The following is a 117,228-nucleotide window of genomic DNA, read 5'->3' on the forward strand; positions in this document are numbered from 1 at the left end:
GCATTTCTATCGCGAGACTATGTATTTTGGTCACTTTTTTGTCTGCCATTTGATTCGAAAATTGGATACTGAACTACGGTTGTATCACAAGACAATATTGTAACATTCCCCGTTTCCCAGTACTGATAAGACATTTACAGCCAGCTATGTCGACGCTGTTAAATACTAAACTCCCCGAGATAGCCAGATGATGGATCTTTTCACCTAGGTGGTCTCACATCTGTTCATTAGCGACTACAATGAGAGAGAGTGGAATTCCTCGTCAAAAAGGTATTGATGGTACCGTCAAAGAGAAAGGGGTGCTCAAACATCTGGATGCTAGATGTTTCTCTTTGTGAAAGGACCTTCCCACGGCGCCGACTTACCCACTGGCGCCGTTGAGAGAGCATATTGCTGAACCCCGATTGGCCGAAAAAGAGCTCAAATGACCAATGTAAATTAGGAGGCGGAAATTGTCGCCGAAATAAAGTGCGGAGATTTTTTTTTTTTTTTTAGCAGGAGAGAAGAAACGAATTGCAGGAGGCGTTTGGACTACGCCCACGAGTTCGGAGTCTGAGAAACTACCCCTGGAGTGGTCGTGTTGACGTGATGGACAACTGAGTTTCAAGAGAGCCTTCGACTTTGACTGTTGTATCTCCTACTAAAGGTGTAAATAATTATTTATTTAACCAAGATCAGAACAAATTGTTCTTTGTAAATATAGGGCTGTAAAATAAAGAATTGTCTAGAAATTCTGCTTCGTTATTTGATCAGTCTAGATCAAGACATTACAATACATCGAATTTCAATGATTTACAACATTGCGTGTAAATATTATTGAGTTTAGATGCATACGAAAATATAGATCAACAGATGATCAACTATTTAAAAGATAATGTCAAAATTTGTAAAGAATCTATATTTTAGATGCAAAATATCTGTACCAAATTTTATCTCACTGGCTGTTTGTGTTTTGTTATTAAGTTCACCTGTACTCGAACACTAAATACTCTTCCCATTAATAAATTTCTTTTAAACGTTCATAGACATTTACAAATTTGATCGTAATTTCATATACCGAATTTCAGCCTTCTAGCTGAAAGAGATTCTGAGTTGTCATATTCACAAACAGACATAATCTCAAAAATGAGTTTTTCGAACTCAGGTATGCCTCGAATGTGGATATTCATCAAAATCTCGAGTTCGAATTTTTTTTTGACGATTACAATACTTAAAAAGTAAAAATTCTAAATTTTTGATGAAACTAGTAAAAATATGAAAGGTACAATTATGTGTACTTGTTTCGTTAGTCGTAACATGTATCACTTAAACTATGCCATTAAAAAAACTGTGGTAAATTTCACCTAACGTTATTTGAATTGTTTGAGTTATTTAATTGCAAATGTGGCTGAAAAATATTTTTGTCTTATTGTCAACGCCAGCTTACTTACCATGCACTTTTGATTTACATTTTTGGCACTAAATCATAACAGTCTTCACTACGAAAAATAAAATATCAGTAGTCTTTACTTTTTTCTATTTTCTTTTCCGTAACTTCTGGTTGCCTTTCAACTGCTTCCCGAAATTTCGGTTTGATTCCGAACTCAGCTTTATGCGGAAAAGCTCATCGCTATCAATGAGCATGTACCTTCATGGAAATTTTGACCAGCAACTATCAAACATGAAAAAGGTTATAAATATTTTAAGTCCTTTCTTTTTTTTATTTTGTATGACTCAACGTTGAAATTGATGCAAAAGATTCTGGTTGAAAAGTGTCAATCAGAGATACATCATTTGCCATCGTTTCTTCTGCAGACATTCGCCCAGGAGGAATTCTGTCAGCTGAAGAACCTGTTGATAATGTCTCAGCTTGAATTCATTCGCCGTATGATTAGTTTTCATCGGTTATGTTGGAAAACGGAAAGTTTTTCCTTTTGAAGTATGTGTTATTTGCACAATTATATACACGTAGATCTGAAAATGGTTTTGGGGTATGCAATACCCTGTAGTTCCAAAATGATAATGTGTTTAATAACATTGTCCAGATTTTTTAATATCCAAATAAATAATGCTTCATTGTTGTAAGTTGTTTTTTTTAAAGATTTTTCCAAAGTTTGAGGAAGACGGATGGTATGAGCAAAATTCCTAAATCATACTAGCTTTGATTTAGAGATCTGATGATACGTCTTAAAGTACTGCATCAGTTGCATTTCAGACGAACACAAGCAATCCAGAAATGAGGCATAAAGACGCTGTTTTAATCAAATAACTTCGTATTAACTACAGAATATTCGAAATATTATTTAAAACGAATGTTAAAATTTAAAATTATTAGGGTTTGGCCAGCTAGATGAGTATGCAAACGCACAATGTCTTTTACATTACCTAACTTAGGTGAACTTTAAAATCATGTTTCACTATTCTCTGGTTAAATTCCATAGCTCTATTTATATTCACCTGATTTTATTATGATTTATTGAAAGAAATATTTATATCAGTGATACCTCAAGCATGGAGATGATAAGCTTCTGGTATGGTGTTTTTTTTGGGAGGGGGGGGGTGTTTTGTTTTGTTTTCTCAGTGGGTGCATAAAGGCTGTGATGTCGACTAACCTCCACTTCTATGATGAGATTTATATCCATGGTTGGACTGTACCGAAGCCAGAAATGGTCATTAAGACTCAAGAGTGCCTATCACCATGCTATTGTGACAGCGATCTTTCAATAACTCCAGACAACAAACCTGGACTCTCCATGTGCAATTACTAAATAAAATAAATAGTGAGCAATAATTTAATATAAATATTTAACAATAAGAATTACATAATAAAAGACAATAATTATTATATACAACTATAAACATATTATTCGTTCTAGCATCCTGTTTGAATTTTAGACTGCCCAATGCAGATGAACTAAAACTTCGTTATAAATATAGATGAAAAAAACTATTTAAATAATTCTTTAATTAAACTCCATTTTTTTAATCTTGACTTTGCTGAGACATACTAAATGGAATAAAACTGCAAACAAGGTATTTCAAAATCCCACTTTAGACATCTACAATCCGCAATCACAGTTATTCGTGTTCTATTGGGCTTTTAAAAAAGAATAGCTCGAATCGGGATTTGATTTTTTTTTCTGTAAGTTCATATGAAAATGAACAAACATTGCAGATGATACCAGAATTTAAATGTCGACGAACTCGTCGAGAAACGAAGCAATTTATTTATAAATAAATAATCATTACATACAGATTATAACTGGAAGGGATTATTTCTGCATTTCTTGTTTCTCTGTAAAGTCCACAGTGCAATAATCTCCCTTAAAAGCAGTTTCAACATTTTAAAAAAATTATTTTATTATTTTACTTATGCAGCTGTTTTATATACAAAATTGATTGAAAGCAATCTTAAAAGTTGTAAAGACATGAAACTAGCCATGAAAGAAGATATTAAAAGCATTGTTTTGTTTAATTTACTTAAAAATAGAATCAGCCTTCTTAGAAAGCAGTTACATAATTCAATTTTATTTACTTACTAGCCGCCTTTGGTGACCATCTAATTAGCAGGAAATTTTTGTGTTTAATTTCAATTGAAAGTCTCTTAGACAAAACTGCTATCATCGATTCCATCAACAATCTGTTTTTAACTATCCAATTGTCACACTTTAAAATCATCTAATTTTAATAGTTTCACATATATTTTCTCTATTACGTACAGGAACCTTTCTAATTAAAATCAGTTTCATGACACCATAGCGCTATTAAAAGCATAAAAGTGCTGATTATCTACTTCCCAATCTTTGTAATACTGCATCTTCACTTTTTTTTTTTTATTTTCTTGTAAACTAAACATATTAAACAGAATCCTTTATCCTTAGCTTTCAATAATGGCAAAAAATCACTCAATTAAATATTTGATGAAATAAAAAAAATAATTTTGAATTTAAGAGCATCAATACAACTTATTGCTGGAAACTAAACGCAAAATAATTTTTTTTTAAAAACCGCAAATATTCAAAAAGAAATTTACACACTAAAAAATCGTATCATTAAAAGGACAATTTTAAAATTTTAAAGTAATGTGAAAATCAATTTCATATTGAAATAATTTTGGAATTTAGAGCAAAACACTTCAAAATTTTGCTTAATTAATTAAAATTCTAATGAAAAATACACACACACACACACACACACACACACACACACACACACACACATATATATATATATATATATATATATATATATATATATAATGATATTTTAACTCTAATTTCAATTTAATTAATTTTCAAGATTTTATCTTAATTTAGACCACAGTAACTTCATTCTAAAATATTCTCTTATTTCGTGATCCAATTCCGCTGTCTCTACTTCATTAATTCAAGAGAAGCTTTGTTAAATTGCTGAATCAGCTAAAAGTCTAACTTTCCCATATTCCGCGTGAAGAGGCAAAATACCGCTGATGAGACAAATTCTTTTTTAAAATCTCCCTGTGTTTCCCTTACCTTCTCCGCGCGTGTAACGAAAATCCCTATCGAAATCTCATTATATATTAGCACTGTAAAGAAATATTTTCCCTGTCAAAATCTGAGGTTATATAAGACCAGGGATAAAATGTCCAAGAGTTTTTTCCTCATTCCTTTTCTGTGTCGTTCTGTATGCTCATCGCTTTTACATATGCCTGCTTCTTCAAAATGAAATAAAACGCCGTCACGAAATTAAAAGTATCTTCACTGTCTTCAAACTGCATTGCAAACCGCCAAATTGTCAACATTAAAACCGTGTTTTTTTAATTACTTATGTTCTGTCTTACATATGCTCTGTTCAGCATGCTCATGAACTTTACAAACGGGAACCAATCCTATTGCATCAAAGGCTATAAAAAATATTAATGTCCAGTTCATCTATTGTTTAACATTCAAGGAATTGTAACTTCACTTTTTTTCACATCTTATAAAGAACATAGGCATAAAACGAAATTCTTCTCCATTAGTTTCCTATAAATGGAAGAAAACCAGATGAGTATATATTTCATGAAACACTGAAAACAGTTTGAATTTCAGGGCCATCTTGCAATATACTCTTGAAAATTAGCCAAAATAAAAAATCGCCAACATTCTAGAAAAAATTGCATTTTTTTTGTATAATTAAAAAGATAATCTCTTCAACTTTTAAACTTATAAAATTCAGTATTTTAACTCATAAAATTTAGTATTATCTTTTGCAGTAATATTTTTGGAAGTTATTATTTAAAAAGAACGCCAAAATACACCCAAATTCAGCTTAATTTGTACTTAATTAAATTTTTAATTAAAATTTCAGAGGAATTTCATTCATATCCTGCAAAGTATATACACTGGAAGGCCAATTTATTGTGATCTCTTAACATTTTAATGAAAATTAGCTATTGCGTCTCAGTGTTGCCGCTATTGGACAAAATAACTACAAAAAAGGGAATGCAGGCCAAGTGAACTATCAATTGCATTGGGTTGTTTGCAAAGATATGTACAAAATACGTAATTTAATTTTGAACCCGGGATGATTGTAGACGCTTGGAGCATCGGGAACAGTATCATCGAAATGGCTGCTCTTGCGAAGTGTCCGAGAACAGCAGTTATTAATGTTTAGCGAGTGTGGACAACCAAGAGAAAACTAGCTCTCAACGTCAGGCTTGTGGTCATCACAGGTTACTGAATGCTCCAGCTGAAAAGGCATTTTCCAGAGTTGTTCATTCCAATAGAAGAGCAACAGTATGTCAAATAGTGGAGAACCCTAATCGAGGCATGGCTGCGAATGTCTCTGAGCGAACTGTTCACCACACATTACACAGTATAGGCAATGGAAGTCGATGACCTGTTCGAAAGCTTTTACTGTTTGTCTTAAACAAGAGAAGATGTATTCAGTTCTCAAAAGAGTACAAAGATTGGACAGTGGATGACTGGAAAAGGATCAAGTGGTTCGATGAATCGCGGAATTAAAACCATGCAGATGGAGAAAACAGCACGAAAGCATGAATTTCATCTACATTGTCATATAACTTCTTGCAGGGGGGAGGCAATATTATGGATTTAGGAGATAGTTTGTTAACATAGTATGGGTCTATTGAGTCCAGTGAAACAACGTTTAAATGCTTACGTGTATTTAAGTGTTATTATAGATCAAATGTATCCTATTATGTTGATGGTTTACCTAGCCTGGGATGAATATTTCCAGCAAGACAATGTTTCTTGTCATAAAGTTGGCATTGTCGTTAGATGATTGGAAAAGCATGACATAGCATTTGCCGCTCTTCGTTGGCCCACACAATCACTAGATTCCAATCTAATTGAGAATTTGTCGATGAGATCGAATGGCACAGCAGGCAGCTGGATCCTGTACCACCAAATCTTTCGGAATTGGAAAGTGCAGTTCATTGGATATGATCTCAAATTCTTCCTACCACCTACAAACATCTCATAGAATCCATGTCAAGAAATGCAATATTAAGGACAAAAGTTGGTCCAACATTGTATTGAGGGGATGGTCATGAGAATTTGACCGCTCAGTGTATGTGCCAAATTTGATAGCTGTTGGTCAAACGGTCTGTCCTGTAGAGTGCTGATACACACATGCACTGAGATACATACACATTTACATTTATTATTTGTAGTAAAGATAATCTTATTTACTTTAATATATGAAAACTCGAAATTCTCTGGAATGAAATCGAAATACAGCCTTTTTTAAATGATTTGAACCACCAGGTTCGAACTATTAAATAGGCAACGTAGGCAATAACCTATGGATCCTTTTAAGGGACTCAAGCCTCACAATTTTCTGCTGTACTTTCAGGGAAATGTAAATTTTTACTTCCATGTGATTTAAAAGTTCCATGTACTCAATCAGTTTCAAATTAAAATTTAACATCTTCTAAATGTTATAATACAATTCTAAAATTTTTCTTTATTTTTATCTGGTTATTTAAAATATGTTAACAATATTTATGAACTTTTTTATCATAAAACATAAAATTACGTTTAATGCTAAATTTTATTTTTTTATTTAATGAAATCAACGCTCTTAAAGACAACTCTGAAATAAATTTTTGTTATTTCGTAAGATTAAGGTAAAATTTCTTACTTAAAAAACTGCTCATACAGAAATTAAATTAAAATGAAAGTAATAACTGGTTTTGAAAGATTAGAAGGGAAAAATTTTGCCTGGGAAGTGTAAAATGAAATCAAAAAATTGCATTGCCTAAGGTGTAAAGAACGTAATATTCTATCCTAAAAACTTTTTTTAGAGCATCTTTATTATTATAACCTACTGTTACAATTTTTACATTTTCTTCGCGGATTTCTGACGAACGTAATATTTCTTAGTTTAAAACTTTTCATTACAAATGGATTTTCTATTTTAATACAACAAACAAACGACAAATTATTCTTTATCGATTCAGTATTACAACATAACAGAATGAATCCTTAAAAAAATGTTTTTCTTACAAATCTTAGGAAAAAGGTTGTTCAATTAAATTCATTATAGTACTTTTTTTATTTTGTCTATATATATGAATCCTCTTAAGCTTGCATTGCTATCCGTTGAAATTTTAGGAGGAAAATAATAAATTAATTATTATCTATCCTTATTTATAAACTGACCATCTTCAGCAACCAGCTGTTGCGCCAAAAATATTGGCTGTTTTCAATTTTAATTAAATTTCTTATGCATTATTCTATCTTCATGATTCTCTCAGCGAAATATTTTTGTAACATAAAAATCTAATATACATTAAAGAAGCGTTATTTTCAAAGTTTTGCATTAGTTCTCTTATAAACCTTCTGTATGGAATCGAGTCCCATGACATCACAGTGCCAATAAAAATTTAAATTTCCGGGCAATTTATTTCAAACTTAAAGTTATCTTTCGTGGTAATGCTACCTCACCTTCTTATTTCTCATATAAATTACGCTGGAAATTTACAAAATCTGTCTTCCTTAGCTTTTAACAATGGAACAAAAATATGCAATGAAATATTTGATGAAGCTGTGAAAACAGTTAGAACTGCAATTCAACAATGAAATCTATTAATGAAACGTAAAAACTATATTAAAAAAATTACCAAAATTTAGAAAAAAACATGCATTAAAGCTAATTCCATGTCATTGAAAGAGAATTTTGAATTTTAAAGTGGTTTAATAATCACTTTTCTGCAATAATATTTTTCGAGTTGAGTTAGACAACAAAATTAGAATCATGATTGAATGAATTAATTAAAGTTACAATTGAAAATCCTTTAAAAAATGTCCATTCTCCAAAATATATCTGCTCCAAATTTGCTTTCTATACGTCAAACGGTCTGTCCTTTTGAGTACGAACACACACTTTACTCTATTTTACTTGATGAAATGAGTACACACATTCCATAAATTCCATACAATTCTAAAAAACATTTAATTATCACAGAATTTTAGCTTTAATCAAAATTCTGAATAATTTTTGCAAAAATGCAAGTGCGAATTTGCAGACGTCATCTTAATCTTCCCATATGATAAAAAAAATTAACTGTTGAAAAGATAAAGAATATAAGATTATAATAAAATAATATTTGGCATATAAAATGAAATTTCAAATTTAATGCCCACTTTTTCTAATAAAGTTTTAGTTCTAATTACCTCTCTCCCACCCTCACGACGCTGCAGAAATCCGAAGAAAAAATAAAGACTCACCCCATATGCCAAGAGCAACTGGACACGATGACGCACTTCAGTTTGCGTCATTGCTGGTCAAATCTGCTACAAAAACTTAAAACATCTTTCAAACGCAGCAGCAGCCCTTGCAATTCGCAAAAAGGGATTAAGTTCACAATTTTTAATCCCTGGCGCTGAAAAAACGGGACCGTTGTTTAATCTTGTCTGATAGGGGGAAAATCCCTTGGGGCGTCAGATGGTGAGGCTCGCCTAAACATTGGAAGTTGTTATGTTTGGTGACATTTAGCTCGAACTTTTGGTCCTGGCTTGTATAAAAGCCCGCGCACAGAGATCAGAGACATTCCAGAACTACAACAGGAGCTGACGTCCTCAACAAAAATGATGATGAAAGTAAGTTCTGCACCTCGTTTCTCACTTGATTGCTTTTAAGAATAGGTTGATCTGCATATACGAATAAGGTGATTTGCATATATGAATAGGGTAATTTGCATATATTAATAGGGTAATTTGCATATATAAACAAGATGATACAACAGGCCAATAATTCTAAATTATTCTTATACGAATTAATTAAATTAATTAAATACGAATTAATTAAAATGTTTTAGTTAACATAGCAAAATATCTTTTTTATATATGTTGAAGGCGAAGCATCCAAACTTTTGCTAAATTATTCTATCTGTAATTATATATGCAGCTTGATTCGAATTAATTAAATTAATTAAATACGAATTAATTATAATGTTTTAGTTAACATAGCAAAATATCTTTTTTATATATGTTGAAGGCGAAGCATCCAAACTTTTGCTAAATTATTCTATCTGTAATTATATATGCAGCTTGATTCGAATTAATTAAATTAATTAAATACGAATTAATTATAATGTTTTAGTTAACATAGCAAAATATCTTTTTTATATATGTTGAAGGCGAAGCATCCAAACTTTTGCTAAATTATTCTATCTGTAATTATATATGCAGCTTGATTTGAGTTTGGGTTGAAACGTTACACTAAATTAAAAATTCATTCAATTTTGTAAACTTATATATATCTTCTATATTGTGTTAAAATTTCATATTGCGGTAAAAATCTATGTAGATTGATCAATTAAAGTATAGTACCTCTTTAAATTATGGGCATCTTCTTATATTTTAAGTGCATTAGGCATAAAATCCATATAAATTGGTCAAGTAAACAATTTTACTCTAAATTAAGCATATGTTTTATAAAATTCTGCATTGCGCTTAAAATTCATTTAGATTGATCATGTAAAATTCAACTCTTCCCGTTAAATTTTACAGATCGTTTTTATTTTTAAAAATTTGGAAATTACCATAGATATCAACATTATATTTTATGTGAAAATTTAGATGCGTCATAAATTAATTTCATCTCGTAAAATCTTGAAATCTTGAAAAGAACTCCAGATGCATCGTTTAAAAAATAATGCAATCTTTTCTAATTTTTTTCTACTGCATTATTTACATGAAGATCAGTTCCACTAAAATATTTTTTGATCCTTTATGAAATCAGTAAGCAAAGTATCAAAAATTTTCCTCTACTTGATGTCACTTCCTAAAGTAGTTTTTAAAATTGACTTTCAGTCTTCTGAAAGTAAAATTTAGAAATAGCATCCATTCCTGTATCCTTATCCTCAATAATGACAATGATAATTTTTTTATATTGTATTAAGAGCCAACTATGTATCATTTATTAAAAGAATTAATACAGATTTATTGAATGAAAGTTCATAAGTTTATAATAAATCTGACTTTAAATTAAATAAAATATGATTTAAATTTTTTATGACAGGTTATAATAGATATTTTATATTTTTTTTAAATTTATAATTATATGAGCTCGATATTAAAATCATTGAAATTCTTAAATTAGCTAAATGTCTGACTGAAGTTAACCAAAGTAATTTATATCTAAGAAACTGAAAGTTAAATCAAACTAAAAAATTATTCCTAAATAATATATCTCCCTAAATATCTATTTATATTCCTAATATCTTCCTAAATAAGAGCTACTTTAACTTTCTTTTTATACTCATAAAACTAAGTAATTATCTGTATTTATTTTATATATTCTGAGTTATATAAGGTAAATAATATTTTAAAATATTTTTTAAAGCTTTTATCACTAGCATTAAAAAAATCAAAAAGATAAAAAAAATGGTTGTTTTCAATCGTTTTTGATTTAAAAATTGGCATTTTACCATTATTATCCACGCTATCTTTCGTATTGAATTTAATTTTGATTTTTGGCTTTTTAATATCTATTATGCATTTGAAATAAAACAAAAAATATTATTTAAATTGGCATAAATGCATTTGCTCCTTCCTAGTAGATTGTTGAAAATAATTTTTCCATTTACGTAATTCAATTTTATAACAAAATCTGATTTAGAACATAGCTTCAAACTTAACTTAGCTTTTTCAAAAACTATACGAATATGGATGCAAATCATGCGATTGAATATTTGATAAAACGATAAAAGCGTGTGAATTGGATCATCTTTATTATTAGTAGAAATATTGTTATTCAAATATCTATTGTTCAAATTTTACCAACAAATGCTTGGAAAATTTAGTTTACTAATCTTTCTGACGATAATTATCCAATAGTACTTTATAGTCTACCACAACTTAGTTTGACCATTCGAAAAGTATGTGCCATTACACCTTGTTGAATATTCTTCGATGTATTGTTACTACTTTTAAATTTAATTGATATATTTCGAAAAAATTTAAAGCACCAATAGTAGGTATTTTCCATGTGGAAATTCTCTATTTTAATTTAAGAATCCTATTTAATTTAATTTGGATTTTTCTATAAATCTTAAATTTATAGATGCACATATTGCGTTCATTCACTGGTAATATGGTAGTTCTTAGCTTTCTACGCATTGTGGAATTTAGTTGTTACTAATTATTGAGAATCTTTAATTAGTGAAAGATGTGTCAGTCCGAAAGGGGCCCTATTCTGTTAAGAATATCTCATATATAATTGTCATTGATTAACTAACGAAATCTGTTCTAGAAAATCTCTTGCACAAGGGCAAAATTTATTTGTGATGCGTTTTAGAAACAAATATACAATAGCATTAAAAGTTCAGATTCCTTACAGCGATATCTTCTCTATCTGTGATTTTCAACAATACTCAAATAAAAAAATAATTGTTAATATAGGTTTAAAGCAAATAGCAACCCACTAACAGAAACAAACTTGGAAATAGAAATGGTGAATTTCATAAAATAATTAATTCTCCAAAACATAAATACTGTGATGTAGAATAAATATGATTAAATAAGCAATTAAATGAATAAATTTATTCAAAAACTGCTTGAAGTATTAAAAATATTATAGAATTACTACATAAAAGAGAATTAATAGATCCTCAGAATGATAAAATTCAATTCTGAAAATGTTGAAATCTGCGTTTCCATGGAAATGCAATGCCAAGTACAAATTAAAAACAAAGTGGAAAGAAAATATCAAAGAGTACTTACAAATGAAAAGTGAGAATTTTATGAATCAGTAGACCTCAGCTTATTAATATTTGTTACAATCCATAAAAAAAAATATAAATAAAAGGTGAAGTCTGTGATCCCATAACTATGTAATGTTCTTAAATACTCAAATTAAAACATCATTAAAAATGGATTGAAATAAATGGTGATTAACGATCAGGAAAAAAAAAAAAGAATTGCCAAGTACCAAATTGGGCAATGCTAAAAAATGCTGATTAGAACAAAATAGAAAGAAAAGAACTCAATGCTATCAATATGCGCATTCATAAAATCTTACAGGTTTTGTTAGAGGTAAAATGCAAGCTTAAATATTAAAAATCAGCTATTATTCAGGCTAGTTTATTATTCGCACACATAAAGAAAAACAGATACCGAAACAAAAATTGACCAGACGCCTAAACAACGTGCGCTGGGAATTTACATATATTTATAACCACGGCCTATGCTTAGTTTTCAGTAATAATTTCAGTAGCATTCCGTCATAACCGCTTATATTTTATACAGATGTTCCGATCATCCAGGTCCAATTATCGCCAGTAATCTAATTCTCCCCTAAGACGCAGGAGAAAATTGGATTACTAGAGAAACCATCAACGGGTTTCGTTTGATGTAGTAACTGTACACAGTTGGGGTTCAGATGCAATCAGCGACGAAAGATCTTCGAAATATGTAGATATGGGATTTCCAGTTAAGTATTAGCACAAATGTTTATTTTTGAGAACTGAATCAATTTTCGATATATCTAGTGAGACATTTGGGCTTCGAGATCTTTTCTTTTACATAAACTGTATTTTTATTTTGTCAGAAACTGGCTTAGATGCTCTGATAACGCGTCTTGGGTTTTTTTATGCACTTTTCTAAATATTCATTTCATTAAAACAAGCGATGAAGATTTCGTATTTTATCAAAATGGCTTCCGTTTGTGAATCCCCATTTAGAGATATGTAACACAAGAAGTATTCTCTTCTTTTCTTTTTCTGATTTACTCTCCATCCTATAGCTCACGCGAGAAAAGGAAAAATTTTAAATCTATTGTTTCTTTCTCCTAAGAGACCTGAGGAGTATAATTTGCATTTTTTAAACAGGGTCATCTAAAAATTCGATTATTTTCTGATTATAATTTCAGATATAAAAAAAATTGTATTGTAACTCTATCCAGAATATTTAGCTCATAAGCATTTATAACAATGACGACGAAATAAATTTTTGAGTGGCAGATAAATTGCCATCATGATAATACACATTGAATCATGTTTATTTTTTAAAATTCATTCAATTACTTGATTGTTAGCGTTATTTATTTATTTTCATCAATTTCCTTCATCTTCCTTAAATAAAGCAATTTATATAAGTTGTTCGTGTGATTTAATGATAAATATAATTTTTGTGGCTTGTTCCACACATACTGCCGGATCAGAAAGCAAACAGAAAGAGATTCAAATTTTTAATCTGGAACATCGCAACATAATGCTTCCATTTTTTGAAGCTTTAATTTTTCAATTTGTTGATAATATCCATTGTAAATCGCTGGAATAAGTCCATTCCATGCTATTCTATGTTGCCAACTTTTAAATAAATGTTTGTTTTTTAATTCGTATGGCAATGTATGTAGTATTATATTCTCAATTATTCCGTGCTTAATTATATAATATGCTATGGGAATCTCACCTAAAAGAGTAAAATAAGAGTTGATGATGATTCTATCATTTTGCTGAATAACGCGAAATCTCCGTAATCTTATAAACGCCAAATGCCTTAGCACGAGTCACAGGAGTTGTGAAAATGATGAAAATGTTATTAAGAGATTGGATAGCAACGGAAGTGGTGTTTTTAAAAAAAGATAGAACGATAGATGTTTATAATTGATGTCGTGTATTCGTGAATATAAAGTAATTTTAATTTGTTAAAAAAATAATTGTTTATCCTGAATCCTATAGTTTAACAGTTAAAATGGAATGAAAGACAAATTTATGAAAGGATGCCTTCAGATTACAATTTTCTCTTAGGGAATGGATCATACTTTGAATTTCAGCAAAATTGTCATGAAAGAATTAAAACTGAATTTTCTTCATTATTTTTAATAGAAATGAAATGAAATTTTACCTAATGTTTATTGCAATTGAAATTAAATAATTATTAAAATTACCATTAAATTCTTCGTTTTTAGTAGTAGAATTAAAATTAAATTTACTTTGTGCCTTTAGTTGTAATGTCATACTATGTCCAGTTTTTAAAAAAATGCAGTTTTTCTGCCTGCTGACATAAAAATTTCAAATTTGCTATGCTACGTATTATTTAAGAATTTTCTGAATTTTTAGCTCAATCATTCAGCACTGGTAGGAATTATTAATATCAAATATAAGTAAAAATAAAAGATGAAACACTTTTTAAGAGTTAAATGCCATATGTTAATTAATTAATATCATATATTAAGATTTAAAAAGAGAGAGAGAAGTAATATAACCATACAAATTAATAGTCTAATTTTGCTTAATAAAAGAGAAAATGAAAAAGTATTAAAATTAATCTTTAAAAATGAAGCAGGTTTCCTTTTTAAAAAACGTAGTAAAATACGCTCAAAGCATCACATGAAAATTTTTGTACATAAAAATTACTTTAATAGGATTCATCACTTTCTTTATAAAACTATGGATCTCATTTGGCTGTTCTTAAGTTCACTTCTATCGCTATTTAAAAGAGAAGTTATTTGCACTTTAACCACCATATTAGAACTGTATAAAGAAACGTAAATAACTTATTTAGGTATTGATAGATTAATAAAAAATTAATAACAACATTCACTAACTAAAATTGTTATATTGACAGCTTGATAGAGTGAAATCATAGATAACATACTGCAATTTCCTTCAGAATCGATTTCAGTAGAAACGATTTATAGGTTATTCAAACTATATTCCGTATATCATTCTACATTTGCCTTCTATAATTTAATGTAGGTCAGTCATTTATTCCTTGTTAGAAATACCTTCGCATATCTTGCACTAATTCTTTCTGGAAGAATTACTTTAATCCTAATGACTAATTAAAATCTAAGATTCATTCATTAAAAGCTTTTGTTTTATAATAAATAGAATTTTAAGAACATTTGCATTTCCTCTCCTTTTATTTTCTTGGTTCCTTTTCCTTTTAAAACATCTTGTGGTGTACTTAAATTCTTTTCCCATAAAAATCAAAAATAGTTCCATCCAAAAGATTCAAAGAATCTCGATATACTGTGTTTGAAACCTGATAACACCGCAAAACTGTTGCGTACAATCCAGTACATATTAAACAAAGCTTAAGAATTAGGTTCTTTTTCTGTCTTTAAAAAGCAGTTTCCAAGTAATCAGTAAACACAGAAAATCCAGTAAATTACTATTTAAATTCAAATTTGAAATTCTGCCTCTACCGTTGCCTCGGAGACAGTATTTCAGCCTCAGAATTGTCGGATTAATTGTTCAAAACCAGTGAGATCGGAACTAGTTGAACTATAAGTCCATTTTTTTTCTCAAAAATCTAACATTCTGTTGCTGATATGAAGTGACAACTTTGTGAAATTGTACCGACTCAAATGAATTTTTCAACCAGTCTCGATTAGAATGGCGGAGTCAATTTAAATAGTACCCATAAAGCTAAAAAATGAGATGATTTGTTAGCTAAGCTGATGGAATTCTTTTCTTTTTCTTCACAGGTAGCCATCGTTTTTCTGCTGTTGGTGAGTTTAGGTGATTGCATCGAAAAGAGGGGAACTGTGCGAGCTTGTGGTAGATCCCTCTCAGAATTACTCAGTTTCGTCTGTCAGGGGCGTTATAACGAGCCAAAGAACAACAAAAGAAGTTCCTTTCCGCCCATGGAAAATAGTGACTTATGCTTATAAATAATATAAGATACGAGTTGCTCATGGCGACCAGATTGTTTGATTGCAATATTTGATATCTGATCCAACTAAACAACTAATAAGGAATGCATTTATTTAAAAATGCAATGTTATTAGATTAAATTGAAAAATCTGAATTTAATGAACTCAATCTGCAACAAATTTCTAAGCAAGCAAATTATAAATTATATGTATAATCCAAAAATTTATGAACAAAATAAATTGTACAATCCAAAGGAATCCAATTAACATCCAAAGAAATTTATTTTTATCGTTGTTTTAACTTTGGTGTAAGCACATATTGAAATGATTTGATGAAACAATGAAATTAATTTGAAATTTATCATAACAATAGAAGTAGCATTATTACAAAATGGTTATTAAATTAAATTTTAAAAAAATTGTTAAAACTGAGGAATATCATTGGAAATAGGTATTTACAAGGATAATCTTTAAAATTTTAAGATACTATAAAGATCAGCTTTTTTTTAGAAAATATTTAAGGAAGATGTAGCTTAAAAATATCTTTTTAAAATTTTTTAATTGACCTATATTTTAATTTTTTAATTTTGAAAAATTGACATAGACCCTTCTTTAGTAACTTGTAAGAAAAAGCCGTTGATATATCAATGGTTCCTTGAATATTTTGCTGTTTTTATGCGCTCTTGTCTGTTGAGAAAATTAATTTGTAGCAATCAAATGTTTAAAACTGAAGGTATTGATTTATATTCCATATTTCAGTACATTTGAAGTTAACTCCGTCTCTTTTATTGTTGCATATTGTTTCAATGTCTATTTATTTTATTTTTCTGAAATATTTAGTGCTCTTTGCATAACCTCTCTTCATATTTTAAACAACTGTGTATACAACTTTTAATTCTATTTTCTATAATGCATTGCAGATGAAGGCCTGTTCGATGATGACGTTTTCAAAATGGAGGAAGATTTTTTCTACCGACAAATGAGAGTGCAGAGGGGCGTGGCAGATGAATGTTGCCATCGTCCATGCAGCTTCTCCACACTGAGGTCCTACTGCGGAACAGGGAACCGCTAAACTCCTCTTCATTTGGTGCTTTCTTTCTTTTGTTTTGTGGGCAAGACCACGCTCAAGTCGATATCGCACATTGTATATATTCTATACGTTTACATAGTTGCGTTGTGATTTTTTGTACTTTTTTACAATTCTACTGGTAAAAACTCAAACCGGTGAATAAAAATATATGAATATAAAAACTAGTCCTTTATTTTTTTTTCAGATAAAAATTTCTGGTAAATGCTGTAAGACTGAAATGAAAAACTGTGTGACTAAAATATGCTGCTAAAACGCCCAATCATATTCTCTTCAAATGCACAAGCATATGATCCCAAATTCATGGCAATTTTAAAAAACCAATGTCTTTGACACTTTTGTTTGATTTGGAGGAAGGAGAATTCAAATAATTGCTTCGAGGAGAGTAGCATTCATAATTAAATTACATTAGCAGGAGGGTTATAAGTTTATTTGTTTTAATACGACTCGATAGAGAAATTAAACATATTTTAAGGAAAAGTACAAAATCAATTAAAGATATAAAGTCAACCAGAGGGCAGAGAAACTCTCTAATAATAAGAATACAAAATACCCAGCGTTTTCATAGGCCCAACTTGAATTTTCAAAAAAAAAAGTTCTGTTTATTAAAAAAAATTATTATTTTAATCCGAATACTATCACATATCATGTCAACCAATCCAGGACAAGTCTCGCTGTACTTGTAGATAGCTAACACCGGTTACTTAGCTCTAGTCATATTCGAGAGTGCAATTGCTGCTTTTATTCCAGGTTTATTATCAACTGAGACTTCATATGAGATCTTTTTTATACTATTTGTAGAAAAGCAATCACAAACTAATTGAACTCTCAAATGTGACTTTGTAAGATTTACACCTTTTATGCTCTGATCCAGCTACTATTTGTAACATATGCAATTACATTTTAAGAGTTAAGCATATTTTGTATTCATTCAAATATTTTTTTATTCAAAGATATACCCACTTTGGCGCATATATCGTTGACATCATTGAGGCCAATCCTAATTTCAATGTTTTTTCTTTCCTTAGTGAAATTCAATTTTTTCAAACGAACTAATTTGAATAGTATCATTTTTTTTAAAATTTTATTATGATCTAACAAATAACGGACGTTTGGCGCACTATGGCCAAATTGGCCGTTGTTCCATTAAACCGAACCAAACTACTGATTTATTTAGTGAAATCAAAAATTTTCTTAGAGTTCCTTATTTCAGTATCACTATAATGCATATTGTATAAACATACATCGTAAAAATGCTCATTTTAATTAATATTATAATATTTGCTACTTTTGGCGACAAACTGTTTCGTCAAGATCAAGAGTTTCAAAAATTCCTATTGAATATTTTGGGTAGCTATGTTTAAACGCTTTCTTAGCAAAATATTTTCAAACTTTAAATTTTAATAGACGTGTAGCACGTATAATTTTAGAAGCCAACTATTTTTGGACAAAGTATTTCCCTAATTTTTGATTGCCTCATCTGCAATTTGAATTTGAATTTCAAATATGGATGTGATAAACTTCAATTAATACCAAAGAAAAAAAATTGCCGAAATTAACAGTTTTTTAAAGTTTTTTTTTATTATTATTAGAGCATAATTTACAAGAATTTCCCTGATTCAATAAAAACAATTCAGTCCACTACAATAAAAAAAAGCAATTTTCAAGTGATATAAATGATAATATAATTTTATATATTTAATTATATTACGATATCCATTTTAATGTATTTAAAATGGATAAACATTAAAAAATTTTCATTATTGCTCATTTGTGAAATGAAAACTTTAAATGCAAGCATAATAAATTTCAAAAAATATTTTAAAAGTATACTTTAAATTGAAACCTATTTATTATAGAAAAATATACCGTATTTTCATCATTAACAGTAGAAGAAAAACCCATGTTAAAATATTTGTAACAATAAATGAAAACAACTCAAGTTTCTCTACAATACTTATATATTATAGTTAAATTAATTTTAAAAATATTTTCATTAGTTTAAAACAGATTTTTAAAAACTTAGAAATTTTATTTAGAATTTTCAGAAATTTTAGTACTATAATATTTTCGGAAATTATTGTAATAAACTGCCGAGATTTAAGTTAATTTTTCATTAATTACAATTCTAAATGAAATTTTAAAAATATAAATTCCAAGTGTACATCTTCACTTTCTAAAGTGTATTTGTGACAAATTTAGCAGCTTTTGGGAAAAATGTTTGGCCTTTAGAGAGGCAATGCATGCCGAGGCACAGATGCACACGTTCATTTGTATTATTAAGAGAGATTCATTTGAATTGAACATACATTTCTTTATTGTATTGAAAATTATATTAGCTTAACGAATTAGTGCAACATTTGAAAAAAAGATCCTTCTCAAAATCGAAAATAATAATAAAAAAAATTGTTTTAATCAAGAAAGATTTATTTCCTTAGACATTTTATATGCCAGATCCGAATTATCAATAAAATAAAACCTCCTAAATTGTGATGATTATTTATTAACAGAGGATACATGATATTTGATTTATTAACTATTATTTGTGTGTTCAAATGCTTACATTACAAAAAATTTTATTGTCTATTATTTTCATCAAATGTTTTTAAAACAAAACATAATTTAAATATAATTATAATCTTACACAATGCCTTGAGCATATATATAACTGATCCAGAAAATTTTTTAAAAAAATGGCAGTTAATAAGTTAGGAATGCATAATTGCATGAAATTCAAGTAAAAGAATTTTTGATCGCAGATTAAAAGTGGTTTCTTAATATAAAAGTATATCACAAAGTAAAGAGATACAACACTTCCGATTTGTATATTTCTTTTACATTTTCAATATATCTGCTATTTCTAGAGAATTTTTCAATTTTTCCAAGAGAAATTCCATTTTGATTGATATGGATGCCAAATTTAAATCAAGCTTTAAGTCTGAAAGATCTTTTAATATGAGCAGTGAGAAGCAGAAATTCCTTAACAAGATACTCTCTGATATTTACAACGAAAATATTTATTAACCCCTCCTAGCCGATAAGGATGACGTAACGCAGAAACTTTGTGCAGGACAAGATAAGATATAACTGAATCTTTGGTCAAGAACAGGCTGATTTTTTATAGATCGAGATTTTAAAAAGACAGCTTGTTTGCTTTTTATCAAGAGAAATTTTTTTTATTTTTATTTAGCTTACTGTTTCTCTATCGTAAAAAATAAATGAATGTGCAATTAAGATTGCAAATAATAAGGGATACGATCCTGCATTAAACAAGTATGAAAATCTGAACTTCCGAACATCATTTCATAGTTAAAAATAAAGAATTAAGTGGAAAATAATAATTTAAGATTAGAGGAAACATTTTTAATACTTGTTATTTATATGCCGAAAGAAATTCCGTAATTTCATTTTGTTGAGAAAAAGCAGTACTGAAGTTATTAATTTTCATTAAAAAAATTTTATTTGCTACTAGTAATTTCTACAAATAATAAGGGAAAGTGTGGATATGACACACTACAGCTCAGCACTATTTTAAATAGAACTATCAATTTCTGATAAATATATACTTTAGACAGTGGGATTATATATCTTGGAGCAATTTTTAAGAAATTTTAATCAATTGAAAATTAAGCGTGATTTTGACGCTTTAATGCGATAATTTCCAAAAATATTATAGCACAAGAGAAGTTTTACTACGTCTTACGAGTCAGAAAAGTATCTCTTTATTGGTAACAATTTAAATATAACGCAATTTTTTGTAGAATTGTGAAAAAATGTTATAAATATTTTCTTACAACATTGTCAACAATGGATTTCATTGTTGCAATAAAATTTGAATCATTTTCAATTTTTCATTAAAAAAATTAAATGCCTATTTTCCTCTATTGTTAAATTTAAAGAAGAATATTGTTTCTTTTTATTATTTGCATAGCTTACAAAAAAAAAAAAATCAGGAAGTTGATAATGTCATGGGACTTAACTGCATTCGAATTATTTATATGCGCGATGAACTGAAGAGATGTAAAACTTTTAAAATAACACGGTTTTAACATGCCTGTCACAATTTGATGGTTAAAAATACTTTGTTATGGGAATCAGGATCACCAACTTAACAAGATATTTAATTGAAATTAAAAATAAACAATATTTCTAGGGGTAAAAAAAGCTGGTCGCTGATTATAATTGAAATATAAAAGGGCTGATATATTAATATGACACTTAAGTTATTTAAATTAAATCTTTAATTTGGATAGAAATATAGATATTTATTTTTAATTTGGTTAAAAATATTTATTCCTCATAAAATATTTCAAAAATTATTCCATATCAATTATAATTAAAAATCATTGTAGAGTGATTATAATATCGCTGTTACAATCAATCATTTCAATAAAATAAAAAAAAAATATTACATTCACTGTTTTTAACAATTTGAACAGAATGTGTTACAAAGCCAGTTTTCGGCATTATCATATCAGAATATAAGCAAAAATACAAAAAATATTTCTGGAGGGTTTTAAAGTTTTCAATAGTTATATTTAAATACATGATTACAATATTAAAGTAATGAAATTTTATCGAGGATCATTAAATTTTAAACCCATATGTTTAGATATGACTTTTAAAGAAATATCATCGCAAATATATAATTTCACATAAAGCCAAGATAATTAATTTTACTTTGCGTTTTAATTTTGAGACTTCGTTTCATACGAAATCAATTTTTGCATGTAGCTTATATAGAAATTGATATCTTTGTCTTTTTTATTAAGTGTTTTAAAATGTTTCTTTGTTTTACCAAATAATTTTTCCTTGTCGAAAAACATTGATATTAAAGACAAATCGCGGAAGCGTTACGTAACAAGAAGTATTCTCTACTCAACTTTCTCATAATACATACTTTCAACAATATATTTTAATAACCTTATTTTGTATGTAGCTTCGTTTTACAATGCAGAGAATCTGGCATATATTTTGGAAAACTAAATCTTTCCGTTGACTAATTTGGTTCAGAATATGACAGTAACAAGACTATATTAATCATTCATTTATTTAGCTTGCTTATTACATTTTAAATTTATCGGATTCATTCAGACACGAATAAACAAACCGTAAACTTGTAAAGCGGTCATGGATTCTATTCAAAATTATATACTAAAAATATTATTCACTGACTGATGATTGATTGATCAATGTGATATTAGTTCTCTCTGATTAATATACGTAGGAAAGAATACAATAGAATTCGCCAAGAACGAAACATGCAATTTCCCTTAATATGCACTCGATCCTGTATGTAATTTTACTTGATATGTCTGTATGACTTGATATATTTGCGATGTATAGCTATCCCCAGATTATTATGGTGTATTGTTGTAGAGAGTATGCAAATTCATCAACACACATATAATGGATGATGATTAGTAAGATTAAATCCACTTGCCTTTGCAGTAAAGTATCACTGATGAGACTCAGTTCATATTATTGTTTCCAAATTCTAGATTAAAAGAAGAGGTTCAGCACATCAAAAAGAAGTTCAAACAATAAGAAAAGAAGAGTTTGTGTAGAAAGTCTATAGAGGCCGCAACAAAACGAAATCGATGAAAATAAATAAAAAAAAAAAAATTTAAAAAAAGCACAGAAATATTTTGTTGCTAGAAAAGAAACTTGGAGATGGATGGTTTTATTGAGGTTCGAAATAATGTCTTAAATAATATCTTCTGGCGAGTCTATTCGATATAATGAGTACTTTTTGTAATTTCTTTGGTCAAACGATCCATTATTTCGTTCCAAATTATATTCGAGTATCCAAGTGCTGACAGAAAATTTATTCTTTGGTTTAGTTTTGACATTGTATACACTTTGAGGTTTACGTTGAATGATTTTTGAAAAATTATTAGATTGTAGTAAGGATATTTTCCAAGAATGTAAGCTCAGAATAGCTATTTATAAGAATATGTCAATTCTTTTGAAGAGACAATGAAAGCATGTAAAGCTTCAGAAATGGTTAAGCTTTCTGCAGTAAAAATGGAATTGACTGAGTAGGTTGTAAAACTGAATTTTTGAACCGAAAAGAACGCAGCAATTGAAGCATGCTAAAATGTATTTGATGCTTCGTAGTGAAAGTGACCAGGAAAGAAATTCAAAGTACATTCTTTAAAACAATTGTTTATCTCTAACACAGAAAGATTTTTATGCCGAAATTTCGAATTCTTAAGAAATATTTCGAATGGACTCTATTTTACTTGATTGATTGAAAATGTGGTGGGAATGAGATTTTTGGCAACAAATAAACATGGAGATCTAAAATTCTAAATTTCTTAAAGCTGTAATATAACATAAAAAATTATTTTTTACAATCATCAAACAGTTACTAAAAAGCATAGATCTTGAAACTATAACTCTCATGCATTGAGTATATGTTCTTAGATCTTTTCTAGAAAATCACTTTCGGGTCATTTTCTTTTGTTTATTTCATCAATCTGCAACACATTCCCCCCTCCCAAAGGACAATTTTAGATGGTATAAAAATAAATAATAACTATAATAACATATTCTCCTCTTCTATATAGTTAAATGGACATTACATCATACTGTGAGCTCTTCCAGAACAACGTGTTAAAGATCGTATAAAAGGTTTAGATTCATATTTAAATTATTATATTTTATACACAATTTATTTTTTATCATTTACTTACTAAACATTATTGAACTGTTCTTCGAAATTCGTATTAATAGCTTATTTAAAAAACGAAATCAAAACTAACAAGAGTTTATTCGAATTTTCTCAAAATTGAAAAGAAACTATAATAAAATATGAATTTCCTTTGTTCAGAAAAGGAAAGTCGGAGTTGTAAATTTAAATTGAAGGTTGAAGAAATGTATAGGTAAAAATAAAACAAAACTTTGTTCTTTCAAAACAATAGCTTGAATTTCGAAAGTAAATTACGATTTGCGTCTGCAAGCATGCGCAGTCATGAAATGAAATGAATACTGGTCAGGCCTGTGATGTTTATGTGGATTGTAAACTTTATCTTATGATGTTACCGAAGAGGTGTTAGGATGTCTGAGATAGACGATGAAGTTTTTTCCCTTGTAAGTAATTCATATTTAATTAATTTTCTATGAGATATTATGTACCTAACTTTAAATTTTTCGTAGTTTTTATTATAATAATTTCAACCGTTTTTTTTTTCCATAAATTTTTACTGTAATGAGAAAAAAAATTGAACAATTATTTTTCCTTTTTTAATAAATTTAAATTATTTAAAAATGACCGATTCTTTTTCAGATATATACATATAAAATTCTTCTTTAATTATATTATAAATTATTTTGATTACCATCCGATTAAATTAATTTAAAAAATTAGAATGAGTTGCTTAAATTTTTTTACCTTCCTTTATAAATGAAAAAAACTTCTGAATTTGTTCATTCTGAAACTTATAAATATTGTATATTTTCAATTTCTTTTTTCAGTGTTTATTGTTGTTTTTATTCCATGTATTATTAAATTGTTATTATTAGAGTTTATTAATATTTGAAAAGCATATAATTCCAGTGAGAATTCCTTGATTGTTTAAATTGAATTTCTGTAATTTTATTTTTCTCTTTCTTTAATTGTTGCTTTGTTTTCATTTTTAATGAAGATTTCAGCACTCTATTTTTGACTAATTTCTTTTATTCTATTTCTTTTTTATTGTATTTTATATAATATTTTGTGCATCTTCAAATAAACATGGTTACATTTTATGTAGTGAAAAATTTATTAGTAACTATTAAATAAAATATCAATTTTATTTCATCTGTTTAAATTATTGTATTTTTACAAAATTTAATTTGTATTTAGCATCAAGAATTTGATTGGCTTTTACAAGAAGAAGTAACTGTGATTTTGGAGCAACTGCATGATATTGTCCTGGTAACCATTTATTTTTAATTTAATTATTTTCTATTTGATCATTTTCTATTATCATTTGTCATAAATTAGCAAATTTTGTAAGCTCAAAATAGAAATTTTCTAATAAGACAATTTTTTTTTATTATTCCAGCTGAGAATTTCCCATTAATTTTACATTTTGAAGAGATATTTATTATTTTTAAACTGTTAAAAATAAATGAATTTAAAACAACAACAACAACAGAAAAAAAAATCTCAATGTTGCTTTTATATCTAAGCATGTGAATTATTACTGACCTAGATCTACAGCAATTCTCATTGTTGCAAATCAGTTGAAATTTGCATTTATTTCTTTACCTTTGAATTGTTTTTAATTTTCTTTGAAAGTTATCAGAAGTTTTATAATGTATAATAGGCAATGAACTTTAAACTATTCAGACTTTGTAAAAAGAAATTAAATAAATAAATAGAAATGTTTATGTGTTTTCAACATAATAACGGTGCCCAATTATGACAGGTGCTGGTTGACTGTCAGGTGCACTAAGTATCTCAGCATGAGGCAAGTGATTTGAAGTGTTTTCCAGCTGGAATCTTTTGTATTTCATTACTTCCTATCAGTTTCTTTTATGTAATTTTTTTCATGATTTTCTTCATAAAATTTTTTATTGAACTTCTCAATCTGAAATAAGATTTCTATTTTTCAAGAAGTTTTTATAAGTCTTTTACTTGACAGGAATGTGCAAGGAGATTTCCTGATTCTGAAGAGCTATATGGTGTTGAGTCTCTTGTAAAAACTGAAAAGTTTCTACTTGTAAATACAAGGTATTTTAACTTTTTTCTTGATTTTTTTTTAATGGCATGCCAAAATTATACAACTTTAAATGCCAGGTCTGAAACTTTACTTCATTAATATAAAATCACAATTTAAGTAAGGTGCATTTCATTAAGATAACATGATAAAAATCAGTTTAACAACAGTTTTCATCAAGAATAAATTCAGGGGTAAAGTTTGCATTCTCTTAATTTAAAACTACATATAGATACAAAGAATTATGTATGTATATAGACAAAATAGTATATGAGTAGAAAAGGGTAAATAAAAAATAACAGAAGAGAAATTGGAGTAAGGGAAAAAATGTGTTTAAAACATATAAAAAGCAGGGAGGGATCTGCATTTGTAGAAACAGTTATTACAAAAAATGTCGATGCAAATCATTTATTTTCTTATCCATTATCCTTCTGATTTTTTTTAAAAAAATATTTGTCAATTTTGTATCAGATTATAGAAATGCATTTTACAGAAATCCAAATCAATGTTTAAATAGTGTAAGGAAATTCAAACTATTTATCTTTTTCTTAATTGAAGGAGGGGATTTTAAAATCACAACTGGAGAAATAAACATTTAAGCATTTCATTGTGTAAAAATGTAAATAAATTAAATAAAATGTATGCTTAATAGTGAAAGAAAGGAATATATATATATATATATATATATATATATATATATATATATATATATATATATATATATATATAATATGTGCTCCTATATTATTTTTCATATAAGAATAATAAAATTACAATAAGAATTGTTTTCTCATTTCAGTTAGTCATTCTGGCTGTGTCTATAATATAAAACATATATTTTACAAGATATTTTTTGAATTTAAAAACAAAATTAATGCCATTCAAGTATTAGCCTGTTTGACACTGTTTTAATCTCATTGGTATTAAAGGATCTGAAGAAAGAAAAAGTAATATTTTGCATTATAATTCTTTACACATTTTACAATCTGAACATTTGTGAAATACATTGTACATGCTTATTTTATCATTCAAAATTTATCTATTAATGGTCTTAAAATGTTTTTTCTTGCTAAGTTTTAAAAGAATTTGACTAATTAAAAGGCAGATTTAGCTCTTCTTTTATTTGTTTACTTGCCTATTTATATACTTTTCTGAATTCCAGCTCTACAGGTGGATCAACAACAGATACTATCCAAGCAGTTGTGACACTCGAAGGAGATAACATTTGTTATGCTGTAAGTTGCATATTTTCTTGTACACTAATGATAAAGACATACACTTATATTGCTTTTTTTTGTTTACAAAGTCAAAAATTATTACTGTTATTTCACTTAAAATGTATTTCCTTTTTAATAATGCTATATAATATTTATTATTAATAATTTGGTGAAAATTATTTGAAATTGTTATATGATACAATTTGATATAATCAAAAAAAAAAAAAAAAACACCTTTTTTTTCCCTTTTTTAGGAACTTTTTTATAATGATATTAGGTTTCTTGAATGAAACAATAATATTGTGATGTGGTTTTTTTTTTTTATTAGAATCATAATATTCTGTAAAAGACAATTGATATGAATTATTGTACACACTTTTTTTTATAATGAAAAGCAACTAATGGCTTTTTACAAAATGAAATGAATAATTTTAAATATAATATTAAAATGACTTAATATTTTGCATTTAATTAATATTTATTAGAATCACAAATAACTAATATTTAGTACAGATCTTGATTCTTGTCTATTTTTAGACAAATTTTACTGTTGATTTTTTTCAACTAGCCAAATGTTTATCTTAAATGCTATTATTTATAATTTCGAATAATCTTTGGTCTTTTTTTTTAATTAAAAAAAAAGAATAAATAATTGAAAGTAAATAAATTCTTAGAGAAAATAAAATGATAGCATTTGATGAAAGTGTAATTATTAAACAAAACAAATGTAAGAGATTAAAAAAGGTGGAGAGTTTTTTTTTTTTTTGAAACAGTATATGGATTTACATTTTTTAATTCATTATTTTTCATTAAATTTAAATTGCTGGTTAGCTATTTGAAACTCCATAACTATTTTGAAGTTCCATATTCCAAGTCAGAATATTATTATTTCAATGTTTTTAAGTTTGAGGTAAGTTACAGTAAAATTTTATTGCTATGAAGTAGAGTCCCCCCCCCCCTTATTCCCAAGATGTTTCTAAATACATAGAATCATTGTTTCTTCAACTATTTCCGTTTTTCTTAGAATAACCTAACTTTTCTTTGAAATATACTACTTTAGAGTCTAAATAATTTAGTGTGTGATTTAAATCTTTCAAAAGAAAGTGCTTAACTTTTAATCATGTTATTAAGCTAGTAAGATTACTATATAAAAGCCATGTTTCTGAGTAAGTGATCTAAAAATAAAGAATGTAAAAAAAATCTAAGGAAATATTTTAAAAATTTGAATCCAAGGAACATTTTTGAAGGACTTTTTAGATAAAATACGTTTTCTTATCCTTGCACCTAAATTTAAGGTAGTTGAAAAAAATTTGTGAAAGTTTTCGATAAACATAGCAATTGTTTTTATTATCCCCCTTCCTAATTTTTTGGGAGATAATATCAAAGAAAGTGTATTTATTGGTCCCAAAAAAGAATGTAGTTAATATTATAGGAAATTTGAGGAAGAAAAATGAAATCATTTCAGAAAAATCCATGGATTATTTTCAAATACATAATTCAATAATTAAAAAAAAATTACCAAGTTCTTAGCTATACAGTGATGCTGTGGAGAAGAAATGTTGCTAAGTAGAAAAAAAAAATTAATGTGACATAAAATTTAAAATCTAGTTTTTTTTAAATGCTATTCTTAGAATCTTCATGAAATTCTTGTTGATTTGATTGAGGAACAAGTCTTTTATTTCACCCAGATATTAAATTTATCTAAATATCATAAACTATATTAAGGACATTAGAATGTGGAATTGATAACAGATTATTGCTAGATACCAAAGAAGCAGCATTGAACCCATTTCAAAGTTTAAAAGACACAAATATTTCTTTGAAAGAAAAGTAAAACAATTAAGTTTAATTTTTATAATATTATTATTGTTCATAAACATCTTACTTCATTATTTTGTTCAAGTAATTTTTTTGTAAATAATTCTTGAAATAATGGATTTTGTTAATTCTATATACAAATATTTTTTTAAATTGTCTCCAATTCAAACTTTTTAGTTTCCAAATAATTAAAAAACATTGATATAATATACTAAAATATGAGAAATCAACATAACAAATATCATGCAATTTATTTAAATTTGTATAAACTGTAGAAAAAAAGTTACATTTTTAGTCTTCTATTATTATGTTTATGTGAAATGTCATTAAGTTTTGTATATTGAATATATCTTTAAGTTTCTTGTATGCCATATACAATTATTTTCACTTATATTAAATAATTTAGGTTTAATCATCTAATTTTTATATAAAAATAATTTATATTTATGATACTCTTAGAATTACTTTGTAATATTATGTAAAATATTTTTTATATATGTATTTTTATCTTGCTTTCTTTTCTCTACAGGATATTTCTCTGAAACTCCATAAGCATTCCGTTCCTTCTCATCGTACCATTGTTCAAAATGACTGCCAGTGGAAGCTTCAACAAGTAGAAATTCTTTATATTAATGCTTATTTAATTATTTTTGTTTATTCAGAAGCTTAATATAATTTACTGAACTTGCAATCTTTTGAAATTCTTAAACTTTTTCTAAGTTTAAGTATTTCTAAGTTAAGTTTGTTTAAGTATTTCAGTTATAATTTTATTTTGTTATTAATTCAGCATCGAGCATAATAAAATTTTATGCATGAGAATTTTATTATGAAATGCATTTCAATTTATTTTTTTATATTTTTAATATTGTTAAATTATAAATAAAAAATAAAGAAGCTCTCTTTTTATAAATCTTGGATATATTGCACCAATTTCTTTGTCTAAGATAGAAATTACTGAAGTTTTTAGTTAAAATTTTTAAACAAAAGGAACATAATTTCTGTTAGTGTATTTTAAATAACATACATATTTTACCTTTTATTAATTTGTTAAAATTCATTTTCTGTTATCTCTAACTTTGTTTAAAAATACATTTTTAAATAATGTTTTTTTAAACATTGTTTGTTGTGATCTACTTTTAAAAGAAAGACAAAATAACATTCTAACATACTCAAAAAATATATGGTAAAGGATAATATATTTTATTCTTATTTATTTAAGCTTATACTTGCCCATATTGCTCTGAAAGTTATCACAAATTGTGTAAATAAATTTAATAAATAGAACTTGATGCCTATTTTCTTTTATGAAGATCCAGGATGCCGGCAAACATCTATCCAAAGCTCTGCAAGTTTTTGCCTCTCTACCTGATACCAATGAGAAAGGAAAAATTGATTTTCATTCAGCTGAGGAAGTGATTCATGTAAGAGGTTTATTTATTCTGCTCAATAATTACTTCTTTATTTGTGATATTATATATTTTAATTGTAAGACTATTCAGTTTAAGGATGGTTTAAAGTTTTTTTTAATGTGTTTACTAAAAAGTGTGATGAAACATTTTTAATTTGAAATATATAAATTAAAATATGTGTAGGGAGAAAATTAATTTGTTGTATAGTTTAATTTTATATATGAAAATGAGCTTTGACAAATGATCTCCAGAAACATGATTGACTTAGAGTTGTAATGTGATTAAATATCACTTTTTATTCTTATGAGGAAATTGGATTTTTATATGATTCATTGTGTAATTAAAACTGTAATACCATAATATTATATCTACTTTGAATACATTCAGTCTTTCAGAACTAAATTTTGGCTACTTCCATTGCTTCTTTAATGTGGGAAACCTTCCATTGCTATAATTTATATTGCTTAAAATAATTTAAAAAATTTTTAGGAAATTTACAAAGAAATCTATTAATATTACTTATTATAATTAGAAAATAAACTTATAAATTTTTCACTCAGGACTATTCTTTAAAACTAATAATATCCATTGAATTTTTTTACTTCTACTTTTTGTTGGATAATAACAATTATCAAACCATCATACATCATATCAGATGATATGACAATTCATACCATCTTCTTAAGTTTTGTTAATTTTATTTATTCTAAATTAAGAATAAAGAAGTTTTGATATGAGCTTATTATTGTCTTATGTTACAATTATTGCCCCTTTGTTGTCGCCTTCATGTAAATATTTGGAATAATGTTGTCAGGGTAATGATTAGCAGTTCTTCCAACAAGATAACTCATGTCTAGGGATTGCAATACCGGTATACCGGGATACCGAATACCGGTATTTTGAGCCATTTGTACAATTTTGTAATACCGGTATTCACAAGTTTAAATACCGGTTTTTCGGTATTTACTAGAAATTTTTAAAATTGTCTCCACTATATGTTCAGGGATCGCCAACATAGCAAAATAGTATACGTTTTTGTTTTTATGTCTCCCTAACGGGCGAAATTAATGAACAAATTAATGGCTTAATTAATTGCTTAAATCTAAATGAGCGAAACATGGATTATCTCTGAAAGAAGAAATCATATCCATAATGATTGATGGAGCAACAGTTATGAAAAAAAAAGTTGGAAAGTTGATTGGTGCAAATCAGCAATTGCGCTATTCTCATGGAATTCAGTTAGGAATAATAGATGTATTATACCAAAAAATAAAGAACAGAAGAATCCAAATACTGTGGATATAGAAACTTCGGATTCCAACTTTGAAGAGAGTAAGAGTGAGAGTGATATTGACAATGAAGATAATAACAATACATACTAACTGAAAATAAAACAGAATATATGTTAATATTAGATTTTAAAACACGTTGGCACCGTTTACTCCTAACAGCATACATCACACTAGAAAGCACACATCACTATCTGAAGATTATATATTACATTGAAAAATCGCACAGAAGAAAGGTATATCGAAATAGAAAATGTCTTATGGTATTTACATAATTATAATGATTTTAAAAATGAAGAAGAAGAAAAGAAAATAACCAATTCAAATCTGATTAAGTTTACAGTAAATTTTCTTAACATTTTTTACTCACAAACCTATCCACATTCAAAAGAATTCTGTTCAGTTATCGAAGATTATGATGACACTAATGTCGATAATGAAAAGGAATTGTCTCTTGAACAAAAATTAGAATTAGTGATAAATAAGAAAATTTCAACGAACCAAAATACAATACAGAAATCAGCTATATCCAAAACCATCCGATAAGAAATCGATTTATTTGAAGGTGAGGGATTTAGAGGTAAATACTTGGAAAAAGTATATCGCGCATTGCTAACAATACCACCAACTAGTGTTAGATACAGAAAGAGCGTTTTTGACAGCTGGTAATTTTTGAACAAAATTACTTTTCAGGCTTAATAACAGTACAATGGATGCATTATGTTTTTTAAGATCACATTTCAAAAATTTGTAATAGTACCACAGACTGAATAGTGATAATTACACTTTTTTTGTGATTTAAATAAATAAGATGTTTCTTTACTTTTTTGTGATTATATACTGTTATAATTTATAAGTTACAAATTATTTTTTGTGATATTTACCTTTTCTAATAAAACCGGCAAATAAAACAAAGAAACACCTGTGTTTTCTTTCTTTTTCTAAAATTTCTAATACCGGTATCCCGGTATTGAGATCTAAAAAATACCGAATACCGGTATTGTAATTTTGGTCCGGTATTGCAATCCCTACTCATGTCACTTATATTTGTAGAATATGAAGTTAATTTTTTTGTATAAAAGAAGTGAAGTAATATCATTTATTAATACCATGTTTCATTCTACTTTATAAGCTTTAATTCCTTTAAACCCAATTTTTTTACTTTAGAAAAGTTTTTTTTTTTTTTTTTTGAAATATAATATGTTTTGTCAATTCTTGAGTATTTAAGAATATTTCAGTGCAATATACAAAATATAGATTTCATTTTCATATCCCTTATTAGATTATTTTCAATTGATTTTACTTTTCAGTTTAAGTAGTTAAGTTTATATTTTTCTGATTGAAATATATGATAAATGAAAATGTAAGAAATAAAGCTTAAATTTTCTGCATTATTTCCTATTTCTATGTTTGGAAAAATTGATATACCAAAAACAAAACCTAATATTTAATTTTTTCTAGAATCATCATTCTTTTTAACGTTTATTTCAGTAATCTTTAATTACAACTAGCTATCATTTTGGCTCTGTAAACATGTTACAAAAAATAAATTATAAAGTAGCCTTTTGAATATGCTTATGCAATCAGATAATGCTTTCCTTTAATATTTATTTACATACAATAGCAGATTATTTTGAAGAAATGTAAAAACATTTAGTATATGTTAAATCTTCCAATGGACATTGAGAGTTGTTATTTCATTGAAAAGTATTAGTATAAAACAAAGCAATGTTAAGAATATTGAAATAAATTTTTGATGGTCAGACAAAACATTCTGAAAACGCACGGAATTCTTGAAAAAAAAAAAAAAAAAGGGATTTAGTAAAAATAAGTTGTCTGATAAGCTAGTTTTTTTTTTTTTTTTTGTAATTATGGTTTTCTGTTTTAGATAAAAATTAGCTTATTATAAAAATGTCTTAATAATGAAATTTCAATTATTAGATGACTTATGCACAGACCCATTACATTTTCAAATATTAATTTTCATGGAATTAGAAATCACTCTTTATCTGCAGTTTAACCTGTTTTTATAACAATTCCTATTATAATGCATTTATTGATTTTTCCCCTTTGCTGCTTGCCAATCATTACTTTTGCTAATCGCTTTGGTGCTAATTTTTTTTTTAAATTTTATTTTGCGATTATTCATTTCAGTGATATAAAGTATTTTCATTTGCTTCTCCTATTTGAAATCTACTTTTCATGATGATTGTATTTATAAAAGTAATATAATGTAGAGTTCACCATAAATATAGCAATTCAAACTATCAAGTAAAATAGATTATTAATAATCATTTTACTTTTTGAATTGACAACTTAGAGGTTGACAAATTGCTTACCGATTATCAAAAGTAGAATTCCTTCTTTCATTTTTCTGTTTTTAGAATGAATTAATGCTTATTTTAATATTTGAAATTACTGTATACATTTCCAGAAATCGATTGACACAATTTTATTGCAGCATGTTTTATAATCAGATGCTGCATTATAGTTAACAGCTTATGTTGAAATTTAACAGGTGACTTTTTGGCAGTTATAATAAATAGGAATCTATGTGGGTGTGCATTAGCACTCTACACACTAGACTATTTGACCTAGAGCTGCCAAATTTGGCACTGATATACATTGGAGATTAAAACTATGCAACTCAAAGTGATTTTTTTAAAAATTTGAATTAAAATTTAATCTAGATTTTATTATTTTTCCATGATAATCTCTGAAACTATTCCCATTAAAAAATAATTTCCAAAAAATTATCTTTTCAATGATGCTTATTTCATTGCTGTAAAATTTTTTAGTCCAGATTTAATTAACTTTTAAATATATTTCTCAGCAATATTGTTATTTGTTTGAATGAAAAACCAAATCATTTTAATTATTTCATCAAATATTTAATTGTGTGACTTTCTTTCATTGTTGAAAGATAAGGAAAAACTTTAATATCTATGTTATTTATAGGACAGATAAAAAAAATAGTATAAGTTTATAATACCACAAAATTTTGAAGAGAGATGAATCAGATGTTTACACTTTTAAAAATGTTATGATGTCATGGAACTGGTCTCCATATGAAAAGTCCATATATGCATTAAACAGACCTTATGTTAGACCATTAAAAAAAATATGGTTTTTATGTCTGGCCATTTAATGAAATCATGGACAAGAAATTGCATCTAAATAATGTAACTGAAGTTAAATATAACAAATAGCTTGGACAGCTGATTGCCAAAGATGACTAGTTTTTGTAATTATATAAATAACATTTTACTTGATTTTTTTTTTTTTTCTTCTTTGCACTTTTTATGTTGAAAGTGATCTAGAATCTCTGACTGAATTATTAATCAGGTTTTTTTAAATTTATATTTAAAGATTGTTAAAATGATGATATCTGAATAAAACTTATACTTCCAAACTAAGCTTTGAATTTGTATTATACAGCTATGTATGTTCAGTTAATGATTTTTTTTGTGTTCATACAGGTGGTAAATTCCTTAATGGGTTGCCTGCAGAGAGGCCGTTCTGCACTCCTAATTCCAAAAAAGCGTACTATCAATGAGCTGCAACGCAGTCGCAATGTGGTATATTAATCTTTTTCCCATTCATACTTTTTTATCTTGATATAGATAATGTTTACTTTATTTTCATATATAGCTTGTCAGTTTGTTCTAATAATTTTTTTATTAATGCATTTAATTTTCAATTCATATTTCCAAATAAATTGAAATATTTCATTCCTTTTTCATAAAACTTTACATGTATTTAATTTTATATGAAATATATATACACACATCTATATAATTTCATAGTTAAAAGTTGTTTGCTTTTTTTGACTGTAGAATGTTTAAGGTACTTTTTCCTCTTAAATGTGCCAACTTTTTTTTTTTTTTTTGTTGTTGTTGTTATAACTGTTCAATATATTTTAAAATATCAGAAAAATCTCAGTGTTTTATAAAATATAATTTGTATTGTTTTAAAAATAAGTATTTCATAAAACTACCATTTTAGTTTTGTTCATTTGCATGAAAATAATCAAAATTGAATTGTTTGCATAGTGATATAAGAATAAGACATTTTTATATTACCAACGTTATAAAACATATTTAAGCATTTAATGACTATCACAAATCTTCATCTTGATGATACCTTTATTACTACTATAATAAACCTATGATATGAAAATCTTAACAATTTTTGTGTTATTTGGGAATTTTGTGTAACTCCTAATATACACCATCTTAATATATATAAATTACGTGTCACGTTGTATGTCCGCGATGGACTCCTAAACTACTTAACCGATTTTAATCAAATTTGCACACCGTGTGCAGTTTGATCTAACTCAAAAGATAGGATAGTCCTTTTTTTGAATTTTTAATTAGAATTTTAATTATTAATTAAAAACTAACTTTCCCGCCAAAAAGATCTTTTCATTTTCCCCACCGACAAATGAGTTAGTTTCCAACTAACTCATTTGGCGGTTTTTTCCCAACAGTCATGAGGCTAGGCTTAAGATTTTTCGGCTGATTATTTGAAACGATTCTATTTATTTTCTTAATGTTTGTTGCATTTCAAATTAAACATTGTTAATTAATCGATCTTTCGGATTCATTCTTAAGTACTTTTGAATTAAAATAAAACAGAATAAAGGAAATTAAAAATGTCTAATCTGCATAGCGTTACCCCAACTGGCGTAGAAAAACTCACGCATTTGCGTTCCGTAACTGGCGTTGAAAATTCACGCGTGTGCATTGTGTTCTGATTGTTGACATGACAACCATTATCAACGGATGATTTAAATTATTTTTAGGTTAGTTGCATGTTTTTGTAATTAAATTGTATTTATGTTAGTTATATATTTTTTGTATATGCTTTTAGTTTTAAGTACATCGTTTTTTAAGTAGTTTTTTTTAACCTGTTTTCAACCGATTATTTTAAACGATTCGTTTTATTTCCTTAGTGTTTGATGCATTTAAAATTAAACATTGTTAATTAATCGTTCTGGTCATGATGAATCTGAGAATATTTTGTTGACAAATTCTTGAAATATTACATAAATTAGGAAAGATATTCTTTAGTTCCCATAAAGTTTAAACGCTCAGTGACTGTTTTCAGTAATCATATTCCAAAAAAATACTTTGTTTCAGTAAAAAATATTATTATATTAATTGCAGATTAATCCTTTCCACTTTAATTTGAAGTATAAATTCTACGGGAACTAACAGAAAATTAGAGAGATACATATTACGTTATGACTGAAGGCGTTTATAATATTATGAGTGAATTATATATCAAAATTTGAAGTTTTGAAATATTTTGATGAAGAAGCTATTAAAGTAGGAATTGCATAAAATATTTAATTATTAAAATTTAAACGAACATTAAGATTGGCGAACCGGCTGGTCGCCAAAGGCGGCTAGTTTAAGTATAAAATATTCTTATTAGTGATGGATTCTATAGAAATCTTCTATTGAAAAAATTCTATAGAAATCCTTCAGACCTTTGCTAATAATTATTTTATTGAGATAATATTAATATATATTATTTACATAAACTTCTGATATTTCATATATATTATTTTTTATTTATTGCAAAAGTATTGAGCAGAGTTTAATAGTAATAAGAATTTTATTAGAAGAACCCGTAAAGACATTATTAGGCATTCTATATTTTATTCTAAATAATGCAGGATAATGTAACAAAATATTATGTGTGGAGTATAAGATAGTACAAAACTATCTTCCATTGAAATTATATGTGACTAATGTTAATTTTTACTGGCTAATTATAATTTGTTATGTTTTAACATTATAATAAAAAAAATATTTTAATCCATTGAAAGAATATTTTACTATGTTTTAAATTTTCCTAGAATTAATATTTAAACATTCTTGCTCTAACCTCTTTTAATCAAATCTGAATTTTGTTTGCAATAAGTGTTGCAGAGCTTTCTAATGCTCTTCTCAATTCTCTTTCTATGTTAATTATTAGCAGGAAACCTAGTTCCCTATCAAAAAAAAAATATTTACTTAAAAGCAGGAAGTAAGCAAAAATTCTACATTCCCTGAAGTAATAGTTTATTGTATGACTACTTATATTTACTTACAGAAAAAAAATTATGTTTATTATTGTATAGTTTTTAGCAAGGCAAATTTATATGTTAAGAGGAAAATGTTACAATATGTAATAAAAAAAACTTCCCCATTTAAATAATGTGTGACCAAAATCATAAATACTTATGACAAATAAATATATAAGGTTCAATTACATATAATAGGATTCAATTATATTTATATAATTATACAAATGTTGTAATAAAATAACTATATAATATGTATTATATTAATGATGTAAATAAAATAATTATATAAATTTTGTTTGTTATGTTGTACAAATTTTATATGTGAGAGAGGGAAAAATACATTAGCGCTCAACAGGATACCTATGCACACATGAAAATGCATTTTGAAACACAATTATATAATATATTTAATATGAATAATTTCATATTGTTGTTGTTGTTATTGCTAATCTCCATGGTCTGACTTAGTCAGACCAAATCCAAAAATCCGTTAACAAGAAGAAAGTCAAAAATGAGGAAGGGAGGAGAATAAATTTCTACCCAATGAAATCCTAAACAGTCCAGAATATGTTCAGCAGAGGCCTGATGCTGGCAGCATTTCGGGCAAAGAGGGTAAAATTTTTTACCCTGAGAAAAAAAAAGACATTTAAGGTGGCCACTGGCAAGGCACGACAGGCAAGTGTTGGTTTTTCTATCACAAGGAAGATTTAAGGACTGCCCCGGCTTATTGGCTCTATACCAATCATGAGTAGGAGGAACCATCCAATTCTTCTTATTTAGGAATTTTGCCTGAGAGAACAGTTCTATGTGAGCTCAGCAGAAGATGTAGTCGCTAGGCTGCTTCCTTTCTTTGCAAGCCTGTCTGCTATTTCGTTACCAAGTAGATCCACATGAGATGGGATCCACTGGAAATGAATATCATGTTGAAGTGAGATCAGCTTCAACTTCTGAAGAATAGACAAACTTGCTTTATCTCCAACATAGGTCCAATTGTTAAGGTGTTCCATTGAGCTGCGGCTATCAGTAAGAATCCAAAGGTTCTTATAATTCTTTTCGTGTAAAATTGTCTTAAGTCCCTCATCGATTGCTAGAAGTTCGCTTCTAAAAACGGAACAGAAGTCTGGATTTCGCTGACATAGAGAAAAAATAGACTGAGGAGTTACAATATAGATGCCACTACCTGCAGAATTGTCGATTTTGCTGCCATCAGTATACAATTTAATGTCACATTTAGGGATTTTATTAATGACTTCCAAGGCCAATATAATCAATCTACCTCCTGGTGCTCCAGTCTTTTGACTCACAGAAGCTGCATTTCCCTCCTCATGAATCGGTTGACAAATGATAATTTCATATAATATGCAAAATCCTCTCATTTTCTGCAGTTTTATTTTTACTTAAAATATTAGTCTTAATTACATCATTCATTTTTGTAAATCTTATAAATTCCCGAGAAATTATAAACTATACTGAAAATAAATTTTTTAATTTGATATTTAAATCATGATACAAATTTTTAAAAAATGATTTCAAAGCAAATAGATAAAAAGATTTAAAATATCTCTACTTATATTTAACTGTATACACAACATTAAAAATAAAATTTTTGTTTCTAAAAGGTTAACATTTATTAATTGGTATGAAAACTTTTTTTAGAACCTTATATATGCTTCATAATATTTATGAACAAAATATGAAGAAAAATCTATTCAATAATAATTTACATTTTGATAAATTTTCACTTTTATTTGTGTAGATAGTATGAAAAAACTATCAATAAAAAAAGGCTAGTAATTTTATTTTGATTCAGTTTACTATAGATATAATAATAAATTTAATCATTTTATACTTTTTTGTCTTGTTTAAAATTTTTTTAAAAATTTTCTGTGCTTTCTTATTTGTCTCATATCTTTTTTAGAAATCATTGCAGCCTCCTCTACCTCCTGATCTGGCCATCAGCTTCTATGTTCAGTCTCACAAGTTAGTCTTTGCTGTTTATCATATTCTCTCCAAGGAAGGCAAAGGGCCTCCAAAATTTGATGTGTTCCAGGTATTTTTTTTTTTCAAAAAGTTTTCTATTCTAATAACTGGTTGTTGCTTAATATTATTGAGAAAATATTTTGTCATTTTTCTGTTGAAAGAGGTAAAATCTGATAAGGTTGTCCAAAAGGTCAATGTATGTTATCTTATATTTCCATAATAAATATTACCCTCATGCCATGTAACTGCATGAATGGATATGTCAAAAAAAATTTTCTTTCCCTTCTTGCAAGCCTGATAAATTTCAAAATTGCTGCAATCAATTTCTAATGTGTGTGTCTACATAAATTGACCCTATTTACTGCCAATAAATAGCATATGAAGCTCAAACCACAAATTTTAATGTTTGCCATTTGCACTATTTTTTCTAATACACAATATTATATTTGACATAACATTCTGCTTATTAATTGAATGTGAATTATTTAATCTGCATATATATATATATATATATATATATATATATAGCATGATTTTATAATTTTTAATCACTTATTTTTTGTAGATTTTTTTTTCATTCATTAAAAATGCTATTTACTCTTTTTTTTTTCCAGTTTCATTGGTTTCTTACACTATTCAAAGAAATAAAATATTTCCCTTTTTCAGTTAAAATTCATATTAAGGTTTGCAGCATTTGATTTTTTAAATATTAAATTTGTATTAACATGGTTTTATTCCCTGTATTTAAAATAAATGTTAAATTTCACAATTAAAGAAATCAAATTTATCAAATTAAATCATTATTATTTTAAATACTATGTTTATTTTGCTAGCAAATTTTTTGGTAATTATTATGAAATCAGTTGATTAGACCTGACTAGCCTTTTTATGTCTTAAATTTATTATTTTTTCCCCCTTCTTCTCAAGCATTTTTTTTTCTTTTTCTATTTGTTACATGACTCTTGATAAATAAAAATTAGAAATGACTTTTTTATGCTAAATAGTTTAATCACAGAATTTTAAAGTAGGTAGCAGAATCACAAGGTATTTTTTTAAAGAATACCATTAGCCCTTTATATATCTTTCTAATATTAGTTTTGAAAACTGTTGTATTTTGAGCATTCTAATCATTATGTGCACCAATGATACATTGACCTGAGATCATGAAATAGCTTAACATGTATTTTCTGATAGAAGATTTCTATGAAAATGATTTATGCCAGTAGAGCAGAAGTTGAAAAATCAGTTCACAGTGGCAAATATTATTTATTTAGTTGAAGAACATGTGTATGAAAACAAAAGCTCTAAGTGAAAAATACTGTAAGAATTGAGTATTTAGATGCTATTCAAATTAGAGGCAGTTAAGCGAAACTTTTTATTTCTGATATTATTACTGATTTCCTGTCTTCTAATTCTGTAATACTGTTGAATTTCAGTGTTTGGATATCAATTTAGTTTTTTAAAAAAAAACATTTTTTTTTTTTTTTTGTATTTGTTATTATAACAAGATTAAATTGTTTTTTATTAACATGAGCTTAAATATTTCATTAGTCAAGTATGAAGTTTTGTGTTCTGTTGACTTATATTGCAAAATATTAATTTTCCTTTTACTGAGAATTCCTGCTGTTATATGTTCTTGTTCATGTAAAAATCTATTATATAATATCTATTAAAAAGAACATTTTTCTTAATTCAAAATAAAATTATTTAAATTTATTAATTACATATTAATTTTTCCCAATTTTTTTTACAGTTTAAAAAAAAATTATCTGATTTTTTAAAAAAATTGTATTGATTTTAGATTATTAATTTATACTTTGAAAAATATCAAAACTTTGAAATGTATGATATGAGAATGAACAGTTTCAATGTTATTTAGAAATTATTTTCCATATATAAATTTATTTAAATTGCTGTTTTTGAAAGTTTTTTTAATTAACTTTTTAAAAGCAATGTACAAAAGATTTTTTAAAGCTTTGTATTTACTCTAGCCTAAATACAATTTATATTTATAAGCAATCAAGTGTTTTACTAGTGTTATTTCTTTCAGGTGGAATCTTCTGTTCCCTGGTTAAGTGAAGTCTTGGTGTTGTTCAGTGTATCTTTACAACTTTGTCAGCAGCTTAAAAACAAAGTAAGTTTTGTTTCATGTAAACATTTACTTTACATCTCTTTCTGTTTACTAAGCCAAAGAAGTTTAATCAACTTATCAATATATATATATATATATATATGATTCAAAATTACCCTTTTAATGATTTTTCATTTGTTATGGATTACTATTTCTTTTAGAAGTTCTAGGCTATACACACACACACACACACACACAAAGTTTAAAAACTTCTGTAAATGTTTGCCTTCTAACAAAAATGTGTATATGAAAAAATTGGGAATAATTCTGATTTGGGAAATAATAAGGGTTGCCACTGCTCCAGAAAAATGGGGGAAATACCCTGTAAAATAAGGAAAATGCAGTAAATTTTGAAAATTTCCTTTAAAAAAAATGGAAAAGTGCAAAGAATTTTAAATTTCTTAGTTTTTTTCCCCCCTTAGTAAAAAATGCAGCTTTCTTTCAACATTCTAGCAAAAAAGATCATCATCATAGCTAAGTAAATAAATAAACACCATTTTCAACTATTAAACCCTGGCAGCTCATCATTTTTCTGCACATTTCTTTTTTCTTCTTCAGTCCAGTCCAATTTCCAAAACTGTGAAAAAATACTTATAGTGGAATATTGATTACAGTTATTTGAATATTAGTGGAGCTAATGAAACAGAAAAAAGAGCACATTTTAGAAGAGTAATTTATGTTTGTGAAGAATACTACAAAAGAATTTAATGCATATTCAAAAATTTTGCCATTTTAAAGGTTGCATTTTGTTTAAATCCACATTTATTAAAAAAAACGCTGGAGTATTAGATCAAAAGCAAATGTCTGATTCCAAAACACAAATTGCCACTGCATGTTCAGCACATGCAAAGATCTAATTTGAAATTTACCTGAAAAAACTACCCCTCAGGGGCTCACCTACTATAGGTGAGTACGGGTGTCCCAATCCCGAGGTTCCCAGGGATCTTTACTCCCTTTATTCTTATTCTACCCTACGCCTTCTGCTTTTTGCTGTGTTTTTCTTTCCCTCGACGGCAAGCGAGGGAGCTCTCCATGAGAAGCTGTCGCCACTCTGTTTGCTTCTTGCTTCTCATGGACAGCCAAAAACCCCACGTGTTTGCCGTGCGTGGCGACCCATTAGACGGGTGGTACATTACGGTCTCCGGTGTATCAATCGGCTGGTATCCCAACCATTTGGCTGGTCTGCTCAAGGGGATCAAGCGAAGGGGTCATCTTCTGGGGCTCTGCGTTAAGGGTGGTAGACGTTCCTGGAAGTGGCCCTTAGCGTATAAGTTCTGGCTAGCATCAGGGTAAGCGCCGAGGCTGGAGGCAACCAGAGCCGGTGGCTGCCTTCCCGTGTTGGGCTCCGTGGTGGGCGGTGCCGTCGGAGCTTGAATTTTTGTCCCTTTTTGCATGGGTTTTTCAGACACTTCGCCACGTTTTCCTATCACAGAAGATACTAGATTTCTAATCTTGCACACACCAAAGACCTTTCATAAAGTTTCACCTTTTCTAGTTCAAAAATTGATCTCTTCATTTATTGGTGATGTTAAATCTACAAAAAAACTTCCATCTGGGGATCTTTTAATTGAGACCTCATCAAAAGCTCAGATTTCTGCTATACAGAAATTAACAAAACTTGGAGACTTCCCTGTAGAGGTAACTCCTCACAGGACGCTGAATTTTTCTCGAGGGGTCATCTCTGATATAGATCTTTTTGATTGTTCAGAGACTGAACTCGTTCAGGAATTGCATTCCCCAAAAGTTTGTGCAGCTCATCGCATAAAAATTAAACGCAATGGTTCATTCATTCCTACAAAACATGTCATTCTGACCTTCAGTAGTCCAGAACTTCCGAAATTTATACGAGCTGGCTACGTACAATCCAAAGTTAAACCTTATGTTCCGAATCCTCTGCGTTGCTTCAAATGTCAGAGATTCGGACATTCACAGGGAACTTGCCGTGGCAGCCTTAGATGTGCTAAATGCTCAGCTGATGACCATGAAACGTCAGTTTGTAGCTCTCAAGCTTTGAAATGTTTAAACTGCTCTGCACCCCACCCTGCTTATTCTCGTGATTGTCCTAAATGGAAGATGGAGAAAGAAATCCAAAGCCTGAAAGTTAAAAGAAATATCACCTATGCAGAAGCGAGAAAGTTTGTTTTAGACAGGACACCTAAACCTGGCCTTTCTTACAGTGGAGCCATGAAATCAACATTAAAATGCACTGGCTCTCAGACAGAGATTACAGACATTATAACTATGAACACGTGTTCTTGTAAACATTTGGCTCAGGAATCAGTTAAGATCAATAACTTTCAAAAAACTGAAAACAGTCGAAATCAAGCTTCTACTTCGACAAAAAATTCTCCACCTCTTTCTCAATCCAAAGATTTTGAATTTTCTTTGGCTCGTTTCCCTAAGAAGAAACGCAAGAAAGCAAAATCTCCAAGTGCCAAAAGATCTGACACTGGGATCCCTCCTAAACCTCCAGATATCCCTACTACTTCAGATTCTGTTCTATCAATTTGTCCATCTACATCTGATATCTCTGATGTAGAAATGGATCAACATTTTCCTAATAAATCGCCCCCAGGCAGCCATGCGTAGCTTTTTCAATTCTTCCTTTTTTTTTTTTTTTAATGTCTGGTTTCATTTCATGGAATTGTCGTGGGTATCGTTCTAAAACTGTCGAAATAAAATCGCTTTTAAATGAATACAGGCCTGCCTGTTTTGCCTTACAAGAGACATATTTAAAACCCTCAATAATTTCTAAAATTAGAGGATACAGCTGTGTACGGAGAGATGCGAATACAAATTCAAATGCTAGTGTTTCGGGAGGTGTTTGCATTTTCACTGCCAACCTCTACCCCAGCACACACCTTATTCTTCATACCAATTTACAGGCTGTTGCCGTTCAAGTCCACATAAAGAGACTCGTAACAGTTTGCTGCATATATCTACCTCCACGTGAAGTGATTTCACAAGAAGAATTAAATTCTTTAATAGATCAACTTCCTGTTCCTTTTATATTGCTTGGTGATTTTAACGGACATAGCGTCCTATGGGGAAATGAAGATACTAACTCTCGTGGCCAGCAAATTGAACAATTGATTCATGATTATAATCTCTGCCTGTTAAATGGTGATGAAAGGACATATTTTCACGAGCCCACTCGTTCATTTCACTCATTAGACCTCGCTATATGTTCTCCAATATTACTCCCACTTTTAAATTTTTCAGTTGGAAGAGATCTTCTGAATAGTGACCACTTCCCAATTTTGATTGACCTTGCTGATAATATTAGGATGGCACAACGACCATCTGTCTACTTATTCCAACGGGCAGATTGGTACAGCTTTCAGCAGTTGGCCACAATCACTGAGGCGATGGTTAATTGTTTGGATATTTCAGAGGCAGTTAAACAAATTACTGAAATCATATTATATGCCGCTGATACTGCAATCCCGAAAAGTTCTACCAGACCTCATAAACTTTCAAAACCTTGGTGGAATAATGCCTGCCGTGAAGCACAGAAGGCGCAAAGTAAGCGATGGGACATTTTTAGAAGGCGTCCGACAATAGAAAATCTCGTTGCATTCAAATATGCAAAGGCATGTGCTCGCAAAATACGAAGACGTAGTCAGAGAGAATATTGGATTCGATATGTCTCTAGTATTAGATCCAATATTTCTAGTAAAACTTTATGGAAAAAAGTAAAGGCTGCCAACGGTATGTATCAGGAATTTACATTTTCTATTTTAAAACATAATTCTTTCACATACTCATCACCACGAGACATTGCCAATATCATCGGTGAAACATTTTCCAAAGTGGCTAGCTCAGATAGCTATAATCCTACTTTTTTAAAAATAAAGAACTGTGCTGAGCGACAACCAATTAACTTTAAAGTACGCCATACCCTCCCATATAACACTGAATTCAATATGTGTGAACTGCAAAAGGCACTTTCCAAATCTAATAATACCAGCCCGGGACCTGATAAAATTTCATACCACATGCTTTGTCACTTAAGTGTTCCTTCACTTTACAACATTCTTCGCCTTTATAACAGAATCTGGAATGAGGGAATTTTTCCATCGCAATGGCAGGAAGCTATTATCATTCCAGTTTTGAAACCAGGGAAAGATCCGACAGATCCTTCAAACTATCGCCCCATTGCACTTACGAGCTGTCTAAGCAAAACATTTGAAAGAATGGTCAATTTTCGACTGATCCATCAACTAGAATTGGGAAAACTCATACCATTACATCAAAGTGGATTTCGCAGAGGTAGATCTACTCTGGACAATATTCTACAGCTGGAGACGGAAATCCGTAATGCATTTGTGCGCAGAAATCATTTGGTCTCGATATTCATAGATATTGAAAAGGCATATGATCAGACTTGGCGTTATGGGATACTTCGAACCCTCTTTGAGTTTGGGTTTCGTGGCCAATTGCCGCTTTTTATTGAAAATTTTTTATCTCGCCGTGTTTTTAAGGTCCGTGTTGGATCGACGTTATCCGATTCTTTTATTCAAATGGAAGGTGTTCCTCAGGGTAGCGTATTAAGCGTTACCCTTTTTATCATCCACATTTCTAAAGTTCTTTTAATACTTCCTTCATCAGTTTTAGGCACATTGTATGTTGATGATTTACAAATTTCTTGCCAGGGATCAAACATGAGAGTGATTGAAAGACAGCTCCAAACTGCTGTGAATAGCCTTGTCAAATGGTGTGATCAGAATGGATACAAAGTTTCATCAAGTAAAAGTTGTTGCGTCCATTTTTGTAGAAAACGTAGTATTCACCCTGAACCAGAAGTTTATATAAGCAACAGAGTTCTTCCCGTGGTCCCAGAAGCTCGTTTTCTCGGGGTAATTTTTGATCGAAAGCTCTCTTTCCATCCTCACATCTCCTTTCTACGAAAGAAATGTGGGAAAATGCTAAATATTCTGAAGGTTCTCTCCAACACATCTTGGGGGGCTGATAGGACATCATTACTCCGAATTTATGAGGCTCTGATTCTATCTCGAATAGACTACGGCTGTATAGCATATGGCTCTACCAGCAATACTGCTTTGAAGAAACTTGATACCATCCATCATTCTGCCCTGAGGATTTGCTCTGGAGCTTTTCGCACATCCCCAGTGCAAAGCTTATATGTGACGTGCTATCAACTTCCACTCTCTCTGCGTCGCCAGAAATTGTCATTGCAATATTATTTTAAAATTTCATCCACACCTAAGCATCCTTTAATTTACACCACTCTCAGTCAATTCTTAGAACGACTTTATAATGCTCGTCCGACAGCTATCCGTCCGTTTTATGAACGTATGAAATCTTTCATTTCTGGCACACAACTTTCCGAAGTAAGAATATTATCTATTGACCATTTCTGCTTTCCTCCCTGGGTTACACCATGTATTTCTCATATAAACCCATTCATTGGTTTCAAAAAATCTCATATTGATGCACGCTCGCTTCAGAGAATTTTCCTTGAACATCGTGCCCAGTATAATAACTATAAAGCAATCTTTACTGATGGTTCAAAAACGATGAATCATGTCGGTTTCGGTGTTATTTTAGATAACGCTACATATAACCATACTCTCCCCAAATATTGCTCAGTGTATACGGCAGAAGCAACTGCTATTTTATTTGCGCTACAAAGTATTTCCTCATCTGACTCTCGTAAATTTTGCATATATACCGACAACATGAGCGTTTTGCAACAATTGCAAAATTTTGATTATTCTTGTCATCCGATTGTTGCACAAATCATGGAACAACTGTCAGTACTGATGAACAGGGACTTCGACGTAATTTTCTGCTGGATACCAAGTCACGTTGGAATCTATGGCAATGAGCTTGCAGATCAGGCTGCAAAATTAGCTTCAATTCCTCTTGAATTTCGTGTTCCCTTCTGTGATATTTCGGGATATATCAAACGATATATCTATGAGGAGTGGCAGAAAGTTTGGGACACGCAGGTTGATAACAAACTACATGCTATTCAACCAAAAATAAATATGTGGTCAGTTTTACAAAATCGATGCGCAGATGTAAAATTAATTCGTCTACGCATTGGGCACACAAGATATACGCATAGACATTTACTGTTTGGTGAACGAACCCCTCATTGTATGAACTGTGGAGTAGTCAATTCTATTGCACACATTCTTATTCAATGCCCTAATTTTACTTCTGATCGTTTAACTTACTTTCATTCGTCCTTTTTAAATTTACAGGACTTGGTGGGTGAGAAACCTCACTCAAAACTTTTTGACTTTTTAAAAGCCATTGGTTTTTTTCATAGTATTTAAAATTGAGATTTATTTTTATTCTTGTGTCAAATCATTATATATATCATATATCTTCTCAACTTTTGACATTTTACAATGCATCTTCCTTTTATCTACACATTTTATAACGGAACTGTTTGAAAAGCCTTGTGAATGGCGCAGCTTGTCCTAAATTGGACCTTGTGCCAAAAAACCCTACTATACCATACCATACCATACCTGAAAAAACTAAAATTAAATACAAAGAACATCTTGGTTTGTTTAATGAAGAAATTTATTTAAATGATTTCTATTCTAATGTTTTAAAGTCCAAAAAAATTTCTGATTTTGGGGAAATCTTAAAAATTTTGTATCATGTAAACATATATTTTGTATCTATAATCATGGCAATGCAGCTATGGAAAGTGGATTTAGCATTAACAAAAATATGTCTGTTGAAACTGAAAGAGGTTTTAATTGGCAAACTAATTTTTATCATTATTTTATAATCATATGAGCCATAATCTCTTATGGAGGCATCTTAAATGTTCCTAACTCAAGAGATTTGTTAGTAAGCAAAATTAAAACATGTGAGGTATTATAGTGCTTTAAAAAAATAGAAGGAAGTTTATGGGGGGAAAACAGCTTTGAAAATTAAATTGTTGCAAAAGAAAATAGAAATGAAATTAACAGTTAAAAAATATGTAAAGCTTGCAGAAATTGATGCTGAAATATACAAACTGACAAACAAATTGCTTTGTAAAGTTTTTTGTTAAGTAATCATTAAATGGCTTATATTATGATAGGAAAAATGTTATTTTGTGTTTTATTTCACCCTTGTCGTGACTTTAAATCAGAGAGCAGGATCAAAATCTTTCTCTTTACATATGAATTTGTCTTGCTGAATTCGATACTATAATACAGATTTTAAAAAAAATTTCTGCATGTAAATATAAAGTCTTCTAATATATTATTATTTTAGAAAATGGTAAATTTTTGCTTAGTTCTTTTTTTTTTTTACTGATAAAAATTAGGGGTGTATTGTTATTTTATTATAGCACATGGGTGCTGTTTGCACATTTCCTCTTATATACCATCTACATACAAAGAAAAAAACAGGGAGTTTGTTCCCTCACATTTGAGAGCCAATCTTGATTATGTAATTTTACCAAATATTATTTAACTCTATTAAATGGATCTTGATTGCTGATTTCATAGAAACTCGAAGCGAAACATACTCTCTTTTACTATTTCTGCAGGAAATTACTATTTTGAAAAATGTTTGTTTTAAACTGGATGCTTTATTAGCTAGTCATAAAGAAAGAAAAAAAAAAAGAAATCCATTTATATTTTTAATTGTATCTTAAAGCTATGCAAAAGTTTGTGAGCCATGTTAAATCTAAGATTAATTTTGTTATGTAACTTTAAGTAGTTTTTAAAAATCTTTTATATGGAATAAATCAACAATACTTATTTTATAATTTAAAATTTAATAAGTGAATTATTAAAAGTATTTCTTTAATGTTTTTTTTTTTTTCTATCTATGAACGGAGCATAAATTTTTTAAAATGCTGTTATTTTAAATAAATTGAGATGTTTCATTTATTTTAGAATACATATTCAGGCATCATTTGAAAACTTCTTATAAAACTTAATTTTTTTTTTTAAATTCCCTTTATTACATGTTTTGTATTAGGTTGAAAGATGGTAATAAATTTATTTCACTTGCAGTTACTGTGCATTAAAATTTTTTCTGCAAAGGTTCTTGCACTTTTAATCATGCAATATATTTTTGAAAAATTTATGAGATTCTTTCATGTATTTAATCATTGTTTTGCTTACATGATTTACATCTTTTTGTTTACATGATCATATGTTTATTACTATGGTATAATTATCTTTCCTTTTGAACTAGATCAATTCATTTCATGCTTCAATTTTAAAAAAATTGCAAGTTTTTGCTTTTTAATTCTTTATATATAAGTTGTAGCATAACAAAGATAAATGCTTCTCAGGATTTAGTATGATTTTTTATCTGGATTTGTTAATTTATTCTTTATAAAAAAAATTCATATGCTGTTGATGAAGAATTAAATAAAAAAAAAGCTTTAAGAGCAGAAAAGAAGTTATGGAAGAAAAAAAAGTTTCCAGTGATTTTGATGCATAATTTTAACAAAATGCTATTCAAAATGACATCATTGTGTTAATATTCATATGTGTTATAGTGGTGCTTATATGATGATGTGTGTAACAGTCTGCAATTACATAATAAATAAATGATGGGATATTAATGATAAAAAATTGCACATGAAATTTTTTTGAGTTGGTCAAATCAACCATAGATACATCAGATTCCTCTCAATCTTTTGTTGATGAAACAGTGGCTCTCTACTAGTATTTTGAATGGAACAGTCAGAAAGACATATCATCATTTTTTTAATTCCAACATCTGTGACATGTTTCTCATGGAGCAAGATTGTCAACAAAAATTTTTTTATTATAAAGCTTTGTAATATTTTAGGAAAATGCTTGGTCTATCAAACTGAATATTTGTTGTGAAAAAGCCACAAAATTTTCCATCATACAACACACTTTGTTGATGATTATTTACCATTCTCAAGTTAATTGTCAGCTATACCATTTCTATATTCCATCTACATATGCTGTATCCTTCACTCCTCTGAAATTGTAGAATGTAAAAATGTTAACCTTTTTTTAAAAACAAACAATCTAATTTTTGAGATAAAGAGATGTAATGCAAATCACAGAAAATTGTGAATTTTCTTATATTTTAAGGCCACGAATTAGGGTTCTTGTACTTTGTTGTTCAATGTCATTTTTTCAAAAGAAACGAAGTTCACATTTTTGAAGCTAAAATAAGATTTATCAACAGGATTATATTTTTTTCTTTGATACTATTAGATATAAATTTAAAAATGTCTCATTTATTAATCTAAAATTTATTGAAAATATTATATTTTTTATTTAGCAGATATGAAAATGAATTTTTTAGTTACATAAAAATTAATATTCTGTCTAATCTCATTCATATGTATCTGACCATTTTATAATAAAATTTTTTAAATGTCATGCAAAAATTAGAAAGAAATATAACTTTTAAAAATTTTTAAAATATAATATTTACAATCTTTGTGAAATCGTACCTTTTTTTGAAAATGATTAAATTTTTGTTTTTATGACATGGATTTGCTTTTTGAATCTCACGACTGTATGTTTTTGTACTTTCAGGTGTCTGTGTTCGCTCAGTACAAGGAAATGAATGTTACATGAACTGATAAACAAAAGAAAAAATTGTTAATCACTGTTTTAGTCTCAGAGAGCTTTTATGGGAAGACTTCAGCACTCTTTTTTTTATTTTAGTTCATTTTAAAAAGTGCAGTCAAATATTGATATGATTTTAACAAATATTATTATTTGATTTTTTTATTGTATTGAATTTTTTTGTTGATAAATATAAAACACCTTTTGTGTGTGATCAAGTAAAAAAGTTAATTATTTATTTACATTTAATGCATAGAAATTATCGGTTAATTACAAAACAGCAACATATTCTTTTATTACTTAATCTATTCTATCTATAATGCAAATATTCTGTTAGAATTTATTTATGATCAAAGACGCTTGGTATGGAAGAAGATTACTTTGAATTTAAAGAATGAAATATTGTGAATGAATTTAGAAAATGCTAACCTTTATTAATTCAGAAAATCCAAATTTTATTTTGGAAAAGCTTTAAAGCTTAAGTTGTGTACTATTAAATGTGATAAGAAATCAAGTGATTCTATTTTTAAACATCCTTGGTACTTCATGAATGCGGATGGAGTTTTCATTTATTTTGAATTATAAAATATGGAATTCATAAAAAAATTTATCAAATATATTTCTGATAAAAATTATTAAATAAAAACAACACTTTTGAATAACTGTAAAACATATTTTTCAATTTAAAATCCTTAATCTACATCAAAACAGAATCTTTGCCCATTGAAAGTATGAAATTTTAGACAGAAGGAACAGTTTAATTTTGTAAAGTATATAATGATAAAAACAATGTATTTCCTTTTTTCAATTTCAATACTTTATCTTATTTGTTATATTTCATAACAAAAATTTTCTTAATTGTAAAATTTACTTAGAAAATCCTAGATAGAAAGTTTATGAAGATCAACATTAGACTGTACTTTCAGCACACATTTTGTCAGTGTATCTGTGTCAATATATCTATGTGTAATGTTTAGAATATTTTATGAAAAAAAAACTTATTTTAAATCTATTTTTTTTTTTTTTTTTTTTTTTTCAAATTTTAGTGATAGGAAGTTTCTAGATTATTTGTTTTTTTCTTCTGAAAGAAGTGATTTAACTCGTTACTAAATATTTATTTTCTTTGCAAAGTTCCTTTTTTAGTGAAAATATCATGTGATTTGTTTTATTGCTTCAGTTTCTAACTGAAAAATAAATGCAGTTTTTTAGTAAAAGTATGTTGTTGGAATACAATATATATCATGTTTCAAATTAAAAATATGTAGTCGTAAAATAAATTGTTAATGTATCATTAGCTGAAATACAATTTTTTTATGTTCATATTTTTTATTAATGGCAGGTAAGGGAGTTAGCTTTAATTTAAATTATTATAATTTTTTCCTCGTTATTTATTAGTGAAATGTATATTAATCTCTGATTAACATTATTATAAAATATTTTATATTTGAATAAGATTGATTGTTTATTTATTAATATTGAGGTTATTTGTATGTTTATAGTCTTTTATAAATGAGTACTTAATATGAATTTTGTTTATTTTTTTAAAAAAGTAAAGTTAAATATAGAATTTTAAATTTAGAAAAAGTAAATTAGTGTAAATTTTGTCTGGTGCAATTACTTTGAGAAATTGTTGGAATAGTATTGCATAGATTCTTATTTTACATTGATGTTAAAGTTTTTGTTCCTTTATGAAAAATGTAGCTTTTACAATTTCAATGTATTACTGTGAGTGTTCTAAAATATTTTAAAGTGGTACATAAACTTGTTATTTCTATTTATTTACAATAATATTTTGTATTATTTTTACATATTATTGAAAATAAGAATTTACAGAGCCATTATAGAATATTAAATTACTTATTGAAAGAAAAACTTTTAAGCTTCTTTTGCTCTTTCTCCCCCTCCAAAAAAACATTTTTCCCCATTAGTTAAATTCTGTAATTTTTAAATGTTTAAGATTTTAATTACAATTTATAGTTGTTAATAATGTTGTATAAATATTTGAAATTATTCTTTTAATTATTATATTGAAACTCCATTTCAAAGATTTGTAATAGTTTTTAGGTAAATAAACTTTATATTTTCATTCGTTTTTAGTGTGACATATTTTATTTTACAGGATAGTGACGTAATTTTTTAAGCATCTTTTAAAATTAATTAAATAAGAGCATTTTAAAATTTTGTTGATATATATATTTTACAAAGTGTATCCCTCATAATTTGATGGAAACTATTTGTCCTTTTTTTTTTGTCTTATTTAATTGACTTTTATCCAACAAATTTTTATTGATGTTTATGCAAATATTTTAGTTTTGTTCTATTTATGCAATGGCATCATTTAGGCGGGAATAAAACTCCATCTAGTAAAATTTGTATAGTATGAGTATAAATTGTGGTCATTCATATAAAGAGATTTAAATACAAGTCAAATTTATCTATTTAACAAATATTGCAGTACATATAAATTGTATTTCAAATACTCTTTTGCTGTTCTCAATATATTTATATGGTTGAGAGGGTAGCAGACTTTCTTCAAGCTGAGCAAATTGAAATTGTAATGCAATATCATATGATAATAAATATTATTAATATTTTTCATAACATTTAAGAAAGTAATGATTAAGGGAAAATAAAATTATTTCTAAATGTTTTTATATACACAATTTAAATAAAAGACAAAAAGTCCCACACACAAATTTGTACTAATACTATATTCATACAACACATAACTGTCCTTGTTATTTAACTCCATATTGTATTACGAAATTAACTGGCATTGTATATTTGATATATGCTAGGAAAGTAAATTTCAGCTTCATTCATTGATATTTTTTTATAATATAATATTCCCTTTCTAATGATGCCATTGTTTATATGTGCTTTATTTAAATTAAAGATTTTTTAAAAATGTATCACTTGTTTAGAATAAAAAATTAAAGATGTTTGTATACAGCCTGCTGATAAGCTTGCCAGGCACATTTTAAATGAATTCGATTTTATTGTTGCTATACTGTTATGTGTTCAATGTGATTTTTACTTAAACATGGTAAATTACTTAGTTGTATTGAGGGAAATAATGCTGTGTCGTTCCTATTCGCTGAGCAAATTAGTCTTCCAACTTTGTTTCTTGTCAGAATAAAGTTGCCTTCTAAGTGTCTTTACAGTCTTCATAAGTGATGGAAAGCGAACTGAAAATTCTTAAACTCGTATTTTAATATAAAATAAAACCAGAATGTAATACTTGCTTTGTTTTAAAATGTTTATACATTAAGCTCTTTTTTTTTTTTTTTTTTGCATGCCTGTTGTAATAATTATTCATTTTGAATGCAAATAAAGATTATAGATGAACTTAATTACATAGAATTGCCCAAAATTTAGTACTAAAAATAATGATAGCTCTACAGAATTGATCGGTTAGAACAGTTAGAATCGGTCAGAACAGTTAGAATCGGTCAGAACAGTTAGAATCATATCATTCTTATTTAGAATAGAGTGGAGAAAAATTAGAGCTTGACGATATTCTTTTCAGAATATAGGAAGAGACATTAAGAGAAAATGTTTTAAAAATGAACAATAGGCAGAAGATAAACTTATATATAATTAGAAGATAGATATATATATAATTAGAAGATAGATATATATACAATCCATCGTAGCTGTATACTAATCGTATGGTAATTGTTATTGATATTAACTAGAAATGGTAATTTGCACTGGAGTGTAATATAAATGTATGAACAAATGTTCTTAGCAATCAAATTTCAGTTCAATAAAGGTCGATTCTTTCCTATAACGATATAAAAATTATTTTAGGAATTGAAATAAGGAATTGATATACGAAATATTTATTATATAAAATTAATCTGACTTATTAATTAGTAATTAATTATCATATCAAGATACTTCAGTATGATTTGATATAAAAAAAATGGAAACATTTAAAATTTTGTTTCATCCAGAATTTTTGGATAGAACTTGTGCCCACATTCTATTCAGCTGTAGCTGCCAAATTACTATTCCAAAAGATTAATAATTAATTTAATAGACAAAATCCAACTATGGTGCTAAAGTATTTATTTTTGTGGTTTCTGAACGTAGATTTGAGGTGATTATATAGCTTGCAATGGGTATTGAAAAATTGTTGAACTTGGCAGTAATATGCTTCTAGTGGTCTTTGAATGTATGTATAAAAAAATCGTAACTAATAAACGTCATTTTTCACCGATATTTTTTTTCCGCATCTTCCATTTTTAAATTATGAGGATTGTACTTTCTTATGACAATTTTTTTTACAGTGTCCTGAATCGAAATATTTTAATTCTAGCCATCCTGTATTTTTTTATTCTGTAAAATACTCCTTATTTTTTTAAATATTGATCCTCTTTATTCATTGATTTAAGAAGGGCTCAAGATTTATAATTAATTAAGCCAGTCAGCGAACGTTGAGAAAAATCGCTCTTATCTGCAGAACTTTTTTTAATTGTTAAAAAAAATGGTATTTTCTTAAAGAATGGGTTAAATAGTTCGTCCGTATCTATTTCTAACACGAAAAGCGTTCGTAGTTGAGTATTCATGTGTTAAAATATAAATTAATCACAGACTTACAAAATCGTTAGATTGCACTAATTATTGAGTGGATGATGGATAATTTTGATTACATTCATATGTACAACATTATAGATGTTATTTCATCTGTTAGATATGAAATTAAATCGGGTTCAGGTAATGAATGTTTTCTGTTTCTGATCGTAGCAAATAATAAACTGCCGACCAATGTTTGATTTTTGAAACGCCCCCAAAATCTCCATAATAAATAGATATAAGTTTCCGTTTATAATAAATTAATTGTGGGGAAATTCTCGAAAACTTCATTGTGGGACAAAAGAAATGAAATTTAGTGACAATATAGAAAGGCATCTCTGGTTGATGTAGGCCAGAGAAATGCATTCATTAAAATTGTATATAAACTTCAAAATTTCTCGAACTTTGAAATTTTTGTAAATTTAATGTATTGTGTCATAAAAAAAATCTATGTTATGTAAACAATTTTTCTTGCAATATATTTTTTAAATAATTTTTATTTTCGCATTAATAAATTTTTTCTTGCAGATATCAATTACGTCGTATATATGACAACGTTTCTAATATGTAATTATGCTTATCTTCCTGATTAACAGATTTTGCTTATGTTATTGATTGCTTATTGAAATGTTAATTGTTTAGTAAAAGTTAATGAAATTCATAATAGAGTCAATTCGCATGTCATAGTCATAGTTGAACGTGTCGTCTAATAAACATATCTTGCGCTATGCTGTGACGTTTTGCCATTTGTTAATACCATATATCGATGACCGTAAATTGATTTCGAAGAATTTTTCATCAAAAGAGTAAATGTCTTAGTATTCATTATATTAAGAAAGCCTTGTTTGACTTACATATTCATTTGTTCCAACCTGAATGTAAATTTCTGGGAATTTGGCTACAGTACATTTTCAAACTGACCACACAAACCGCTTAGAATAAGATTTAAGAGTGAACTAGAAACGATTTGACTGAACGATTGAAACGATTTGAAACTGATTTCTATGTTACAAAGAAAGACCTTTGACAAAATACACTAAACAAAATAATTCAACTCAAATTATCAAAAATTTGGATGGTTAAAGAGAGAGAGATTATGTGTTAGTGGTAAATGAGGAAAACGTAAAATAAATCGTTAATTTTTTAATCAAGCCTTTTTTATATATATAAAAAGAAATGGTTATTTATTAGGAAAAATCTCTATTATCGTTTTAAATCGTTATCTTTATAAACGTAGCCGAATAGTGTTATAGCCGAATTATTATTATTTAAACGTTAAGCAACAAAATTTGTTGCTATAATGAGTACAAAATTTCACTCAAGTTCGCTTCTTCCATCACTGTGGACTATGATTTTGTGTGAAATTCAAGACAATAACACGTTTGTTGTAAAACACGAGTATTTGTAGATGTAGACATGGAATTATCTCTTATCTGTACATTAGATGTAGGTAACAAATGATGTAATAGACTTTGTTAGACAGATTAAATCATTGGCGTAAATGTATTGTGATATCAGGATGAAGAGCACCCAAATGAAACTTTGCACAGATAAATCAATGTGAATTTGTGTGCGCGTTAGAATGCGCACTTAATCTATTCCAGTTGTTGTTTCTACAGTCGTCTCTTTCATTTGGTATCATGTATTTCTTTAATTTTATTCAAAACAGTTAAAATGAATAAAGTGTTTCTTTACGTATATCGTGGATTCATTGTTTTTCAGTGCGTTAACACTAAGAAGTAACTGTGATCTCGAATTTATTAACTTTTATATTTGTTTCTTTTTTAAAAAAATCTAATATTTATATTTATTTATGCGAATTTTTTATATTTGTTTCCAAAATAAAATAACTTTAATTTCAACTGCAGATTTCATTTTACATGGCATTTTCAAATTATATATCTTACAAATCGATAGTTGGATGTATATTTTGAGATCTGTACTTCCTTTTTAATAATTATTAAATGCCTAAATACGAAATGATTTATTTTTGGAAAAAAAGAACTCATAGCTTAAGTCTATTCTATTCTGTTTTCAAAAAGATAGAATTGGTCTATTCTAAGTTATATAAATAATTTATAGGTGACGTGCAAACGTTTTTAGATACTATAGAAACTCAATTTTTTTCCCCATTTAAGATATTTGGAGCAGAAAAAAAAAAAAAAAATGAGCAGCTTGCATTGCAAAACTTGCTTTTAGCCGTCCCGATAAAAGGGTATAAAAACATCATTTTATGCAAGTTTATCTCGATATTAGAAAGTAAGTGCCTCTTCTAAAGATACTCGAAGAATACTTTATCGGAAAAAAAAAAGGCTAGAGATGTTTGTAACTTTTTAGAAGGATTTACTATGCAATTTCAGCAAAAGTCCTTGGAAGAGTTTTACAAAGAAGATGTTCCGTACAAGTTCTTGACATTTATCCACCATTCCACGTTCCGTGTTCCATTATCCGTCGACATGTACGTAGTATATAGTTGCATAGGATATAACAATTTTTAGGTTATTATTAAGGTAATAATATTATCGGTTTTTGAATATTTCTAAATTTGAATTCCAATTGTTTGTAATGTTCAGGCTTTTCATTTTTTTTTAATTTGTTCTTTAAATAAACTGATAACTGCTTTAGATAACCTTACGCCCTATTAGTAATTTTAATATAGCATCCAGATTCTATGAAAATCATGACACAAACACCATTATGATTTTTCTCAAAACAATTGATTTGCAATTTCATAAATGAAGCGTCCACTTTATAAAATATGACATTTTACTGTAATAAAAATTAGTATTATAAGTATTAGTTAAATATTATTAGCAATTAATCAAAACTTTTAAATTAGTGGATCTAGATTTTGCTTTCAAAAATTGTTATGATTAAGTGTTAGGAAGTCAAAAGATAAACTAAACTGGATACCTTTTTGACTAAATTGAAATATTTGAGTAAATATTTTTCAACAATATTTCAACGATCGATTTTGTTTTAAATAATTAATAAAGAAAACTTTGTTTTGAACTTTTAATATTAATCAGCTTATCCAGGAATATTTGTTGTATTTAATTTCAATTAAAGCTTTAATATATAAATTATTATATTCTATTAAATCCTTTAATCTATAATATTAAAAAAATATTTTTAAATTTCAAATTTTGATGTTTATTTTAGCCATATTATTTTGAAAAACTATTCTTCTTTGTATATATGAATCTCTTGAATGGAGTCAAATGAAATAACAATCGCACGTAAAACCATCTGCACCCAATTGCATGTGATGTATCATCTAAATTTAATAGCTAATTAGTTTTCTCGATGAGGTAGCTTTACTTTTTTTATTTCTAACGTAGTGATTTATTCTAACATTAAAATGGTGCATTATATTATATATTTTAGATGCATTATAAGAATAATTTCTAACAGATTGCTAAATAGGTTGAAACACGTTGATAAAAAATTATAAAATAACAAGTATAATCTTTTGACATATCGAGAATAATTACGAATATACTTAGATGATATTGCTTACAGATCGATTTTTTTATAGTTATTGATACAACAAGAAATCCTACATTCATTATAGCATTGTATTACAATATATATAAATAATCCGATTCTTCTTTCGATAGCTTTCAGCTGTTGAATTAATTTAGCCATGCGATTAAATATTTATAAAGATAATGAAAACGATTTTTTTGCGATAAGAATTTGAATTTGATTGCGTTGAGAAAAAGTACCTACTGAATAAAATTATTTTTAAAGAAATTGATTAATTAAGGGGGAAATTGCGCTGCAGCGAAATTGTTATTGAAAAGATATATTTATTTATTTTTTAATTTTAAGATGCATGTAAGAATAATTTTTGTTGAATTCATTCTCTTGAATTCATACAAGTATATTGATTGAATTCATTACATTTTCTTTGAATTCATTAAAGTTTAAAAATTTGCTCTGGTTTGTGACGTTTTGTGAGGTAGATCGAAAATGAAATTATCATCAAGAAGTTCTTTTGCCATATATAAATACTAGCCGCCTTTGGCGACCAGCCGGTTCGCCAATCTTAATGTTCGTTAAAATTTTAATAATTAAATATTTTATGCAATTTCTACTTTAACAGCTTCTTCATCAAAATATTTTAAAACTTCAAATTTTGATTATCATATAATTCATTCATAATATTATAAAGGCCTTCAGTCATAACGTAATATGTATCTCTCTCATTTTCTGTTAGCACCCGTAGAATTTATGCTTTAAATTAAAGTGGAAAGAATTTATATTCAATTAATATAATAATATTTTTTACTGAAACAAAGCATTTTTTTATAATCTGATTACTGAAAATAGAGTCACTCAGCGTTTAAACTTTATGGGCACTAAAGAATATCTTTTTAAATTTATGTAATATCTCAAGAGTTGGTCAACAAAATTTTCTTAGATTCATTATGAGCAGATCGATTAATTAACAATGTTTAAATTTAAATGCATCAAACACTAAGAAAATAAAACGAATCGTTTAAAATAAACGGTTGAAAACGGTAGAACTTATGCTTTAAATTAAAGTGGAAAGAATTTATCTTCAATTAATGTAATAATATTTTTTACTGAAACAAAGCATTTTTTTATAATCTGATTACTGAAAACAGAGTCACTCAGCGTTTAAACTTTATGGGCACTAAAGAATATCTTTTTTATTTTATGTAATATCTCAAGAGTTGGTCAACAAAATTTTCTTAGATTCATTATGAGCAGATCGATTCATTAACAATGTTTAAATTTAAATGCATCAAACACTAAGAAAATAAAACGAATCGTTTAAAATAAACGGTTGAAAACAGGTTTTAAAAAAAACTACTTAAAAAACGATGTACTTAAAACTATAAGCATATACAAAAAATATATAACTAACATAAATACAATTTACTTACAAAAGCATGGAACTAACCCAAAAATAATTTAAATCATCCATTGATAACGTTGTCATGGCAACCATCAGAACAGAATGCGCATGCGTGAATTTTCTTCGCCGGTTACGTAACGCAAATACGTGATTTTTTCTACGCCAGTTGGGGTAACGCTATGCGGATTAGAAATTTTTAATTTCCTTTATTCTGTTTTATTTTAATTCAAAAGTACTTCAGAATGAATCTGAAAGATCGATTCATTAACAATGTTTAATTTTAAATGCATCAAACATTAAGAAAATAAACAGAATCGATTGAAATAATCCGCCGAAAAATTTTAACCCTAGCCTCATTACTGTTGGGAGAAAAAAAAACCTGAAGCCTTTCTCGTTTGGCGGTGGGAAAATGGAAGATTTTTTTGGCGGAAAAGTTGGCGGTGGGGAAAATGGAAGATTTTTTTGGCGGAAAAGTTGGCGGTGGGGAAAATGGAAGATTTTTTTGGCGGGAAAGTTAGTTTTTAATTAATAATTAAAATTCTAATTAAAAATTCGAAAAAAGGAACCCCAGGTGCACATTCCCGACCTCCAAGGTATACATGTACCAAATTTGGTAGCTGTATGTCAAACGGTCTGGCCTGTAGAGCGCCAACACACACACACACACACACACATTGAGCTTTATTATAAGTATAGATAGATATTTGAGCTTTAATTAATAAATATAAGCCGTGGATTTATATTCAAGTATATTCATTTTTTGTTGGCTGTCATTATTCAAGCCGCTCGCATTTACTTCTCTGTGAATGTGTGCACTAATTTTTTGAAGAAATTTCGAACATTTTTCTGTAAATAGAAGTATAAGTACTTGTATTTTTGTTTCGAATTTGCAATATTGTCTCCCTGTCCAATTAATTTCGTTGTAAAGAGAGTTTTACAGAGACCTCTAATGGATGCTGAATGAATGTCTACCAGTGACATCCAGCCTTGGCGAAGAATTTGGAGACAAAAAATCTCTGAAACTACTGGAATTTTTACGTTATTTTAGTTAGGAAAGAAAATACGATATTCTTCTAGAACCTTCTTTCCCTGTCACAGAAAATATAAGAACCCGAGAGACAGAACTGAGGTGAGCTCAAGCGAGCATTTAGCGAGTTCGAGTACTTTTGTGCTGTTAAGGTTTTTTAATAACGATTAAAAAACCTTAAACCTTAATGCTGATTTTAATGCTGATTTCTGAAACTTCTGCTGTTAGATTTTTCACCGTACACACACAGGACAAATGTTTTTCGTAATAATATTTATATATAAATCTGCTTATTATAAATACTATGAAAATAACAAAAAAGAAAAATTCGTGTTTTGATTAAAAGATTTCTTTCCATTTTCATAAATTTCACATACCAACACTAACCATTTCGCTAATTAAACCATGAATCATTTAAATATGTTATCACGTTTTTTAATTTAAGGCCTAAAAATTAATTGAGTCATAAACGTTACAATTCTGAAATAAAATTTGTGTGGAGTCAATGAACATCTCATATGACGGATTTCCCATTAAGCAGATTAATCTAGAGATGTTCGACTGAGAGGAGATTCGAACAAGTCAACTAAGAGAGTGCTATTTGTTTAGTCGACAAATAAATTTATTAAAAATACAAAGTCTATGAATTATAAAATATTGATAATATTTACATTTTATCAAATATAATTGATCAATTTCCTGTTAATTTCATTCCGTTCACTTAATTATTGTAGTATTTATTTACACCGAGCATCTGTTAAAATAACAATGGATGGCGCATTGTCAGGAGTCATTATAATTAAATTCTTTTAAATAATTTTTTCACCAGTTGTTTCGAAAGTAAAAATTAAAAATAATTTCTAAAATAAATCATTAGCATGGTGCTAAGCTAAAAATATATTAAATTGTTAAATGTATTTAACCAGTTTATTAAAAAAAATGTTCTTACAACGCACATAGTCTTGTATTGAAAAACGCCTAAGTCTGCCACTGTAGATTCTTATTTCAAAATGACATCTTCTCAGAATAAAAGGTGTTATTTGATTTTAAAACTGAAAAGGTTAAAAGTATTGAAAAACTGGTAGTAGAAATTAGGATACAGACACTCAGGAAATAAGAGTATTAAAAAATATTTAAGCAGAATTAAGAGAAGAAATAAATATATAAGAATTCTTAAGAAATAATTTTTAAAAATTAGCATATAAACAATGAAAAGGTTAAGAAAATCGAAGAACAATTTACATATATTGACATATAGATTGTAAAATAAATATATAAAAGAATAATTTAGATACATTTGTCCGTAAACAAGGGTTAAAAGTTTTGAATAATAATTTGCATTGGTTCATAGACAGTAAAAATTTGAATATTTAAGTATAAGTTGCAGAAAATGTGGTATAGACAGTAGGGAGATTATTAAAGAATAATTTCCATTTATTGGTTCATTGGCAGTAATGGTTTAAATGTATGATAGAATAATTTACGTACATTGGCTCATTGATATTGAGGAGTTAAAAATACAAAGTTTGACGAATATGTGCCAAGTTAATGTGCTAAAAATTAATGTCCAGATATTTTTACAAAAGCTTTACTTAATTCTTAATTTATGTGGTTAACTTTCTTCCTTGACAAAAAAATTGTAAATCAATCTTATGCATGAAAGATCAAATAAAAAATAAAAACTTTTGTTTGCAAGTAGTTAACTTGGTTATAATCTTAAATGATAAAAATATTTGCAAGTATGCTGATTTGAATTTTCTTATCAGTATAGTTAGTATATACGCAAATAATACAACACAGTATTGGGACACTATAGATTTATGCAGATCTGTACATGAAATATCCAACAACAAGTGCAAATATTTGTTCATACTATTTACAGAGATCATAATTCAAGTAGAATATCTCGTTCCAAGACGAGGGATCGCAGAGAGAGTCCTGCGTCTGAGTCGGGTGACTGTCGGGTTCTTGGAGCATGCTAGGGTGGCCACGCACATGAGTATCATTACAAGAACTATAAGAGCCCCCAAGATGATGAATACCATGGATCCTCGTTTACCCATGCCTGCAAAATACAAGAAATTTCCTATTACTACGCACAAACCTTTCTTCTGGGAAAAAAAAGAAGAAATGCTATATCCTTATCACATTCGAATATTACCTTTGTATATGGAAATTTCTTTTTGATATATTTATTTATGTGCATTATATATTATTATGTGTTTAGTTTAGTTATATTAACGTCCCGTTGTAAAGCAACACTAGGGCTATTTTGGGAAGACCTCGTTATTTTGAACTGCGGTCAGATGACGAAGACGACACCTGAGTTGGCACCCCCTCCCCTCTCCACACCACACCAGCTGGAAGGCGTTTGGCCATGACGAATTTAACAGGCAACAGACGATTCTTTGGTGGAATCGGGTCTCGAACCTGAAGCCCTATGGCTCACGATCCGAGGCCTTACCACCAGGCCACAGCGGTCCTGTATTATTATGTGATATATTTTATTATGTATGTGTATATATTTATTTATGTATTATTTTGATATGTTATTATATTTATTATGTTTTTTGATATATTCAATAATAAAATGAATTTAAGGATATAATTATTCACTACCGTTACATAAAATGGGCATATGAATCATACAATCGAAGAACTGTAGTAGTTATAAAAGAATAGAAATGGAAACGATTTCTCATCTCTCTTCAAATATGTGATGTTTGCTGATACTCAATCAATATAGTCGCTTCGCAGTGAAATGTAAACCAGTAGGAAGAATCGCTGATGATAAATGGCTAACGAATTTTTCCATTTTCTTTTTTAAATAGATCCATTTATGAACATGAAAAGGGACCGTCTCTTATAGATTCTGAAATCTGAGTTATGCAACTTATGATCCAGTGAAAGTTCTGTTAGTTATTCATTTTTGTCTTTTCTAACATTTTACAAATTATGAGAAACAATTGAACCATTTTAATCAAATCCATTGAACATTTTTTTAAATTAATTTTTGTTTTGTTTTTCTAATATCTTACAAATATCAGAAACAATTGAACCATTTTAATCAAATCCATTGAGCATTTAACATCTTACTAATTAGAAGAAATAATCGATCATTTTAATGAAACCTTAAACAAAATATTAACATTGTTACTTTAAAATATTAGAAAAGACAGGGTGTTTTATTCCCTTGTGAACAATCACTAGGTGACAAAAAAAAAGTAGCTTTCAACAATACACATAAGGGCTGCTTGAAAAAAAATTAGATAGATGAAAATTTCTTCGCGAATTGTCTTCTATACGAACATAAATAATACTTTAAAAAATATTTGGCCTAGAAATTCAGCATTTTGATGCTATTAAAATATATGTGTTCCAAAACATCTTTTTTTTATTTCGCTTTCTTTTTTTATAATTATTGCTAAACTTAATACTTAGATTTCTCTTAGAAATAATAAATGGGGAATTAATATTAGATTTCTCAAAAATTCCATATTAATTTAAGATTAAAAATAATTAAAGAGACAAATTCTACTTCTCTGCAACGTTCTTGTACCAAAGACAAATGCTGTAATAAATCTATAATAAAAGCAAAATCTTTTCATAATTATTTTAATCTTCTCATATATTTTATACTAATAGTTTCAACATCTACCTTTAATTTTTTTTTCTTTTGTCCTTAAAGGACCTCCCTAATGTATTCTCGATGTCTTTAATTATTAACTATACTATTGTATCCTAGACAATGCCCATTAAATCTCGAAAGACGTCGTTTGTGTGATGTGCTTGATATTATATAGAAGCCCAAAGGCATCTATAATAATACTGCTCAGACATTATTAAGTGATGCTTAAAGGCATTCTCAATATTCTAAAGCTGTCAGTTGAGTGACTACAGATATTTACTACAGTGAAAGGATTAAAGTAAGCAACAAAAAGTTTGGCAACTCTTATTTTTTTTATGTGTCTGCTTATAAAATTGTTTCGTCTTTAAATAAAGTGACACTGATTAATCCAATCAGAATTTATTCATCGCTTTCGATTTAATCTAAAAAAATTATTTTAGATGAATTATTTTCACAGAATATTATTAGAGTCAACCTAATATAAGCATCGCGAATGATTATGTCCGATATAAATATGTGATGCTGTCAGTATTTCTTCGGGTTTTTTTTTTTTTTTAACTTTTTCAATTTATTCAATCATTTCTTTTCTTTTTTCCAAATTTGTCCCATCCATAAATTATACTCCCTATTTTTATCTATTAAAATAACTATATTACTTCTTCCTATTTGGCAGCATAGTTTGAAGTAGTTTTTGAAGTTCAGTGTATTAATTAAAGGGTAAAAAACTTTGAAAACTTAGAAATTTAGACAGTTAATTAAACGGTATAAAAAGTTTACTATGCCAAGAATTTATACAGCATAATTAGGTTTTTTTTTAAGATTTAACTTTTATAAATATTGTTGAGCATTATGTAAATCTATAACATGGTCCCTTCCAATTGAAATTGATCCGTCTAGTTTTATATCATACGAGCTGGTACCTGGCGCGTTGCTGCCGTAGAAGAAATAATTTTGGAAATATCGTTTAAAATTTGAAATAGCTATCTTGTTTAATTGGGAATGATATTTATTTTCTTGTCGGCAATCAATACACTCATTGAAATTGAATGATAAGTAAGGGAGAAGTATAAATAATATTTATTCTATTTTTTTTAAATTTCTTATTCGAGTGCTTTAGGGTAGACAATGTTTTTTGTTTTTCCGTCTGCAGCAAAAAACAAATAAATTTCTTGGCTGTACGACTCGTGAGCATACAATATACAAATGGCCATGAAAAACATGGATTTTCTAGGTTCAATCCGCACACTTGAAGCGTTTGTTAATGATCATTGTAAATGCAAGTCGAATGAGGTACTTATTGCGTTTTTATTACGTTCAAAATAAATACTAATAATTGTATTATGCTTATAATATTCGAGCAAATAAATTTGTAAAGTTTTATTACAATCGAATAAATGGTACAGCAGCGCATAAAATACGAACAAACAAATATTCATTTTTATGTATTAGATGAATGAAAATATTCAAAAATAGACTGATTAAAATGACTTCATTTGACAAATAGACTGACTCTTGTTTGCTTCAAAATAAATTATCTTTATGACGAAATGGACGGAACTAATTTATTATGTCAACTTATGAACTTTACCTAATAAAAATATCATACAGAGTTTTTTCCTCCCTAAATGATTAAACACGTGACTTAACCCTTTCTAAGGCCGTGAGAAGTATGCTTCCCACCAATTTTATCAATCTTTGAATGAAGTTATGTAGGTTGGCATAAGTTCTGACAAATTTTTTTAGTAAGACAGAAACTTAGATGCTTCAGTTCTTTATCTCACACAAAATGATGTGTCTTGGTTTGTCACTTAATTATTAATTAATCAAATTAAATTTGTCTAATAAGCTAAACGAATCCCTTTTCTTATTCTAATTTCAACCTAAAAATATTTTAACATAATATGACTAGAAAAAAATGGCCCTTTAAAGGGTTAATCATTAACTTACAGCACTATTTAAATTATTTTCAAAGATATGATTTAAAATGTATTAAGAAAATGTAGCATTTTTTTTCACACAAGGAGAATGATTGATTGGTCTTATTAGCTAAAAAAAAATTAGCGATATCTGGAGCGGCACCAGTTAATTTTGCGTCGTAATCAAATAGGGCAACATTTCAGCGCGCGCACACCCCTATCGCAAAACTTTACTTTTAGATCAAAGAAATTCCATTTGACTCATAAAGATTTATACTCTTCTCGAAAGACATTACAATGTTGTATCAGCAGTTTTTTTCCTCTTTTGAAATTCATATACCACATAAAACTTCAATTTTCTAAACAATCTAGTCTTTCTTCTCTGACTATATAGATAGTTTCTCAACCTGTTATTGTTTCTTATGGCACTTGCCATGGACAAGCCCGCTGTTCGAAGACAGCCGATTTAAGCCTGAGGGGGAGCGCCTCTTGTTTCTATAGTAGCGCCATCTAGGGCCAAGAGAACGACTTAGCTACACACACATCACAATCCTTTTTACGGGGCGGACTTCATTCACGCATTTCATTCACTCAACCACAGATCGTAATTTAGACCTGAACCAGAGGACGATATAGTCTGTGTATTTTCTGTAGACTGTTCAAGGTCACATTTTCTACCGCTTTACTAATACCAGACAACCAATAACGAGGTAGAAAATGTGACCTTGAACAGCCTATTGAAAATACACAGACTATAGTTTATTTACATTAGTATCGTGATACTTTTTATGTATTTTGAAGCTATTCGGGATGCACAAAGGGTCATTTCGAGAACTTTTTTTTAAAAAACCATTGTAAAAGGATGACGGTTATTTCTAAGCGAGCATATGTTCTTCCAACTTTCAAACTGTACCATCGAGAGCATGTTTGACTATGGGTGTTTTAAATATAATCAGGTTAATACACACGATATATATTCTATGGAATCTGATCTAGAATCTATCATCTTACAGCAATATCAAATTAATATTTTAAGTCCTTTAAGTAAATAAATTATTTAGCAATTAATAATACCAAAGTAGTTTTTCTTTTTTTCCAGAAAAATTTTAATTTTTACTTTCTCGTATACATAATATAGAGAAAACAGATTAATCGTCAAAAAATTCAAACTCGAGATTTCGACGAATGTCCCTGTTTTAGACCTCATTGAGTTCGAAAAACACATTTTTGCAAAATGTCAGTCTCTCAGTCTGTTTGTGAGAAAATAACTCAAAAACTCTTTGAACTAGACGAATGAAATTTGGTATACGATCTTAAGACCAAATTTTGAGCAAAAACCTTTCAAAGAAAGTCGGTCTCTCCGACTGTTCGAATATAAGTTAATAGGATAATTACAAAATGAAGAAAATTTGATAGATAAAATTCGATGCACAGTTTCAACATCTATTTGTTGACACCTATCAAATTTTAAACCAAATCCGTGTCTGTAGATCTGTGCTTTTGTAAACATGTAAAAGTGGTAATTCAAAAATGTACTTACGACTTAAATGTATCAAATTTGGTATGGGATTTTGTGACTACAAGCGCAGTTTTGAGTCACATTTTTATTTCAATCGACTTACGGCTTAACTTAGGACTTAATGTATCAAATTAATGTACTTACGACTTAAATGTATCAAATTTGGTATGGGATTTTGTGACTACAAGCGCAGTTTTGAGTCACATTTTTATTTCAATCGACTTACGGCTTAACTTAGGACTTAATGTATCAAATTAATGTACTTACGACTTAAATGTATCAAATTTGGTATGGGATTTTGTGACTACAAGCGCAGTTTTGAGTCACATTTTTATTTCAATCGACTTACGGCTTAACTTAGGACTTAATGTATCAAATTAATGTACTTACGACTTAAATGTATCAAATTTGGTATGGGATTTTGTGACTACAAGCGCAGTTTTGAGTCACATTTTTATTTCAATCGACTTACGGCCTAAATTAGGACTTAATGTATCAAATTAATGTACTTACGACTTAAATGTATCAAATTTGGTATGGGATTTTGTGACTACAAGCGCAGTGTTGAGTCACATTTTTATTTCAATCAATTGAGAACAACGTGTCTAAAGCAAAAATTCGATTTCGGATACCACTAACGGCATGCCAAGAATTGATCATCAAAATACTCGTCAAGGATGACACGGTTGATTCAGTAAAAATGGTAAATCCACGCCAAATTTAATATTTCCTAACTATTGAAAGCCAATGCCATGCAAGACGTTTTCTGGTATGACAAATTTATTAAGAGTTTGCGAGAAAGTTTTGGGGAGCCATTGTCGCTTATTATTTAAATATTATTGAGTGTTTTACCGATGTAATGGCATTGTGGCACACACCCTATATTCATAAATCTTATTCTCCAGCACCGAATATGAAAATTAATACTAAGTGATTATGTTAATTAGGAAGAATAAGAAGTGACTCAATGGGTCTCAGACAAAGACAGTATACCTTAACTTTCATGGAATCATAAAACAGGCGGAATCAGTTCCCTCCTTTCTAACTTATTTCTCAATAAAGGAGTCATTCACTCTCACCAAACTAAAATTGTGGACCGAGAGGAAAGCCGTGATAGCCATGAGTATTCAGATTTCTATTTTCAAAGTCTCAAACATGAGTTCTTTTATACTCCGCAGTTTATTAAAGAAAACTAAATATGCAAATAAATTAAAAAAATACAGAATTAAAGTAAAAATTGTATGAAAAGATGATGCATCAAATTTGGTTTATTGCCGTTATGAGCTATCGTCTACATTCATACAAACATAATAACCGATATCCGTCCCTTCTATGACGGTTGACAAAATTTGATACATATTTATATTTAACATGTAAAACCTGAGTATCAAATTTTTTTATCGACCCAGCTTTTTACGATTTCATCGCATTTACTTGCATTTAAACTTCCTCTGAATGGATTTCGTTCAAAATTTGACAGAAATCTACAATATTGGTATAAGGCCATATACAGTGGCGAATTCTCAACTAGGCACACGCCTAGGACCTCTATGATGAAAGAGGTTTCGACTAAGACAATTAAAAAAAACTTTATTATCCTGTTTTCCAAATACATAAATTTGTAAAAATACAAATTCTGTGAATTAAAAAATATTAGGTTAATATTAATACTTTATAATCTATAACTTCACAGGTTCCTATTTGCTTCATTGCATTCATTTTGGTATTAAAGTATTTATAAACACTAAGCCTCTGATCATTCATAATGTGTGCAAACGTAATTGTTGGGCAATCTGAAGAAATAATAGATAATTAAAAATAACCACATTTTCCCAAAGTTAATAAAATTTAAAAAGGTTAATACAAAATAAAACCTTAATAAGTTGAAATGTGGCACTATATCGATCAGTTTATTGAAAGAGGTGACCGCAAAATATAAGTCACATATTAAATTTCATTCATCTCGTTCAAAATGTTTTTGAACTATTGTGCTTTCGGAGAGGCAGATGGATATAATTCCAAAATATGTTTCTTGGACTTAAGAATATCTGAAACATGGAAATTTGTCAAAATCTCAACTTTGAATTTTCCAATGATTATTAACATTATTTTCGTTTGCAAGAAAATAAAAAAAGAAAGAAAGAAATATCGTAATTCCTAATTTCTTCTTTAAAATTCCAATCTCTTTGAAAGTTTCTTTTATCCGAAATGTTAAGATTCACGGATAATTCAACGAGCACGTAGCGCATATTATTATAATTATACCTCGAAATTGCGATCCTTTAGTCTTGAAACCAAGAATCCGCCTCCAAAACAAAGCGGTTCCTTAACCGAAAAACTGGAAAAAAAAAAAAAAAAAAAAAAAAAAAAATTTGCTTACCGCAGTTGGATCGGCCTTTGGGTTCTTCGTCGCTTTGATCTCCACAGTTGTTGTGGGAGTCACAGGTGAGTTCGGGCCAGATCCTGTTCCCATTATTACACTCGAAAGAGTCGTTATGCAAACTGGAATCTATGAAAGCACATTTCGGATATTTATTATGACCAAGCTCTGTATATAAAACCGATGATTTGTGATAATTTTCAGTAGCAATGCACATTTCCTTACTTATTACATATTATTAAAATTAATTATTATATAATATATAGTGATATTATATAATTAAAATATATTAATTATTATTTAATATGATAATTAACATGTTATATAAATCTACAGCAAACTATTTAATACTAGCCGCCTTTGGCGACCAGCCGGTTCGCCAATCTTAATGCTCGTTAAAATTTTAATAATTAACTATTTTATGTAATTCCCTAATTTAATAGCTTCTTCATTAAAATATTTTAAAACTCATTTGGCGGTGGGGAAAATGAAAGGATTTTTTTGGCGGGAAAGTTAGTTTTTAATTAATAATTAAAATTCTAATTAAAATTTCAAAAAAAAAGGAACACCAGGTGCACATTCCCGACCTGCAAGGTATACACGTACCAAATTTGGTAGCTGTAGGTCAAATAGTCTTTTCTGTAGAGCGCCAACACACACACACACACATATTGAGCTTTATATATAAGTATAGATGTGAGAGTGACTTTCGTACATTACAATGCATTTTATTTTTTTAGCTTCGCTTTATTTAGCTTGTTTAATTTAATTATATTAATGTCCCATTTTAACGAGGGCTATTTTGGGTCCGACCTCGTAATTCTGAACCACGGTCAGATGATGAGGACGATACCTGAGCTGGCACCCCCCCCCCCTTTAAACTACCACACCACACCTTTATTAGCTTCACAACATAGTAAAAATGATAGGATATGCATTTGAGAGTTTTACCTGCAAGCCGTTTTGGCTCGAAATCAGATATACAACAATTTTACAATAGATCAATGATTTTTTTTCTTCAAGTTTATATATTGAGTCAAGATATAAGTTTGTCGAAATTTTTTGTTATCGTGCTTGCATAAGCGCAGACAGACGTACAACCTACCAGGTGATGGATTTAATCCAAAATTAGTTATTTTATCCCTGCTTAATGTCTTTTTGCATGAATAATTTTTCTCTGCAGTTGAGGATCAGATTTTTTGGAAACACGCTATACTTTTTCTTAACGAACAAACTTTTTGTCGATGGTTATTTTTTCACAATAATTAAAAGCTGAAATGAATGATGGACTTTTAAATTTCCCTAGGAGATGTGAGTGTGATCGCCAATTACAGTAGTATGTTCAAAAATTATTGTTACCTGTAATCTTTTTACATAAAAATAAATGTTTGGCTCCCTTTTCTTTTTGAAAATAATTTCGATTTTAGTTTAAATACCTTTGAATGCTTGGATATCCCAACATCACCAGGGAGACTGTTAGTATTTTCTGTAAATATATATATTCTGCTTTTTTAGATATCAACAGAGCACAACAGTAATTCTGTAGAAAATAGCAACCCTCTTAAGTAATCCGATACACCACATTTCTTTTATACTCCACTAAAAACTTGCATTATCAATATTAATCTTCCAGAAAGAAACAGAACTAATGAATTTTCCAGATATAAATGAGAATCAAAGAAAGAAAGAAAATATAAAAATAAAAAATTAATTCACATCAAACTCGAATTTCGTTCTTAGATACTGTAAAAGCTAATAATTTTAATTAAATATTTTGTTTAATTGATCTTACTGACTTTCCCAAGGAAATATTTAAACTTTAAACTTTTATAGACATATACCCTGTACTATTTTTGAAGCCATACACAATTTTATTTTCATTATGTTGTGCATTCACCTATTTATTTTATCTCTTTATACACTCAATCATACCACAGGAAAGAGTAGTAGCATTTAAAAATGGACACAAATAAAAAGCATTTTACCATTTCTTAGTTCTGAAATTAAATTTTAACTATAGATATAACAAAATTTCAAAACTTGTATTGAAAACATTACTGCAATCTACTCAATATGGAAAAATAAGGCAAATTTTCCTATCTTAATCATCATGAACAACAACAAAAAAAAATGTATAAAATATTAGTAATAACCAGTATGAAAACGATTCGATTGTTATAAAATATACTTAAAATATTTTGTAGAAATTAATTGAAAATCTAAAATCGATCAAAGGGGGGAAAAACCATTTGATAAAAATATATCTATTTTTAATTTTAAGATGGTGTAAAAGTAATTTTTGTGCTGTAATATTTTCGGACGATAATACAGAAAAATTCCTAGATTTCGATTAATTTTTAATCAATTAAATTTCTAAATAAAATTTCCTAAAAAATTACTCTAAGATACATACTCTCAACCTCCAAAGTATATGTGCCAGTCAGGAGAGCTCTAGATTAAACTGTTTGGCTATAAGAGTGCCAACACACAGACACATTTATTATCAGTGAAGATTAGAGTTAAAAAATTCTTTAAAAATATTTATACATTAGATTGATAGACTCTCACAATTGAACTTCATGTGGAGAAAATCTTTTGTCAAAGAATTATCAGTGATATTGAGGTCGAGAACGTCTTCAACCAACCTCCGAAGCACTGATGGCGAGAATATAAACCAAACTTGGGAATATAAGTCAACATTTCCAGATCCTGTGATACGCTGATTTAATGTCCTGTTGTTAAAGTAAAACGATATATGAATTTGAAATTTCGAGGCTACATTAAAGAATTTAAATCCTTTTATAATTTGCATTCCTTATTAAATGATTAATAACTATCATACAGGAGGTTGCTTTTACATGGAGCCAATATTGGAAGATTTTTAACTCGAAGGTAAAATATTAATGTGTTTATGTCAAATATGACGAATGGACAAAGCGAGTATATGCCCACATTGCCGTTTACCCTGATTCTCTGCTTAATTGTTGTCGATTCGTAAATCATCAAAAACAATTACCTTTTGTGAAAGCTGTGTAAGTGATTGTGAATCCAGGATATCCTGAAAGGCTCTTGTTGTCAAGTCCGTCCTTATCTGTGTAGTAAATGATGTCCATGATGTTAGGAGGTCGGTTAAGTAAAGAGTCATAGTGCAGATCCTCCTCCAGCCTGAAGGTGTTTTTGCATAAAGGACGTCTTTGAATCTGAAAAAGATTAAATTATTTATTTAAGAAAAAGGATTTTTTATAATATTTTACTTAAATATTTTGCTTTGATGTCATTAATTATATATCCTCATTCTATTTAAGTTTTAGCGATATATTTAAGCTTCAAAATTTCAAATAATATATTGCCTTACTGTTGTCGTATAATGTAGTATGATATGATAGCCTTGTATTTCTACACCATATTTTACTCAAACATATTATTTTTGAAAGACTATTTTATAGAGGGATCAGGTTTTATATAGTGGCAGGAAATAAAATTCCACAATCACAAAAGATATTGTACTAAGTAAACGAAATTTGGAGGAGTGTTTGTATATATGAAAGATGATATATATTTAAATTTCGAATAAGACAAATAAAAATGGCACTAGAATAAATAACTAATAAAAATGGCGTTAGATAAATAAAAATGGTACTACTGGAGCCACAAAACATAAAAATCACTCTTGCTTTAAATACGTGATTTATATTTCCTGAACATTATTTATCTTCACGATTGGGTCTTGTGAGATTGATTTGTATCAAGAATGTCTATAAGGAGCCCAAGAATCCAATACCAGTAACTTACAGAATTTAAATGAAACCGTGAATTAGGATTTTGAGAAGATAGATTTTCTTTTCGAGATACTGCAGAAAGATGCGGTTGAAATGTATCCACTGTGCATGATTTTTTTTGCATTAGGGATCATGGGGAAGTATAGCATATGGATTAAACTGAAAGAGAATACTCTTATAATTGCCGCATGACTTTGGTGCATCCTACTGTATTTGCAGCAGAAAGTCAAGCTTTTAATGATTCAAAGTGGTATAGTGAATTGGTTATTTGAAGGATAGTCAGACGCCGTGTAATGGTACTTCATATCATGGCCATTTATAATTTTAGTTATAAATTACAGCTCATTAGAGCGTGGAGTGGAGATCTGTTCTCATATGAGAATCGTTTCTGTATTGCTCTCAGTGATGGCCGTGTGTTGATAGAAAGAGGCATAGACTCACTGGAGTTTACAGGAGTTATGGCCTGGAGAGCAATTTCCTACTATTGCAAAAGCATATCCCTTTCCCCTTAACAATACATTTGTACATTAGACGATGATTGAATTGGTTCTGCTGTCATTTTTATAGCTATTTAAGGGGATAACTTTCATCCTCATATAGCTGCTGTCATTCAATCTTTTGTCTAAATGTCAACACATTGTCTTAGCTTGAGAGATCACCAGACCTTTCTACCATGAGTAAATGTGGAGCATTGAGTTGATTGGTTAACAAATCCAGTGTCATCCAACCAAGTGATGATTAAGTGAAATAAACATGATTTTCACCCCTAAAATAACATACGAGATTTATATGACACAATTTACAATTACTTACATGTCTGTATTCAAAATCGTGGCGACTACAGCAGTTATTAATTACAACTATTTCGCATTCGAATGGATTTTCTGATCGCGTAATTTAATCCGTGATCTTGAATCTTTTATCAAATAAATTTATTTCCTAGACAAAGTGTCAAAGATCATTCCTCTAAACTAATTTCTTTATTTCCATTAGAGTTGAATACATTTTAAGAATCAAAAATGGCAACACTATTCTTAGCAAATACATTATAAATTAATATCAATGTCAACAAAATGATTGAACAAGGAAAAGTCTAAAAATGTGACTTAGCAAAAAAAAAATTAAAGAGGACGCTTGTTAGATAATGTATAGTAGTGTTGAAATGTTATATTCTCCAAGTACATTGTGAAATTAATTTTTATTCAAAAATTTAGATTGAAAAATAAAATTCCATGTATTTTTAAAGAAATAAAAAGCGGAAGAAGAAACATTTGTCAAACTCTGAAGCCTTTCTTTTGGAACTTTGTTTCCATAGAATGGGTTTTTTTTCACGAACTATATTAAACTGTCTTATAAGGCAGGCAAGTTTTAATAGCGTATCATACAGTTATATAGGCTGACAGTAAACTGATTTGCTATGTAATGATTTTAAAAATTTACAAAACTTGAAATCTTGAATATTTTTTTTTATTTAGATGAATTTTGGAATTAAATCACTTTTATTTCAGAAAATATTGCTTGGTGGGAGCATAAAACACAAAATTGCCCTTTCATTTTGAGAATTGCAAAGCAGCAATCATAGAAACTGTATGTTTATTTCTTAAATTCCTCTATGTAAATGAAATTCCTGTTACTCTTTTTCCCGAAAATAAAAACATTTAATAGGATCATCAATTTGAAATAGTAATTTTTAAAAGAAAATGCACATTCATAATTAAAGGAATTGTATTATTCTTAGTTTTAAATTCCTCAAAATATTAGATGAATCGAAAATGAGAAGTTAAATAAAGGGAAACGTTATCATGTTAAAAGGAAGGAAATATATATAACTTCAACAGAACTGAACATGGAATACTGCTGAAAAAAGCATTTAATGTGCTGAGACAAATAAAATCACATTTCTCAAGAAAAGAATTGATAAAAAAAAGTTTAAAAAATAAGATACTAAAGATACTAATATACTAAGAAACAGAAAATAAAATTTTAATAAAAATTCTGAACATTAAAATAAATTGTGAACGCATATGCCAACAATGGAAACACTTAAGCAAATTGCAACTTAAATCACATTTCTATATGTAAGATAAAACTCTAATGTAGGCGACGCAGAAATCGCTCTTATTATTTATTATCAAATGGCGCCATCAAATGTAATCAAATTTCTGTACGAACATTTCAGATTCCTTCCTTCATCAAAAGCTTTTACAGTTACAGCTAATCCAACGCTTTGCTAGTTAATGGAGCTGCAAAATATTATTAGAAATGTTCTTGATAATATTATTAGAAATGTTCTTGATAATATTATTAGAAATGTTCTTGATAATATTATTAGAAATGTTCTTGATAATATTATTAGAAATGTTCTTGATAATATTATTAGAAATGTTCTGGAAAATCATTATGTTAATCAACAAACTGTCCCCTTTGCCTACAAATTCAGACAAATGGGAAAACAAATAAAAGAACTAGGCCTGAAACGGAGAGCTTAATCGAGGTCGAAAAACCGTCGCCAAATGGGTAATCGTTATGGTTTACTTACGGAAATTGATGACTATATCTTCGAATGCGAGTATCTCCTAACAATGGTTTGTATATTATCTCTAAAACTCAACAATTACTTTTTAATTATTATAAAATTCATTTCTGTACAATTTTTGATGAAAGTGAAGAATCAACCATTGCTTCCAAAATCGCTAACCTGATGTGTTCTCCTGCAGATCTCCGAAATTGGCTTGGATACAAAATATCGGCATCGTAAAAAGAGCGAAAGAAAAATCATCTCTCGCCAAATGAGTGGATGATTCGCCACATTAACGTATTTTTTCCTTTGTTTATAATAACTTTTTTGAATTTAATTTAAAATACAACCTGTGGCATTGCGTATAAGGTTACGAAAAGAATTCAAATTCTTCCATTAAAGCATTCAATTCATTATTTTTGTGTGAGTTAAAATTAAAATAAAAAAAAAAGAATCGTTTTCTCTAAATAGTAATTCCAAAGTAGAATTTTCACTTCCAGTTTATTTCGTAGCCTCTAATCTTTTCAATTTACACCTACAGTAATTGTAACAGATTTATTAATTAAATTAATATATTTCGGTTGCATCAAATAACAAAGTAAAATTTTAAAAAATGCATTTCACATTAATTAAAGCCTTTCCATATAAACACGTAAGGTAATATGTATAAGTAAAATATTAGGTATAATAATAACATGTAATATGTGAGGTATGTAATAATATAATATGTAATAATATAATATGCCAAGGTCAATAATTTGGCGGAACAAGCTGATCGCCAAAGGCAGCTCATTTAAAAGATATTTGGAATCTTTTGATTGATGTTTAAGAGTCGTTTTTCTTATGCCATGGATTGTGGCTTAGTATTATTTTCTGGATCCCATGCCTTTGTCATTTTTTTTGAAGTCTATAGATATTTTTTTTCTTTCATACAAATTATTAAAATATTAAAATTATATTTAAAAAACAAGACTGTATGATATGAAAATACGATTCTAGAATAGAACATTTTAATTGCATTATGTATTTCTTAAATTATTATCTTTACAAATAATAAAGAGAAATGTGTGTGTATGTCAGTATATGCGTGTTGGCTCTCTATAGTACAGGCTGCTATATAGAGAGCCACTAAATATGGACAGACAAACTTAAAATAGTTTAAATGTGTACCTCAGAGGGAATTTTTTAAAAAAAATTCTAATTGATTTAAAATTAAACGAAAATTTGAAATTTTTCTTCCATAACCACTTGAAATATTATAGCCAAAAATCAGACTTACATCACTTTAAAATTCAAAAAATTATCTTTCCAATGGCACCAACTTTTATACCATAAAATTTTTTACACTTAAATTAATTTTGTGGTGGAATGAAGATCATTATGATCCGTGCAGTGGAAGCAAGAGAACTCATGTTTTTTGGGAACATTTCTTTGATGATCACATTTCACATTAAACACGAAGACAAGATAAGACATTAACGCGCGCACCTTTCTCAGAACAACATCATATCTCATAATAACAATCGAAATGCACTATGGAACGCGTACCTTATCTGGCATCGCCATCTATTGACCAAAAGAGAAGATAGAGTAATGCAACTGCTATAATTTAGAGAATATTTTAAGATCATTTTACAATGCTCTATTTCTCTGTGGTCAAGAGACTCATATTGTTTTCGTTGTTGCCGTAAATATTTAATTCTCAGCATTTCTTTTATTTATTTTATTTTATTTATTTATTTATTTTGATAATGAGGGTATAAGGACATGACTTTTTTATGATGATAATTTTTTTAATAAATTTATGTTTTTAATTAACTTTTTGAAATTTTGTTATATTTACCATTAAGGTTTTGCCACACGAGAACTAAGAAGAAATAATTTTTAAAGTGCGTCCATCATTATATAGATTTAGCAAGAAAGTATAAATTTTTGTACTAATTGAAGTTTAAGTACGTGCATTTCAAATTAAAATTCATATTTTAGGTAAAACGACAGAAAGTTAAAGACATGCATAACGCAATGAACAAAATGTTGTAAGTCTCTTAAAAGAATAACTGCTTATACTTATCTATCAAGATATGAAATTGAAAAATATTTTTTTAAGAAAGCCATTAAGAACAAGTTGCATAAAATATCGAATTGAAAATTTTAGCAACTATTAATCCTCGCAAATCAACTGGTTTCAAAAAATAAAAAATGGCTTTAAATAAAAAAAAAATATTCAAAAATCTTATAATTAATGTTATTATAAAATTCATTTCTAGACAACGTTATTATTGAATCAAAATTTTGTTAAACGTGATTAATTAATTAATAATGGATATATTAATTTTTTATAAAATCTTCTTGAACGTAGAAATGTGCAAAAGAATTTAGTACGCGATTACGCGAATGAAAAATGTATTACAAAGTATAGCTAATATTAAGTTGTATGAAAGCATGTAAAATAAGGATACTTACCTCTAGGTAGTCCTTACAGCTGCTGTCTGTCTTTATCCTAAAGCCGATCTCCCTGACGCTGACCAGGAGATAATACCCCTCAGGTGCCTGAAGACGCACCTTGCAAAGCATTTGCAGATAATACGAAGTGTGTGACGTCGCCATCAGAATAGCTGCTGAATTCTCGCCCCATGCCGACAAATTTAAAGTCACAGATCCATTCAGGCACTCCCTCTCAAGATAATCTGTTAAAAAATAGGACACTCAACAGTGGATTCTTCAAACTTTACTTCTTTTTCTTGTGAATAAAATCTCTTAAACCATCGTGTACAATTATGTTTCTCAAATAAACTGTATTTTAAGCAGTAACTAACGATATTTATTTTGTTATGGATTCGGGATTCTTTCGATTTGCTAGTCGATAAAGACAGGCCTCAGTAACAAACGACGACTTCTATTAACACGAAGATAAGAATACGCAGACAACAAATGCGTAGCCGAGAGATACACAAGCAACACACAGTAGCAGACAACAAAAAACAGTAGCCCACAAATAGTAATCGATAGTAATAACAACCTCAGCACACAAAGCGACCAGACAGAATTCAGCAGGAATCTACTCGTATCTACTCTTTACGTTATCTCCAAACGCCTGCAATTCTCCACTATTTCCTCGCTTTAGCTATATCTAACTGCCGATTCACTACTACACAACTGGCTACTCCTCACACGACTCGATGCTGCTTCCACAATAATCTCGCTATGCAACTCTAAACCTTTCGGCGACTCTTTTCACAATTGTCTTCAGCTTAGATTGCCAGCTTGTTATAGTTCCCGGAGCCGGTAGAGAAGGTTCTGGAACAATCAGGCATATCTCGGTTCCTACTGGCTCTATCGCCAAAAGTCTATTGAGTATTATCGACAAAATAGATAATACTGAAGATACTGAATAGATAATACTGAAGATATCTATTTTGTCGCCAAACTGTAGCAAAGTTTGTCCCCAAGCCCTGCAAACGGAGAAACCGATCCTTCGCTAGCGGGCACTAACGAATAAAATCTAATTCGTCTGAAACATTTACACAGAAATATAATAAAAATACAAATTATTTACAAATTTGTAGCAATGTAGAATAATCTCCAGATTATGTCAAGGCGATATCTCAACATATCTATTTAAAACGGGAAGAAAAAAAAGAAAGGACATTTTATGTTATTTTACTAGATGATAAGATCTATGTTCATTTCGATTGACCGCGCATTTGTCTATTCTTGCTTGCTGCTTAACAGCTATTATAACCATCATACCTGGAGTGGTACGATGAGATATACAATTGAAATTCTACAGTAATTCAAAGAAAAGTAGATTTCGTTCAGCGAAATTACAAAGAGAGCCTCAATCTTTATCGTTACAGAATTTACAGAAGCTACACTACATATGCAGAAGATGTGGTGATTTACGAATTCGATTTTCGGATTCGTACCTTAATGATTATCCACTTGTTATCCACCAGCATTCAACCGTATATCTTAGCTATCCATGCATATATAAAAGCCAATATTGGCAATAACTTTCAGTACCTATTTCCTCTTGTCGACATGAAACAAAAGTCTTTGTTTTGTTTTTAAAGTGGTTTCGCTTTGTCCATAATTTCATCCACCATAAAGATATTCAACTGGTATAGCGTCTTTACAGTTCCACAAATAGAATATGAAATATTGAGAGACATAGTTATAATAGAATATAAAAAGGGTAACCACTGTTTCTCATTTATTCTATAAAATATTTCCATTGATGAAACAAAACTTTTTTTTTCAGAAATAAATGACATGATTTACTAAATACAATTCCAAAAAAAAAAAAAGTTTGATTTTTGCGCTGTATAACTTGTCACAAAATTTTGCTGCCTTAAAAAAAACACAGAAAATTGGTAAATGTTAAAGGTGGTCATTGACACAATTCGATTAGATGATTCCATAAAATGCAATCACTTTTGGGTTCTTTTTTTTACATATCTTTTACATATCTTCTTTCCAAATTTTGTCGCATTCGAAAAACATGAAATCTTTTTCTCTAGCGAATGCCACAGCTCAATTAGATAATTCCATCAGGTACAATGAGATTTTGGATTTTGCTTTATCGCATATCTTCTTTTCAAATTTCGCTCGTATGTGGAAAGTATAAAATCGTTTTCTGTAGCGATTGCCACAACTCAATTATATAACTGCATCACATTGCAATCAACTTCGGATTCTGCTTTACCGAATAACTTTTTTCCAAATTTTGCAAAATTTATAAAACTCAAAATCTTTTTTTGAGTGATTGCATTCTAGGTTTTACTCATTCAGTCAAAGAAAATGTGAAGAATTTAACAATGCATTTCCAGTAAATATTTTCCTGCCGAATTTTGAAATGCATGCAATGGCCGTTGGTGCCCGACTATGCATTTGCGTCTAACATTTTCTCTGTAAGAGAAAAAATTAGACGCGAGAATTATTTAGGAATTTGGAAAAGAAGAATAACAAAGTTGCAGAAATTATTTACTCTGAATTTTGAAAAGAAAAGAACTGAATTAGAATATGTATTTAATTTTATCATTTGTACAATTTTACTCGGAAAAACTGCACGCAAAATAATAATAACAAATCTATGAAGATATAATTGCAGCTAGGGATTGCAATACCGGACCAAAATTTCAATACCGGTATTCGGTATTTTTTAAATCTTAATACCGGGATACCGGTTTTAATACCGGTATTAGAAATTTCAGAAAAAGAAAGAAAACACAGGTGTTTCTTTGTTTTATTTTCCAGTTTTGTTAAAGAGTGTAAATATTACAAAAAATAATTTGTAACTTATAAATTATAACAGTATATAATCACAAAAAAGTAAAAAAAACATCTTATTTATTTAAATCACAAAAAAAAGTGTAAATATCACTATTCAGTCTGCGGTACTATTACAAATTTTTGAAATGTGATCTTAAAAAACATAATGCATCAATTGTACTGTCATTAAGCCTGAAAAGTAATTTTGTGTAAAAATTACCAGCTGTCGAAAACGCTCTTTCGGCATCTACGCTAGTTGGTGGTACTGTTGGCAATGCGCGATATACTTTTTCCAAGTATTTACCTCTAAATCCCTCATCTTCAAATAAATCGATTTCTCGTCGGATGGTTTTGGATATAGCTAATTTCTGTATTGTATTTTGGTTCGTTGAAATTTTTTTTTATTTATCGCTAATTCTAATTTTTGTTCAAGAGACAATTCTTTTTCACTATAGTAGTGACATCATAATCTTCGATAACTGTACCGAATTCTTCTGAATGTGGATAGGTTTGTGGGTAAAACGTTTTAAGAAATTTACTTTAATTCTTTATATAGTGATGTGTGCTGTTCTTTCAGTGACTGCAACATGAAATGTATTATTGCATTAGCTGTTATTAGAATCTCTCCGACATAATGCCTCAATAGTCAGCTTTATTGGAAGTAGAGCTGATATAGTTTTGGTTATTAAGTCGAATTCACTATCTGAAAAATTAATTTACAGGTTTAAGTCGATTATTGCTTTTATTTGGATTGGATTTCTCAGTTTCAAAAATCGTTCCATCATTAGGAGTAAACTGTTCCATCGTGTTTTAGAATCTAATATTAACATATATTCTATTTTATTTTCAGTTAGTATATATTTTAGTAATATATCCTTTTTATAGGAGAAAGTTTAAATATCTTAACAATTTTTCGAACTTTATAAATTATAGGAAGCAATTCTTGATAAGTTAGTATTTCCTCCTCATTAGCAATATCTCCATCACCAATTACATTGTCATTATCTTCATTGTCAATATCACTCTCACTCTTTTCAAAGTGGGAATCCGAGATTTCTATATCCACAGTATTTGGATTCTTCTGTTCTTTATTTTTTTTGGTATAATACATCTATTACTCCTAATTGAATTCCACGTGCATAGCACAACTGCTGATTTGCACCAATCGACTTTAAAACTTTTTTCATAACTGTTGCTACATCAGTCGTTATGGATACAATATTTTCTTTCATGGATAATCCATGCTTCGCTCATTTAGATTTAAGCAATTAATTAAGCCATTAACTAGCTAATTAATTTCGCCAGTTAGGGAGACATAAAAACAAAAACGTATTACTATTTTGCTATGTTCGCGATCCCTGAACATATAGTGGACACAATTTTAAAAATTTTTAGTAAATACTGAAAAACCGGTATTGAAACTTGTGAATACCGGTATTACAAAATTGTACAAATGGCTCAAAATACCGGTATTCGGTATCCCGGTATACCGGTATTGCAATCCCTAATTGCTGCCGATTGCATAATTATTCCTAATCTTTTCTCTATGTTTGAGACATCATCGAAATAATGTCATTCGGAAAAAAAAATACAAACATACAATAATTATTTGCACTGCATTTGAAATAGGAAAGAATTCAGGTAGAAAATTTATGTATTATTAAAACTAGATTTATATGAGCTTCTACTAAGAAAACCTCTTACGATTTTATATGTTCTAATCTTTTTAACATAACAGGAATTATTACATTACACTTTGTCATATTTTAGATGGAAGTAAGAACACAATGATAATTGTTGAAAAAAATGAATTATTTTCAAAGACATGAAAATCAAAATTATCATTTAGATTTTAAATGTGGAACTGAAGGTTTATAGAAGTTCTAAATTTTTTTAATCATATCTACGTTTTCTGATTTATGCTTTGTTTAAGTGTCAGAAGAAGATTTAAACACGATGAATGTTTCTAAGGGGTAATTTATTTAAAAAGCTTGGCTGAATTTAAACAGAAAATAGTTATTGTGTGTTAGCTCTATAACAGATTTTCTTAAGTGCTCTAAACACTTTTAATCATGACAGCGTTTAGAAAATTATTTTTCATCTCAGATTCAAAACCAATTTGAATGTATTTATGGTTAATAATAAATTATTTACCTTTAAAAAACAGGATGAACTTCAATTTAAAATAAGTGTTTTGATTTTAAAAATGGAGCTGAAAATTATTTAATTTTTTTTGTCTATTATTTTATCTGAAAGATTCTACTCATGATGCACTTAGTTTAAACTATCAAATTTTTTACTTAAGGTTATTCAAGAATGTTTTTTTTTTGTATACATTACTTTAAACTAAATCATAAAATTTAAATTAATTATCAACCAAGCAGAAACAGGAAAATTTACGTTTAACAAATTGTTCGTTATATATTTTTTCTTCCAAAAAATGTTTTATTTTATTTTTATTATTTATTTACTGTTGAAAACTAATATAAATGAAAAATAAATTTTTTATGAAATATTTTCCTTTCAGTCAAAAATAATAAATTTTATTAAATTTAAAAATAGGCAATATTTAATTCGAGAAAATGATCATGCATATCTTAGGTAAAAAAGAAGGGTGATCTATAGTAACACACACACACACACGCAAATATATATATATATATATATATATATATATATAGAGAGAGAGAGAGAGAGAGAGAGAGAGAGAGAGAGAGAAAGAAAATACAAGTAGAAATATAACAACAAAAATAAACAAAATAAAGTGAAGAACGAAAGCAAACTGGAGTACAGAAAAGAGCCTTTAACTTAAAAAAAAGTTAAAAAAGATATGAATCATATGCAAAAATTTACATTTCAAAGAACGCTATGGAAATAAATTGTAAATATTACTAGTAAAGGTGAAAATAAAAATCTATTACGGAATGTAAAATAAGATGATCGACGCAGTAATTGCTTATTGGAGGATGAAATTAACACAGATCGGAAAAACAATTATAGCATTATCTCGAACTGTAAAAACAATTAATTAAAATTTATTTTGAATAAATCAATATAACTATATATTTCTCACCTTTGCTCGACTTTTTTTTTATCTTCCGACATTCGGCTATGATTGGATTTGGAATGAAGATATTTTCTTTACATTTGATTTATTCAATTATTCGATACTGTTTGAAGAAAATGCTGTAATTTTTCTTACAGTCCACATTTATTTCATTTCCTGATGAACAACGAATGCGTCTTTTGCCTAGTTTTACATTTCTTTTTACATTTTATTTCCCCCTTTCTTATTGATGTGTAACTGGAAGATTGAAACTTTTTAATAATTTTTTTTTATCTTTTAAAATTAAATCATTTTAGTTATTAATGAATAATATTAGATTTCTTTATCTATAGAAAAAAGTTTATAATAAACTGCTATGAATATATAAATTGTATATTTGATTCATAAATATTGTATCTTAATTAAATGAGGAAATACGAATTAATAATACGAGAAGTATCGCAATGGTTTGTAAAACAAGCAATAAAAATAAATCCCAATTTTATAAAACCAAACTAAAAGAAAAATATTCTTATTCGGATCATAAATTAAATTATTTATTTTTTGAAATAAAAAAAAATGATAAATGGATGGAATTTTACATGTATAATGAAATGTCGGTTTTTCTGTATAATGAAGTGCATTCTTATTCAATAAAATAAAATGTACATATTGGGTTATTTTTACCAGCGATAAATTATTGAATAAACTGTAGCATAAATGTATAATGAGTAAAATGAAAGAGCACAGCTAAGTAAGAAAAGCTAATTTAAGTAGTATTGAGAATAATTATACAAAATAAATCCAATAATATGCCAACAAATAATTAAAAAATTATTTATGATTATGAATAAGAATTCTTTCTCTTTTTTTAATAAACGAATGAAAAAATGGATATAAAAGTTACTATAATTCCAAACATTCTAATAGAATTTTAAAAAAAAAAGTTACACTTTATTTTGAACAATGAAATATTAATGTAAAGAATATTTACTGTGTAGAATCAATGCATAAAATATAAATGCATTTTTAAATTAAGAAGGTAATCAAAATGGTGCTGAGAACAAACGAAATAAATCTCAATTCTTATTAGCAATATTTTCAGCATTTTAAATTAGATTTTTGTTGTTGGTTGTTGTTGTTGCTAGAATGAAAATATAATCTATGCAATAGTAAATCCAAATAAAAATATAAAAATACAATGCTGATTATAAATGAAGTATTGCTTATACAATATCAATATAAAATATAAAAAAAAAACAACGAATGCCTGAAATGCAGCAGCATAACTTACGTGTGGTGTAGGGAGCTACCTGAGGGACGATGAATACTACGAAAAGCAAGAGAACGTGGTAGTGGGTGTCCATAAGTAAAGTGATCGCTGACTTGCCCTCTGTCATTATTCGATAAGATACTGATACAAAGCTTTTCTCAAAATGGAACTGCGGAGCGTAATCTTTTTATCAGTAGGTAAATTGATTATTTGTTATGTTGTGATTTATTTTTCTTTATCATGTGTGCTGAACAAATATTTTGAAATAAATCATTATTGAGGATTTTTTTTCTGTCTTTTCTATTCGAATGTTTTAAAATTTGAATTCTATTGTAATATTAGTTATTTAGCTAGCCTTCAATGATCCGTTGATTAATCTACCACATATTTAGAAAGTATTGATTTTAAATTAGTTACTTTTGTAATTGATACGTAATTAAATTGTAACTAAAATGATTACGTTATTTCTTTACCACAAGCAATAACACAGAATGACAAAATCTATTAACTGTATGACACAATGCCCAGCTAAATATTACTGAACGTGATGTTGTTATATTTACGAATTTAAATAGTGAACAACGATAAATTAATTGATAAATCTAAACAAAGTTTAATTTTGAACAACGGTAAATTAATTAATGAATCTAAACAAAATTTAATTTTGAACAACGGTATCTTAATTAATGAATCTAAATAAAGTTTAATTTTGAACAACGGTAAATTATTTCTAAAAATAATTTATAAATTTAAACAAAGTTTAATTTTGAACAACGGTAAACTTAATTCTAAAAACAATTTATGAATTTAAACAAAGTTTAATTTTTAACAACGGTAAACTTAATTCTAAAAATAATTTATGAATTTAAACAAAGTTCAATTTTGAACAATCATAAACGGAAATCTTTGCTAGCTGTCTTTAACAACCAGTTGTTGGATCGAAAATATTGATTGCACTCACTTTCAAATATACATGTTATGTATAACTTAATGTTTATGCTTCCCTCAATTTGGTATTAATTGTGATAAACATTAAATCTAGACGATTTTAATTTGCCTTACATTTGTCCTATTTATTCTATTAATGAAAACTTTCCTAATGGAGTCAAGCTCTATAATATCATAACTCCATTAAAAATTTAGGTGTATAGGTAATCTGTCTTCTAACTGCACATTGCGCTTCGTGTAACTGTAACTTTATTATTATTTTTTTTATTCCTCATGTAAACTAACCTGATAAAAAAACACAAACACAGAATCTCTTTTTCTTCAACTTCTATCAATGGAAGAAAATTACACGTTTATATATTTAATAAAATAATGAAAGCGATTTGAATTTTTTTGAAATAATGAAAAGTATCTTGTAAGCTTTATAAAAAAAATATATCGAAATTCAGAAAAAAAAATATCGTAATTGGCATCTTTAAAAAGATAGCAATTTTGAATTTTAAAAGGATTGTAAAATTGATTTCGGGCAATAATATTTTTGAAAATTACCAAAAGAAAAAGTTAAATTTTAGTTCATTTTTTAAACTGAAATTTCATGTAAATCGCTGCAAAGTACACATTTTCTGTGTCCAAAAGCTATTTATATCAAATTTTGAACAATAGGTCAAACAGTCTACTCTGAAGATCGCCAGCGCACACACGCACAGACAGACGTTTTCCTTTATTTTTAATAGAGATTATTCAAGCTTGATGTTTAAAATGAAATTTATTAAATTTAATGAATTGTTTCAATGATCTTAAAACTGATAAAAGTGAATATTACATCCTCCGGGGGTGATGACGTCACACCTCGTAAGCTTTGAAACATTGTCAACTGAAATTGTCATTAACTATAATAATGTTAAACTAAAATTATCTGGCTTAATAAATCGTAAATTCAAAGAAATCCTCATACATGGATGATACTTGTTGATACTGAAGATTTAAACAAAAGGCAATTGTAAACAAGGTGAGTTTTAAATTAACCAAGTAAACATGCTGTATTTTTAAATGCACCAGTATATGTTTTAAAAAGTAACAAAATTCCTACCTCATTGTGTGATGAAAAGAAATGAATTCAGAAAAGAATATTCAAAACAAGCGAGCAAAAATAACTAAAATTGTCAGAAGGCAATTCTTTTTATTTTAATTCGATGAGGAATTCTACTGGATTACATGCCGGCGTCATGGCATAAGGGTAGCGCGTCTTCCCTCAGATCTGGGCGTCCTGGGTTTGAGTCCCGGTTCGGACATGGTTGTTTTTCCTCTGTGAGATGTGTAATTGTGCTCCCCTGTAAAAAGGGGTTGTGCAAGCGAATGTGATGCGTGAGTAGCTAAGACGTTCTCTTGGCTCTAGTTGGCGCTACTAAAACAAGAGACCCTCTCTTGGCTTAAAATCGCTGACTTCATCAGCGAGCTTGTTCATGGCAAGTGCCATTATAAACAATAACAACAATTTATTATATTACTGCTAATTTGAAATTTAATGTTGATCGAATGGAAACTTAAGCATAGTTGTTTAATGCTACGTTTGAAGTTCTTACCTTGTTGCAAAAGTAACTGGAAAAGAACTTTGGTTTCGATAAATTTAAAAAACAAACAAGCAATTAATTAAGATAAGAAAGAGCGAGATTATTCGTGTTACTGTTACTTAAATTGGAGAGATATTTTAAAGGAAAAAAAAATTGCGATCAAAGAGTTTTTTTTTAAATATTCATTTTATTAAAATGAGTGGTTTAAATATCTTCGAAAGTAAAGTTTTATAATCTGATGTAAAGCATAGAGTGTAATGTTACCCATCCAATTTTTTGTTTTCAATAATATGTGTTGAACGATACAATTTCGCTTGCGGTGTTGTTTGAGTTTTTAATTTTTGTTCCCAACATTTCCAGTAAAATAAGTCCGAATACGTTTTAAAGTTTACTGAAATGAATCAACTATAACATTACTATTCAATTCAGTGTGAATAAAAAAATAATTCCTTAATTTAAAAACAATATAAAATTTATTTTAATGTGATAAATAAATTGATTATTGATAGTTGAATTGATTAAAAGTAAGAATATAGTGTTTTAAATACGTAGATGTATGGCTAATCTATCTTCTAACTTTGGAGTTCACTCACTTATTCCTCACTTAAACTGCGCAGTTATTAAATAAAATCTTTCTTGCTTATCTTTAAAAAATGTGAGAAAATTGCGTAATTTAATATTTGATGAAACAATGGAAACATGTCGAATTTCTTTGTAAAAAAGAAACCTTTTGCTGAAAACTGCATGAAAAATATTTAAAAAATTGTTAAAATTCAGGAAAAATATACACCATGCTTAGATATCATTAAGAAGACAATTTTTAAAATTTTAAAATAGAATAAAAATTAACTTTGCGCACTAATATTTTCAGGAGTTCTTATGGAAGAAACATCAAAAGTTTGCTTAATTTTTAATGAATTAAAATTCTATTTAAAATTTCATAATAGTCGCTTCGAGGTGCTCCTTTTCGTCCTCCAAAGAATAAGTTTGTTAAATTTGATCACTTTAGGTCAGATTATCTGTCTTGTAGAGTGCCGATACTCCATTATCAGTAGTTTTCCTGTACTCCTGTGAAAAGTAGAAACTTTCTGAAGCGCCGAAATGCACACTTTGCGAACAATTTCGATAAAAAAATATTAATGTTGAAAAAATTCGCCAAATTAAATAAAGAATATATCATAACTTTAAATGAACAATTCTTATGTATATACTTATATTTTTAATTCGTGTATCTCGGAAACGGCTCTACTGATTTGGATTAAATTTTATATTTAGATAAGGTTTTGCTTTTTGAGTTTATCTATATAGGTGTCTTTCCAGAAAAAAAGCGACTTCACACACACATTTTTTTTATAACTAACTATTGACCTCTGGATAAAAAAGACCTGCAGAGATGGAGTTGTGGTTAGGGCTTCGGTATCCTATGTATTTTTCTCATACTCGATAATGAGTTAGATTGCGCTTATCTTATGAATTTAAACGAATAATTCTTGTTTGTCTGTGTGTGTACACACACACATACACACATATATATATACATATATCTTGTACCCGGGAAATGGCTGTAACGATTTGAATCAAATTATTTTGATACTGTTTTGCTTTTTAAATTTATCTGCATCGATGTCTTCCCTGAGAAAAAAGCGATTTTACACAAACGCACACAAAATATTTTTTATCACTAACTATTAGAGCCGTTTTCTATCGTCTCTCATGCTGACAATGTCATACAGTGCCATCTCGTAAATTTTTATGGTGCTTGCATTGTCGCCATAGGATGATAACTACTGGTATCTCAAAATTTTGTGAGATGGCGCTGATGGATGTGAGATGTGGATATGGTAAGATGGAAGAATATTCATAAGTAATCAGTATGTGATTCGTATCTAAATATCTTCTCAGAAAAAACACGATTTTACAAATAAATAAAACTTTAAAAAAAAACCCTGAAAAGCAAAGCTGGATTTCCTAGATATTACTTGTAAAGGGAGTGAAAATAGGAAAACTGATCAATATTGTTCATTTTATGAAAGAATACATTTACTATTAAATGCAGTTACAATTGTTTACGAACTACAGGCTCAAAATATGGATTGTATACAGCCGATCTTTGAAAGATTAGATTTCACAAAGGAAAAGTGACTTTAATTCACACAAAAGTTATCGGAAATATAATTTTTTTCAGACTGGTGATATGGTACTTCTTTTTTTTAAATGCATTCCTTGTTATTTGCTTTAATTAATTAATGACTTACTTATTAATTAATTAAAGCATTATAATAAGGAATTAAGCATTCCCATATGCAAAAAAATAATAAATCTCTACAATTTTATTTACATCACAAATTCAACTTTTGGTATCAAAAAACTATTTTGCAGAATTGCACTTGAATTTTGGGAAAATAATCATAACCATTTACTTGATAAAATGTTTAAAATTCTGGAACAGAATGAGTTTTTCGAGAAGCTATTCCCAGGCTTAATCTGTCTCTAATTGGATTAGACAGAGGTTGGAAGCCCTGCATTTTCCAACCCGACATCGAAGGAGGAAGTTGTCTCCCCACAGTAAGTTTCTAATCTTTCCACTCTTTTCCCTGCTTGCACGCCGAACAATATACTTTGGAACTTAGATAATTTCATCAGAATAATGATTTATTTTTTATTTGTTGAATTTGATAAAAATAACTTTTCGAATGACATTCATTTTCTTTTGTGAGATCTTTTTAATATGTATATCCAGATGATGAGTTCAATTTTCAAATTAATTTCTTTAATAATGTAATTTTGGAAGTAGTATTTCCGTTTGAATAGGTCAACACTTAGAAGCAAATTCTTTTTTTTTTAGAGAATTTTCAATGAAAAATAAGACAAAATTGAAAAATAGATTATTGCACATGAGATTTTATTTCATGGTATGTTTGAAGAGTTGTATTGATAATTCATTACTAACGGCTTTAAAAAGAGTAATTTATCCTTAATTTTGAAATTTCATTCCTTACGGCTTAATATCGCAAGTTCATACTAACATCTGTGAAAGGGTTATCGGTATCCCTTCCTGCATAAAATTAAGGACCTTGGGAAAGCTCGCAAATGCTGGCTAACTATAGTCAGGAAATATAAATCTTTGGCGTTAATCTAATATTATTGAATATATCATACGAATATATATTTTGGACGTATTTTACTAACCGATTGAATATAAAGTTGTAGTCACAAGATCATATACCGAATTTCATTGTTTTAAATCACTGCGTTTACATGTTTACATGAAAAGGTTGACAGACGGTTAGCTTTTGATAGTTTTGATTCAAAATTAGATAAAAATCTATATTTTTAGATGCTATAATTGTATCACAAATTATATCTATTTAATCTTTACGTTTTGTAGATTGTACGTTTTTACTTAAATAATCAGACAGACGAACTTTCTTGGGATAGATTTCATTCGAAATTCGATAGAAATCTGCAAATGTGAACAAAAGTCCGTAAACCAAATTTCAAGCATTTAGCTCGCAATCCTTTTGAGTTATCGGGTCCACTGATGGACACAATTCCCAAAATGTGTTTTCCGAACTTTGGCAAAAGAGACTTTGAAGAACAAAAGAGATTTTGTGTGAATTCGACAAAATCTCGAGTTCAAATTTTTTAACGATTACAATATTTTCTCTAAACTTTGTTTACGAGAAAATAAAATTTCATTTTCAATATTGAAAGCTTGAAAAAGAAGTAGTATTATTAGTTATTCTGTCAAATAAATAAATTTAGTAGATTGTTGTGCATGCTCTTGTAAGACAGTAACTAAATGCTTTTGTAGAATTTTAAAAGTTTCTCTTAATTAAAAGTATAATCTTCGTCCATTTCTTCTTAAATGGAATATCTATCGAGGCTTATTATTCTATGCTTAATAGCGAGAATATATTGTATGCTTAATCGAGTACAGCTGAGATTAGAAGATGATATTCTCATTTTCTAGTACACTTTGATAATATGGCACATTTTGTGTTTAACTTCGTAAAGGAGTGTGTAAAATCTTGTATTCTTCTTAATCTTCAAATTCCATTTGAAATGATCTACAACTAAGCACCAAAACCATATGCCAAATTTCATTTATGTGCTCTTTACGTGTATGAATTATCATATATATATATATATATATATATATATATATATATATATATATATATATATATATATATATATATATATATATATATATATATATATATATATATATATATATATATATATATATATATATATATATATATATATATATATATATATATATATATATATATATATATATATATATATATATATATATACAGTTTTAATGTGGATATCATATGCCAAAAGCACTCTTACTTTTTAAATTACAGTGTTCACCTATGAATCAATAACTAGATCGATAGATATTCCATTTATTTTGTAGGATTCTAACATATATAAATGTCATTCTATTGAAACTATAATCCAAAAAACATTAATCTAACTGGTTGTATTATCTTATTGACAGATGGACATAATTTCAAAAATAATTTTTTGGAGTTCGTAAAGTTCTAAAATGTGTAAATTCATCAAAATCTCGAATTCGAATTTCTTTTCACCCTTACAATAGTTTATCCTTGCATACTTCGTGCATGAGAAAGCAAAAATATATACCTAAAAGAAATCGACGACTGTACATTTCTGTTCTAGCAGTTTTGCTGTTTTTCAAGTAATCGATGTAAATGCGCATGTAGTTCTAGAAATAAGGTAACGGAAGTTGTCAAAGAAGCACAAATTCACCGTGAGAATTAAATTATTTGTCTGTGTAGAATAAATAATCTCGTCATTCAAACGTAACCGGTAGACAAAGACATTTGCTCCGATGGTACTCCGATATTTCTATTAGTAGATAACAGTATTTACGAATTCATGATAGACGAATGAAGTGTGAAACATATTAAGACAATCTGCATGAACTAAATGGAACTGCTCTCAAAAGATGCCCTGTTATTGCATGACCACGCTCAAACATACATGATTTCGATTACACATAATTTGTTGCAGCATTTCCAATGGAAAATTTTGGTCTCTACAGCCCGCATCTCCCAAAAAATGATTTTTTTTCCCTCTTCAGACCTTTGAAGAAGCCTTGGAAGATAAATATTTCAGAATCGATACCGAAATTTAGAAAGCCATGATCTGGACGCTGATTTCTTCTATGCCAGTTTGTATAGATTTCACTTTGATTTCATGAATAGGTTGTTTGTCTCAGAAAACATATTAACCTCATATCAAATTAAAAGTTTATTTTTGCGTTTGAATCTTATGCAGTTCAACACTCCTCAACCGATTCAAATGAAATTTTCTGAACGTCATCTTGTAGGATTAAATGTACGCTGTTATAAAAAAGGTACAAATGAATCGGGGTAAAGAGATTTTCCTTTTTTCCACCATAATTTCAGAACGCATCATCGTACAAAATTTATTTCTACTCCATCTTAAAATTTTAAAAAAAAGTAGCATCGATAATTTTTCTGAAACATTAATTCCTTTTTCTTATAGCTATTTACTTTTTAATCAATTTTCCGAATTTAATAAAATAAAATTTGTAACAATTTCTATTCTAGCTAAAAATTACAATCTATTTCAGTATTTACTCTTATTTATCATTTTTCTGTTTTGCCATTTTTGAAGTTGCTTTCTTCGGAAATTTTCACTATTTGCTTTTAAAACGTAGAATATGCACTATTTAATATATTCAAGCAATTTAACATTGCTTTTTAAAATTAATGCAAGCCCTTTCATTTGAAAATTCAAATGAACATATTTTCATCCAGAATTGATATATCAGTTATTAGTGTTATAAAATATTTAAAATTTGAATTTTTATTTTAACAATTTATCATTTAAAAAAACCTTAACCACGGTGATCGTTAGCATAATTTTAATTAGTATTTGATTGATTTTTTTTGTGTGTGTGTGTGTGTCTATATGACAAATAGACAGCATATGGCTAAATTCTTGAATGTTTTATTAAGCGGAAAGTTTTATTTCCGCTTAATGTTTCCATTTAGCATCATTTATTACGCAGAAAATATATGTAATTTTTCCATTTTAAATCTTTACAATATACTTGTTTGTAAAATAGCGTATATTTTCAATCATTATCACAATTCTATTAATCATAATTTTTAAAAAATAATTCCTGTCAATCGACATAAAGAACATTTAATTTTGAAATGCGACGTTTCCATTATGTGTCCTATTGTGATGAATGAGATAAATTATTGAAATCATGACTAAAGTGATAAGACGATAATATAAACAGGATGACTGACAGATAACGGTACAGCAACAGAAATAGATTCAATGTCATTAGATTAAATTTGAATGAAACAGTTATGGACAATTTATACATTTGAATCACGTGAATGAATCACCGCAGAAAATTCGACTACTTTCAATATCAGTAATGTGTATTAATAGTTTTTATCTTACTTATAATGAAGATGAATGTGTGCATATGTCTGTATTGGCTCCAGTGTCGTAACTAGGGTGGGCAGGTAGGGTAAGAGTCCTGGATGCTTTTACCAGCGCAAAATAGTGGAATAAATTATTTGAATATAACGAAAAGTACTTTTAACTTTTAATCCACTTAACTGAAATAAAACTTCTTTAAAACAAGATGAATTTTTCGATCATTTTAATATTTTTATTTATAATCTAGATAAATAATTAGAATTAAAGTTCCATATATTAACAGCGTTTCTGATATAGGTAAGGGAGTCATGAATGTTTGAAAATGCTTTTTCGATTAATAAAACCAAAGGCAATATATCTCCATAATAAAAGCGAATCCTACGAGTAGTCTATACTTATAATAAAGCTCAATGTGTGTGTGTGTGTGTGTGTGTGTGTGTGTGTGTGTGTGTGTGTGTGTGTGTGTGTTGGCGCTCTACAGGCCAGGTCATTTGACATACAGCTACCAAATTTGGTATATGTATACCTTAGAGGTCGGGAATGTGCACCTTTGGTCCCTTTTTTTGAAATTTTAATTAGAATTTTAATTATTAATTAAAAACTAACTTTCCCGCCAAAAAAATCTTCCATTTTCTCCACCGCCAACTTTTCTGCCAAAAAAATCTTCCATTTTCTCCACCGCCAAATGAGTAAGGCTTCAGTATTTTTTTTCTCCCAACAGTAATGAAGCTAGGGTTAACGTTTTTCGGCGGATTATTTCAAACGATTCTGTTTATTTTCTTAATGTTTTATGTATTTAAAAGTAAACATTGTTAATTAATCCATGTTTCAGATTCATTCTGAAGTACTTTTGAATTAAAATAACACACAATAAAGGAAATTAAAAATGTATAATCTACATAGCGTTACCCCAACTGGCGTAGAAAAATTCACGCATTTGCGTTACCGTAATTGGTGAAGAAAATTCACGCATGCGCATTCTGTTCCGATTGCTGCCATGACAACCATTATCAACGGACGATTTAAATTATTTTTAGGTTAGTTGCATGCTTTTGTAAGTAAATTGTATTTATGTTAATTATATATTTTTTGTATATGCTTATCATTTTAAGTACATCGTTTTTTAAGTAGTTTTTTTAACCTGTTTTCAATGTTTTAAATTATTTTTAGGTTAGTTGCATGATTTTGTAATTAAATTGTATTTATGTTAGTTATATATATTTTTTGTATATGCTTATAGATTTAAGTACATCGTTTTTTAAGTAGTTTTTTTAAACCTGTTTTCGACCGATTATTTTAAACGATTCATTTTATTTTCTTAGTGTTTGATGCATTTAAAATGAAACATTGTTAATGAATCGATCTGTTCATGATGAATCTGAGAAAATTTTGTTGGCAAATTCTTGAGATATTACATAAATTAAGAACGATATTCTTTAGTGCTCATAAAGTTTAAACGCTCAGTGACTCTATTATCAGTAATCATATTATTAAAAAAATGCTTTGTTTCAGTAAAAAATATTATTATATTAATTGCAGATTAATCATTTACACTTTAATTTAAAGCATAAATTCTACGAGGGGTAACAGAAAATTAGAGAGATACATATCACTTTATGACTGAAGGCCTTTATAATATTATGAGTGAATTATATGACTATCAAAATTTGAAGTTTTAAAATATTTTTCTGAAGAATCTATTAAAGTTGGAATTGCGTAAAATATGTAATGGTACGACCGGAGTTTAACCCCCTGCTTGGCACAATTTTTTAAAATCGCCAACAACGGCTTAGCGAAATGTTCAAAAGCAAAGGAGCAGATGTTCAATTATAGTGCATAATAAAGATTGCCAGCTTTGGCGCGTTATCGCAACTTGGCGAAGAAGGGGGTTAAACTCCGGTTCAACCTATTTAATTATTAAAATTTAAACGAACATTAATATTGGCGAACCGGCTGATCGCCAAAGGCGGCTAGTATTTTATAAACTATTCTCAATGTGATATTGGATTTAATATAAATAACTGAGGAAGATCGTATAGATATTCGCTAAATATCGCTCTTATATATTCGTTCCATATCAATTAACAAAACAATTATTAGTATCAAATGCTTAATAGATTAGAATTATTGTAAGCCAATTCAGTGAGAATAACCAGTAATAAATTTTTTTAATAATAAAAGTGCCATGCATAGGAATAAGAAAAAAAACTTATGTGATGGAAATGGTGTGGATTTGAGTTTTCGATTGGATATTTATGCTACATTTTGAAGCTAGCCTGAATTCATTTCATTGTAAATTCGTATCAGAGCATCCAAGGAAGAAATGGTGATACATTTCTTTTTCCTTCTTGTTCATTATATTAACATTGCACTTATGAACAATTCTTTCAAGATAGTCTTTGAGACGTATTGTGTTCAAAAATATATTTCAAATAATCGGAAAATAGTTTTTTTATCAGGCTAAATAACTCAGTTAACAACAAGTTAACTCAGTATTCAACGCCATAATCATTGACAAGATTTAAAAAAATTATAAAGATTGTGATAGGGCGAGCTATTTTAGTATTTGTCCTGAGCGCCATTTTATGTAGTTATACCTCTGGCTGGCGTTCTACAGGCCAGACCGTTTTACTAGAGCTGCCAAACTTGGTATTCTTATATATATTTTGGAGGGTGGAAATGTGCACCTCGGGACCATGTTTTTGAAATTTTAATCAAAAATTAAACGAAATCTTGGCATCTTTCCATGATAAATTCTAAAAATAATAAAGCACAAAATGTTTTCTTTTCACAAATTACACAAATCATCATCTTTTCTTTTCCACGTTTAACCTATTAATTAAGTTCTTAATTTTAAACTAATTTTTAATGAATTAAAAAATATTTTAACTACATTTTCCAAGTTATTTATTCCAAACAAAATAAAAATAAATTTTAACCTAAACGAGCACGTTACGCGTGCATAGGAAAAAATTATCTTTTATCATCACGTTGCTTTCATGTTAACAAAAACTAAAATTAGATAATAAGTTAACTATGACTGCAGTGATAATAAATTAACTATAACCTAGAAAAGTACTTTTTAGCACGTGCCTTTGTGAAATGAAATATATTTTCTAAAATATAAATGAAAAAAAGCCTTCTATGATCGTTTACAATATTTACATTATTAGTTTAATAAATCAGTTTTGTTAAAAGCAAACATAGTTTAATATACACAGGATATCTACTCTAATCAGGACCTAACAGCTAATTTGTAAACTTTTAGTAATATAGATACATCTGCTGTAAAACTGTCTAAATCTAATTATATTTTGTGTAATTTGAGTCAATACATGTTCTGACTCATTACAGAGTCTGACTTTTACAGAGATCTTCTGTCCTGTGATTCATATTTAACAAAATATTTTTGAGATGCTACTATTTTAAATGAAAAGAGTTGTACTTCAATCAACTAAATCAATAATTATAACTGAATGATTTATGAAAATTTGTGTATCACTATTTTATAAAAACGGGTGATTTTAGACCATTTTATCGACAGTCTTAAAGAAGATACGCCAATCAGCGCCAATGGTTTCTCTAGACTGATTGACCTAAGATTATAAAAATATTGATTGTTCTAAAATTGTAAAAACTTCACAAAACGGTCAGATTTGATCGCTGAAGATAGAAACGTTTACTTATTTATTTAAAAGTTGGAACTTCAATATTTAAACTAAAAAAATGAATTTTATGATAATTCGGAGAAATTTTTGTCGAATAATTCTTTGAGATATTGTATATATTATGAAAATTATTCTGTAGTGCACATAAGGCTTCAACGGCGACTTTACTTTGAATTTCGTCAATACTTTGCATTTCGGTACTCATTTTTTTTAATGCTTCGTTTCAATGGAAAATGTTTTTGTATTAATTGCTGTTTAATAATTCCCATTTCAATTTAAAGTTGAAATTTTAATGGAGCTGACAGACAAATAGAGAAAAATACAATGAACAGAACTACTTAAGGTCTCCCTATAGTATGAGTGAATTATATGACTATCAAAATGTTAAAAATATTTTGCTGGAGAAGCTATTAAGGGACCAAGTTACATACAATATTTAATTGAAAATTTTAGCGCGCATGAATTCTGGCGTACTGTACTGGTTTCCAAAGGCGGCTAGTATAATAATATGCTTCGTTTTAAATTATAACATCATCTTAAAGTTGCAACGTGCATGATGAGAAAAATAGTTTTACTAGGCAGACCGTTAGACTTAAAGCTACCAAATTTAGAACGCGATTACTCCTTAGTAATAGGAGCTCATTACGAAGGAGCTTTCTAGATTTAAATTAAATTTTTAATTAAAGATCAATCTAAATTTCAATATATATATATATATATATTTGATACAGAATTGAATAGGAATGAATCGGGATATTATTTACGACGTACCAATACCACTATTCTATATTTTGTTTGACAAAGATAAGAGGTATAAAAGAAACTCTTTATTCTAGGCTTCATTTATTCCAATATATTACTGACGGATTTAGATTGGATTAAACTACAAAAGAGGTTTACACGAATCAACTTAGTTACTGCCCGATAATTAATACGAGAGCAGATTTTTCTCCCCCCTCAAGATCCATTGAGCCATAAAAAAAGTCAAATGCAAAGAAAAAAAATTAAATTAAAACCAAGGATTAGGTACAAATACGGTTACTTTTCTACATTATTCCCTTGAAGATTCTGGCCTTTGTCGTATCAGTGGATTCCAATTAGTATAGTAAGGAAGCTCTTTGAATTTTATTTTAAACTCTCTGTACTCGCACAGTGTTGCCCATGGCATAACATCCAAGAGAAAAAATTAGCTTTAAACTTAAGTCTAGCCTCTACCCGATATGACATGGGCATGTCAAGCAATATCAAAGAAACATAAAAATATGTTTACAAATCCTCAAAAATAACTACAAAACTGTTTTTTATAGCACACATTCAGAAATATTTAAACTGTTAAAAAGGTAAAAATATGATATGTTCATAGACAAAACAATTTACTAAAAATATACAATAGAAAAGCACTTTTAAAATTTAAATCGCAATTATAAAATCCCTTTTTTTATTTTGATATGATTTTAATATACTAAAACCTTCCCCAATAAATGCCTTACAAAATGGTACAAATATCTCCAATATCAGTTAAATTTTTTGGGGCATAATGAGTTTTGAATCGCTGTTTAAAATCACGTGTAAACAAAGAAATGTATCGCGTATGCATAACACCGCTCTTGCTATTTGCGCATGCGTAGTTTGAGATTTTCGCACATGCGCGGATAAATGCAAAACACAGATACTGCTGTTTTACACATTCGCTAATAGTAATAGGAAAATAATTAAAATTGTAATTATAAGTTCCTTTTTTAATTTTGATATGACTTCAATGTACTAAAACCTTACTCAATAAATGCTCTACAAAATGGTACAAACATCTCCAATAATATCATTTAAATATTCCCCGAGTTTTTCTCTTTTAAACATACAGGCGCTTTCAGGAGACTTCATTTTATACGATGTATAGAAAAAAAAATTTGGAGCAGATGTATATATTCCAAAGTCGATCAATATGTTTTCGCTCATGTTCCAAAGTCGCAATTTTAACTTGCTTGTTGGCAAGTTCGTTACATGATATTCCACCATTTTCCGTTTCTATAGCACTGATGTGATAAATGTATAAATCCTCACACCTATTAAACCTAAAAAAACTATGATTGCACATAATTTTTTATAATAAATTCGTTTTGTTTTTTATTTTATCTTTTTGTATGAGCCATCGAAGTTTGAAAAGAAAAAGGATCCTCATATTAAGTTTGTAAATTGTATAAACTAATCTGAACATTTGATTCACATACCAATTCAAAGATGTGCATTATCAATAAGAGATGGCGCTTATAATTTTGGTTGATGTTTAGATAAATCTTACAATACATATTTTTCTACAATTAATTTCTAAATTTTTTTCCAAATAAATTAATTACTAAATTATACATTTAATACAATTAATTACTAAATAAATTAATTTCTACAATTTTCTATAATTAAAAACTAAAGGGATTTTTAAAATTTTTTTTTTATATCTGACGTCTTTTTTGAAATATGCAACATTACCAATATCAATTGCCAATCAAGGAAAAAAGTTTTCAACATCGTCATTTATAAAAGCGTACATTTGATCAACCATGGCTTAAGAAAAACAACTGACTGAAGAGGTAATGATGCTAATTAAATACAAAAATTGCAGCCGATTTTGATGCCGAACATTAATTCAAATAATCGCTGCTGGAATAATGGGAGCAATTAAATTTCAACGAGGAAATGCCAAAGCGTCGTGTATTTCACTAAGAATATTTCTTATACCTGTTTATTTTAAATGCCGGTTACTGAGAATGTCTTACTTTTTAATTCCTCGTATACGAAATATAGCAATCGTCAAAAAATTCGAATTCGAGATTTTGACAAATCTCCACATTTCAGACCCGTCTGAGTTCGAAAAAAACATTTTTGAAAAATGCCCATCTGTTCTGTTTGTGACGAATATAACTCGAAACCTCTTTGATCTAGATGGGTGAAATTTGGTATACTGTCTTTACACCAAATTGGCAGATTTCTGTCAAATTTTGAGTAAAATCCGTTCAAACGAAGTCTGTCTATCAGACTGTCTGAATAAGTGTTAACACGCTAGCTACAAAGCAAAGAGAGTTAGATAGTTTAAATTTGGCACATAGATTTAACATCTATAGCGTAGACACCTATAAAATTTTGAGTCAAATCCAACGACGAGTTGGTCGTCAATCGGTCTATACTTTCAGAATCATGTAAACGCGACAACTCAAAAACGCAGTGACTTAAATGTATGAAATTCGGTATGAGATTTTTGTGGCTGCAAAAGAACATCTGTGTAAAATTTTTGTTTCAATCGGTAGGGAAAAATTTGCCTAAAACACAAATACGATTTCAGGAAACTATTAACCTCATATCAGGGAGTAATCGCTAAAAAAACAATCGCCAAAGATGACACAATAGATTTAGTAAAAATATTAAATTCACGCCAAAAGTTAGTATTTCGTAATACTTGTACGCCAATTCCATGCAAGGTGCTCGCTGGGATAACACTTTTATTAGAGAGTATGCGAGAAAGTTTTAGGGAAACCATTCCGGCTGGTTGCGTAAGTAGTGAAGAAAGCCTAGCTGAACACACTTTGAGACAAGCAATTTCTGATGATTAATACTTTTCAAAGCATATTTTAGATTTTTTTAAGCTTTAATTTTAGTTATAATAGGAATTAAAAGATAAAAATCTTATTCAATTTGATTAACGTATTGCTGTAACTGTCATACTCCCACTGGTTGTATAATGTAAATCCTGTTTAGTTAATTTATAAAACAACCAGTCTTTAATATGCCTGTTAATATAAATTGATGATAGAAACTTGATTTTTTTTCCTTTTGTCTAACTCTTTAAGAATCCTTTCAAGAGCTTTAAGTAACTTGTTCAAAATTTGTAATTTTTTGTAGAGGAAATAAGATTATCTTTTTTTTTATCTAAAAACAATAAAATGCACTTTGTATGTGCCTACAGATTTCGATAAAAAAAATGAAAGAACGTAGTTCTGCCAAGAAAGCTTTTCAGCAGCGGAATGCGAACTTTCATTACATGCGTGTGACGCATCGCTTCAATTTCCCTCCACATTCCCGCCAGTGTTCGAGGTCGAACTCAGCAGGCATTAATCATGGTGCTTTCAATTAAGAATCATTCAGTGGAGGACGAGGACCAGCACTTACAACACTCTGCTAACAGAGCACCTGTCATCGCTTTTGACGGCTCTCTTGTCACGTATTGAAACATATGAGTCGATTTTTGGATTTATTTTTTTGAATAAAAAAAAGTTATTTAAAGCTGCTAAAGTAATAACATTTAGAATAACTAGAACTTATCTTTTTTGTTTATTTAATCAGATATCAAAGATATATAAGTTTATTTTCAGCTATCATAAGTCAATACTCCAGTTAGAACATACTTAAGCAATACAAATCCCTTGATAAATATATATATATATATATATAAATTTCGCAACTTAAAAATTTTTATTCATTTTATTACTTTCTTGTGAAAGTAGACAGAAATAGCTGAAATAATTGAATTCCAAATTTTGACAATATATCCACATTTTAGACTTTCCTGAGTTCGAAAAAAAACACATTTTTGGAAAATGTCCGTCTGTCTGTCTGTGACGAAAATAACTCTAAAGGATCTAGACGGATGAAATTTGGTATACTGTCTTTACATCAAATTTGTAGATTTCTATAAAATTTTGAGCAAAATCCGTTCTGAGGACGTACATCTTGCTGTCCAAATATAATTTAACATGATAATTACAAAAGGAAGAGAGCTAGATATATAAGATTCGGTGCACAAACTTAACATCTAGTGTAGACATCTGTCAAATTTTAAGCCATATCCAGCGAAGAAGCCATATCCAGGAACATGTAAACGTGATAATTCAAAAACGAAATGACTTAAATATATCTAATTTGGTATGGACTTTCATGACTGCAAGTGTAATTCTGTGTCAATTTTTTTTTCTCAATCTGTTGGGAAAAACTTGCCTAAAACACAAATTCGATTTTCGGGTAATATTAAGCGCATACCAGGAATTAATCGCCAAATAACTCTCCAAGGATTATACGATAAATTCAGTAAAAATGTGCTATATTCACGCCAAAGGTTCATATTCTGTAACTATTCCACGTCAAAGCCATGCAAAGTGTTCTCTGGTATTACCTTTATTTGAGAATAAGTGAGAAAGTTTTGGGGAGATAATTTCCATTGGTTTCTATTTTAACTATTCTGTAGTTTATTAATAAAAAAATATCTAATGAATCAGCAGTTACTATAACTTTATTAACAGGACTGAATATGATAATTGATGCTTGAACTCTTAAAGCATTGCATAACTAGTATATTTTTTCTCTGCAATTAAATGTGCAATGCCAAATTATTAACAGAAAAATATTATTAATATAAAATATTTACGGCGGTGCGTTATTACTTCTTATCAAACGTATGAGATCATTCGCTGCGCATACCAAATACAATTCTGCTTTCACTGCTAAATATCCCTGTTAGACCTAAAGCGTATAACAAACTCATTTCGCAAACTTATAATATGGCCCATCGTTGAAACGGGACATTTAATCAACTCAGCTAATACATTGTCAAGGAGTCTCTGTATGGTTTGTGGTTCGGAATAAATTTTGATGCATCAAGGAAATAGAGGACTAGTTTGGTTACATATGTACTTCTTATTCTTCTGCTCGACATGCCTGCCTCCCAGAGGAAAATCTTAATACTTAAATATTATCACAATAAAAATATATAGGATTTGATTTATTAAAAATTATGAGATTACAAATCATTAGTGATTATTTTTTGCATCCACTACAAAGTTGTGATTTCTAACGACACATTAATTCGAAGTTTTCCAATTCTTTATGCGAATTTATCAATGCTCTTTAGAATGCCCATTGAATTTTATTTTGCCCGTCAATAAATTCAAAAACATGATCAAAAAATGACTGTTTAAAAAATGAACATAAATGGGTGGCACCATGCCATACAAAGAATCTCACTCTTGTATTCCAAATTCCCTTATCATATTTTCTCAAAAATATGATAGTTGATAGAAAGCTAATAGAAAGCATGATTGCCATGTTTAATTTCAGACGTATAATTCTTACCACAGGTAAGCCAAGACGATTTTAAAATGAATGAGATATTTTATATTCAAAATTCATATTTATCAAATTTTGTCTATTATTTTTTTCCTTACAACAGTTTACATGTGTTGCATATTTTTCAGATTCCGAAGGAACATATTCATTAACCTTTAACCTCTTTTGAATTGAAAGCAATTTTTTCCTCATTAAAAATTTCAAAACCGGTCAGATAAAGAGATTCATTTTTGGAAATAAAAATATATGACTCAGTACCAAATGAATGACAAAAACAAAGAGTCTTAATTGTACATTTCCTTGGGATAAAAATTATAAATTATTTCGTTTCATTTCAGATAATTTTGAGCAAATTGCATAATAAAAATAATGCGGAAATTCAATTAAATAGTCTTCATTAATAGTTCTGTTAGCTGTTAAAATTTACGATTCATAATATAAGAAAATAGAAATGTTAATCTCTGACACATTATATGCCGTTCTTAAACATCTTATGCGTTTCAAAAACACTTGTTTTTTGATAAAGTGTCCTTAAAGGCTTTTTGCAACATTTCAAGCGTTCTTGTGGTAGAGATTCTATTTCGAAAGCCAAATTAAAAAATATGGCCATTGCTCAAATTACAGTGCCGTTTTGGAAAATAGCTAATACAGAAATTTTTCACTCGTTCAACATTATATTTTTTTATCAACTATAATACAAAGGGAAATATGGATTTTGGTCACATGCCGATGAAAATCAGAATTTTTGAATAAAAAATTGCAAACAATTTTTCTTATTCTCATGCTTGCTATAATTGAATTATTCCATGATTGATCGTAGAAATATTTTGGGTAATTTCCAGGAAGTATACTTTCTAGATATAAGGGGTATACTCTAGAATATCAGCCATTCCCAAATGTATCCAATCACATCAATGATATTTCCACAATCTTGAAACATTTCCAATCAAAATAAATATTTTATGTTTTTTGACAATATTAAGGACTAAATAAATATCAGAAAAATGCCATGCAATAAATTTCACCAAAATTGTTGAAAAGCTTTGCTCCCTACTTTTGTGTAAAAAATTGAAAGACACAAATCCTTAATTTTGTAATTTATGTAAAAAAAATTTAAGGCGTATTCAAATCTCTAATCCAAAACATCATAGCATGGTAAAGTTTTAGATTAAATCCATTTTTTTTTGTAAAGTTTAGTCTTAATTACATTGTAGCGATAACGAGCCTACAATAATTTAGTTAACTTTGTCACAATGCGTATAAAATCCAGTAACTAAAACACTGAAAAATATAGTTACAAAATTTATTTGAAAATAAATAGAATTTTTTTAATTAGTGAAATAAAATGAGAAAAAAAATGTTGGCATTAAGAAATTTATTGTTTAAATTTTAAAGAGATGTTAGAATTTTTGTCGGTAATGTGCTCCGAAGTTCTTTAATAAAAATATTAAAATTTTGATTAATTTTTAATTAAAAATCTTATAGAAATTTTAAAATATATCTTTTTAAACATACAACCAAGAAGTGATGCGGAATGTTTGGTAGTTCTAGACCAATTGTGCGTCCTGTAGAATGGTTTGAATAATTCCCTCTTCAATTACCTCCTAATTTTTAGTTACATGCCAGGCTATAAGCACTATCGGTTTAAAGAAAACAATTTTAACCCGAACAAAGCGGGGAATTACTTTACAAAATGAAAGATTTACTCATTCTAGACTTATAGATTAAGTGTTTACATCTCGGCTATAATTTATTTAATGCGAGTATTAAGCCTTTGATATAGCAGGTGTAATTTACAACGAGTTATATGATAGAGAATGATTTTTATACACTATGTCTTAGTTTAATTATTATGCTAAATGTTTTTATGACTCATATTTAATAAAAAAATCCATTATATAACATTTTTTTAACACTTTTTTAGTAAACTAATGCTAAAATTAAGATGATAATTTTTATGAGAAAGATTCAATTTGTATTTCATAGTGTGTGTATTTTACCGCAATTTGCTTTTAATTAAAAATATAATAATGAGTTTTATTCCATAAGGATCTATTTTACATATTATTCCTTGATTTGCGTTGCTTTTGTTTGCTCTCAAAAAAATTTATTTTGTATACTTACAAATTGTAAGACGTTTTACAATTTAAAATATATTATAGAAAGTGATGTTGCTTCATTTAGATGAGAAAATAAATTATGCATTTTATACAGTTTTCTTTGATCGGTATGTTCTAAAATTATGTAGATCTACAGTTTCAGCAATAAAATTACAGATCAAGCTTTTACGTATCAAAGTCTTTGCGATTTTGTGTAATGATCGTCATATACTTGTGATCACACAAACGTTTAGGCTATGATGTATTTAATACAAAATTTTGTTAAACCACACCTCCATTTTTTACAGTTCACAAGCAGATCGCGAGGTTAACAGACAGAAAAACTTAATATTTTTTAATAATTTTTTTGGTTTAATTTTTATTTGATTTTTGTTTTTCCTATTAACTTGATTCTAATACTTTTGTATCAATTCATCTGTGTTTTAGAAGTAGCTGCAATTGCGCTCTCTAAATACTATGAAGTTCCTTTTTGGTTTTAGTTTAAATAGGTAATAAATTTTAGTTGCGATTTCGTAACTGTTTTGTTTCGTTTTCATTTTAGTTTCGTTTTCAAACTTTTTCTTACTTTAGATTGGTTTTATATATATATATATATATATATATATATATATATATATATATATATATATATATATATATATATATATATATATATATATATATATATTGTTACGTCATGGCATGCAAGAGCGCCACTATAACAATTGTGATCTTGTACATTCGAACGCTGCAACCCGTTGAGCAGTTGCACAAAATAAAGCTTTAATAATTAAAACGTCATCCGTATTTTCTTCTGTTATACATCCATTTTTAATCGACGATAATATATATATATATATATATATATATATATATATATATATATATATATATAAATTAATAGTAATATCCCAGCAGCTTCTACATTCATTATATGCATTGATAATGCTGCATAATCACTTCAAATGAAGTGCATGGCTTTGCGAGATCACTGATGAAAAGCATAGATAGGACTTTTATACCTTTGACAAAATAAGTTGCTATTTGAAGGGAGTGGCATTTAGAAAAAGTGTTTTTCAGAAGCTAAGAGATCATTGACAGTTCGTAATAATAATGAATGATAGTAACATTTCATTTTTTCATATTATTTTGGAATATTATCACAATCACATAAGATAACTCTTGCAATTTTTTGTAGAATCATTTCTTCCTTAGAAATACATAAATTATACTTTTAAACCAAACGCGATATTATTTTGGAATCATTGATGTCTGATGTTTTTCATCCTTTTTATCAAATTAAAACTCATCATTCAGTATTTTGTATTCAAGTTGTAATTAAGAAAATAGTCTTTTTTTCATTTAAGTAATTCATAATCTATCACGTGCGTGCTTCTAATATATATATATATATATATATATATATATATATATATATATATACTTTCAGTGAGCATTATACTTTTACGGATGTTCTTATGCCCAATTTACTATTTTAAAAGATGTTATCGCAAAATAATCATCAATTCGATTGATATATGTAAAATAATTGGGAAACTTCCGGCGTCCTGACCTAGAGGTAGTGCGTCTTCCCCGTGATCTAGACGCTTCGCGTTCGAGTCGTGGTTCGGGCATGGTTGCTCTCTTCCTTGTGTTCTCTCTGTGTGTGCCCCCTGTAAAAAGGGGTTGTGCAAGCGAGTGTGTGTGTGTGCTATTTTCATTTGAGCTAGAAGTCAGACTTCTGCCCTTGGGTGCCCAGGGGTCTTTACCCTCAGAAGCTACTGCGCAAAATTTTGTCTTACAATAGTCACAAGACTAAAAAAAAATTTTAAAAAAATGGAAAACTAAAAATATTTAAAGTTCATGACATCTAGATAAGCCTGAATGGTTATCTATCACCTCCTTCTGCGCTCATTTACAAGACACATATCAGAAAACATTAAATAATTTCACACTGTCTGTTAGACAAAAATATGAAAGATCCCTCCTGCTGGAATAATTGAGCCGATTTTATTAATTTTATTCAATAATTAATTCATTCTGATAAAAGATTTAAAAAAATAGGGAGACATATGATATCATGAACATAACTCTATAATTCTTCTAAAATAGTAAGATCTAAATAATATCAAAATTTGAAGTTTAAAAATACTTTGCTAAACAAATAATTTAGTTGCGAAAAAAACTCTTACTTTTTAAAATGTTACTTTATCAATAATTCCGACGAACCAATGAGTCATCAAAAGTGGCTAATCCTAATTGCACATGTGTATTCACAAACGCACCAGCTTTAATAAATTATTATTCATATCTTTCATGTAACTCGTAATAGAATTTCTGTCCAGAACAGAAAATTGAAAAGTTTTGATTAAATATATTCAGTCATGATGCCACAATTAATTATTTTTGAATATTATTATTTAAGAATCTGGCAGCATATGCTGCAGAACTTCACCGATTCAAAAAATCCAATAAAGAAGGATTTTTCTACAGGAAATAATAAGCGACTGCAATTTTTTTCTAATAACTGAATTTTAACCTTCCTTTGTCAACTACAATATAATACATAAAGTTTCTAATTAGGGACAACATTTTTCTTGTATCGGAATTAGCTATTAAGATAGTCCTTCCTTGGTGCATCTGCACCATGAACAATTTTTGGCAAAATATGTTAAAAAAATTCACCCTCCAAGAATTTATTTTTGAAAGAATTCTGAAAGATTTTTTATTTCATTAACTTAATGAGGTTGTACACGTCTGATCTTTAACGCGGCTTGAAGTGTTTAATAATCCTTTGGAAAAATCTTTGAACCGCCATCTAGCTTGCTATTGAGCGACAAAGGAAGTAATGACGAAGAAAAATATTCCAATTTGTAACTAAATACAGGATTAGACTTGATTCACAGACACATCAAAAGCGTAACTAACTGCACATGTCATCTAAGCATGTAATTAATGGCTGCATTTAGGATTCTTTGGACATGCGTCTGTCATCCGGACACTTTAATATTACGCAGTGTTTATATTTCATGTAATATTTTTACTTGTAAAAATGTATTAATGTTCAACTTTAAGCTAATGAGAAAATGTATTAATGTTCAGATTTTAACTACTGAGATATAAAAAAATAAAAATGATTTTTTCATACTACTGAAATACAAAAAACTGAAAACTACTGAAATTAGTTTTCAGTAGTAGTTTGTATTTCAATAGCTTTTAACTACTGAAATACAAAAAAATAAAAAAGAATGTTTCATATTTCCGCTAAATAATCGTTATTTATTCTCTGAGAATTCGATAGGATCCTCTACATAATATTATGAACTAAGTAGCTTTAAGTCTAAATGTTCTGTGCAATTAGCTGGTGAATAGTTTGTTAATCTAATTTACATAAAGAACTGATATTTTTTAATAGATTAATTACATTATAAACTCTAAAAAACATTCAATATAATTTCGACTGGATTTATTTTAATCATATTAGGGATTAGGAAGGATTTTGAATGTAAGAAAAAGAAGTGATATAAAAAAAAGTAGAAAAACTAGGAAATTCAAAAACAAAATTTAATTGATCGAATTTTTAAGGTAAGTACTAGAATAATGTAACCAAAGAAGATTTGAAACAAAAACTAAAAGAAAATTCAAACAGCAAAAGAATAACTCTTAAAATTGATTAAAAAACGGCAATGATTGACCTCATGTTTGAATTGCCCTTGAATGCTTGGTATATAAACATGAAAGAAAATGGAAACTTATGTTCAAGTGAAGCATCCAGTCAGTTTCATCAGGGATTTTAAAATACATCATGATAAAGCAAAAGTGTAAAATGCAAAGCAGATTTATAAATTGCCGACGCGTTTAACACGAGACTGTGAAGTTGTGCGAATTATGTCTATTAATAACTGCATTACGTAAGCAAGGAGAGAATATTTGCCATCACTGCGAGAACAAAGAAACTATGGATAACAAAACAAAACAAAACAAGATAAGTTAAAAAAAAATAGTGATAACAAATCAACAAAAATTTTCAAACAGCAGATTCTATAGATAATAAATTATGTGAAAAGTTTAAAAGAGATTTTTTTTCTCTCAAAAATATCTTTGCATACTAAGCAGTCATAAACATTACATATACAAATAAGTTAAAGAAAAACAGTAGCATTTACTGAACGTAATTCCTGAAATTTCCATCGTCCATAACAAATATACAAATAAAGCATATATATTTTACTACAGGAGGCAGATATTTTGAATTGTTTAGTACTAAAAAGAAAAGAAAAAAAAATAATTTTAAACGATAGTTGATAATATAACAATTATTAAGTTTTGAAACAATTATCAATCTTTTAAAAATTTTGTTGTATACACATCATTTTTATGGAGCTTATGTTCAAAAATCAGCCATTTTGACTTTTCATTATGCATTTTACCATCAAGAACTTTAAGCCTTTGTTACAACGTATAGTTTACTATACAGCTTATGTATGATTTTTAACAACGTCTGTGGCATATTATTCTGAAAAATCCATTTTCATAATTTTGACTTGATAAATTCAAATTTGACAAATAATTTTGACTTGATAAATTTATATTTTTTTTCGAATTTAAATGTAAATTATTTTTTAAGATTCTTAAATTTTAATTTAATCATTCTTTAACCGATAAAAAGGAAATATTGGAGAGCGAGCGGCAACACGGGAAGATAATTTAAAACGTTACCATGAAGCTATATTTCTTCGAGCATATCATTCGTTTGTTTCTGAGTTTTTTAAAATAGTAAATGAATTAGAGGTTTAAGTTTTTATAAATGCGATGATCCTACTTTTAAGAATTGAAAAAGAAGAATTATAAAGATTTCAATGAAATCTGATGATTTATAAATAATTTTTAAGGTGATAACGCCTTTATATACTTAATTGATGTTTAATTTTAATGCTGAAATGAATGATTCAGAATTCTGAATAGATCATTTGTGCATTATGTTGAAAGGGTCACTTTTTTACATTACACCACTTGAAAAATAATAGCGAACTCAAATCTGATGGTTTTGTTGCAATAAAAGAAGATTGCATTCAAGTTTTTCTGTTTGAATAAGTACTTACAAAGATAATGATTAATAATTTTATGATATTTCGTCTATAAAATTCAGTTCATATTCAACGAATAATTTTGTCTCCTTCAATAGAAAATTTAGCTTTCTCCATTTTATTTGGGATTTTCTATTAAGGAGAGTCTTCTATATTTCCATATCGAGACAGCATTCATTCTTTTTTTTTCTGCATTCGGATCTATATCTAATATAAATACTTGTGTTCCCTCAATACTACATATTAATTCTTTATAAATAAGTTCCCTCTCTTCTAATTCTTTTCCTTCCTGTTCTTCTGTTTCTGTTGATGGGTAAAGCTTTTTATTTGAAAAATGATTTATGAATTGGACATCAGCAGTGATCATTTATCGTCAGTAATGATCATTTATTATTATGATTTACCGGATGTATAAAAATTCAAATTAAGAAAAGGGCTTGGACAAACAAAGATGACCAAAAAGATTAAATTACACAGAAATGGGTTTAAATAAAATTTGCTTGACAGAAAGGCGATTACATTTCTTAGCGTGGATAAGATAATGGTAATAATCAGGATTCTGAAGAAAACATGGAAATGGATTCGCACTTGCGTTCAGCGGAATAATATGTCCTACTCAGAGATTCACTCGTACAATACTGGCAATGCAAGAAAACAGCAAAACTTTGAAAAATTAATAATGATATTTTAATAATTATTGATAATATTCAGATTTTTTAATTTATAAGTATAAATATTTTATCTTTCAATCTGTATATTTAAAATAGTTTTAGAAATCAAAGAACCACTAATGCAACCTCAGCAATCAGTCCGATTTCTATACTTTTTTATTTTATATGGAAACTTGTGACATCTAGATATGTAAACACTGATTACTTGTCTTTCACCGGCCTATTTTTGAGAAAAATTTCATTAGCATTACTTCACTGTACATTCTCTCCGGAGAAAAAGATTATATGAAGTCAGCTCAACGACTTTAACGATTTCTCCAATTTTTATTTCATTTGAAAGCTCATGATATTTAAATACGGCATTAATAATTCGCCTACTGCCATCCATCCGCTCTCCATTTCCTAGAGAGATTCCAAAATAAAACTATGACACTGCTTCCAGCGTCATTAGTCGGATCGATTTCGTTATTTTTCATGCATAGTTAAAGAATCAAAATGCTCCATTTTATTTCAATTTTATTATTGCCCAAATAAAATTTAAAAAATATTTTCATTTAATGTGTTAGGTGTAATTCCTGAAACTTTACTAAATTAATATCATGAACGAACAGATGATTGCAGAATGTTACTGTTTATTATTATTTCCATTCATTTAATTGCAGTGATTGATATTTATACATGATAAGAAAATTTCATTATTTTTCTGGATTAGATCTCATTATTTCCTAATCTTTTTGTTGTAAACGTATTAAAATAGTTAACGAGGCACATTCTCGCATCACATCACAAAATACCGCCTATCTATTGTCACATACCACAATTAATGTATTTCCTAGAGAAGCTAGAACTCAGTTAATTGTGCAGTGATTTCTTAACCCCATATTTGCGACACTTTAAGAGTGATGGTGAAGAAAAAAATATTTTACACCACTCCTCGGATTCTTCGTTTAAAAAGTAACGATAATGCATGCTTTTTTTTTTTTTTTTTTTGAAAATTCATAAATTTTCATTACATTTACAAAAAGAATTTGTTATATTTTGTTTATTTATTTACATGTTGCAGTTTCTCCAGATGGATGCCACGAGTGAGCCCAGCTTTCCTTACCTGCTAGAGGAGGACTTAGTCCCATGTCGCTTGGAGGAAGGCGGGGGAAGAAGACGTTTCCCTCGTGCAGAAGCATGCGTTATCAGCTTGGCTTTTGGAACTGTACTGGCCACCTGTGGATTGGTCATGATCGTCCTGCACTACACAATCGAATCACCCAATTCTCTGCTGGGACGAATAGTCTCTCCTCCACTCCTGGGCTTGACGCTTTTGCTGCTAGCCGGTCTTCTGCCCTTATGTGCACTGCTGGCCTGTGCAGTATGGAGGGCCCTCGAAGTACTGGACATGGCGCATCGGTACCGAGAACATCTATGCGCATATGAAGAAATGCGTCAAAGTATGCGTTCTCACCGTCGCTATAATCCTCAGGAATCCAAATGATTCAAATGCCAGAATAATATTGCAAGTAAAATCTGAAAACTCCCATGTTGGGAAAGTTCTGAAAATTCTTAAGAGACTGTAGAATTTGTTAGCTGAACTGAAGAATGCCGAAAAAAATTAAAGAATAGAAGCTATGATCATTCGCCATATTGATATATTTTCAAATGCACTTAATATACAGGATGCACAGGATTCCATCATGTAGAGCTATTAAAACGATGCAAAACAACGTTGTTGTTTATCGGAAATTAAAAATAATTTTGAAAACTGAAATTCAAAACGGTTATAATTGTTCAGTGAAAACCCCTCTAGAAATTCGAACGATGTCGAAGCGGCACAATATCTCATCTCATCCTTTTTTTTTCCAGCGTCCCTATGTAACACTTTCAAAAGGGGCAGACACTCATGTTTTAAATGCGTCATTGTCAGTTGGTAGGGGTGGAACAATCACTTGTTGTTTGAAGCAATCCCGGTAAAAAAAATTTTTTAAAAAAATCAACTATCGAAATACATGCATATTTTAGCCTTTCAAAACTTCACATCAACAATGCAGAAAAAAGTGTGGGATGAGTTATTGTGTCTCCTCGATATCATTTATGCATCTGATGGAGCTCACACTAACGCGTATAAGTCAGCTTAAAAGGGGTCGTGGTAGCCTGGTGGTAAGGTCACGGCTTCGGAACCAGAGAGTTTCAGGCTCAAGACACGATTCCCCTGAAGAACTGCCGTGTAAGCGGGTCTGGTGCAAGCCAAATCCGTCGGGACCAAACGTCCTCCCGCTGGTGTGGTACGGAAGTTTGGAGAGAGTGGGCCAGCTCAGGTGCCGATCTCTTCATCTGACCGTGGCTCAAAATTACGAGGTCATTCCCATAATAGCTCTAGTGTTTCTTTAAAACGTCACGTTAAGATAACTAAACTAAGTTAAAAATTAACTTTCAACTGTTATTTTTAATTTTCGACGAACATTAAAGTTCTTCTTTGTTGTTTTCTGCAAAACTGGGATATTTATTCACAAATACGCTGAAATTTTAATGAAGTAATATTAAAAAGTAACATTTCACTACATACATTGCTAAAGAATATGAAAGTATAAATAAAATTTTCATTCCGGTGCATTTTAACGAAGAACGAAAAGCTTTCTACAAAATGTTTAATAAAACATTATAATGGTTGAATTTCATAGCAACAATGAAAAGTATTGTTATCTCTCATGCTTAAAAACATTTCAAAAAAATTTGTAAATTTTTTAAAAAAAATACACAATTGCATTTTAATAATAAATAAATATTTTAATGATAATTAAAATATTTTATTTATAATATTTTAAAGATAATTTTTAAATTTTAAGATGGTTAAAAATCATTTTTGAATTTTATTTCTGGAAACTCTCACCGAAAAATGTCAAAAATTCGCATTGACTTAAATAATTAAAATTTAATTAAAACTTTTAAAATGTTTTTGTTATATGTGTTATTTCTGCATCCAGAGGTATGTCTTGTGGAGATACATACATATGTCCTCTTTCATTATTATTTGAGATATAACAAATTCATTCGTCTCAAAATATGAATGTTGAATGGCTTAATTTCATAAAGCGAAGCATTAGGATTCGATTATTAAATTTAAAATAATCTTTTTTTGTCTTCAAAACATATGAAAAATCTAGCTGAAAGCCTACTTTATTCAAATCACTTGATTTAAAAAAGTCATTCTGTTATGCGGTTGTTAAGAACATGTTTATTGCAGATTGTGAGGACATGTTTATTGTTGACCGCCTTTTTAAGCCATACACCAGTTCATTGACAAAATCAGGTGTATTCAAAAAAAATTTCATTTCATGTGATTCTGATTTTATAACACTATAAATATATTTTTGATGCGAAATTTGCTGCTATTCTAACGTTTCTAACGTAGCGTTAACGTTTAAAAAATGTTTAGTTAAAAATTATTTGCAGAAAA

General features: G+C 28.5%; 2 protein-coding genes across 2 annotated transcripts; one reads left to right on the forward strand and one right to left on the reverse strand.

The window, feature by feature from the left end:
• Nucleotides 1-24,120: 24,120 nt before the first annotated feature.
• Nucleotides 24,121-57,616, forward strand: LOC129965790 (protein rogdi-like). Its single transcript, XM_056079974.1, has 10 exons — nt 24,121-24,253; nt 25,008-25,079; nt 25,792-25,880; nt 27,029-27,101; nt 29,431-29,514; nt 30,212-30,322; nt 35,079-35,177; nt 39,597-39,728; nt 41,709-41,792; nt 51,305-57,616. The coding sequence occupies exons 1-10, from the start codon at nt 24,221-24,223 to the stop codon at nt 51,344-51,346; spliced, it is 819 nt and encodes a 272-aa protein (XP_055935949.1). The 5' UTR covers nt 24,121-24,220; the 3' UTR covers nt 51,347-57,616.
• A 5,517-nt stretch (nt 57,617-63,133) lies between these two features.
• Nucleotides 63,134-87,338, reverse strand: LOC129967079 (uncharacterized). Its single transcript, XM_056081745.1, has 5 exons — nt 87,185-87,338; nt 80,037-80,260; nt 74,293-74,476; nt 71,277-71,405; nt 63,134-63,898 (listed from the first exon to the last, which is right to left on the reverse strand). Exons 1-5 carry the CDS (start codon nt 87,288-87,290, stop codon nt 63,726-63,728), a joined length of 816 nt encoding a protein of 271 aa, XP_055937720.1. The 5' UTR covers nt 87,291-87,338; the 3' UTR covers nt 63,134-63,725.
• Nucleotides 87,339-117,228: the final 29,890 nt, after the last annotated feature.

Source organism: Argiope bruennichi, chromosome 4 (genome assembly GCF_947563725.1).
Source record: "Argiope bruennichi chromosome 4, qqArgBrue1.1, whole genome shotgun sequence".
Taxonomy (NCBI): domain Eukaryota; kingdom Metazoa; phylum Arthropoda; class Arachnida; order Araneae; family Araneidae; genus Argiope; species Argiope bruennichi.

Excerpts from the sequence above, each read along its gene's own strand:
- LOC129967079 (XM_056081745.1), bottom strand. The coding sequence starts at position 87,290 with ATGACAGAGGGCAAGTCAGCGATCACTTTACTTATGGACACCCACTAC. Across the intron at positions 80,261-87,184 it reads GGTAGCTCCCTACACCACAC|ATTATCTTGAGAGGGAGTGC; the intron begins GTAAGTTATGCT and ends ATTTTTTAACAG. Across the intron at positions 63,899-71,276 it reads CAAAGGCCGATCCAACTGCG|GCATGGGTAAACGAGGATCC; the intron begins GTAAGCAAATTT and ends TGTATTTTGCAG.
- LOC129965790 (XM_056079974.1), top strand. The coding sequence starts at position 24,221 with ATGTCTGAGATAGACGATGAAGTTTTTTCCCTT. Across the intron at positions 25,881-27,028 it reads TTTCTACTTGTAAATACAAG|CTCTACAGGTGGATCAACAA; the intron begins GTATTTTAACTT and ends TCTGAATTCCAG. Across the intron at positions 39,729-41,708 it reads CAAAATTTGATGTGTTCCAG|GTGGAATCTTCTGTTCCCTG; the intron begins GTATTTTTTTTT and ends TATTTCTTTCAG.